The sequence below is a fragment of the Natator depressus genome, chromosome 1 (genome assembly GCF_965152275.1).
Source record: "Natator depressus isolate rNatDep1 chromosome 1, rNatDep2.hap1, whole genome shotgun sequence".
NCBI classification, from domain to species: domain Eukaryota; kingdom Metazoa; phylum Chordata; order Testudines; family Cheloniidae; genus Natator; species Natator depressus.
Genome location: NC_134234.1, coordinates 291,348,919 through 291,455,896, shown reverse-complemented (window position 1 = coordinate 291,455,896; position 106,978 = coordinate 291,348,919). Strand labels below are relative to the sequence as shown.

Genomic DNA, 106,978 nt, shown 5'->3' with positions numbered 1-106,978 from the left:
TACCTTCCATGCCGGCAGTTTTTCTTCAGCTATAGACCTACTGTCACTGTTGATACCAGCATCTCTGGTGATACAAGAGCCAACTGCACTGGTAGGAAGAAAAGAAGAGGCTACCAGTTTTACCCTGGTACTATGTAAAGGGAAACCAGCCATGATGACCCAGTCCCAGTCTTCCCCACTTCAGCACTGGTCCCTTGCACCGGCGGGTACCACTTCTCCCTGATCTCCAAACAGACACCTCAGAGTTGGAGGCAGAGGCGGAGTTATATATCTCCTGCAGGAGCCGGCACCGGTGTATAGCTTGGCACTACCCTGCGATGGGGCCAGGCCATTGCATTGGCTGCATGGCCTCTTGGGCAGTGGCAGATGCCGGTACAGTGGCCCTTCTGGAACCTGTGGGCTTTCCCCCTGTGCAAGGCCCTCAGTCAAGATGCTTATTTCCACATTTTGATATTTCAAGAACACAGAAGGTTCCTCAGGTTCATCGTGAGCTACATGCACTACCAATTCGTGGTTTTCCTTTTCGGCCTGTTGGCAGCCCCATGAGTGTTTACAAAGTGCATGGTGGCAGGGGGTTCAGGTTTACCCTTACCTCGATGACTGGCTGGTCAAAGGCCAGACCAGGGCTGAAGTGATGTCCAGCATATTTTTAATTCAGTTGACTTAACGGGACCTAGGCCTATTAATAAATGTGCAGAAATCTACTCTCTTCCCAATACAGAAGATAGAGTTCACTGGAGTGGTGCTTGACTCTGTCCAAGCCAGAACCTTCCTCCCAGAAGGATGGTTCCAGGCAATCATGATGATTACAGAGCACCTCAGAGATCAGTACAACAGTGCGGTGCATCACCCAAACCTAGGGTGACCAGATAGCAACTATGAAAAAATGGGACAGGGGATGGGGGGTAATAGGCACTTACATAAGAAAAAGTCCCAAAAAACGGGACTGTTCCTATAAAAATGGGACATCTGGTCACCCTACCCAAATCTCATGTCCTTCCACCTGACAGCCTGGAAGCTCCATGGCTAGACCCCACAGAACTAGCCTGCTCGGAGCAGGTCCGCAAAGTTCTACTAGGAAGCAGGAAGCCATCCACCAGGACTAATTACCTCACAAAGTGGAAACAGTTCTCTATCTGGTCTTCCCAGAAGGGTGTCTCACCTATGCGATCATCACTGTCATTCGTTCTGTAATACTTACTGCACTTAAAACAGCAAGGTCTAACTGTGGCATCTATTAGAGTCCACCTGGCAGCGAACTCAGCCTTTCATCTTGGGTGAATGGCCAATCCGTTTTTTTGAATGACATCTTTAATCGTTTCCTTAAGGGCCATGAGAGGTTGTACCCTCATGTGAGGCAACCAGTCCCCCCTGGGACCTCAACCTGGTTTTATCAAACCTCCCCCATTTGACCCATTGGCAACTTGTTCCCTGCTCTACCCATCACGGAAGATGACCTTCTTAGTGGCCAAAACTTAGGCCTGAAAAATTTCAGAGATCCATGCTCTCACGTCAGAGCTGCCTTACATGGTGTTCTTTAAGGACAAAGTTCAATTGTATCCTCACCTGGCTTTTCTTCCAAAGGTGGTTTTCCAGTTCCATAGAAATCAATCTGTCTTCCTACCAGACTTCTGTCCAAAGCTGTATGCGAACAGGGAAGAACGGAGTCTCCACTCGCTAGTTGTTAGGCATGGTCTGGCTTTCTACATAGAAAGGACAAAACTGTTTCAAAAATCTACCCAACTGTTTGTAGCCATTGCACACAGGATGAAAGGTCTGCCTCTCAGCCCAGAGAATTTCATCATGGATCACATCATGAATCCGCACATTTTACGACCTGGCAGGGGTTCCTATCCTGCCTGTCCTAATGACTCATTCTGCAAGAGCACAAGCATCTCCAGCACTGTTTCTAGCACAGGTACCTATCCAGGACTTTTGTAGAGCAGCAACCTGGTCATTGTGCACACATTTGCTTCTCATTATGCCATCACTCAGCAGGCTGGAGACGATGCTGAGTTTGGCCAAACTGTTGAAGTCAGCATGTCACTAAACTTTTGAATCTTCCACCTCTACCTATACAACTGCTTGGGAGTCACCTATAATGGAATGGACATGTGCAATCACTCAAAGAAAAAAGTTACTAACCTTTCCGTAACTGTTGCTCTTCAAAATGTTTTGCACATTCCAAGACCTGCTCTCTTACCCCAATTCGGAGTTGACTGGAAAGAAGGAACTGAGGGGCACAGGGTTGGCCAGGCCCTTTATACTGGTGCTAAGAGCATGCAGCATCAGAGGGCGCCAAAGCTGATGCAACAGGTACCACTGAGGAGAAAATTGCTGGTAGCTGTGCTCAGGGTACGCATACACCTACATTGGAATGGACTTGTGCAACACATCTGGAAGAACAGTTACAGAAAGGCTAGTGTCTGTTTTTTATTAATTGGTGGATTTGTGAATTGTTTAACAAAAATAATTAAGGAGCTGGTGGGATATACTTTTTCTTCACAAATCAAACTTAAATATATATAGCTTTACCAAATGATTATGGAACATGTGGTATAGTCCACAAGCAACTGAGAGAGACTAATTGTTTGGGTGGTGCAAGGACATATAGCAAGGAACAATGCGATGAAAGTAAGTAATGTTAAAAACAGACTAGTGGAATGCCCTTTAAAGGGAGGTGCTTGACCCATTTTAAAAATAGACTGGACAAAGCTGTTGTTTATACTACAGAAAACAATGCTGCATTATGACTGCTATAGACACAATAAACTAAATGGAGCTTTTCTATCTGTCATTCCTTAGCTTCTATTAAATGTCTTTCCCAATGACTGGAATGATTTACATTGCAATTGATTACTTGACAGTCTCCCATTTTCAAGGAGATTTGACCTTTGGCCATTATGTTTGGCAATACACTTAGTGAGTATTAAGTGAAATATATGTTGTACGGTTGTGTATTATTCTGAACTGTGATGCTAAGGTTTTTGTATTATGTTTGCGTTATCATGAAATATGTGGTGACCACTTGTTCAAGAGAATAATCAGCATCAAATGTATATACCGAAAAATAAAAAAAATTATAGTTCCCTTAGTAGTGTAAATTATACATGCTGCTGTATAGTGTGATCAAATCCTTAACTATTATTTATTTTAGTACTTATTATGGAGGTTGCCAGAGGTTTGGGGAATATAAAAATAGGAGTTTGGGGCAGATCTGGTGGCATGGAGTTGTCATTTAGCCACATCAGCTCCAAGATCGCAGGAGTAAGCCTACTTTCACAAAGTGCAACTTGGTGGATAATCTGTTTGTTTCTGTATTTCATGTTATACTTTCAAACAGAAAATAACATGAATCAAATGTTTATCTTTTGAAAAATCATATATGTATTTTCTTTGTTGGAAGTTACTTCAGATTTGATCTAATGTTCATCAAAGTCAGTGGAAAGACTCCTATTGACTTCAGTGAGCTTTGGATCAGGCCCTTAGTCTTTAAGAATTTCTCTTTCCTGCAATGTTTTCATTCATGGCTTTGGTTCCACTTCAACTTACTTTTAGAGCAGCTCTGACTTGTCTTAGGTCTTTGACAGCTAATAAAAAACACTTTGATAAGAGTAGAATAAAAACTGATAGAATAATTTTAATTTTATTTTAATAAAAATGCTTTTATTTTAATTGAAGCATAAGTACTTCTGTAATATTGTTTAATTGTCAGCTGCCTACTTTCTGAACAAAAACATTCTAATTTTTAAAAATAAAAAAAGTCCTTGATATTTACCAGAGTTAGTTCAGATTTCTCTCATTGTTTGCCATAAGTGTTTCTAATTATATTAAGTAGGTTAATAGAATCTCTTTCAGTTATGTAAGTATTTTTCCTTTTAAATTACCCTTTTATTTTTTTCTAGGGCTTGTAAGTGATCAGCTGTGTGGTAAAGACCTGCCTGCTTTTACTGATCTATGTTCGACTAAGGCCAGCTCAACAGTAATGCAGCATCTTCTCCTGGGAGGAGGAAGAAAGTCACAACTGATAAGCTTAGAGTCAGCATTTGCTTCTTTCATTTGTACTAAGATCTTCTTTCTGATGCATTGTCCATTGCTTCCTTCTGAAATGTATAATGCCAGAACTGTGAACGCACAGCAGTGAACAACTTGCTCTCAATTTCGGACAAAATCAGTATTTGGACCCAACCTATTTTATGTTGTCAACATGACTTTGTTTTCCTCTTGTTTTTTTCAATTGCTTTTTTAATTATTATGAACTTGTTTTTGTCAGTGCATGATTCTGCCTTTTAGCATGGGAGGAAGAAGAATGGCCTTGGAATTAAGGAACTGGACCAGGGCTCAGAACTTGGCTTACTTCCTGGTGCTGCCAAAGACTTTCTGTGTGACTTTGGAGAAGTTGCTTAATGTCAGTGTGCCTCACTGTAAAATGGTGACGATAGAATTGTACTGTCTCACAGGGGGTGTCATGAGGATAAATCAATAAATGGTGTTCAGAGGCTATAGCAATGTGGGGTCAAAATGGTACCTACATACCATCAAAGTGTCTTGGTTCATTCCATCTATGTTTGGTCCTGTGCACAGGGAGGGCCTTGAGCAGAGGCGCCACATTGGGGAGAGGGGGCACGGAGGGTCATGTGCCCCCCATCTCCCCGCAAGAGTTGCTACTTGGCTTGTACTGAGCATGCTCAGTAACATCGGCTGAAGCAGCTGCCCTCATTCCATCCCCCCCACCTTCCACTATCAGCAGGTACAGGTGGTGTCTGGCCTTAAGTATTATCCAGTCACACTGGGGGAACACAGTTCTTTTCACTCCTGGGCCCTTTTCCACCTACATTGTCATGGTGGCAAACAGTTTTATCTGTGTGGATGGTTCTGAACAGCCTTTTCCAGTCTCAATGCTGGTGTAATTTCATTTGGTGGGTAGTCACAAATGCATGTGCAGTGGCCATCTGTCTTCCTGTGCTGCCTACAGCAAGGCCAATGATCAGCTCAACATGGCTAGTGATCACCAGTCCAGGGAACTGAAAGCTTAAGGTTGTTCCCTATGGCCCAGCATAGCAACTTGCCCGCCTTTAATCACTCAAGTTTTAAAATTTGGTTTATAGAAATAACGAAACATGTAAGGTTAAGAAGAAGAAGGGGTTTTAGGTGGGATATTTTGAACTAATCAATTCTTTTTAAGTGGGTATGTGGTGAGAACTCGAAGCTGATCTTGATGGATTATCATTACTATCAAACATTTCAAGAATGCAAGAAACATAAATGATTATCATTACTTTATTGTCATAGCTTTTCTCCCAAAATAACTAATGTGTCTTTAAAAATGGACTATGACATCAAAGATACATGTTGAGTCTGATAATCTGCTGTCTTTTTCATTGTCATGTTACAGTTTATTTCTTTAAAGATATTATCTTGCAAGTTTATCACTTTATGTATGTAGGGCTCCAAGCCACCCTGTATACTGGAATAAGGGGACCAGACACTGAGAATTCCATAAAGTGATATCTTCAAAGAAGCAAAATTACAGGTAACTCATTTTCCCGTCTCTAAAGATACAAGTTACACAGTTCCTCATTCTTGGCTTTTGGTGATGACTGTAAAGAGATGCAGAAGCTGAATAATGAAAGTAAAGATTTCAGCACTCTAGAGATAGTGGCAGTCATGTAGAATGCAGGGGGAAAGAATGCCTCTGTCCTGGTGTGGCCTGCTGTTATTGCTGCGTATAGAGAAAGGAGCTGGCTGTGCAGCTCTGACATTAGCCCAGAAGTAACTTGTAATCATGTTTTAATTGTGTACTATAAACTGTTTTCTTCATCAGGTTTCTCCCTCCTTTGCTCAGAAGGTAACTGTTGGAGTCTGGGGTCCTGGACACCCTGTTCTCCTCATATGCCTTGGCCAGTGCCCTAACTAACAAGGCATTTGTGGGCTCAAAACTTTTAGGGGACCAGTAGGGAGCTGGCAGTGCTGTGGGGAGGCCAGAGGAAAGCTCCAAGGGTTGCCCATCCTCCAGCCTTGGAGGGTATGTCTACACTGCAAGTAGATCCCCATGGCTGGCACAGTCCACCTGACCTGGCCTCATGGGGCTTGGGCTGACAACCTTGCAGGGTCCTAGAGTGGCGGGGCTCCAGCTGTCAGCCCCACCTGACCAGCCCAGGATGGTGGGGCTTGGGCTGACCAGCCCGGGATGGGTAGGCTTGGGCTATTAGCCCCACAGTGGTGGAGCTTGGACTGTCAAAGACAGCAACAGGCGATGTAAGCAATGCAGCTTATACATGGAGACTCCATCTACCTAACTACCTCGAGCAAAGTGTTATGCCTTTCACGGAGGGTGGAGGTACTAGGTCGGTGTAGTGGGCGACTTACATCGGCGGGAGCAACATTATAATGAAGACGCTTACAAAGTTAGGTCAACATAAACTGCATTACGTCGACCAAACTCTGTAGTGTAGACCAGGCCTCAGGTCGGCTCCCTATGGGAGTTGGCATATTTCCCTAAACTGAGAGCTCTATGCCACCATCCAGATATCATATCTGGACGCTGGTATATCATTGGCGCTGACATGCCTGTCTTATCTTGTCTTATGGTAGTGAGAAAAGGGAAGTTCAGGCAGCAATATCTGAGGGTGCTGGTTCTTGAAAGGAGGTATGTGGTGTTTGTCAGCTGTTTTGTGTTCCTCAGTCCAATAGTCTTGTGCCTGTGCCATTAGTGCAGTGATGTGGCTGGAATTAGGGGCCTTGATTCATCAGTCTTGGCTGTTTAGGACAGGACAGCAGATTTTAAGAAGCCATATATACCACATGTGTATGCCAAGAAGCAAGTTGCAGATAGTGCTAGGAATAAATACAGAGGTGAATTGTGACACGAGAAAGCACCTCAAACTTCAGAGCATTTTTCCATTCTCCCCACTGCCCAGTATATGAGGGTCTAAGCATAAGGAGACACTGGTAGCCACTATCGTCCTAGTACAGGGAGAGTTTGGGACTCTCTTGCATATAGCACTTCTGCAAAGGGCATCAATATCTCCTCAGTGCATTGGAGCACACTTCAGACAAAGGGAGGAGAGAAAGGATGGTCAGTGGTTGGGACATAGGCCTGGGAATACTGTTCCCAGCTCTGCCATAAATTTCCTGTGACCGTGGTCATATCACTTAGTCTCTATGTCACAATTCCCCAACTGTAAAATGCAGATAATAGCACATCCCTTTCTCACAGGGGTGTTGTGAGGATGAATACATTGGAAACTCTGAGGTGCTCAGATACAATAGCGATGGCAGGATAAGGAGCTAAGATAGCTAGATGGGGCGTGGTGCATGGAAGTGCTCCCATGGCAACATTGAAGTGATGGTCTATTGTATTCCACTGAGGGTTTACACATGTGTGCCATGTGTCCAGAGCCAAAGAATTTGAAAGTAGGAGCGTCCATTGGTCCATGCATGCTCTCTTACTTCGCCTCACAGTTTTGTCTGAGGCTATAAAGGGCTGGGTGCACCAACAGCATCTCCAGTCCCTTCTCATCACTGCATGCTCTCAGTCAGAGCTGCTAGTATTCTCTCCTCTTTAATGAACTTTAAAAAAAAGTTTTAGAATTGTATATAGTTTTTCTTCTCCTGTTTTATTATTTCTTACATAAATAAGTAGTAGTTTTAGAAAGACTGGGACTTCAGGGGAATCTGTTTACTGGTTTCCTCCCCACCTCCCACTGCACCCGAACACACATACGCGGGTATTGGATTATTCCAAAGATGTCAGGATTCAAGATCTGCACCTCTTGCCTGTGTTTGTTCTCAGTCAGCGACAAGCACCAATGCTGTCTTTACTGCTTGGGAGAAGCAGGGCTGGATTACCCAATAGGCAGACTAAGCATGTGCTTAGGGCACCAGCAAAGCAGGGGGCATCAAAAAAAATGAGATTTTTTTAGCAGGCCATATCTCAAAATATGGGAATGCTGGCAAAGATAACCCATCATACTTATCCAAGACCATATGTGATGAACTCATTGGTCTAATGAGTGACAAAGTTCATTCAGCTATTGTGGATGAAATAAGTATTGTTGGGTACTTCCGTTTATCTGTCAACTCTACATCTGATCTTTCACATATTGATCAGTTGAGTATTGTACGAAGATATGTGTCTCCTACAGATGGAAAACCCGTTGAACGATTTATAACATTCCTCAATTTGAAAAGCCACACTGGTGAAGAAATGGCAAATCAAGTACTGCATTATCTGTGCCAAGTTTGCAAAATAAATTTTTCAAAGTGCAGAGGTCAATCTTATGACAACGCTACCAAGATGTCAGGGCGTTATCAAGGAATGCAGAAGAAGCTCTTAGAACAGAACAAATATGCCATATTCATACCATGTGCTGCACACTCGCTCAATCTTGTTGGCCGTGGTGCTGTTGATTGTTGTCCAGTGGCAGTAAATTTTTTCTCAACAGTCCAGTTACTTTATACATTTTTCTCTGCCTCAACACACTGATGGGCAGTTCTTAAAACATATTTGGGCAATGATCGTGTGTTGAAATCTCTTTCTAATACTCGCTGGGAGGCACATGCAGTGGCAACAAGTGCATTCATAAAAGGGAGAAACTATACAAGAGGCAGAAAACGTTGCAAACAAGATGCAAGAACTAGAGTTTGTATTCATGTTGACCATGTGGAATGAAATTTTACAACACTTTTACCACACAAGTCAAGCTCTCCAAGAAAAAGAATTGGATCTGAAAACATGTACAGACCTCTGTCAATCATTAGCAGACCACTTCCACACATTGAGGAATGATTTCGAAATATTTGAAGACATATCAAAAGATATCTTGCTTGATACTAACTACAAAGAAGCCCAGTCCCTCAAGCAAATCAGGAAAAAACAAGCAAATGATAGCAGTGCAACAGAAACAGCATTGAATCCTAGAGACAAATTTCACGTATCTACTTACTACGCTGTAATTGATACACTTGAAGCTCACATGAAGAGGAGAGGTGAACTTATCCAGAATTTTGCAATCAGAAAATCTAGAAAGAATTTTAATTTCAGCATACACGTAAGTTTTGTGTCATTTTGGAAAATAAAATTTTATTTTACAGTATAGTATTATTTTTATTTTGAATTACATATGGGGGCGGGTGGGCACCATAATCTTTTCAGTGCTTAGGGCCTCTAAAGGTCTTAATCTGGCCCTGAAGAGAAGCCCACATTTCATCCAGCTACAGTATCTGCCAGTCCTTCCCAAGCCGTACCCGAGAACGCTGGGCTCTTCACTTCAAGAAGTGCCTCGTGGAAGTCACCATCAGGCCTCAGTCAGAAACAGACTGGGGAACCACCACAGCACATTGGCCTGAGAATGTCAAGTGTCCCTCCTGCTACAGAAATTGAGTCTGGCTCCGGCAGTACCACCGCTACAAACCCTGTGCCACGGCCTACTCGGTAGGCAAGGAAGCATGTGCATAAGCATGACAGTTAGTCTTTCTCCAAACTGAAGAAGAATGATGCACCTTCCACAAGTTTTGGGCCACAGAGATGCAGTGTGTTCCAAGGTGCACAAGGATGACAAGAAGTCACATGGACTGCTGGATCTGCTGGTACTGAGCCCTGAGTCCCACATGCCCTTAATGTCAGCCTCCCTTATGACAAAGGATCTGCTGGTTCCAGGACAGTCCTCTGCTCCAGTGCTGGCTCTGGCTATGGAATGGGTGCCATTAATGCCAGTACAATTGGAGAAAGCACCAGAGCCACATGAGCAGTTAACCCTAAGGGAACTAAGATATCCACGCCTTCCTCTGCCATCCACACCTAGGGAGGTCCGATCTCCTATCAAGGACTTGCCACAGTCAGGCTGCACTTCAACTCCTCCTCCTGTGGTTTACATGCTTCTGCCGGTTCCAACAGTACCACCATTGGACCCAGGATCTGAGCTTTCATCATCAGAGGATCCCAGTGCAGCACAAGGGCTGCCCATTCCCTACCACTGGTACGAGTATTCAAAAGGACCACCATCGGCATGGCATTATCCTCCTCTCCAGCAGCAGGGAAGTCACTAGTTGCTCTCTGCATGGGGCCAGCCACAATATCTGCCGGATCAGTCTTGCTGGTCCTATTGGGGATCCTGGCCCCAGTACCACTCTTGGAATCCACCCGCTCAGCGAGGGAGTCTTCACCCTGTCCCTGCTAAGGGCACCCTCGAGCAGGCACTCTGAACTGGTTATCGAGGACAAACCGCTCAGTCTGGTTCCCTCGGTATTGCCAGAGCAAAAGCATTTCCCATCATCCTCTCCACATGCTGCAGTAACATCAGCCTCCCCTTTGCCTCCAGATGACTTTCGGCAATTCCAAGAACTCCTAAAAAAGGTGGCAGGTGAGCTTCATGTTCCACTGCAGGAGGTGCAAGACAAGCAGCATAAGATCCTGAACATGCTTCATTCCTCAGTACTGAGCAGGGTTGCTCTAACAATCAACGATGCCATACTCCAACCAGCTCTACCAGTTTGGCATACCTGCCCACTTGCATGCCTACCCCCAAGGGGAGAGATACTACATACCAGCTAAGGGGTCGGAGTTTATTTTCTTACACCCTCCACCCAATTCCCTGGTAGTATAAGCAGCAACGGAACAGTCCAGGCAGCAACACCCACACTCCACCCCGACAGATAAGGAGGACAAATGCTTAGACCTTCTGGGACACAAGGTCTTCACTTCAGCAAGCCTCCAATTTTGTATTTCAAACTACCAGGCCTTGTTGGCCAAATATGACTTCCTTAACTACGGAAGATTGGAGGACTTCATTGAAAACCTGCGTTGGCAAGATCGAGGACGTTTCCAGTCTATCCTGGAGGAGGGCAAGCTGGTGGCTAGAACAGTGCTACAGTCAGTTGTGGATCCTATGGATACCTTGTCGTGCTCGATGGCCATTGATGTTGTCATGCTGAGGAAATCATAGCTGTACTCATCTGGTTTTCCTAGAGAGGTTCAGAATACCATTGAGGACCTCTCTTTCAATGAGTTGCACCTGTTTAATCAGAAAACTGACAATTCCCTCCATCCTCTCAAGAATTCCAGAGCCACACTTTGATCGCTGGGTATCTACACATCTGCACCCAAGTGGAAATTCTGCTGCCCACCACATAGACAGCTATTCAGGACTCCCCAGTTCTTCTACCAGAGGCCATATGAACCTCCTCGTAAGCAGTAGAAGACCCAGTGATCCCGCCCTCCAGGCCAGCCTTCACAATCTTCATCATCTCATGTTAAAACCTTAGAAATGATATTTCTGAGTGCCACTAGAGACCAGTCAATCACTGTGCCTACTGCCATGCAACCAATCCACCCCCTTTGGGAGTAGTCTAGCACTCTTCTTACCAGCCTGTAGTGTAAGTCAATGAACAGTTGTGTCCTGGATGTAATCCACTATAGCTATACAATCAAGTTGCCTAGGAAGGAGTACTGCAGAAAGGGATCTGGGGGTCATATTGGACTACAAGCTAAGTATGAGTCAACAGTGTAACGCTGTTGGGGAAAAAAAAGTGAATATCATTCTGTGATGTATTAGCAGGAGTGTTGTAAGCAAGACATGAGAAATAATTCTTCCGCTCTACTCTGCATTGATTAAGCCTCAACTAGAGTATTGTGTCCAGCTCTGGGCACCACATTTCAGGAAGGATGTGGACAAATTGGAGAGAAGAGAAGAACGACAAAAATGATTAAAGGTCTAGAAAACGTGACCTATGAGGGAAGATTGAAAAAATTGACTTTGTTTAGTCTGGAGAAGAGAAGACTGAGGGGGGACATAACAGTTTTCAAGTACATAAAAGGTTGTTACAAGGAGGAGGGAGAAAAATTGTTTTTCTTAACCTCTGAGGATAGGACAAGAAGCAATAGGCTTAAACTGCAGCAAGAAAGGTTTAGGCTGGACATTAGGGAAAAAATCCTAACTGTCAGGGTAGTTAAGCACTGGAATAAATTGCCTAGGGAGGTTGTGGAATCTCCATCATTGGAGATTTTTAAGAGCAGGTTAGACAAACACCTGTCAGGGACGATCTAGATAATACTTAGTCGTGCCATGAGTGCAGGGGACTGGACTAGATGACCTCTCAAGGTCCCTTCCAGTCCTATGATTCTGTGATTCTAAATTCAACAAGCTACCTCATCCATATCCCCCGCCCCAATCCCTTTTCAGGGACCTCTCTCACAACAGCACCCTTGCCCTAGAAGTAGACTCCTTATTGCAAAAGGGAGCGATAGAGCACATTCCTCCAGACTATCAGGGCACAGGGTTCTGTGATGGGTTGGACCCCCCTGTCCAGGATGCTACCTGATGTGCTGGGGTCCCACTGCATCTGCCCATTCCACCAGCCTGGGCTTCCGCACCCTGTCCTTGGTGTGCCAGGCCCTCAAGCCATCTCTAACACACACACAAGTAAGGCCACACCCAGCTGCAGACACGGACTGAAATTAGCTCTATGTGGGAAGATTCAGCTCAGGGAGTTACCCAGCACTCACATACACACCTCCTTTGGGGTGTAAACCCAAAATAATAATGTCTTGCACTGTATAGAGAGATCTGCACAACACAAGCTCATAAACATCACCCCCTCCTTCAAGGCGGAGAGAGATATGCACAGCTTTTTGCCCGCTCTCCGCCCCCCATATGAATTGCACAAACTGAGTTTTGAAATGAACAAGAAATAAGTTTATTAACGACAAAAGGTAAATTTTAAGTGATTATAAGGGATAGAAAACAGAACAAAGCAGATTACTGAGCAAATAAAACAAAACATGCAAACTAAGTTTAATACCTAAAGAAACAGGTTACACATAGTGATTTCTCACCCTAAATGTTGTTTAGGCAGGTTGTAGAGTTTCTGCGGCTCAGAGTTCCAGTTATATTTCTTTACAGACTAGACACCGTTCTCAGCCTGGACTCATCGCTTGCCTTTCTGTAGCTTAGTTCCTTGGTTTCTTCAGGAGTTTTCAGCAGTCTTCCTTCTCAGGTGGGGAGGCAAATGGAGAGTCCTGAATGCCTTGCTTCCCAGCCTTAAATAGAATTTACATAAGGCAGGAAGCCTTTGTTTCCTGTGGAAAAGTACCAGCCGTGTCCAAGGTGGTATTTTGTACCAGGTGACATTATCACATGACCTTGCAGTGTCAGGCCAACCATGAGACAAGGTTTATTTGCAAGGTCCACAGGAAGGAACTCCTGGGAAGATGGAGGATTCACAACTTTGAAAACTCATTGTCTTTTCCTAACGGCCCATTAAGGCTGATCGCTTAATGATGGTGAGCGTTTCCCAAGCACAAATCCACACAGTTGTAATTGTTACATAGACAATATTCCTTACTTTAGGAATACAGAAATGATGCATGCATACAAATTGGATAAACACATTCAGTAAATCATAACCTTTTCAATGATACCGCATATGACCCATCTTGCATAAAACATATCTTAGTCATGCCATATTCATATCATAACAATATTTCTATGAAGAATATGGGGTGTAACGTCACAGGTTCTATTCAGCTTACTTCCTGGCACCCAAGAAGAAGGGCAAGTGGAAATGAATCCTGGATTTCTGTCACCTCAAGCGCTTCATCTGCAAGCCCAAGTTTTGGATGGTCACCCTAGCAGCCATTATATTGTTACTAGAAAAAGGCATGTGGTTTATGGCTCTCGATATGCAGGTTGCCTGTTTTCACACAGACATCCATCCAGCCCACAGAAGATTCCTGAGGTTCCTGGTAGGCCCTTAGCATTTTCAGTACAGGGTTCTACAATTTGGACTCACCATTACTCCCTGAGTCTTTACCAAAATCTTCTATATTATAGTAACCCACCGGAGGCGCTCTGGAGGGTCCTTATTTTTCCCTATCTCAATAACTAGCTTCTAGCAGAACAATCCAGAGATGAAGCTTGAATCTCAACTTCCATTTTGCTCAGACTCCTGTCATACTTGGGAGTCAGCATCAATGTGAAAAATTAACTCTGATTCCCACATAGTTGCTAGACTTCATAGGGGTCCCCATCAATTCAATCGCAGCCTGAGCTTACATACCAAGAAACAGGTTCCAGACTCTGCGGGAACTCATCATCCAGGTAGTCAACAGTCCATCTGTCCTGGTCAGGACTTCTTTATCCATCCTGGGCCACATGGCAGACTACATGTACGTCACTGCTTTCACTTGCCTCCACCTTTGCTGATTACAGATATGGCCATTGGTGCTGGAACTAAGGGTGTTGGGGATGCTGCTGCACCCGTGTCTTGAAGTGGTTTCCATCATATACAGGGTTTACAGTTTGGCTCAATGGCTCTGAGCATCCCCACTATAAAAATTGTTCCATCACCACTGGATGTGGCTCCAGAGAGCGTACTCACCCATGCTACATGCATGGACTTTGTTGAAAGTTCCCCCCATAATGCTCTCTTCCCTTTAGTGGTGGATGGACCCGTGGTAGGTATGTACAGGTATCTCTTTTCTCCCATTCTCTCCAGGGAGGACGATTATCACAGACACATTGCTCACAGGATGGGGAGTGCATATGGGAGACCTCATGGTGCAAGGGACATGGACCTCAGAATCCAGGATGCACATCAATATTCTGGAACTCTGGGTGGTACAATGAGAATGTCAAGCATTTCTACCTTCTATTTGCTCCCATCATGTTCTTATCATGTTGAACAATACTCCCACCGTTTATTACATCAACAAACAAGGGGGCATAATGCTCTCAGTGAGCGTATACAGTGAAGCTTGTCAGCTTTTTCAAAGCAAGGTAACAATTTATTAGTCACCTGGCATACAGAATCTGAAAATCTTTGGGTTAGCACAGAGGGGAAAGGTTAAGACATAGTCCATCTTGACCAAGCCTGTGCAAATGTCAGCCAACCCGTTGTATCCTATCTCTGTTCCTGTGTCTCTCCCTTTTTTGGTCTCAGATGACAGCAGTCAGCCTCTTCCAGAGGCCAAGCCTTTGTCCCCTGCTGGTCCTCTCAGTCCTTTGTTCTCCAGGGGCCATGATGAGTTCACAACCCTGCTGCTGAAGCTTCCGGCTGTTGAGTGTGGCTGGGTCAGTGAGGGCTTCTTTTGTTGAGCTGGGTCAGTTTCAACCAGTTCTTTAATGACTCATTCATTCCACCAGGCAGTGAGGTGACACACACACCTCATATCTCCTGCATTGTTCCAGGAGAAGACTTGACCCTCTTACTCCCACTAGTGGCAAAGCAAAGTACAGAGGGGAACTTTGATTCCTATGTGTACCTCAAATATTACAAAAAATTTCCACTTTGTCACAGCTTCTAAACACTGAATGGTGCTGCTTCTCAGTTTGTGTCTTGCAACAGTGTGTAAGAAATCTCTGTGTTAGCAGCCTCTGGTTTGCCTTGCCAGCGATGTTTAGCTCTTTGGGGGCAGGGATTCTCTTGTTGTTCTGTGTTTGTACAGCTCCTAGCACAACAGGGGGTCCATGCCTGGGGTTATAGGCCCTATGGCAATACAAATAAAATAATACTAATGTTTAAGGGAGTAAACTGAGTTTCAGTTGCACTTTTATTCCCAGGTTCATGTCTCTCTAACCTTGGTATAGGGTGACCATATTTCACAATGGAAAATGCTAGCCCCCTTCCCCCCCCACACACACTGGGCTGGGGCTGGGGCTGACAGTTGCTGCTCACCTGAGCCCTGCCTCTCGCCCCTGCCCACCTACCCACCCTGGCAAGGCTGGGGCTGGTGTCATCACTCACCCAAGCCCTGCCTCCCCCTCCCCCTGCATGTGAGGCTGGGGCTGGTGTTGCTGCTCACCTGAGCCCCGCCTGCCCCCCAGGCCCTGCCTCCCCCAATGCTCAGGATTGGCATCGCTGCCCCCCACACACACACACACATTCCTCTGCACTCCAGTTTTTGACAAAAGTGGGCATTTGTCCCATTTGCTCTTGGAAACCTGATCAGTTAGCAAGGAGAAATGTCCACTTTTGCCCAAAAAAAAAAAAAAAAAAGTCGGGATGGCCAGGACAGGGCTTATAAAAGGCACTGTTCTGGCCAAAACAGGATGTATGGTCACCCTACCTAGGTAACACATGGTTTTTCTATTGGCATGAATTTGTTCTATGGTAAATAGGCCCAATGGCCTGTGATGGGATGTTAGATGGGGTGGGATCTGAGTTACTACAGAGAATTCTTTCCTGGGTATCTGGCTGGTGAATCTTGCCCACATGGTCAGGGTTCAGCTGATCGCCATATTTGGGGTCGGGAAGGAATTTCCTCCAGGGCAGATTGGCAGAGGCCCTGGGGGTTTTTTTGCCTTCCTCTGTAGCATGGGGCATGGGTCACTTGCTGGCAGATTCTCTGCACCTTGAAGTCTTTAAACCATGATTTGACATAGGTGAGAGGTTTATGGCAGTAGTGGGTGGGTGAGATTCTGTGGCCTGCATTGTGCAGGAGGTCGGACTAGATGCTCATAATGGTCTCTTCTGACCTTAATATCTATGAGTCTATGAGCAGCTGTCGGATTTCATTTTCTAATGCTAGGGAAGGCGTTTATACTGGTATGAGGATCATAAAGTCACTTTCTAGAACAAGGACAGTTGAAATATTTTTCTTCCTGGTTTTCAGAAATAAATTGGGTTTCTTGGCATGGCTCAATGTGAATCCATTTTCAGCAGCTGGCCTAATTGCTTAGCCATTGTCCGGTTTGGGAAGCAGGGGCTTAGTCACACCAGGTGTGTGTGAGGAGTTAGTAAAAAGTGCTTTCCTGATGTCTCCCCAGTCTTTCTTTAGGAGCCACCATCATGAAAAGGCATTAGAGAGGAAGCTGGGGAATGAGCATGTGGCTGTGTGTCAAGACTCCTGCATTCCAATCCTCGCTCTGTCACAACTTGCTCTCTGGTCTTGGGAAATTAACCTGTGTCTGTTCTCCCAGCTGTAAATAGGCATAAAACTTAGATAACTCACACGGTTAAGGTTGCATTTGCTGATGTTGGCAGCACAGCATTTTGAAAGGGTAAATCTTCATGAATGTTTAGTACATTTCTCCCTATATTGCCAGAGTACACTGTGGGGCATTCCCCAACTCCCTGCAGCAAGGAGGTAACACTAGTTTCCGTGTGGGCTGACAGAATTGGTTTATATTCATTTCTAACAATGAAAACTTCAGTTTGAATCCCTTCCTGAGCAGGGCATCATAGTCTGACCTTTATTTCTCCATTGTCACCTGCATTCAGTTTCCTAGGATCATGTTAAATTTCTATTTACCACTCAAGTAGTTTGGCTCCTGCGTGTCCATCTTTTATATCATATTCTGTTGGGAGGGGGTGTTGCCTTTTCCGCCATTATTTTATGCTGGTTGTCATATTCTGGGCTTCCTGGCTCAACATCACTTTAGACAATGCAGGTGCAATGATGGAGACATCCTTCCAGATTGTAATGACCCAGAATGAGATCTATCATGACTAGTTCCTCTGAAGAAATAAAATTACTTGCTTGTAAATCTTGGTCTCCAGAGGCATTATAGCTAGATTCTTAGTTATCACAGATCATACCTCTTACCCAGGACAGCTGATTATGTTAATAACTTTTAGATTTCATTAAGGCCAACATCTTAGTAGGATTCAGGACAGGATTAGACTTTTATAGGGAGAATGAGCACATCCAGGGTCTCAGGTTAGAAATATTATCACGAAAGTAAGGACTATAAATCCTCATGATTGAGAGCGGATGCCAACCACTAGGAACTAATTTTCTTTATGGTCAGTTTTTTCATTGCATGGTTTCTTGTACTTTCCGCTGAAGCATCTGGTACTCAGTATTGTTGGATGCAGAATAGTGGACTAGATGGACCACTGGTCTGGGGTGAGCTGGTTGAACTATTACTGCATACTGAGGCTTGGAGACTTGTTACAGGATCCCTGATGATATTAAAAACTATTTAACTGTGAACATACATTGTATCTAAGCTATAAACTGGATGCACTAGATGTATTATGCTAATTATAGATAAAGCTTAATTCTTGTTATAAGGCTCTAGCATTTAGACACCTCTCTGTTTTGTTGTGCCCCTAAAGTATGTTATTTGTGCATTGTCACCTGAGAATCACTAGCTGTTTTGATTGCTATTTCCCACAGTAAGTCAGTTCCTTCATTTCTGTAACACTTCAGGACTGCTTTGTTATATGACACTCTGCTGCCAAAACTTTAGTCCATGTTCTCAGCTACAGCAGGAAACTTTCCCTTTGCTGGCTCTTGGTCCTGTACTGACTGCTTACAATCCACTGAGACTGACTGTATGTTGTTTATTCATAGTCCTATTTACTCTTGTACAATCCCATTCTTTGCATAATTGCATTGATAACCCATTAAAGTGAAGATTGGGTTGAAATGTTATTGTTGTCATTTAAGGCTGTGGGAGCTGTGGCTCAGTACAATTTGCAAAATCTGAATCAAGTTTACGTTCCACTGTAGCCTATGGTTACTCTGCAATTGAGCTGTTTTTTGTTTTTTTATCATTAGTTCTAGTTTAAATGTTTAACCCCAGGATAGTAACATAGTAAATTCCATTTCTGATGTTAAAACATTTTTCCTCCAGTAAATATGTTTTATTTATTGAAATCAGCTGTCCGGTTTACTGCATCTTATTCATATGCATGTTGTTAAGGTCTCTGATTTATGTCAGCATTGCAATGTATATTAACAACTCATCCCACCTACCATCAGCTATAGCATAACTATGTTGGTTTGTGTCAATGGGTGAGCATCTAAAGATTTACATAGCTCTGCAGTCAACATTTGTTTGCTTTACAGTTATGTGATGTGTCATTAAGCCCAAGATTTAGCTTTTGAAATAAATCAGCAACATTTTTAGAAGTAGGCTTTGCTCACATTGGTCTCATCCTTTAAGAATTTATGGAGTAGGGGCCTGAATTTAATGGAGGTTGTTCATACTTACCACTTGTAAGTCGCTGAGGCCCTGATCCTGCATAAATTTACACATATGCTTAATATTCTGAGTAGTCCCAGTGAAGAGAATGGGATCTCTCAGCATGTGTAAAATTAGACACATGAGTAAGTCTTTGCATCATCATGGGTGTATGTTTTGGGGCCAAACAATTCCCCCATGCAGCCCACAGTACAGGTCTTCCTGTTCGTGGGGTATTTTCCTCCTGTAATTTCTAATGTGTTTCTGTACTTTCAGGAGGCTCCTTTGCTCCTTGATTACATCTCCTAAAAGAAAAAAAACACAAAGTCATGAAGGGAGCAACTATAGAAAAGTTCGTATCAACTGTCCTTACTGTAACACCAAAGGGGATGAGTGATGTAACAGGTAAGATCCACTTTTGGGTCCTTACTGGCCATTATTGGTTTTGAAGCAGTTAAACTAACCACAGACCTAACTACTCAATACATTTCCAGTAGTGGCCATGTCAAAAGTTTCATTAGAAACAACTCCAGCAACTGTTCAAAAGCCAGCAACTAAATTCTACCAGGTTTTATCACTCTAACTACCTAATAAATACATTTCATTGGTTTGATTCCAGTTCTGTCTGATGTCATCAAAGATGTTAGATCTGTAGCAAAGAATTTCAGCTGCTGAAACAATGTGCAGTAACTATGAGACAAGCTTAATGAAGCATAGGAGTACTAGCAAGGTGTCTAATGATGCTTTTCTACTAAATAAAGGCTGCTAGGGGTAAGATGCAGGGCTGCATCTCTGCGCCCTAGCATAGATTTCACAGCCCAGGCTGAGGGGTGTGCTAAATTGGTTTAAAATCAGATCTGCACCTTCCTGATCCTGGGCTGGAGAGAATTTGGGTAAAATCTGGCAAATAGTTTCAGCCCCAAAAAACCGATAAAACAACCAACCTGAAAAGTTTTGGAAATGTTTTGTTTTGACAAGTAAGCCACAGTCTTAAATGCACAATTTATGGAGCCTGGAATAGTGATGATAAAGTATAGAGCATTTCACCTTTAGGCAACCATTCAAATGTAGCCCAGACAGGTAGTGAATGAAAGATGTTTACAGTTCTATGGCTGCTCAGTGACCTCAGTGAGCGAATAAGATAAGTCTCAGTCCAATTCAGTGCATTGCCCTATTGAAGCTCTGGTGGGGGAGCCATACCCTCTTTGCCCCAGGTTTGGGGGATGTTATGCAGCAGGAATGTAAACTGATCCTGTGATTGACTGGTGCAACAGTCCCTTGAAGTCTGTAATCCATTGGCGTCTCGTAGTTGCTCTAACTTTAAGCGCTCGGCCTGGTTTGGCCTCTAGGCTCAGGAGAGCACTGAAGTGTCAAAGCTTTGGTCTAGTTCATCCGAGGATCTAGTTTCAGGTGTCTACTTCACAAAATTGCCACTGCAGCTAATGCTAATTAGCGGTCATGGCAGAGAGATAAAGGAGCAAATGGGGAGCAAACATAAGCTTTCACTTAGGTCTTGCTCTACACTGTACTTGCAGAGCCCCTCCTGTGTAGATGCAGCATATGCCAAGAAAACGAATTATTTTAAGGCCTGTGTTATACAGGAAGTCAGATTAGATGGGATGGTCCCTTCTGGCCTTAGAATCTATGAAGGAGCTCTTCTGCTGGCATAGTAACACCACCTCCACGAATGGCACTAGGGCTGGCAGTCTGTATTGCAGGAACTACGCCAGCATCTCCTTGTAGTGTAGACACAGCCTATGATGACTGACAGTACTTTTCTGTGGGTGTAGATACCACCCGCCTAAACAAAGATGGCTACCTTGCCAGAAGTCCTCCTCTGTCACCATGCTAGCAGCTGGGGGTTGAGTTGGTATTGCTAGGACGCTCAAGGGTGTGGTTTTTTCACACCCCTGGCTGACATAGTTATGTTGAATCAGTTCTAACTGTAGATCAAGCCTGGTTATACCAACAGAATCACTTGTTTGTTGGCATAATTGTATTTATAATTGGGGGTCTGCTGGCACCGCTATGTCAGCTAGCAGGGGTGATTTTTTTCCCCACACTCCTAACCAGCATAGCTATGCTGCCAAAACTTCGTAGTATAGATCAGGAGTAAGGGCTGCCCTGCACACAGAAGTTGCACCAGTTTACCTATAGGTGTGATGTTAAATCAGTGTTGCTCTGTACTCAGACACTTACAGCATTTTAGCTTGCACCTGCAAAACCAGATGGACTGCTATCAGCCAGGTTTAATTTGCTGTTAGTGTCCACACATAAAATTAGACCTGTTTAACATCACACCAATGTAACTTATGTCCATAAGCCAGGCCTAAAGCTAGTTCTTTCACTGTCAGGGTGGAGGAACAATGACAAAGTGGTGGTATTATCACAGCCCTGGCTGGACCTGCTTTAGAAACAAATGGAACATTTCCTTCTCACCCATCATACAAAAATAGATCAAACTGAATAAAAACATTGTGTGTGCACACGGGCAACAGGCTTTTGAGGACCCTTTTGTGTAGCATTACAACTAAGGAGTTTTGTTAATTTTCCTCGTTAAAACTAAATCTCCTTTGAGTGATGGCCCCTATTTGTATTCCATACTGGGGTACACATGCGCGCCATGCGTCGGAGTCCGGAAGTGTTTCTTAGCCGTGGCCATTGACCCACACATGGGTAATGCATCCCTCATGCTTGTAGCCGAGGGTATAATAGGTCGTGTGGGTCGTCGCTTCTCCTGTTCCCGCCTCTTCACACTCTTAGTTTTCACTAAGAGAGTGACTACTGTCCGTTTGTTGTAGATAGTTTAGGTAGTGAAGTTCTTTCCCCAATTAAGGACCATTTCCTATTCCTTCCCCCCCCCCCCCCCCCCCCCCCGGCACACACACCACCTGACTATGTCCTGGATTCCAGGTTTTAAAAACTGTCTCCTGTCTGCGCTCATTCTCTGTGAGCGATGAGCACCAGAGTGCCTGGACTGCCTCGGCGAGGCACATATTGCGGCTCACTGCTCCCTTTGTAAGTCCTTCCTGCCCCAAACCTGGGAAGCTCAGGAGCTCCACCTCCAGACGTAAGTGATGGAACTAGGAATGCTGGGGGTGCTGCCGCACACCGCTCTTGAAGTGGTTTCCATCACATGCAGGGTTTACAATTTGGTTCAATGGCCCTCAGCACCCCCACGATACAAATTATTCCAGGGCCCCTGCCTCCAGAAGTTCCCACGAGAGGAAGCTATGCGACCACATGCACACTCGGTTCCGGGACCATTGGACCTCCAGCACAGTGGCCGTCCCCAGTGGTGAGCGCCCCTCCAAGCACCGCGTGTGCCCCAGCTCCGGCTGTACAGAAGATGAAGGAACACGCTCATGGCACAAGAGCAGAGCCCCTCAGTGGACTGCTCCCAAGGGCAGCATTTTGGATCAGGCTGGGTGACATGTCATGCGTGAATCTGGCCAGACCAGTGCCCAAGCTTCCCTGGCTGGAGGGTAAAGCTTGGAGCAAACAGGATCTGCAAATGGTATCCATGTGTCTGGAGCACTCACTAGCATACATACCGCCCATGCCACTGCTCCCGCCTCCTACCCGCCACCCATGCCTCCTGGACAAGCTAGCCCTGCTCATGCTGCTGGGGCCCTCTGGCATCTCCATGGGTACACCAAAGACTGCTGACTGCTCAGAGCCTCTCATCAGCAGTGGAGCTGATACTCCTGTACTGCCATCTCCTCTCCTCTCAGAATCCTTGCTCAGCCGAGATGTCCCCACTTCAGAAGACAAACTTCTGCTGTTGCCAGCTAGGCCCCTTCCAGCGCTGACCCACAGCCCTCCCACACTGACAGTTCCCTCAGTGGCAGAACTGTCTTCGGAATTGGAGGAAGTTTTGGAGCCAGAACCATGGGTCTCCCTGATGTCACACCACAGTTTGGACTTGTGTCCCCACTGGCCTATGATCCAGCAGTGAGGGTCTGATACCATTACTTATGGGGCCCACCGCATCCATGGATCCCTTCCCCTTGTCTGAACTGGGCAGCCTGGGACCTTTACAATCAATGCCATGCATCTGATCGTGCATCCCCTGCTTCTCCAGCGGCACCTTCGAGAAAGTGGTACCAGTTCACTATCCGGCTCTAGCTCCACTGGTCCCTAGGGCCTCTTTCTCTCTGCCAGATGAGGCACTTATTCCCCTCTCACTTTCTCTACTGGACAATCATGGGCAACATCAGGACTTGCTTCAGAGGGTAGCAGCAGATCTGGGGATTCCCTTGGAGGAGGTTCAGAACCAGCACCATCAGCTTTTGGACATTCTCCAATCTCAGGGGCCCTCTAGGGTGGCTGTACCTGTTAATGAAGCCATCCTCCAACCAGTTCGGGTGGTGTGGCATACCCCTGCCTCCTGTGCCCCCACACCTAAATTCTCTTGTCATCCACACAGCAGAAGAGCAGGCATGCCAGCACCTGCAGAAGTCAACCCCTCCAGATCGGGCAGCATAGCATGTGGATGAAGCCATCCTCCACTGCTCGGGAGGAAAGTATATTCCTCAGTGGCATTACAGTTCCAGATTGTGAACTATCAGGCTCTGCTAGGCAAGTATGATTTTAATAACTACGGTAGGCTAGCAGAGTTCTAGGACAAGCTGCCACCAACAGCAGCAATTTCAGGCGCTAGTAGACAAGGGGTGCTTGGTTGCCAAGATGGGCATCCAGGCAGCTGTGGATATGGCTGACACGTGCTCTTGCTCTCTCATGAGCAGGGTTGTCGTGCACTAGGACTCGTGGCTCCAGTCCAGCTTCCCTAGAGAGATCCAAGATACACTCTCCTTTGATGAGAACAAGCTGTTCCATGACAACACCAACTAATCCCTTCACTCATTGAAGGACTGCACATTGTGGGCTCTTGGTATATACAACCCACCACCGTGTGATGCAGACAAGAGAGGCAGCAGTTCCATCCGCACCCGTACGCGCCTTACCCAGCATACTACCATCAGGAGGCAGTCCCACATAAATGGCACTGCTCTCAGTGCCCACACTTCTCTGCTTCTGCCACAACCACCTTCTCAATCCCCTACCACCAGCAGCCAAAACCTGTTTTGACATGCCAGTCGGGACCTGCAAACTTCCCCCAATGCCACCTTCAATGTCATCTTTGGGGGCTGTCTTGCCTATTTGCACGCAATTGGGGCAAGATCATCCACCATGGATACTCCATAGAATTTCTCTCATTCTCCCTGCATCAGCATCCCCCTAGCAGAAACCCTCCGTGAGTCTTCATTAAGATCTTTGCCGTGGTAGCAGCACAAATGAGCCATCACAGCTACTTAGTATACCCCTCTCTAGATGACTCAACTCTGCCATCCTCACCCTTTGCGCTCTCCTGGCATCTGTAGGTATTTGTCAATAAGGAAAAATCTATGTTGATACCGATAGAGACTATCCACTTTATTGGAGCACGGCTCAACTCCATTGTGGCATAGGCTGTTCTTCAGGTGGACCAATTCACAACATTGACAACCATTATCATGGACTTGTGTCACAGGCTATGTACCACAGTCCACCATTCTCTCATGCAGTACCACAGAGGCGCAGGTTGCTATATGTCCAAGGAGAGAATGTCTACGCATGTGTTGCCTCCACCTTTGACTCTTTTCCATCTACAGCCCCAACACACACCATGTGGAGGCCACGGTCATTGGCTGGACAGTGCTGGCCTCCCTTAGAGGGAGGACAGATCCTTCCACTGTTGTGGTCAACACCCCCTTCTTCCCTTCCACCCCACAGGCCACCATTACAATGAAAGCCTCCCTCATGAGCCCATCTAGATCATCACATGGCCAGGGTGTCTGGACACCCCAGGAAGCCAGGCTGCATATAAACATGCTAGAACTGTGGGTGGTCTGTTTCATGTGCCAGGCAATTTTTCCTCTGATCCAGTCCCACCGTGTTCCATTGCTCTCCAACAACACTGCAGCAGTTGTGTACCTCAACAAGCATGGTAGTGCTAAGTCACCTTCCCTCTGCTCCAAGTCTGTCTGCCTTTGGAAAAAACGGTTACTGACCTTCCATAACTGTTGTTCAAGATGTGTTGCTCATGTCCATTCAATGCTAGGGGTGTGTGTGTGTGCTGGTAACACACTCCCAAGAATCAAAAGCTGCCACTTTATTGTTCCAGGGGAGCCATAGCGGAGAACTCACAGGGCGACATTTTCCTCTTCCCCTGGATGAGTGACATCTGCTATGCCTTTCCCCACAAGATCCACTGGGATCAAGTCACCGTGGTACTCATAGCCCCATTCTGGCCCTGTCAATTCTGGCTTATGGATCTGCTCAGGCTCTGCACCTGCACACTGCTCCTCCTCTGAACACTGCCAGATCTCACACAAGATCAGGGCAAGATCCAGCATCCCAATCTGGGCCCTTTTCACCCCTAGCCTGGTATTTGGATGGGGCTAAAGGGTAGATGGCTTGCTCCACCCAGTGTGACATATCCTTAACCAGAGCAGGAGGGCATCGACCAGGGCCTGCTACCATGATAAATGAAGGTGCTTCATGCCACGGGCTCACTGCCATCACCACCCATTGAGTACAATATCTGTACCTATCTCCTCTACTCCCTTCTCAAAATCTCAAAATGTCAGGCCTTGCCCTCAGCTCTTCATGGGTCTACTTGGCAGTGTTCAGTGCCTTTCTCCCACCTCTGGATGGCACGCACTACCATCATCCATTTCATGAAGGGTTTACTCAATGCCTTCCTGCCAATACTGAGACCCACATGCCTCTTGGACCTTAATCTTCTTTCACCCTCTGAGCCACTGGCAACATGCTCCCTCTCCATGAAGGTGACAGTCTTAGTAGCCAAGAATTATCTATTACCTCAGCTAGATGGGTCAGTGAACTGGCAGCCATGACAGATACGCCCTTCTGCCCCCCCTTCCCCCAAAACGTTGTATTCCACAAGGACAAATTGTCATTGCTACTACACCCTAAAAGTAGTTTCTCCTAACTCAGTGCATCCACCTACCTGTTTTCTGCCCCAAACCACGTCTCCCATGCAGGCGGGGTCCTGCACTTCCTCACTGATGGCCGTGCACTGGCATTCTACCTCCACAGGACTTGCTCCTTTTGCGCATCACAGAAACTAATTTGTCCATTGCCGACCAATCTGAGGGCTGAGCCCTTTTCCTGCAGTGAATCTCCAAATGGGTCACCGGGTGCATCCCCGAATGCCACACACAATTCAAAATACCCCTGCCTGATGGAATGCCAGTGCACTCTGCCTGCCTCACGGATGTCTCGTGGCAAGACATCTGTCATGCAGCAACCTGGTGTTCCGTCCGCATGTTCACGACCCCCTACACCATCGCACAAGTAGCAGCTATGGACACTGCTGTAAGCTAAACTGTACCACAGACCTCACTTCCTATTGCATCCTCTCACTAACCCTTGCTTGCTAATCACCCACATATAGAATACATATACAGACCATCACTCGACAATGAAGAGGGGGTTACTTACCAGTAACTGGCGGTTCTTCAAAATGCCTGGTCCCTATTTGTATTCCAATACCTGCCCTCCATCCCCTTTTCTGTGCAGTCCTGGATGCAGCAGTAAAAACAGGACACTAGAGAGGCATTGCCCTGCCTGACCTATTACACCCTCTTCTGTGAGTGCAAAGGGCTACACTAGGCACATTGGGGTCAACAGACACTGCTAAGAAACACTTCTGGACTCAGGTGCAGGGCAGACATGCACACCCCCACATGGAATACAAATAGGGACCACAGGTGTCCAAGTACTTCCAGTTACAGATAAGTAGCCTCTTCAGCCTGTGTATTTGTTCCTGCTTTGTTCTCCCTGAACCTTGACATAGTTCACCCCAATGAGGTGGGTTCTCTACCCCTTATTGCCAGGTGTCATAATGCTAGGGTGAAACAAACTTTCTATGTTTCTCCTATTCATGCACATATTTGCTTATACAAAAAAGCTTTTGTACAGCCAAATGTAGTAACAAGGCACCTTATTACTGCACTTATGTATACATAACTAAAATATGCATGCATAAAATGAGCAAGTATAAAACTAGAGCTGAGGGTGGCTGAAAAATTTTGCCTTACACTCTTAGGGGCAGGAAATATGAAGAGGTCAATCTTTAAAAAAATATTCATGTTCTTATAGAGGAACTAGACAACATTGCCTTCAGTGCATGTAAGCCTTTCTCTGCAAGCAGAAATCCTTTGCATAAGTCTCCAGAGTGTTGTGACATGAACCCTGAATCAAAGAGGCAAGAAAACGCTTCAGGAGTTGCTGAGTTGTAATAAAGGCTATTGTGCCAGACCAGAATCCCTTGGACTATGGGTAAAGCAGCTTCTAGGGCAGGCTTAAGGAATGTTTTCATCCCTTAAATCTGTAAAGATGCCACTTGAAGTTCAGGTCACATGTTGCTCCACTCTGCCCTTGATTGGGGAGCCAAGTTGGGATACCCCGTTTCAGGAGAGCAGTTGACCAGGCTTCAAGCACTTGGCTTTCCTCTGTGGGGTTGTTCTTGTTGGTCCATCTCCACATGAGCTCCATAAAGATGGCTCTGGATGAGGGAAAAGTGTTTACTCACCTGTAATTGGAGTTTGCCCAGGTATGTTGCCTGTGCAGAGTCACACTCATCCAGGCTTCTTTCCTCCCTTTTTAAAGGCCTCAGCTGGTATTTCAGCAGCAGAAAGGAACTAAAGGTGGCTGTGGAAAGGGTCTATCACTGCACTGAACAGTTGGATTCCCAAGAGAGGATGCATGACCCTGCTGCTTATTGCGTTACACAAGAAAGTTAAACTGGTTTAACTAAGGGCTTTAAATGCTACAGCAGCATACTTGTTCCACTGTAGCACTTCATTGTAGACACTACCAACGACAACAGGTGGGGTTTTCCTAACAATGTAGGTAATCTACCTCCTCGAGAGGCGATAGCTAGAGTGATGGAAGAATTCTTGTTGACCTAGCACTGTCTACACTGGGGGTTGGATTGTCTTAACTACAGATTTCGGGTGGTGTGGATTTTTCACTCCTGAGCCACACAGTTATGCCAACTTAATTTTATAGTTTAGACCAGGCTCTCAGATGCAATTTGAAACAAAGCTTATTACTGAATTAAGAGCCATTTGCCTGATTTAACTAGATTTTAAAGATGTGATTTAAAACCAATGAAATCTTCTAAGTAGGCATTTATTTTAGTTTCAATGCTGTCGTTAAAACCTGTTTCTACTCAACGTTTTCACAGGGTTTGCCCTGGGTAAAACAGACTCACATTAAACCAACTTTGTGTAGACAAGGCCCTTGTCTTAATTTTCTTGGAACTACAGTTGGAGAATCTAAGCTAGATATTAAAGATTGACTGGCATTGGGGAGGCATAATGGTTATAATTAAGGCACAAAACTAGGAATCAGAAAGTCAGGCTGTTTCCAGCTTTGCTACAGGCTTTCTTGTGTGCTCTTGGGCTAGTTAACTGTATATTTAATCTGTACAACAGCTTCCTGTAAAAACATAAAATACTGAGGTTAAATTCATTAGTTTAAATAGAAGACTAAGGTTTTTTTTTCTTTTACAGGAGTGCATATTTCTCCTAGTTACTTCAGAGCGTTTTTCCATCCTGGATCCTCTACTTTCCAGCTAGATAGATCATCTTGAATGGCCACCCCTTTTCCTAACGTTACAGCTCCAGTGTGACTCACTGCATTTACAACAGTCGCCTGTCAAAGTCTAATGGACTGTAACTTCATATCCTGCAGCAGTAGCTTACACAGCTCTTCTAGCAGTTTCTCAGCTAGAATTAGTGGCTCTTAACCTGTGGTCCATGGAGTCCTTCAGGAGAGGCCACAGAATAAAGCCTGAATAGGAAACAGAGGGCTTAAGGTTTCTTCAACAGTAAAGCCTTGGTCACATAGTCAAGGCAACTGCATGCCCTCCTACAGTGCCCTCATTTGAAAGTACCTCTGCTAAACTGCCCCCTACCAAGGCCACTTTTACACTAGAAAAAGTATCAAAAAGTAGTAGAGTGAAACCTGGCCTTGCTAAAGTAAATGTAAAAACTCCTGAGTCAAGATTTCACCTCTTATACAGACACGGCAGGTTTGTAGTTTTAATGGGTCAGGTGCCCCTTGCTGGCCACCTACCAGACCGCTGTGAGGGGAAATCAAGCCTCTGGTTCCCTAAGGGAGTCCACCCACTACCTCAATCTTGGGGGTCGTAGGCACACAACTCAGCATGCAGACCTGCAGTCTAACACACCCTTCTAAGAGCTGGAACCTACTGTCCAGCTGCGGGGCCCCTCTGGGCACAAAGATGACCCTTTAGACTCCTCTGTACTTAAACACACCCTTTCCCAGAACGTAACCTGAAAGGTGTGAAACCTTCTTTTTATAGTTAGACTCTGGGCAAAAACACTTCACCACTTGTGCATGTCTCCCAAAAGTTAAACACAACGGCTCATTTACCTAATCATTATAAAGCACAATTAAGTACAGCTTTACAGAAAAAAAACCATCCTAACTGGAGAGAGTTAGGGATTACAGAGAAGGCAAACACAGCAGCATAATTTCTATTTAGTTTTATATGCCTACAAAACAGCAATTCATTTCAGAACTCTCCTGTGACAGACTGTGGTGGGAGATTTAGCCATTTAAATGAAACCTTCTGAGCCAGTACAGTTTAAGACCAAAGACACATTACTTGAAGTTTAGTCAAAAGAATTTATTAGAAAAGATTATGCACTACATAAAACTATTTTTAGAATATTATTTCAGTAGACAGCACTCCAGCCTTAAACACCACAGCATAGACTTTACCCAGCCACTGTGCTCCTGAAGATACATCTTTAGGATGAGACATTCAAGCAGCATGCACAGTGAAACCATTTGAAGGAGTGTGGGGAAACTCCTTGTGATTTGCCTAAATTCACAAAATGTGTAACAATTTAATAAATTTTCTCAAGGCAATTTAGAAAAGATGAATTTGTCTTCTCAACCTTCTCAGCATCAACTGGGCCCAGAGCTCCTGCTGCCACTTTGTATTTTGCATTAGTGCATGTTGGGAAATCCCAACAACTAGGGGTTAACACAGAGTTTCAATAAATATCAACAGGAACACAGCTTTAATACTAGTCGTTTAACAAAAAGGTGTTCACAAAGTTAAAGCACATGCCTTCTCATGCAGTCATATTAAAGTAGACCTTGCTGATTTTTCTGGAAAAATATAGGATAGTCTATGTATTAAGGCAATGCATTTTTAATTTAAACACATCCATTTTAATGGACTGCATATTTTCTGATAAATTCTTAAATATCTCAGTTGTAAAAAATAAGGTTTACTGATCACATTCTAATCTACCAGATACTCTTCATTAGGATTTGAAATACAGTGGAGCATCACTATAATAATCACTGCCCCAATAAGAATGTGGTAGTAAGTGGCATCTTGTCTTCCAGACAGGAGCTGTGGAAACAAAAATTAACAAATCCTCCCTTCCCGCCCACAACATGTTGAAAGCAACCATCCCTCCAGCTCTTCACCTCCTACTTCCCTTCAAAAGGACAATTACCTATTTCCTAAAAGGAGCATTATAGTGAGGCTCAACTGTATAGAGTAAAAAGATATAAAAATCATTAAACTCCAAAAATTCACCAGAGGAGGAAAATGCAATAAAAGTAAGTACGCATGGCGTGATTAACCAGGATAGACATAGCAATTTGCTACAAGATTTGTCAAAAAGTGCTAACCAATTTTAGCTTAAAATAGATTGAGAGTTCATACAAATTGCTACAACTGTCTAAAACTGAATCATTTTTGAAAGATCTAAAACATGGCTTGATTGTAGAAAATGTATTATACCATCAGTCTCCAATTTACATAAGATTTTGATTTAGGCACACAAAAATAAATATAGCAAGTCAAATGCTTCAGTAAGTCTGCAGAAAGTTAAAAACAAGTGATCAACTGTTTTGTGACAGCATTTAGTTACACACGTCTATATCCCTTATTTTATCTTTCATCTCATGGAAGGGAATGGACAAGCATTTGAAAGTCCCCTATCAAAGACGGCTATGTGGATGGTAACATGCCAGAAGGTAAATTACACCACATTGCAGGGACTAAGTGTCAGCATGGCACATTCACACTGTTGAGACCTTTAGTTGGAGCACAAAGGTCCTGGGCTCACAAACAACAGTATCACCAGAGTGCAGTACTGAGGGACTCACACTGCATTTGTTAATGCTGCCCTTCAAAAGGAAAAGGAAAGCAAGGTCCTGTCTACCGCACCCCTAGTCACTGTCCCGATGAAAGTCAGAAGGAGCTGAATAGGTGCTCTTTCCATAGAGCCGGTAAAAATCTCAAGGTCCTGGCAAACATACCCTCTCAGTTTAAAGCAGGTTCTAATCAACATTGCAAGCATTCCGGTAACACACTTAATGGCTCCCACATTTACCTTTAGAATGACCGGACTATCTGTACCTAACTCTTTATTGCAAAGTGTTTTGGGAAATATGAAAGCTACCATATGTGACTACATTTTGTATGCCACCTAGGATACCTGTGTGCAGTTTTAGTGACAAGTTCAGTGGTCTATGCTGTATTCCCTTGAAAACGATAGTTCATGTTAATAAAATACCTCACAACTAAAACTGGCACAACTGGCAACCTCTGGTCATTAGAGACCCTAGTATGACTTAATACAGAAGTCCGTCTTGTTCACTATAGTTGAAGAGTTATAGAAACCCAGTGCTTATATTCCTGAATATCCAACCCTACAGAGTGATAATTTCCTAGGTCCTTTTACCAGATGAGGGAAGAATTAGATACGTACTGTGGTTGCTTGAACCATACCTCTTGGAACTGAATGAAGCCTTCAGTTAATTTCCATAAGAATTAAGCAGATTCGTCCCAACATCTTAAAACAAAAGTCACAAAACAAAAACAAGCAGCATAACCTTTATTTGGTGTTACAATAGAATTACAGCGCCCATGCTATTGGACACTGAATCTTACTGTTTATGTTTAATTTTTCTTTTGTGTGTATCTGAACAGTTCTTCTGTTCAGACATAGCCATGTGTTTTTTTTTTTTTTTTTAATATATATACACACACTGACCCCTGCAATCAATCTGTCCAGTTAACACTAGAAATATTTGTCAGGGGAATACATTATCTTTATTATAATTAGGGGAAATCAAAGAGAAAAATCTTACTTTAATATCTTTAACCTGACTGATTACATGTACTGTACATACCTGTTCCAAAAGCAATGTACTCAGAAGTTTCTAATTTTACGCACTTCATTATTCAAGTCAAAATGCTGTACATCTGCTAGTACCCACCCTCCTTTACACCTTTTATTTTCTTTTAAGCATCATTTTTTGAAAAGGGATAAAGAAGTTGCAGTTAGATCTATATTTATTTAGAACAAAACATATACTACATTGAAAAATAATTTTATCAAAACCAGATTCCAATCAATTGTATAATCTTCAGTTAATGGTTCATGTTGAAATTGCACTTTGCAGATTAATCTTGATCATGTTTTCAGTTCTTTTTCATTTTACTCTCTCTTTCTTTCAGCAGAGACTGCTTCCTCTGGATTTTTCTTCCGTGAATGTTTGTATTTGTCTACATATGCTTTCACTAGATTCGCCACTTTTGCAGAATTGACTTCTCCACTCTTGCTATGACAAACCTACAACAGGAAACATATGTATCACACACACCATTGTCAATGCTTCACAGCTGTCAGTAAAGAGTCACTCACAGATAAATAATGCTTACTTTCACCAAGATGGGCAAAACTTAAATCAGGAAGGCTGTTTTATTAATTTAATAAGGCAAGATCTACCTACTCGCCACTGTTATAATTTTTTGTCTATGGAATGAACAAATGTACCTGATGTTGCAAGGTGCTGAGCACCCTCAACTCATCACCCTTTTTCCAATATTGCTGGGGGGTGGGAGGAGGGCAGAATCAATTAAAATATTAATGTATGTATAATTTTTAGACTATTAAAAAGTCATTCCTGTATACAACTTACTTTATCTACTGCTTTCCGCACAATCTCTTTATACTCCTCCTTGGTAATATCTTTATTCTGGTAGAAAGGTTTAATAGCCAGTTTTACCTCTTGTGCTGCTTTTTCTTGAATTAATAATTTCTGTCAAAAGAAAAAGACCTGATTTTTAGGTAAGTATGTGTGAAATTTTTTTTTTTTAAAACATGAAAAGATTATTTCAAGTTAATTCTAACAATCAAAGTAAGAAAGGCTTTGCAGACTGAAAGTTTCTCTTAAACTAATGCTGTCGGAACCAGGGCCAAAGTTCTGCTCTAATATTTGAACACACAACCAGCTTCAACAGGTGTCAATGAGAACCACACATACCTATCTGGAGCAGAATGTGGCCCTACTAATTAATTACACTTTAAAATATTTTAAAGTACTTACAGAAGTGCAGCTCTAAAAGTATTAATATTTTATTAGATAAAAAATTAAGTTAATTTGCTAGTTTCTTGTAGTTATACAGTTTCCATGGAAGTTTAAGGATGACAGCAATAAGTATCCCATACATTAAAAAGGAGGTCGACACATCTGTTCTCTAATTTTTAACACTGTAGAATTATATATATTGCTCTCAACTCTGAACTTGCCTGGTCTTTCTTCGAGCTATCTGCGCTGGCCTCCACCGTAACACTTACTTTGCCTTCTGCAAATTTTACAGCAGCATTAGAGGTTTTGATGTGACTTGATGATGTTGCATTACCAGAACTTGGTCCCTGAACTGTTCCCACATTTCCCAGGACTGCTGTTGGAGCAGGCAAGAGTGGTGCACTCATGTTATTACTTACATGAGGAGCACTAGGAATACCCTGTTTTAAAAAGTTACCAGCAGTTAATACATTATTCTTCAGATATTCAATAACTGTTACTTTCTAGAACTCTCAGCAAGCGTAATAAATGCACGAATACCACAGGTACTTGGGTTTAGCAGCTAATTTCTACATCAGCTGTTGCTATAGCAGTCAGCCACTTTTATATAAACATTAACACACATAAGAACAAAAACAGTTAATGAAAGCCTGAACAAAATAAATGCACCTTACATCATATCATTAAAGTTGCTAGACCCTGGCTCTGGTGGACTTCTACCTACTGGGAAAGAATTCCCAAGAATGGTGCTACAAATGGAAATGGACATGTTCAAATTTAAGTTCTGAAGGCAGGTACTTCCCAGACACTTTTGGCTCTCATAGCCAGGTACAGGAATGTGTCTGTTAGGTAAATCAGTTCCTAGACCCCAACACATTGAAATGCATACACAAAAAGGAGAGCTTAAGCAAGTGCTTGAGCTTAGGTGACAGAATGTTTGTCCATATGTCTTAGAAGGTTTGCTTCTGTGTTTCGCAAGAGATGGAGCTTCTTGTGAACCTCAAGGGTAGCCATAGCTAGCGCTCAGTCAAGACGAGAAGAGATCAAATGACCACTGAAGTCTACACCCGGGGAAAAGCCATTCTGAGATATCAGCAAAAGGCACAATGGACCATTGCTGCTTCCTTGGAATCAGGGAATAACAATGGTGCCAACAGCTCCTATTGGTGCAAATGCTGCCTCTTGCCTGCTGCTCCAAACACTTCTCCCTACAAGCATCACTTATGTATTAGGCAGGTTGAGTCACAGCCCGTTTATATTTATCCAGATTAGGCAGTAGTGAAACTAGAATTTGAGTTCAAATGAAAAGGAGATACAGAGCTGGATATCAACATTACAATGACAAGAAGTCAGTTAAAACAATCCTTAACCTTCCTTAGCGGTTTCCAGTTTTTCCTTCCTATTCAGTGTTTATAAGAATGTTGCAGGACTCACACAAGGACAAGTAACTGTGTGACACTACCCTCAAAGACCTCTTTAAAGAAGGAGCAAATCTATTAGAGAGGTATTCCCAAAAGACCCTTCAGGCAACTCAGGCAACAGCGTAGACACTTCCTACATTGACAGAAGGGGTTTTTCTATCAACATATTTAATCCATTTCTCCAAAAGGCAATAGCTAGGCTGATGGAAGAATTCAGTCAACATTGTTGCACCTACACTGGGGGTTAAATCAACCTAACTGTGGTGATTGGGTGCAACATTTTCACAACCCTGAGCCACATAGCTAGGCTGGTCTAATTTAAATGTAGACCAGGCCTCAGTCTCTCATAGTCAATGGCATTACAAGCTGCTAACAGATTCAGGACTCAGCACAGACACCATTCCATAGTGAGAGAGAGGGGCAGCACGCAGACATCAGTAGAGTCTCAGTTCCTCAGCATACTTTGGAGCAACACATTTTACTAAATATGTTGGCTTTACAGTCATATTTATTGAGTCACTGGACAATTCCATTAGTGAAGGGTTCACAGAAACACTTCAGCTCTCTCATGCTTCTGGAATTAGAATATTTAATTTCCCAATGTAAAAATCTAGTTTTAAATTGTTTCAGACAGCAGACCTAAACCAAATTAAAATGCAGGCTGATTGCCTGTTATACTAGTATTTTACCATTGTGTCTGCAAAACATTTGAAATATGTCATGTTCATTCATATAAGTCAGTATTTCCTATGGTTGTTCCCATTTGTTTATGTGATGTTGAGGTTGTGAATATTAATGACTGACAGCAATGGAAAAGGAACATCTCCTAGAACAGTTTCCCAACCTAGGATGCAGAGGAAAGGATGCCAGATTAGTTTGGGGTCACAGGCCAAGGCTGAGGATCAGCACAGATGAGAAAATCTGCAGGACCCCAGATCCACTTCCACACACTGCAAATGTGCTGCTGTGTGTTCTAGTAATGTGTTAGGTAACCTCTTGAAAGGCACCCATTGTTCCTCAGCATTCCTGTGTGGCTCCTAATGTCATGACTGGCTGTGGGAGAAGCTCACATGTACAGAGCTGAAGGCTAAGGCAACAGCCCACCAGCCCAAACGTCACTTCTCTGGAGCACCACAGGAACTACCAACTTTGTGAGGCACAAAGAGATACCCCACTATCTCCAGCAGAACTGAGACTTCTGATGACTGGAGAAATGGGGTAGGGACTACAGCATCAAAGGGGAGGGACAGAGACTATACAAAATAGGTAAAAAAGCCAAAATAAAAAAAGTAAAAATGATTAGAAGGAAACAAGGATGAAGACATGGAAAAAAAAGGCGAGTGGAAAAGAAAAACAGACACAAGCAACGGCATAAGGAAATGGTGCAAGGGGACATTATAGGGGTGACCCTGTGCTGATCCACCCCAAGAGAGGGCTCCAACAGAAAGGCTGGGAACCACTGATTTAGAGGACTGTTAAATGAGACAACAAAAGCTTCCTCATACTACAAAATATATAAGCTTTCCCAGAGGATAAAGCCATCACTCTGCTGAAATGGGAAGAATATTCAAAATAATTTAGTATCCAATTTCTAAAAACTAATAGAATTGAAATCTCTTGTGCGTACACACAATTTGATAGTGGACAAACTATGAGAAAACTATGCAACATTCCATTCTTGGTTGACATCTCTGGGTGCTACAGAACTATAAATAAAGAGTAAAAATTGTGTATTCTGACAAACGTTTTTAAGTGGTTTCAGAGCCAATCCATTTCGCCATAAATACTTCACTATCACCTTTTTTCAGGGGGAGGAAGAACTGTTACTATATATTTGACAAGTTTTATAGTATTTTAATACAAGATACTCTTGATAGATGTAACACTGCTTAACTATGTTTTATGGCTATATTGCTTAGACCTTGATTTCTGAAAAACATACCTGCAATTGTTTTCCATCTGTTTGTGAAGCAATGTAGCTGACTTGCTGAGATGGTGGGGGAGGAGGTGGAGGTGGAGGTAATCCCTGAGACACATTGGTAGGAGCAGCTACCTGTATGAGAGGTACTCCTGTATGGAGATGCAAGGGCAGCGGGGGATGAATGTTAAATGGATTGTGTTGGATGTTCATAATAGGAGCATGAACACCCACTGGATATGGGAAGATATTCATAGGCTGGTGTTGTGCGTTCACTTGTGGCATTACATTCATTTGTTGCTGCATCATATTTATTGGTAGCTGAGAGCCATCACCTGGTTGGTTTGTTTGGTCTTTGAGGTTTGGATCTATTAAAAGAACAGAATATTTAAAGTACAAAATACATATTTCTATAGAGAACAGAGACGCCCCAAGAAACACCAATTTAGAGGTTTAAGGAGTCACAAAGTTCAGGTTGCTCCAAGAGCCTTTGCTTTGAATTCCCCCACTACTCATTTATACCACAGCTTAAAATTTGTTACAGTCAAAGTGCAGGAATGCAACACACATCACCCAAACTGTCATTACTGAAACATAAGCATACATTTGCCCATGTATGCAATTCTGGGCGTCTGATTTGCACAACCATGCTATAGTTATTTCTAATAACTGTTCTGTAGTATAAGGATATTTATACTCTGATTGGCTAAGAGTGCTTATTTTCCAGACTTCAGGAATATTAACTGTATAGGATAGCGATATGCTCCCTTACTCACAATGGTCACACTTCGTGCCAGAAATGAATAAATGTTAACCTCAACTTTACTTCCCCCCTTCAACAGAAGGCAATAAATAAATACGTTAAAAAAAAATGAAATTGACATGTAAGTAGTAAACCCCCAAAAGCTAAGAAGCTGGGACTGTGAAACTGCAGCACTGTTTAAAAATCCATTGGCTCACTTTCCTTCTTTGTACGTATTTGAAATCAGTGGGAACTGTGTCACTGAATTCAAGGAGATCAAGATTTGACCTTTCCTCTTATGCCTCACCCTCCCTACACATGCCTCCTTTTCTATAGGCCAACATGGCTCTGTCTTGCTGAGTTTATAATGGAAGAATTTAATCCTCTACCTCCAAATTCAGTTAACAACAAAAATACATTGGGCTATTTTGAAGAGGATTTTATGGACATGTAGGAAATAGGGATTAGGAATAGAGATGGAGAAAGAAAAAAATGGGTGAAGAAACAGGGACGAGAGCAAAGGTAGGAATTTTTTTGTAAGTTTTATGTAACATCCCATTTGTGTTCTGTAGCTTACATTTTTTAATTCACATATTTCATAACACTTTCAGAGTATTAGTAACTTGAGGGAGCTTTCCACTAATTCAGAATTAACCTCATCCTGAGCTAATAACTCCTCAGCCTTCTACTTCATAGTTTATTCAGCCCAGAATATTTTTATGAACTTAACAAGAAACAGTGAAAATGATATTACAGTCCCACTGGGTGGATGTTCACTGTAACAAATATGGAAAAGAGTAATACTTATATAAAATGTTTTCTTTACTCCTAGTTCTCTGAATGCCCTTTGATATTATTGTAGTTGTGTATATCTGAAAAAATTATCTTCTGTACAAATGAGGACTTCTTTTTCTGTTTGCTCTTGTAATTAAATAATAATCCTACGTTTATTGCAACAGTCTGTGCACAGTGATAATTGTGATGTCAAAAACTAAAGGATCAAGATAGGGGTAAACAAGGACTCCCTTTAGGTCAGTCAAGAGCCATCTGCTAATTAGTAAGAGCATGAGACATTTTTGGATTTATAAATACTTTATAACATGAAAGCCAGTTTCACTCTAAAAATGCTGACTGCTACATTATAGTTAACACATGATCAAATCTATAATTTGTATATGTTTTCATTGGTAACTATTAAGTCTTCCTTGAAGAAATCACCCTTTAAAAAAAAGGCAGTAAGCAGTTCATTATATTTCTCTCCTGTTCATTCTGTACCAACAATACCACAGTGTGTGTAAACTCAAATGAGCAAAACATATACATGGATGTTTTTTCTTTTTCTTGAGGAACATATTTGGTTGGTTGCACCCTAGTCCCGAAGACTCAAAGTCCAGTTCTTAATTTACTGAACATCCAGCCCAAGAGTGTTTGTAGCATACAAACAGGGGTGGAGAAAAAAAGGCCTCCCTTCTTAGTAAGCTTTGCCAATTTTGTTTGTTGTGTGACTACTAGTTAGCCTTTGCTGCACAGAACAGTAAAGTGACAGCGTCAAATTCACATAGGATTTGTAGTATTCTTAAAAAAAAAAGGGGGGGGGGATTTTCTCCATTTAAATACTATGAAAATCAGATAAAAATGAATACCTTGTTCAGATGTCTCATCTTCTTGCCTCATCCATCCAGACTGTGGACTTGAGGAATTTCTCCCTCTTCTTGAATAATAGTTCTGTACATCTGCAGGTAAAGTCTTTCTTACAGCCCAACTAGATGCAGATGTCCACCCAGACCTATCAGCAGGCGTATCAAAAGAAAAATCTTGTTCACTCTTACGCCTGTATGGTTGATGTTCTGGGAATCTTGCAGTCTCATTCCCGGAACTATTTGAGTTTCCTGAGAGGGGTTTTCTATTTTGCCATTGGTTTTCATTCTGGTCTCCATACATAAAACCGCCTCTGCCACGGCCACCTCTGTTACGGCTGCCTCTGCCACGATTTGAAATCCAACCTGAACCAAAGTTTTTATTCCAAGAATGTCCTGAATTATCATGTCTATTTTCTTCCCATTGTGGATCTTTAAATTTGTCTCTCTCTCTGCTCCTAGTTTCGGGAACAGAATTTATCCTTTCCATTACCCAGTCTGGACAATCATTCTTATGCTTTTCAGAAGAACATTGCTCATCAGTACTTTTGTCTGTATGGTCTTTTTCTTTTTGCAGATTTTCATTCTGTTTCTCCTGTTCACTTCTTTTGTATCTATCATTTCCTCTGGGACTTCTCCAGCTGTCATTTGTCCATCTCTCTTTCCACCGAGGAGAGTGACCATCTCTCTCATTCCTAATGAATGAAGGACCCTTACTTCTTGTTCTTGATCTGGATCTTGATCTAGATCGTGACCGGGATCTTGACCATCTCCTATTTCTTCTCTCTCTGTCATGATCTCTCCTTTGTCCATCTCTATCACTATCCCTGTCTTTGCTTTGAGACCTAGATTTTTGCCTTGGAGAGGAATCTTTAACTCTTGACCGAGAAGGAGATCTTCTGCCTTCCCTATCAGTCTCCCTTTTAGGAGACCGAGATGGTGTTTTCCTGCCCCCTCTGACAGTCTCTCTTTTTGGAGACCGAGAAGGAGATCGCCTGCCCTCCCTGGCACTTTCCCTTTCGGGTGACTGAGACCTCCTGCCCTCCCTGACAGTCTCCCTTTTGGGAGATGGTGACTGAGATTTCCCACCCTCTCTCCTGGAAGGAGACCAAGTTGTTGATGGAGAGTGAAATCTAGACCTTCTAGTTCGAGGTTTTTTATCTTTTTTAAATTCTGTTGAGCATTCTGTTTCTTGAGAAGAAGCTTCATCTTTTTTGTCAGAAAGACCTGAGTGTGATACACAGTTTTCGGAATCTTGCTGCAATGAGCTTGTCTCCTCTTGTTTTATACTATCAACCAGTGGTGGCTGTTCAATTTGAGATTCAGTCTGGTCACTGCAAAATGAGTCACATTCCATTGGTATCATTTCACTGTTATCCTCACTAAAATGTTTATTAGATTGTTCAACATTCACCTTGAGTAACTCTGTAGTTCTGGCCTCTTCACATACAGGTATGGGCTCCTCTTCTAAAGACTGGTCCAATTTGTTAATGTCTAGAGAAACATTATTTATTAATACAGCTGTTTCAGTATCTTGAACAGTTTTTATGTTCTCAATATCTTCAGTGTTACAATTTGCTGACTGTTCTTTGTCCTCAGAATCATCAATTTCTATGGATTCTGGATGCTCACTCAATTCATTTCTGGGGCTATCTAAAGATGGATCTACTTTTGCCACAGATTCTGGATACTCAGACGATTCACCTTGGTGACTATCTAATGTCTGATTTACTTTTGTAGAAGTTACTGAATCCTCAAGTAATTGATCTCTGTGACTATCCACTGGTTGTTCTATTTGTTCAGGAATATTTTCACAGACATCTTTACTTTCAAAATCTGTAACATTTTTATTAACATCTTTTATTTCACATTTCTGAGTCTCTAAGGTTAACACAGGAGGTTCTTGGATATAAGAACCTGAATCTGAATTTTCTAGGGTATCCTGTTCTTTGTCACAGTCTCTTGTAAGATCCTCACTCTCTACATGTTCACTGCAGCTTTCCAAGCCATTAGCAGACTCTGTTTCTGCATTATTTTTGTGCATAAGGCAAGAGTTACTACTTTCAATATCCGACAGGCGGTCTTTATCTAATATTGGATGTGTATCAGACTCCGCAGCTTCGTCATCTTCCACTGAATCACTGGATGATTTTTCAGAACGCAGAGAACTTCTAAGTTTCTTTTTAACCAAAGGTACCTGCTGTTTAACTCCTCTTTTAGACTTTCGTTTTGAGAGTGGTTTTTCTGATTCTGCAGAAGGAACATTTATAGTTGAGTTATCATCATTGGGGGCATCACATCCAGAATTACTTGATCTTGGTGAGCTGCGAGATTGACTCATAGTCTCAGGTTTTCTGTTCCGTGCAGATCTTCTAGGAGTAGTATTTGCAGTCTTCTTTCTTGTTCCTCTAGTACCAGATGTGCCAGAGGCTTGTTTTTTCTCCTCTCCTTCCTGTGTACATGCAACAGCATATCTCTTTCCTGAAGGATCTAATATAAAAAAGTAAATTTAGTAAATATATTAATTAAATGTAATGTGAACACAAACATGGTATTTTAAGTTTAATGAAGAACAGATGTTGATGTGTAGCACAATATAAATTTTGGGCTAAGACACCACCAGGGCTAAAATCTAGCATTTTGTCCAATTTATACCATTTCTTCAAAAGGAGAAATAGACTAAAAATATAACATTTTGGAGATGTACTGGCAAGGCTCCCTGGTAGCAATTGCATTCAAAAACAAAACAAGCAACCATGTTTCACCACAGTGAGTCTTACTATTACCATTTGAAGAGTTAGAATGAATGCCATTTAAAAAAAAGGTACTGTTCACCACCTACAGTGGCTAATTTACAGCAGAATTTGCCAGTTCAAGCATAAGATTTATTGCAGCTCCAGAGTGCTAACTTTCAATGCTGCTGCAAGATGCATTTTTTTGCAAACGGGCATCAATGCAACCGTGAATTACCACATGAAAAGTGGTTAATTAACAAATGTAAATAATAGCATAACTCCTAATAAAATCTTAAATTCACAGTTTGTAAATAGGACTCTAATTTCACTTTGCCATGGAGCACCCAAACTCTGTTGCAAGGCTCCCTGACTTCTGCAGCACTACAGTGACTAACAGAGGACAACAAATTCTGCAGCAGCTTCTGGCAAATTTAAAAATGAAGTAATATGAAAAATAGTATAAGCAGCACAGTACCCTTTTTGTTGGTATGATACTATATTCCCTTTACTCTGCATTGCCCATAATTTTGAATTTTCAATGTGCCACATATTTTTGTACTGGCATTGCCTAAAAGTTGTCATAGCAAAGTGGGAGGTTTTGGTAGCTGGAAAAGGGACAGCGGGGACTTCTAACACCCAGGAAAGCATGCGGGGTGGTAGGCACATTTGCTTTTTTTGCTACATTTGCTTTTTTTGCTACAATGATCAGCAGTGAAACCGTTAACAATATAGGTGGGTGTCCTAACCACCTGACTATTGGATCTTCTCTCTCCCTTGAAATTCCATCCTGGACGCGAAAGCCCTTTCCACAGGAAAAGTTTTGGTTTCCACAAATTGGCAATTTCTAACCAACAAACTATTTAAAAAAATTTCTGACAGCTCCACAATAAGAATATCCTGAATTATTTTCAGTTTGAACTAGAGCACCTCTTTTAGAAAAAAAATCTGATTTAAAATATTTCCAGTGACAGAGAATCTGCCACAACAGGTGACAAGTAGTACTACTATAAGGAATATGTGTTTAAGATGAAGAGGAAACCAAATGGATATTAAATGGAGACCCCAAACTCTTAGAAGAAATGCCAAGTGACTAACGCTATTTGAAATGATATCACCAAGCAAGCAGTCTCTATATAAAAATGTTGTAAAAACCTCAAATCTGTAAATTATTATAATACCCAAAGTTTATAGCGTAGACCCAGGCCTAAGAAAGTCTTCAAGCAGAACTCACATCCTGAATGGTGAAAACCTGGATTAGGTCCGACAATGTTTTCTTTAAAGTCTTGTCTTGATGAGGTTGCTCTGTAAATTTCAATTCTCCCAATTCAGCATGCATTAAACCCTACACTGCCTTGTTCACATTAGACTATTAAAATGTGTTAGCTAAGAACATCTTTAAATTCTAGTTCAGACAAGGCATAGGTATATATAAATGAACATCTCGTGGGTGTCCGTCCAAGCTCCCTTTTCAAGTCAGTGAAATACTTGTAAATACAAAATTGAATTCTAATAAAGAGAACAAATGAATAGGCATGTTAAGAAACCAGATTTTTTAATTTTAAAATGGTGTGAAAATCATTTCCTCTTATTTCCCTGGCAAGACCTGAACTCAGTGTTTTGTGCTTCTTCCAGCGGGCAATGTGAAGATTTTAGTTCCCTGTCTTGCATTAGGTATATGCAGTGTCAACAACACTTGAAGAGTTGCTAGAGTTATTAACCCTAATTAGGCCCAATATGAACAACAATTTGGGACCTGTTTAAATAAAACAATGTTCAATATTCTATTTCATTAACTTTTCAAATAAAAAAATGTATACACTTCTACTTTTGGTGCAGTCTAATAGAGAAGCCCGTCACTTCAGGGGAGAAGTCTAGCATTCCCACATTCCATTGCAGCGGATTCCCATCAACCTAGCTCCATGTTTAAAAAAAGAGCAGCTGGAATCATGCGCTTTCCTATCCCACATCTCAATCACTGAAGGGCAGTCCCTAAGCATCCTGAGAAGAGCTCTTTTCTTAATTGCTGACCCCACCTTCAATTAAGAGGATCAAGTTCCTAAGTCAAATATCTGCAACCACAAAATAGGACCAGCCCCAAAGAGAGGAAGTGTATGAAAGTTAACCAATTTTTCAAGTTATATTTAAATGTACTCCCCTCCCCCAATTTTAAAAGTAGAATCAATAATAAAGCTTTTACGTTTCTCCCGAATTTCTCTCTACTGGCTCCAATTTCTGTGTGAGTTTAATTTAAAGCACATTCAGGGCTTGGCTGTATGGCGAAATTGACCAACACAGCTATAGCAGAATAACTATAAAACTGTAGCTATCCTGGTATAACTCCCAGGTGTGGACAAACCTTAAGTTTCTACCCCCTTTAAGGTGAAGAAAGCCTTTAAAATATGAACTACTGAAATGCGCTCCTGAATCTGCAGATGGAGTGAAACAATAGCTTTGAGGGACATTATATAGCTTTAATAATTGCAAAGTTGAAACCCAGTTGAAAATGGTTATAATTTAAATGTCAATATTAACTATTTAGTCACTGAGAATTTTAGCGGCGGCATCCAGCTAACATGTTCTCCTATCACTACTGGATGCAGAGGATAGGAACATGGACAGGGGTGAGGGGAAGAGAGCCAGTTAACTTGCACTGCTAAACAGTGGAGCCCTGGAGTCAATTTTTCCCTCCCCCCACCCAAGAGAGGGGTAAAGTTTTTGCTTGCTACAATTTTGTACTTTTACTGCTGGAGCGGTTCTCACCCCCTCCTCTTGTCCCTTGGTAGCTGTTTCCCTGCTTTTGCCGCTAGCAATGAAGCCCCAAAGTCTCTCTCTGCTTGCCCAGCACTTCGCTCTGAAGCAATACTGCTTCAAAGAGGTTTTGATGATAGTTCCGCTGACTCTGAAAGCTCTGCTCCCCACATCTCAAAGCTGTGCAGGTTATGGGGAGGAGGAAGATCTCCGTTCTAACTGGGTTTGAGGGCAGAAGGGACTAGAGCAGGGACTAAATGGCAGTTACCGCAGCAGGAGGGAGAGTATGCTCCTTCGCTGCTGCCCCAGCCCCAAATACCTACTGGATCTTAAAGATCAAAACAATTCTGCCAGTTTTTCCCCCTCACCTTTTGGTGATGGGCTGTGCCCCACCAATTAAATACTAATCTAAACCACTCCTCTTGCTCCTGTACAAGATTGCTTCCTTCACAACACTTAATAGAGCACTGACAGTCTAGATTGTTAAATAATATATAAACATATCAGCAAAGCTGCTATCCATCCTTTCGACAAGTTTGATAAGATTACAAGAGTACATATAAGATTCATATAATTTTGATATACAGAATTATATAAGAAAATTTTATATAGAAAACATTTTGCTCTTCACTAAATGAAGAAAACAAGTGTTTTATGTAACTGACCAATTATTTGGAAACTGGCACAACAGTTTACCTCCTAAATTTTAACCTTGAAAATTGATTATGAAAATATCTGGGTTTGAAGCTTACTAACTGCACTGCATCCGATTACAATTTTTCTTTATAACTGAACACTTCATCTAATTTAGAGAATCATAGTGGGACAACAGTTTATATGAACTATAAATAAAACTTACAAAAAAAAAAGTTTACCAAAATTTTCCAAAGGCGTGGTATGTGTTGGAAAAACAGTCCCTGGCATTACACTGGAAGCAAGAAGAAAGGTTTCTGCTTCAGCTTCACAAAACACGAAGGGACTTCTGTAATATTAAAAAACAATGAAGCAATGAAAAAGGTACAATGGTTTATGAAGAACTTTAGAAAAATAAGATATAACAATGTCATTTAATGTACTAAGCACATAATATCATGTTTCACCATGCTGACAAATGAAACATTATACCTAGGACTGCCTCATAGCTAGTGATACAGAGAGTCAAAGCTGATGAGTAGGCTTTCTTTCCCAGAAAGACGTATTCTTCAGGAGTCCTTATTCATTGACAAGCCAAACTAACTAACTCCCTACAATCCTTTAGATGAAATCAGACATAACTAACAACCTGGAGCAAGGTTTCAGCAGAAAAATCCAGAGTCCTGCTGTAGGCCCTCACAGTCAGTCCAATAATAATCTCCCCTCCATTGGCTAAGCAGAAGAAATACTACTAAGAGAATCTTTCTCCGGTTGGAGCACAGTGAAGGGATGAGAGATTCCTTCTCCCTCAGACACAGAAGTTCTGGAAAAAGAGTAGGGGGAGTGAAGAGTTATCATTTTCTCCAGAAATGTTTCTTTTATGGATGTAGGGAAGAACCAGGAGTTTCCACCACAGAGGTAAGGAATCCAGTGTGCCATATCATGTTTTATGGAGAGTAAGTTGGTTTGCTGCGGTCAGGGGAAGTTAACAAATAGTGGTATATTCACTAATATGGAGAACATATGGACAGAACAAGATGGGTTTTGCTTGGGGAGGGCAGAGTTGTTGGAGGGTGGGGTATCAAAACCCAAAACACACCATCCACTGATCTATCTTTTTAAATTTCTGTATCACTCTGAAATTAGAACCTAAACACCTCATATCAGCGAAGGAAAACTATTCTAAAAATAGAAAGGGAAGTGGTGACATCATCAAGGATCTTGTTATTAGGAAACTATAAGAAAGTTACAGAACTGCCTAGAAATCTAGAGGGGAAGAAAAGTGGGTAAAGTGGTGTGGCTAGCCTACAGAGTCAACTGTCATCGGGTGCTGAAGACAAGGTGGATTTATGAATTTTAAACAGAACTAAGATGACTAGAAACCAGAAACTTCTGTAAAGTAAACAGGATATCTGACAACATGGTTCAACATAAAAGCTGGCTAGTTCATCTTTTTTTTTTTTTCCTTCACACTGTTGATTTCACTAGATCATTTCTAGTTTTACCTGTGTAAATGTGAAATCTGCTGATTAACACTGCAAGTGAAGATTAGTGAAATGATTACTAAACACCTATGTATAAATTTCTCATTCAATATGCCTAGAGCTGAAGTAAGTAGTAGGAAATAATTCACTGAATGAACTGAAGTAATTAAAACCGTTTTTCCACACTAAAGCAAACACTGTCAGAACGAGATAAGTAGTAAAACAAAGAATTCATGCTCATTTCATAAGGGTTTTTTTGGATTCTTCAACATCAAGCATGACTTTGAATTAAACTTTCTAATGAAATCGAAAAGCAGAACAAAGGTGAGTTTGAGGATTCTGTAAATGACATTTTTGATACTATCATGATTCTCAGCACATGAAATAAACATCTAAATTATAATGGTTAAGTTAAATGTTGTTCCAAGACTTCCAGCAGGTTTACAACGTAAGATTTATCAGGAGCTGTCTTTTCTCGTTAAAAACAAAAAGAATCGCAAATATCAATCAATAAGACTTTTCAACAAACGACAGGCTTAAATTCAACTTGACAAAAAAGTTGCAATCTTGTGATATGCAAACAAAATAGCCCTCTACACAGCAGATAAGTAATTTAAAGAAATGATTGAAGTATTTTTCCCTGAGTTTACTCTACCAGACAGAATAACTCTTAAGTATAGCACTAGAAGTTGCAAGAGAAAAAATACAGGAAAAAAAGAAAAACTATAATAATCAACACTGATATTAATGCAAGGTATTGAGTTAGTCCTTGTGTCTGATTAACAGTTACACTCATCTGTTGAGGGATTTCATTTTATTCTTAATTATGTTGATTCTGTTTTCAATTTAAACAGCAGAAAAGTGTGTCCAAACGGCCGATTACGTATGTCATCTAAGCACACAGAAGGAAGTTTAAGAAATCTCTCTCATTTGCTCAGAAAACAAAAAATTGAAAGACAGGAAAAAAAAAGATGAGAGAACTCCTCATGCAATTATTTTGAAAATTTATGATGAATGTGTGTTCAGCACTGTCTTTTTGATAAAGTAGTAACACTTACCACATTCGTAAAACACATCTGAAGTCCAAAAATAAGACTTCTGCAACAACTATCACCCTATTTGGCTGTTAGAAAATGAAAGACTGATGCTCCATCTTCCCATTTGCAATCACATTCAGTTGAGCTCTCAGGAAAATTATATCTCTACCTTTGCAGTGAACTACCAAGGGCGTGTGAAAATTCGATCGAAGTCCTCTATTGCTCAATTTAAAAAACCAAGCATACTCAAAAGAATCTACAGAAAGACACTAAACTTACAAATGCAATTGAAGGAAATTTTGGAGGGATTTGACAGATGAGCTGATGGCATTATTGGCACAGTCTCAGTGAAATCTGGCTTGATCTAATTAAGAAATGGAATCACACAAGAACAAAACTGAGGAACTATTCAAAGCAGCTATAGAACATTTCCATTACACAGCCAGTATAACTGATCTCAAATTTAAAAGGTCATAGGCCAGGGATGGGCAAACTTTTTGGCCCCAGGGCCACATCAGGGTTGCGAAACTGTATGGAGGGCCGGGTAGGGAAGGCTGTGCCTCCCCAAACAGCCTGCCTCCCCCCCGCTCCCCTCAGAACCTCCAACCCACCCAACCCCCCTGCTCCTTGTCCCCTGACCGCCGCCCCCCCCCGGGACCTCACCCCCTATCTAACACCCCCTGCTCCCCATCCCCTGACCCCTATCCACACCCCTGCCCCCTGACAGACCCCCCAGGACTCCCACGCCTATCCAACCCCCCCTGCTTCCCGTCCCAAGGGCACCCCCCAGAACCTCCACCCCATCCAACCACCCACTGCTCCCTCTCCCCTGACTGCCCTCCGGGACCCCCTGCCTCTTACCATGCTGCTCAGAGCAACAGGAGCTCACAGCCCCACTGGAGCCAGCCACGCCACCTGCGCTGCCCAGCAGGAGTGGCAGGCCAAAGTGCTAGCGGCGCGGCGGCATCACTGCGGGGGAGGGGATGGGACGGGGGCTAGCCTCCCCAGCCAGGAGCTCAGGGGCCAAGCAGGACGGTCCCGCGGGCCAGATGTGGCCCGCGGGCCGTAGTCTGCCCACCTCTGTCATAGGCTGAGACTATGAAAAAGAAGAAGAAACTGAAATAGAATGTGCTATGCGTTTCATTTGCTAAAACCGTCAAGGTCCATCCATCTCCCCCATTTTTTAATCCACCATGGGGTGAAAAATGTGGATTTTTTTTCCTCCCCAGGTTGAAGAAAGTCACAACCAATCATGGGAGAGGGTAAGCCTAACTGGTTTAAAGTTGAGGTTTAAGTCTTGAGATTTAGTAGTCTGCGTTTAAATCACAAGAATATTCTAAAAATAAACAACAACAAACACAGACAATCCCTGAATCATGCAAAATAAAATTAAACCCACACGTATGAAAAATGGCACATGTAGGCTCACAGATCAGTGCACAGCGAGGTTATTGCACTGATGCACATGAAAAGCAAGTACCAGGATGTACAATAAAAAGTCTCAATTTACATAAAAAGTAGCAAGTAACAAGCTGTGAAAATGAAGAAAATTATGATCTGAAAACAGATTTTAGTTTTCTCTAACAATTGAATAATGTGATTTCAAATCTGAGTATCCATTTAAACTTTTATCCACTTAAAACCATTGAACACTTTGGATAGGAAACATTTCTTTACCTTTGAACTCTAGCTAACACAGAGGATGACGACAATTCCAGTTCTCGTCTCTTCTGTCTGATCACTGTATGGATTTCTGTAAGTTCTGTACTGCAAGATAAATTTCAGAACTTTTTTTAAACAGTTTGCATTATACCAGTCTTGGATATTATGCATGTCAGTAACTGACACAAGCAAATTTATTAGAAGGCAATTATTCCTAAATTAGTTTTAAAATATCTCTAAATGTTTAAAGTTTCAAGATTTTTTCATGCCCACCCACCTGAACATACAACTGAGTAAAAATGTCCCAGAGCTACATGTTAAGCTATGATACTAAGGAAAGGCAGGAATTACTAAGATGACAGCAGAATGCAATATCTGACATCTTTTGACTGGGTCATAAACAGACACACAGATTAGGTTTGGGAAGTGATGTGCTGGATTACATCTCATAAGGTCATAAAGGAATTGAGTATGGGACTTTAAATTCATGAACTCCTCAACAGAAGAGTGGAGTTTCAGCATTCATCAATCCTCTAGAAGACTCCCAAATATACAGCCTGAAGAAAAGGTCTGTGATGAGGTTAAGGAGTGAAGAAACTTGGTTACCCTGACATTTAGTATTGGTAAGCTATATGGGACAAGTGAGGAGGAACTGCATTTCTTAAGTTATACAGTACTAAATAATGACATAATTTCTCCCTGTTTTGTTATCCAAATAGTGTTCAAGGTTTTCATTATTTTTCTCTTTCTTTAGACATTTTGTATGCATCATGAGTTCCCAAACTTTCCCTTATCATGACCACCCACCTGAACAACCCCAAAATATTTGCGATCTCCTTATTTATTGACTTAAAAGTACTGGGCCATTTAGCAAACGATGGTTCAAGGAGATGGAAAAGTACTCCTCTCTGTGCCAAGATAGATCAACAACAGAAGATTTTCTCTGCTGCATGAGCAACCTAATTTTTTTTTTTTTTAAACTCTGCCCTTGCTCTGAATAGTGTTCTCTCATTATTCTGAGAGTCAACTAATATCGGTCTTATCTAACTCAGTAAAGCAATCAAGCATGTGGTTAAAGTTAAGCATGTAGTTAAATCCCATTCAAGCCAGTAAGACTTAAGCATGTACTCACATGCTTTGGTGAACAGGGATGGATTGCTGAACTGAGGTCTCCATTTCCAATATCAGATTTTAAAGGAAAAATGCAGGCTTTTGTTTAGCAATGAGCGTAAGAAAATTACATGTATTTGGGGGTAATAAAATATAAATGAAAGCATCCCTTAACTACAATTACAGCATCTACAATGCTAAAACTTACATGGTAATTTGGGTAAAGCGTTAGCAAATACTCACCAATCATTTCTATAGCTGGAGAAGGATTCTCCAGTGGAAGGAGATCTATTGCAAAAATGATTTCTGAAGCACTCATTGGAGCAGGTCTGTCTTCTGGGCTACAAAATAAAATTGTAAATGAAAGAGAGCCAATACTAAATCTTCCGCATCTTTAGCGCTTAATACGTAACTGTCCATAGACTTTAAATTACATTGGTAAGATTTCCTTCAGATGTATATTACAGAGGCTTTATAGTTAAAACTGTATTGAGATGTGCAGTTAATGCAGGACTAAAACTTTTACACTCAAATGTTTGAATTCAGTCTCCAAGTTTTATACATATGCTCTTCATTGGCCAATTTAATTGTTCATAGTCAGATTTTCTCTAGCTTTGGTACAGGAAACATTTAAAAATTAGACCCTTTTGAATTTTTTCCAGTCTCATGGTTTTTCCTAACTCCTCTAGCTAATGAGCTACAGTACCAACGAACATCCAAACCCACTCAGAGACATCGTCAAAAGAGTTCAGAAAGATGACAGGTTTTAAACTTTGTGGGTTTAAGAAAGCTTAAGTTAGGTATCATCACATTCATCATTTTTGCTAGAAAAAGTCAATGCACAAATCAAATTCAGCTACTTCCTTCCTCCAATGTTGTCAGCCTGCCTGGAGTCACCAGTTCTACCTAGCACAGAGACCCTAAAGAGGCAGTTGGACAGCAAGGAGGACTGTAGGTAGGTAGGGACAGATGGGGTCTGTGGGGCATACAGAATTGTGCACATCTGCAGTGGGGCAGGGGAGAAGAGGCTTTATAAAGGGGCAGGAGAAGCAGCAGCTTTCAGAGCTGTCTGGGACCCGCAGCAAACCAGGCAACAGCACCATGGACAGGAGCATACAAGGAAGGAAGCAGAGAGAGGAGCTGATTTTGCAAGGGATGGGGGGAGAATAGGTGTCTATGCTCCTGAGAAGAAGTGTTTTTATGTTTGGGGAGAACAGGACACGGGGGGTGAGTTGAGGATGAGACTTTTCGGAGAAGCCTAGAATTGGGGAGAGCCCCAAGTCTGTACACTCTCAGTGATTGTGCCTCAGCTCACTGCATTTCCAACAAAAAGACACTAAATTCTTCTGAATCGCTTCTGAATGCAAAACTAACCCCAACCTCATGTTTCCCCATGGACAACCACCACTTACGCATATTAATTGCTCATATCACCCCAGAAAATGTTACAATGTTGTTGAGGATCAGGTTTTGTATTAGAGTACAATCTAGAGGAATGTTGTGCATCCATTGTGTAGCTGAATAAGTTAGAAGTGTCAAGAACCATCTTGTGGAGGTGCAGAGTCTGTCAGTGATTGCATAATGTCATGTGTGGTGTTACAGCATGTTCAATAAGGCTGCCCAAATTGAAGATGTCTTTGCTCTTCAGTGACTGTGATGATGAGTTCTGTATATAAGCAGCCTGAACTTAAATTCTATGAAGTTTCTGGATGGTGGGATAACTAAATCCACTAAGGTCCTTGGGTACATACTTCGTTTTCCTATTGTCCATCGCATTTTTGATGCTAGATAATAAATATCACCAGTAGGTAAAAAAATTAAATTTATCATTACTGTGGTAGTTTGCTTTTGCAATTGTGAAGTTGTGTTTTGTTTTTTAATTCAGGGAGACATGATACAAATCAGCAATTGATTGCAGAGTTCATAGGTAAGTTCACGCTACAGTACATGAACATAAAAATGTGTATTACGCTAGCAAATATTTCTCCCAACTTTAGTAAAAATGAACCATAAAAGTTTAATCACAGTTGCTTACAAGAAAGAGTCTCAGTAATAACAGCAACAGGAGGCAGATTTCAGAGTTCTTATTCCTATGAATAACCCAACAATGCAGGAGACTCAACAGCCCAGTATTGCGGTTTATAAATGCACACCAGATTAAAAATTGGATAATCAATAGGGCTGTCAAGTGATTTAAAAAAATTAATCGCGCTGTTAAATATTAATAGAATATCATTTATTTAAATACTTTTGATGTTTTCTGTATTTTCAAATATATTGATTTCAATTACAACACATAATACAAAGTGTACAGAGCTCACTTTATATTTACTTTTGGACTACAAATATTTGCACTGTAGAAGAGAAACAAAAGAAACAGTATTTCAATTCACCTTATACAAGTACTGTAGTGCAAGGTCTTTATCATTAAAATTGAACTTAGAAAAGTAGAATTATATAAAAAGATTAACTACACTCAAAAATAAAATAATGTAAAACTTTAGAGCCTACCAGTCCACTCAGTCCTACTTCTTGTTCAGCCAATCACTCAGACAAACAAGTCTGTTTACATTTGCAGGAAATAATGCTGCCCACTTCTTGTTTACAATGTCATCTGAAAGTGAGAACAGGCATTCTCATGGCACCGGTGTCACAAGATATTTACGTGCCAGATGCGCTAAACATTCATATGTCCCTTCATGCTTCGACCACCATTCCATTACAGTGCAAATATTTGCAATAAAAAATAATATAAAGTGAGCACTGTACACTTTGTATTATGTGTTGTAACTGAAATCAATATATTTAAAAATGTAGAAAAACATCCATAAATATTTATAATAAATTTCAATTGGTATTCTATTATTGTTTAACAGTATGATTAAAAGTGCGATTAATTTTTTTGAGTTAATTGCATGAGTTAACTGCAATTAATTGACAGCCCTAATAATCAATATTCCCCTCTTCCCTGGACCAAAGAGTAAAGATTTCATGGTTCAAACATTCTGAAAACTACAAAGTGACGCTGTTGTTCACTTGAGAACAATACAAAAAAAAATTCCTGAAGTTTAATGTGTAACCACTGAAGATATTTTTTCCATGTCTATTTGGGTGTTCATTATTAGATCTGTGTGAACAACAGAGTATGTGTTTGACGCAAAACTAAACGTTTTGTTTCAATTTCAAGTATTTAATTTTTTTTTAAATAAGAGGAAAATTCAAAAGCAGGTCACTTCCTTGTGTAGTAACTGCAGTTCTTTGAGACATGTGGTCCATACCTGCATTTCACTGGGGCTACACACGCGGTAAGACTGAAAAATTTTTGCTAGCAGTATCTGTTGGTCTGTGACTACGCTCCTCATCTCCTTGTGCTCTGAACTGAGAGTAGAAGGGGCGGTGTGGATTGGCTGCCTCTCCTCTACTGCAAATCATGAGTCAAGAATCTGAAGCAGAGGGGAAGGAGGGAAGGTAGTGGAATACAGACATGGACCACACATCTCAAAGAACTCCAGTTACCATACAAGGCAAGAACCTCTTTCTTCAACTCCCTATGTATCTTCCACTATGGGTAACTGAGACAGTACTCACTGAGGAGGAAGGTGTGAGGACCTATGCAGTACTGATGACTGAAGGACTGTCAAACCAAAGGATGCATTTGCTATGGAAACCTGCACTAGGACAATGTCTTGTGAAGGTATAGATAGAACCCCTAGTCTCAACTGCTTACCATCTTTTCACTCTTTCCATAGTTAAATATCCTTGAAAACTAGCTATATTTAAAGTAAACAGGTGCTGTAAGTAAACAACAAATAATTTTGTTGTGGATAATTCTGAGCTCTGGATCTCTTCCAGTGATATTAATAGGAGTCTTTTTTCCATTGATTTCTGCTGCAGAAAGACTGGGTACCTTATGTATGTGGCATATTGCCTTCTATTAACAGGTTTCAGCTTCAATGATTAAGATTATTCCAAAGATGGCATAATAAACAGCACTAGGACTGGACACCCAGAGTATTCATCCATCCCAGAGCCAGATTAAGGGGCTGATCCGACATCAAAGGCCTTTTCCCTGGACTTCAGATGCTTTTAAGTGGATGAATGTAATTTTGATATCTGCTTGGGAATGAGACCCCAACAAACAGATCAAAAGACCTGGCTTGTGGGGGCTATCACAGGAAGAGAAAGCCTGGAACTACTTTTGGGCTCCAAAAGGTAAAGGCCCAACACAAGAAACAATCATCCAGAAAACAAATATCCTCAAGGCCCACCAGACACCAGGTACGTGGATCTTACATCAGGAAAACTGGGGCCATGAAACCTAAACTATGCATGATACAGAAACCTACAACTATTTAAAAATGTAACTGTCTAAAAACAACTAACAGCAGACAAAGAATTCTTAGGCAAAATCCAAGAAAAACTCTGGGCACAGAGTGAAGGTCTCTAGGACCACAGCTAGCGATGAAAAGGAAGAAACTGGCTGGAGACTTCATGGCTTCTCGTAACCTTGGCTCTGAACCTCTGGTGTAACATTAAATTATACAAAGAAAGCAAAAGAACTGGAAGATGCTAATTCGTTATCTTCAGATAAACCCACAAAAATGGAGTTTTTCTAAATCTGAATGTTTATTCGCATACTAAATTACTTGCTTAAGTACATCTGCTGATTCAGGCATTCCTCTCTCTGTGGCCTTCATATTTTAATTTCTCTGCCTAAGAGCTTGTGGCTGATGCTGCAAGTTGGTGAGAAGATAAAGTTCCACGCTATTTTTCTTTAGAGAAGAACTTTCTTTGAGCTCTCCAGATGCCACAAGCTAAGACTTGGAACTATACTGCAACTTACTTTTCGGTATTTGCAGGGTACCCTTGTGACATTTTAGTGTAAGTGAACAAAATGGACCAGTACAAAACTGTATTGCAGGTAGACTGTCAAAGTTCACATAACCAGTATTACTTAAATCACTTGCTAATTTTTTTTAAACAACTACAGATATGCAGTATTTTAGATAAAACAGACAAGTTAACTTTCAAAATAATTTACAGTGTAAAAAAAACTTGACACTTTCACTTCCTAGTTAGTTTCAACCACGATATTTCCTCCAGTTATTTGAACAAACCTTGTTTATCTTCACAGATGCAGTTTCCTTATTTCTTTCATCATCTGAAATACCACCTGTGCAAAAAATCAAGATGACACGCTTTGGTCTCAATTTTAACACATTTTGCTCTTTTTTAATTGTATGTTTAAGAGCATTAATGCAACAGCATTATAATATGCAGTGTCAAGTGAGACTCTCCAAATACCTTTTTTTTTTTTTTTTTTTTAAACACACTGTTACAGGCAAGAGCCAAGAAGTAATTTATATAGAATAACCAGTAAAAACTGTAGGGAACTGCTTTGAGAGGAAATTGCTACTAGCGCATATAAGACTGGAAAATGAAATACTGAGTAGTCCATTAATTTATATAAATCAGAACATAAACACACAATCTCATTGACAGAGAGAGAGAGGGGCACTGATCAAACTAGGTTTATGTTGTGATATATACTTTTCCACAAAGAATTTCTCAGCAGTCAATTGGAGAGATGCTTACAGAACTAAATTTATGCATTCCAGATTACCAAAGTTATTCAGTTTTTATTTAGAAACTAAATAGATTATAAAAGCAATTCTTAAACTTGTCCATGGACCAACTGCTTGTAAACCACAGAGATCGAGCTAGTCAAAGTAATAGCTCTCCTTATTTCCAACCACTAAACTACCTTAACAGACAGTGAAAAATACAACACCACTTTCCTAATATGATGGTAATAGAAAGAATAAAATACAATAAATACACAGCAATTGCTATACCTGACACCAGTATTATATGCAATAATGAGTGGGAGGAGAGGGGATACAAAATTGGGAAAGAGAGAAAGGGATCAATGACACAATATTTCTTCTATTTAGTTACGGCCAACACTATGAAAGGGTTTGTGAACTCATGGATTATTGAAAAAAACTGACAATATTGTCAAGATACAAGGCTGATTTAACGAACTGTCCATGCATACCATTTCCATTAATTGTACTGGGAGTTCTGAGGTTTTGAAGAGCCACAAAAATGATTCAAGGGCTGGAGAAAATTCCTTACAATGAGAGGCTTACAGAGCTCAATGTGTTTAGTTTATAAAAAAGAAAACTGAGAGGTGACTTAATCAGTGTATAAATACTTCCCTCGGGAGAAAATACCAGATACTAAAGGGCTCTTTAATCTAGTGGAGAAAGGCATAACAAGCACCAATGCTGGAAGTAGAAGCTAGACGAATTCTAACAGGAAATAAGGCACCCATTTTTAACAGTGAGCATGATTAAACAGTGGAACAAACTGCCAAGGGAAGCAGTGGATTTTACAACTCTTGATGTCTTCTAATCAAGACTGGATGCCTCTCTGGAAGGTATGTTTTTAATTAAACAAGTTACTGGGCTCAGTACAAGATAACTGGGTGAAATTTAATGGCCTGTGATATACAGGAGGTCACAGCAGATGATTTAAGGGCCCCTTCTGCTTGAAGCTCTGTGAAGGTCCATAAAGCCTGCATTTCACCACCAGATAAAAAGAATGTTTTCCAATCACTTCAAGAGAAAATCTAAGGGTATGTCTACACTGCAATAAGACCCATGGCACAGCTGCAGCTGGCCAGGGTCAGCTGACTTGGGCTTGTGGGACTACAAACTGCAGGTTAGATGCCTGGGCTTGAGCTGGTTCCTGGGCTCTGAGACCTTCCCCCTAAAGGGACTCGGAGCCCGAACTCCAGCCTAAGCCTGAACATCTGACCTGCAGTTTGTAGCCCCACAGCTCGAGGCCCATGAGTCTGAGTCAATTAACCTGGGCTCTGAGACTCAGTGCTAAGGTTTTGTTTGTTTGTTTTTGCAATGTAGCTGTACTGTAACAGATCAACTTCAATATCACAAGCCAACTTTAAGTGTTATTATTTATAGCTATTAATAAAATATAACAAAGAAAATGTCATCTTGCAATTTTGTCTCAAGATTATATCAGATTAAATGGCTACTGTCAAACAAAGGAAACTTTTTAAAATAACTGTTGTAGCACCTTAGATTAATAATTTTTTAAAATCACTTTAATACTGTTTACTTTCTAAGCTACCTGATAATGGCCTTTTTCCAAGTAGGCTACAGTTTCCAAAATTTGGCTGAATTTTGTGAACTATAAAGCTCTAAAAAAAAAAAAAAAGCGATGCTGGTACTATTAACTAGAGAAAGGCTCTCTGAAAATGTCCCCCCCAAATACTGCTAAAGCAACTCAGTTCTGAACTGCTATAACCTAGCTGTGGGCTTCCTGTTAGCAGAGACTACCAATGTGTTGAATTCTGATAAACTGTGCAGTGGCTCCATGGTGCAGAACACCACCTGGTAGGTTGAAACCAAATCCATTTCACTTGTGATATACGCCAGTTTCATTATGATTAAAAAGAAAGCTTTCATATTAACTTACACAGTATAGCGTATATATAGTTCTACCAAAACCAAAAGTTTTCCCTTTACATCCAAATTCTGAATAATAGAAAGATGGGTTCCATTTGTACATGTAAATGATACAAGACTGACAGAATCTTAAAAGAACTATGAAAACGACAGTAAGAAAATAATCCTAGAATATGGGGGTGGCTCTACAAGTAACAACAAGAGAAAGAAATGTATCAACTTACTATAGTTCTTCAAACCTTTACACAGTTTTTCTATTAATGGTCCTTTGTCAGCACGTGCATCCCTTCTGTAATATTAATGAAGAGTTATTTGCAAGAGCACCTATGGGTACTACTGCACTAGACACACACAGTCACTGCCCTAAAGAGCTTTAAAACCTTGGTAGGTTTAAAGCACTTGGATTGCTAAGGATCAGACTGCAGGACCAGAGCCAAGATTTGCAACTTCACATCATCTGCAATTAAAAATTTTGCATTAACTGGCCCTGTTTCAAGCAATTAGTCTTATAATTGCAAAAAATCAAAAAACTTTCACTATATTATCAATTATTAGATCAATTTGAGAACCACTGAGAAACAATGTACTGGGTATACAGACTATTTTATGTGTTACTATTTTTCAAAGAGCACCAAGTGAAGATCTCGCATGTTTTTAATTTTCAACAAAACTTTGCAGTTAATCTTTTAATAGTTTTAGAAATTTAAAAAGGGAATTTAAAACTTTATTCAGGAAAATACATCGATGCTGGTTTACAAATAAGCTAGTTTATTTTAAGAATCCAGTATACAGCTCTTGGTGAATTTGCTTACTATATTTTGGCACATCAAACTTTAATATTTAAATATGCATGCTTGCATATCAGAGAAACAGCTGCTAATTGCTTTCTGAGCTACTGTAAGTTCTGAAATCACAACTTAGATGAAATCAGAAGCAACAAAGTCAGCAAAGTATTATTGTGGCTCCTTCACTATTCTATTCATAGATTAATTTATAGTCAATTTATTTTGCTGTTGAATAAGCTCATTTAGACATGGAAGTAAGAACCATAAACAGAGTTAAGTAAAGCGCCACACCACCAAACTAGTGCTTATATCAATGGTGTAGAGACTCTACAATATACCAAAGATTTAATAGGACACTAGCATCCCTTCCTCCATATGGATCAGTTAAAGCTAATGACATTTTTTTTAAAGCAATGCCATATGCACCAGTTTTAACCATGATCAGGTTTCTTTCAATGTATAAAGAGATGACTTATGTTCATCTGACTGTATTGCCAGAGATCCCATTAGCAAAGTAATGGAGGGGAAGTGCTTTCACTTTGTTGGCAAGTGCTTTTCCCCATAAGGGGCCACATCCATTATACGTCTAAAGTTAATATTTTCAAAGCAGTGTAGGTGATTTAGCCATACATCCCCTCCATTAAAATTAATAGAAGATGTGTTAAATCCCCAACCTGGTTTGAAAATATCAGCCTATATAAATTCATAAGTTTTTTTACACGTCATTTCATAGGTTGTATTAAAAGGAGAATCATGAAAATATTAGAAATTTAATTTCACCGCAATCTACCCACATTTCTTTAGTATCTTGATAAAATTACTCAGCAAAGGCATAGATGCATGCAATTAGTTGCCTTCTGAAGAAGCTCCCAGCCCAGGTATCAATGGTTAACAGCAAATGGTGACTCTTAACCCGTTATCCAATATTTACTACAATCAAGCAGACACGGCATCAGTATCAAATTTATGTACCACTTACGGGAGAACGGGACATTTTGCACTCCATATCTAAAACTTATTAAAATTGAAAAAGGTGCTCAAAACGGTCTCCAATCTGTAAATTTGATAGCCATATTTATATTTGGGATTCATATATTACCACATATTACATTCAGAGCACAACCAACCTCATAAAGATTTTTGTATTCATGTGGTAATATTTTTCCTTATTGCAGCAGCAGTTTTCTTTTTCTCCTTTCTCCCTTAGTTGAATCTTCTCCTGAACCTGCAATAAAAAAAATGAAGTCAGTCTTGGAACTAGAGCGCACAGTATAATGTGTAAAAAAATATTATTTGAAAACTAATGAATGAGGACTTATTTATTCCTGAATCTTACAAGCTCCACTAGGAAAGTACGAAAAACTTCCTCAAGAGATAGCTATTTGGATCCAAAATGTACAGGTCTTGTCAGGTATTTTTACAAATCTTAATTTGATATATAAGGACTTACTGCCTTGTCAATCATGCATTTAAATTCTGCAATATCAAAGTGGTTACATAATCTGTCAAGATTCAGATTTTCATAGCAAGTAATTCCATTATTATCCATCCGAGTTTGTTAAAAAACAGCATTATGCACTACTTCCCAATCAGAAATAGTTACTTACGGTTACAATGGTTCTTTGAGATGTGATGCAGATATGTAATACACTTAGGTGTGTGCACACCCAGCACACCAGAGCCAGAGATTTTGCCTAGCGGTACCCGTAGAGGGGTGGTGCACAAAATTCATGGCTGTGGAACCTCCCCGGGGTTATATAAGGCAGTGCTGCCCCGAGTGGCCTCAGTTCCTTTGCACCAAACCCCCATATAAGGGGACTCCGATGCAGAGGCAATGGAGGGTGGGTAGTGGAATACATGTCTACATCGCATCTCGCAGAACCAGTTACAGTAATCAATCATTATTTCTTCTTTGAGTAGATGCAGATGTTTATTCCACCTAGGTGACTTGTAAGCAGTATCCCTTCCAGAAGGTGCGACTGTGAGTCTACTGAAGTAGGGATCGTAGTACTGCCCTTCCTAAGTTTGTGTCCACTCTGGAAGATGCGGCAATAGCATAATGTCTGTAAATGTACGTATGGACAACCACATTACTGCCCTGCAAATGTCCACTATGGAACTGTCATTGAGGAATTCTATTGACATTGCTTATGCTCTCGTCAAATGAGCCTGTACCTGCTGAGGAGGCACAGCCAAAGCTATCTCACATACCGCCTTCATATATGCAATGAGATTATGAGGATAAGCTTCGCGTGATCCGCCTTGAGCTTGACGGTGACCTGGGGAATGACTTGGATTGGGGGAAAGGCATACAAGAGAGTCGATTTCCAACTTTAGTGGAAAGCATCTGAGAGGGAGCCCGGACGGAGGCCCCGCCCCCCCTCCGAGAGCAGAACGTCTGACATTTCCTCTTTTCCCTTGTGACAAACAGGTTGACCATGGGAATGCCCCACACTGCAAAGACAACCTGGAGAACACTAGTCTTCAGGGACCACACGTGACTCAGGGAAAAATACCTGCTAAGGTGGTCATGAGATGATTTTGAACCCAGGGTAAGTGGACAGCTATCAGAATAATGTCCTCCTCAATGCAAAATTGCTACAGATTGATTGCCTCTAGGCCAGGGGTCTCAAAGTCCCGGGCTGAGGGCCATCTGCAGCCTGAGAACCTCCCCATTGCTGCCGGCAGAGGAGAGACGCAGCCACACCGCCCCCTGCAGCACCCATTGGCTTGGGGACAGCAATACCATCACTAGTTGCCGGGCAGAGTCAGCCATGGAGGCGTCACTTTTTTCCCCCACAATGAATATAAACAAGTCAAAATTCCGAACACAACATCTGATGCACACCTTGCTGCAATCCTGAAGGTTTCAACTGCTCAGCCATTGAGGTCTATCATCAACAAACTCAGATAACTGAAGCGTTGCCAGGCGTCTGGCAAACACTAAAAACACTGGCAGGCGAAGAACGGTATAAAGTTGTATGACAGTTTTATTATTTCTAAGAAAATCAAAATAAAAAATACAATATAAACGTTTTCTTTTCTGAACACCATGTTCAGTAACATTATTGGCCCACTGGGAGGATTTGAGAACTGGCACTGGCCCTAAGGTAAACTGAGTTTGAGACCCCTGCTCTAGGCAGAGCAACCTGGAACGTGCTTCCCCAGCTTGTTCACACAGTACATCACAGTGGTATTGTAGGTGAGCAAGTGAACCACTGAGAGTCTTATACGGTACTGGAAGGCACAGTATGAATTGTGGATGGCCTGAAGCTCCAGCATGTTGATATGGAGCGAGGCCTCCTGCTTCAACCACAATGCCTGTACCTTCAGCAAGGCCAGGTGTGCCCCCCAACCTAGCTGGGAAGCGCTGGTAATCACTTACTAGATGGGCGAGGGCTGGGTGAAAGGAACTCCCAGGGAAACATTCTGTGGGCACATCCACCACCGTAAGGAGTCTAGTTCTAGTGGAGAGAGATGAACTAGTCTTTCCAGCAAACGAAGGTTGGGGTGGTAGACCATCTTGACACGCATCTGAAGGAGGCGGAGGTTCAGCCTCGCTAACTGAACCACCTGCATGCAAACGGATACGTGCCTCCATAGGCTCAGACACACCCGGACTGTCATGGAAGACTGAGACTGCAGACTGAGGCAGACCCATCAAATTGTCTGAAAGCAGTCAACCAGTAGGAATGATCTTGTGGAATCTAAGGACCCCAATGAACTTGACTTTTTGAGTGGGAGCCAAAGCTGACTTTCCAGCACTTAGAATGAGGTCCAGACGGTTAAGCAAGTGCAATGTGGTACTGATGTGAGTGAGAACTTCCTCTCTGGATCTGCCCCTCAGTAACCAGTCATTGAGGTACAGGAAGATATGGATTCCCTGATATATAGTAACCACACCACGCAGTTGGTGAAGACTCAGGGAGTGGAAGAGAGGCTGAACAGCAGCACTGTGTATTGAAAATGGTGCTCTACAATGAAGCAAAGGATTTGCCTGTGGCTGAGCAGAATTGCTACACAGAAGTTGTTTGCTAGAAGCTGAGAATGGGCGACAGGCAATGGATCACTTGCTACCTGTTCTGTTCATTCCCTCTGGGGCACCTTCCATTGGCCACTGTCAGAAGACAGGATACTGGGCTAGATGGACCTTTGGTCTGATCCAGTATGGCTGTTCTTATGAAATAGGGGTCCTGGAGGTCAAAGCAGTGAACCAATCGTTCTGAGAGAAAACAGGGAGGACAGTCGAAAGAGTGACCATTTGGAACCTCATATCTCTGATATGTTTGCTGAGGCTGCAAAAGGTCAAGGATAGGTCTCAGCCTCCTTTGGATTTGGGTATCAAGTAGTACTGGGAGTAGAAGCCAGGACCTCAGTGTTCCAGTGGAATTTCCTCCACCACTCCCAACACCAATGCTTGGTGAGCAGTATCTCATGAGAGGGGTCCCTGAAGAGGGACAGGAAGGGAGGGTGGGGAGGAGGTTTGGAGACAAATTGGATGGCATAACCCAATCTAACAGAGACCAGGACCCAGATGTTGGAAGTAATCAAGCCCCAACCGCTATAAAAAGGGTCAGTCTGTCCCCAAAGGGATGGGAAGATGAGGAGGCAAGAGTAACGATTGGAACAGTACTCTGGACCAAGTAGTCAAAAGGGCATTTAGATGCCACCGAGGGATGGTGTGTAGGCTGGTTGAACCGCTTTCTCTTTTGGGATCTATCCCTCTTCTTAGGTCAGTTCTGCTGCTTCAGGGGAAAGGGCTCCACAAAGTTACACGGTGGGCAATACTGCTGATGCTGAGCACCGTAGTGGTGCCTGTGCACGGTGTACACGCCCATGATCTCAGGGTAGTCCTAGAGTCCTTGAAGGAGTCAAGCATTTCATTGGTCTTGTCTGCAAACAGGGTTCAACTGTTGAAAAGCAAGTCCTCAATCATCAGGTGCAACGCTGGAATTTAGCAGCCACGAAGCCCTCCTCATAGTGACCGCAGAGGCCATCACCCTGGCCAAAGTGTCTAACGTCAAGGGTGGACTGCGGAGATGTTCTGGCCACCAAGCAGCCTTTCTTGACAAAAGCTGGTCCACATACATGAATATAAGGGACGAACTAAGGAAGTCATATTTGGACAGCAACACTGTTGGTTAGCGATTCACATCCATAGGGATGAGGATGTGTAGACTTTCCTGCCCAAAAAGTCCAATCACTTAGAGTCTCTGTCCTTGGGGGTGGACTTCATTGGTTTGAGAAGCATGTCGTTGATTGGGAGGGCAACTCTCCCACGGGCAGATGGCTGCAAAAAGTCCACCAATTTGTGGGTGTTCTTATGCAGGAACTCTGCCTGGATGCCCACAGATGAGGCCACAAGGCATAAAGGTCTTGATATCTCTTGAGGTCTCTGTTATTGAAGGGAAGGATGAACTCAGTACTATAGCGTCATCCAGAGACGAGGACAAGGCTCTTAATTGAGCCAAGGCTGGATCTTGTCTTAGGGATGATGCACCCGGACAAGAGGGCTCTGGAGGCTCCATGGGGAGGAAAACGGCTGATTTCTGCATCCACAGCTGATCTACAGCCACCACTGCAGAGCTGGCAGATGATTTCGTCTTTGAACAAGATGAATAGAAGGTATTGCAGGAACGAGGGGCATCCCACTCATTCCAAGGGGGCCACAGATATGGATAGGGCATTGGTGGCCAGGAGGCGCCTGGCCAGGGAGCGCTTGCCAATGTTAGGGACCATAACAGTCCATCAGTGGTCCTCAGTGTTCATTGGACAATGCAGAGCAGGACAACCTTGACTTGGCTGTGGAAGAGTTCTGGGATTCCGGCAAGGCAGGGCAGAGCTAGACCAGAGGGAGCAAGGAAGTGATCCGTTTCAGCTATTGTCCAGAATGAAGCAGGAAGCAGTGCATCAGATGGAAGTGATACTGTTGGTACTGAATCTACTAGTGCCGAACGCAGAGTTGTAAACAGTGGCACCGACGCACCCGACTGTACCGACACTGAGGGTGGTGAAAGCTGCCAGGGAAACACATGTGGCAGTGCTGAGGAGGTTCCTCATACCAATTCTGATACTAACTCTACCCCCACTACTGGAAGAAGAGCACTGGGATGAACTGCTGACAGCGGCTTGCTCCACTGGAGGGGCTATAGGTGGTGCAGCTCTGGGAAAATCCTGATCCTGGACCAGTGGTGAAGCTGGGACCAAAAGGCACATGATGTCTGCGGCTGCCTGATATGCTGACGACATGGACACAGTCAGTACCAGCATCTCCCTCGTTGGTACCAGACTCAACAGAGACTGGAACCAGAGTCAACGGTACAGGGTTTCTGACCTTCCCTCTTGATACTGTAGCAGGGTTAAAGCTACCTGTGCCATCCTGACCGCCAGCACCAGCTCCGTGCCAGTCCACGCTCTTCCTGGGGGAGGCAAAAAAAGAGTCACCCTGAGACCTGGAGCGGTCTTGATTGATCTTATGTGACCTTTTCCTTGGCACAATTGACAGGGAACAGCTCCTCCACTTCTTTGGAGAGGCGCTACTCCCGAACATGAAGCAGACACTCTCAGAGCCCGAGAGTGACTATCAGCTGGATGAGAGCATTGGTACTGGATCAGGCCACATGACCTGTTCAAGCAGGTGCTGCTTGAGGTGAAGGTTCCTGCAGATCAAACAGTGCTCTTTGGAGATGGGCCTTATCAAGACAAAGTAGGCACTGTGTGTGGGGATCGTTATTAGGGATCGCTCTCCCATACGAAGGACAGTGTTTAAACCCCGGTGAGGGTATCACCAGGGGAAAAACACTAGAACCAACCAACACTAAACTACTAACACTAATTATATACAATAAAAGTCTAGACGGATTGCAAGGTTGTGAGGTTACAACCACATAGAGCTCCAACTCCAGACACAGGCAGTAAGAAGGAACGGGGGGAGGGGCAAGAGGGAGGAGAGGAGGAAGGGGGCGCATGGGTAGCACCTCCTAATATAACCAGGGAAGGGACCACAGCCTCTGCGGGTACTGCTAGGCAAAATCTCTGGCTTTGGTGCGCTGGGCATGTACACAACAAAGTGGAATACACGTCTGCATCTACTTGAAGAAAGACTAATTAGCAAATATGAAGTCTCTAGTTTAAGCTGTTTTTGCAGTGCAAAAATTGAATACTTTCCAAATTAGAACAGTCACCCACCCCCACCACAGTTCCATCTCTTAAAAGGACCGTGCCTGATTATCTCAGTCATTCCAACAAAGATTCTCCTGTTGGTTACAGACAACATGAGAGATTTCCGATAAAGAGGAGCTTTGAGAAAGTATGTGACAATGGGAAGGAGCACTGTTTCCATTACAAGACCAACTTTCAACTAAGTTAGAGTCTTAATCAGGGCGTTTCTATCATGGCCCCACAACAAGTTTCTGAATTTTGTTACACTTGATCATAATCCTTCATCTTTATACTTTTGTGTATTCCTTGTTCTAGACTCAACTTTTAAAATACTTCTGACACGTGAAAAATCATCAAGTACCATATATCACTCATATAGTTAGGCCACTGGTGTGCTGATATCACAGCCTATCATGCTAATGAATATTTTCTCATTGTTTCCTTGTATTCCCTCCCATCTGTCAGTATCCATCTGTTGTCTCTTGTCTTGTACTTAGCTTGTAAGATCTTTAGGACAGAGACCCTCTTTTTGTTGGGTTTGCACAGACCTCAGTGCAATGGGGTCCCAGTCCATGACTGAGGTTCCTGGGCACTATGGTTATACAATAAATAATTATCCTATTGTAATACTCAAACTACCCACATATCAGGAACACTAAACAATAGACCATTATGCTTCACACAAAATTTGCCTCATGCAAATCTTACTCATAACTGTCCTGCTAGATGAACATCCAGAATTTTTGCTGTTTTAACAGCCTTATTTTGCTGCCCCGTTTGCCAGCTGATAATGCAACTATTTTGAACATTCACAGATAAGACCAGAAGGAGCCATTGTGATTTAGTCTGACCTCCTGTCTAACACAGGTCACAGAACTTGTTTAAACTATAGCATCTCTTTTAGAAAAACATCACCTCTTGATTTAAAGATCACCAGTGATGGAGAATCCACTACAATCCTTGGTAAGTTGTTCCAATGTTTAATTACTCTTGTTCTTTAAAAAAAACCCAATTTCCAGCTATTGGCTGCTAGACTGAATATCTGTTTCCCATATAGACTGTGATCTAGTCACTCCTTAACAGTCTCTTTGTGACATTAGAAGCTAGGTTTATCTTCTCCCACAACCAATACAAAACCCTCATCCTCAAAAACTTAGTTTATCTTGCATCAGCCACTTCCTTGGTTCTTCAGGAGAGAATTCAGGAATAAAATGGGATTGAAAAGTAGTTTTCTATTGATGGGAGGCAGGCTAGTGGCTATAGGTCAATGATAACAGAATCAAAGACAAACTGCATTGCCAGGAGACACTAGAAACAGCTGACAGGAATTGGTCACCTGATAATTAGTGTCTCAACCTGATATTCCACTGAACTGCAAAAAAACTACCTCACTGCTTCTGAAGAATGCTGAAGCCAGCTTGCTTTGCTGTGTTAGCCACAAGAAGTACATTACATAAGAATTGCACTAGGCATATTTACTTGCTTCCCGGTGCAATTCAAGATGTTGATATTGATCCATGAAAACTTTATATTTTTTTCTAGCTATCTGAAAAAACTACCGCTCTCTGAAAAACTGCCCCTTTCTGTGTGTGCTCCACCTCAACCACTGTATACAGCTGAGCCTTTCACAGTCACTCAAACTTAAACATCTGGCTGGGGCAAAGCTTCTTGATACTTGAAATTTCAATTTTTACTGGTGACTGTATAGAACAGCAAAACCTGTATATACAAGCAGCACTTTTTCTGAGAAATGATAATTTACATGCAAATTTATACAAGGTTAACTTATAAAGACACTTAAGTATTTTCTTTTTTAAGTGAAGATAAGATGCAAGGAAAATGCCTATTTTGGGGGATACTGTAAAAGTTTGCGAACAAAAAAATTTTTTTGTTCAAAAACAACTTAAATGTTATCAAATATTCGGTAAAAATGCAGTGTATTTAACCAGTGAGTCTTAGCTAATAATAGTAATTTATGAACAACAGGCTTCAGCATGGCCCACAAGTTCCTACAATTGAAATGTATTTGAAAAAGAAAAGAACTCTGGACTTACCTTTATATGGTATTTTAATGCACCAAGCTGATATACTGCTTGAAAAGGTCTGCGATCAATCGGACATGAAGCCATAACCTGAAAGAAGATTTTTCATCTATTAGGATTTACACCAAATTAGAAAAAAAAACCCAATTGTCTAGACTTTTAATTCATTTAATTCTCCTGGACTTCTTAGCAGAAATCTCTCACTCTCTACTACCTGCTCAGCTATTGATAGCCTCTCAATGGAAAAAGAAAAATAGTCCAACTGTAGAGGAACGGATCCAATAAATATGGGAAGTTGTTATGGAAAAATTAAACACACTAATTACGTACCCAGAAAAACAGACAGAGGGCAAATGGATACTTTGATATTTGGTTATCTTTTATTCAGTACTCAGACAAAGTACGTTCACCTATAAAATAACCCAGCACTCTTGTTCAATTTTTTAAAAAATAAAATATTGGATAAACATGCCTATTCTGTTCAATGAGCAGAGATTTCCCTCAATTTAATGACAGGTTTCAGAGTAGCAGCCGTGTTAGTCTGTATTCACAAAAAGAAAAGGAGTACTTGTGGCACCTTAGAGACTAACAAATTTGTTAGTCTCTAAGGTGCCACAAGTACTCCTTTTCTTTTTACTCAATTTAATAAGATCACTAGAACCATGTCTTAGATGTAAGGAGGCTCACTTTGTAATATGGTACCACTTTGTTAAAGAAAGATTTGATGACTATATTTTTGTATGATGTGTCTAAACAAAAGCTCATTGACACACTAATTATTGTATGCAGTGTAGTTGTAGCCATGTTGATCCCAGAATATTGGAGAGACAAGGTGAGTAAGGTAATATCTTTTATTGGACTAACTTCTGTTGGTGAGAGAATCAAACTTCCGAGCCACACCTGAAGAAGAGCTCTGTGTGGCTCGAAAGTTTGTCTCTCTCACCAACAGAAGTTGGATAAATAAAAGATACTACCTCACCTACCTTGTTCCTCTAATACTGATTTATTATTTTGTTTCTGATATTTACATGGCAATGATATGTAAACCTATTAAGACTCCCTAAACAAACAAAGTACAAAAAAACCACAAAAATGAAAGTAAGTTGCTCGAAACATGAAATGTTACAACTTGCTCATATTAACTGATTTGCATTTATTACCCTAGTAAAATTTAATCAACCATCATAAAAGCTGTCATGTACAGACTCATAATTTCACCCAACCACTGAACTTTTAATTAAGGACAAAAGTGCTACATGTGAAACAGAATGTACCAAAATATCTAGTTCAGCAGGTACTCTCCAGAAATAACGTTACATGAAGTTAGCTGCAGCTATTTTTTTTCCCTTCACAGATGTGGGGTATCAAAGACGCTGAATAAAAAATACAGTTTCTGAATCTTTTTGAAAAAAGTTTATCAACTTCAACTCACCTTACTTAATATCACAACACTTAGATATATTTATAGTGAAAACAACAATAAGTTTATTACCAATGATTCAAGAGATAGTGAGCAAGGATAATGGAAAGAAAAAGTTATGTTTTTTTTGTTATAAATATAACATTTTCTAGACACTAAACTTAACTATTAGGTTAACCTAACTAATGAAGTTAACCTCACTCACAGCCTTTTGAAGAGTCTTCAAACCAAACTGGCCGCGATCCCATTTTCACGAGTGTATATGTACTGCACTTTTACTCCCTAGGTGCAGGATGACAGGATGTCTTCTTTGTTCCCAAAATATCAGCCAGTGAACCTTTAAAGGGTATCAACATAAGGTTCTCTTCCCCTGTTGTATTTCTATACCTGTTATTCCTTTCCGAAATTCTTACAATCCTTCATCTGCATTTAGCTTTGATGGGTAATGTAAGACCAATTGTGAAGCAGATAAAACTTAATTTACATTTTAACAGAGAGAGGTAAATAAACATCTTTTGTCTGACAGGAAACCTGCTTCTGCTCCTCTGCTGTGATACAGAACATATTTTCAGCAGACATACATAACTCCTTACATAGCATCTGTACATACATTTCATAACAATGACAATGACTGGTGTGACCCTGGCTTTCATTTAAGCCCACACAGGATTTTCTCTGGTGAACCTGAATGTAGCTACCAGAATCAGAATATTCTTGTAACCCCCTTGCCAGCTGGCATTCAGGGTTCCTTGGGTCATAGCATAATATACAAAAAGTTCACAGAACTCAATTTTTCCATAATGTGCGACCATGGATAACACAGTTTATGTTCATAAGGTGCCTTTCATACCAAAGGGATCCCACAGCTCTTTATAAACACTGTACATGAGTCACTTTGCCCACTATTAAAGGACAGCCACGTCTGCAGTGGAACTCAGCTTTTTTATGGCGCATAGCATCATTATGACAATTTAGGATAGGAAATAAGTTCATAACTGAAATGTAAATGTAATTAACTAACTGTAATGCTGTTCTCTTGCTGCAGAGAGGAAATGGCTCCTATCACTCCTAGGCATTAGTCTCCCTTTGCCCCCGTTTAATTGGATCTGGCTTCTCACAGACCCCTGCTACTCTCCTCCTTCTGTCTTATTCTTTTACCTTACAGGCTTCCTTGGATCACCCCCCACCCTCCACATGATAAAACTATCCTCTCTGTGCCTTTCCTTGGATTAAACCCTGGTGGGAGATTGTGTTACTTGCCAAAGTGCTGAAGCAACAATGCCAAAGTGCTCAGTGCCAAAAGGAAGAACTTACGCAACACAACAGAGGATTCTTTAAGATCTTCAGAGACTAGCTTTCTATTTATGCTCCTGATCTAGTGGTGGCTGAAGAGTCCTGCCCTGGTGTCACCAAAATAAAACTTAAATAATGGAGGACAAGACCTGATTAGAAGGCACAGGGGCATGCAGAAGATATACTAAAGCAGAGTAGGTGCTGAACAGGAACAATAACTGAAGAGGTGTATCTTCTGTGGGGAACCTTTGCTGACCTGTCAGGAGGAAATGAATAAAATGTTCCAGGGTGGTAGTTGAGTTCCATAGTGAGATAAGACTGTCAGATATGGGGATGAATTTTGGTGGGTACCACCTGACTCTTGCTAGACAGCTAAGATCCAGGAGGAAGAATCCTACAAAACAGCTTCACAAAAATAGGATTTCAAGGTGAGCAACATTCTCTTATTGCTGTGTACTAGTCTTTTCTCTCCTAGGACACTACTCTACCCCCACACAATCAAAGCACAGACCGCAAAGAAATCAGGAAACCTTTCTTTTTAAATTTTCAGTTTCTTTAAAATAATAGCAGATTAACTGTAATTAACTGTAAAATGTCATTTGTCACGGTGTATATACTAGTGTTTTTAAGTTGGTTCCTCTGTAGAAAATAAAAATCTGACAGTAGTTCAAGTCATATTGAGCAACTCTTTTTATCCTCAGTTTTTATAGAACATATTGAAAATAGGCTCCATTTTGGAAGGTGGGGGAAAGAGGAGAGTCTTTCAGATTAGAATTTTCAGGTAACTGCTTAGTTTTTTTCCACCCCAATGTATGTAGCTTTGCCTTTAAAATAAACCACAAACCTTCAAGGACTTGTATATGGTGGTATAAACCTAGTTATTGTACATTTCAAAGAAGATACATTATTGTCGTATCTTCTGTATTCCGAATTGGGTGATTTCTCATAACTCATAAGTTAAAGTAATTATAGTTATTTATAAATGAATGATCATACAGAAGGATCAAGGTAGTTAAGCAAATATTAAACTACTCCTTCACCCAAATACAAAAAAAAAAATCCCTTAAAACTAACAGTAAATATCTAATACTAATTAATTGGGAAAAGTAATGACCAAACTACATGACATAAACATACTTCTAGTGGCCACACATTTAAAATATACTTCTATAAAACCACTTATAAATTTCCCCAACAATGGCATTTTGGTATCTCCCCACCAGACTTTACGAAGAAATTTAAAATTATATTTATATAATTACATGGGCTGAAGGGATCCTAGAGCCCCAGAGGAGAAAGGAATCTTCGTAGAGTTATTTATTTGAGGTTTTCCCTCCACACACATTTATCTTTAGCCAGGGTGGAAAAAGCAGACAGGTCCCCATGGCAACTAACAAAACTTAAATACAAGCAAACTGAAAAGGTACATCTTTATCTATCTTAAATAATTAGACAGTAAGCTGTCTGCAGCAGAAATCACCTTTTATTCTGCTTTTGTATAGCGCCTAATACAATGGTGGTCTCAATCCTAATCAGGCCTTGTAGATGATACCTATATACTGTAGAGGAAGGCAATGACAATAAGAAAAGCTATTACAGAGGGAAACAAAAGGGCAGAGATCTTATTTTCTAAACATAGGATTAGGGATCTGGTAAAGCATGTATTTAAACCAAAAATCTCATTTACTCTAGCAAGGAGGATTGTAGAGAAGAAAACTCTCATAGGTCTGTATTGTACCGAATGAGATAAACTTAATACTAACTCAAAAGGACAATTTTTTTTTTGAAGAAAACAATGTCATTTTTACACTAGGAACCCAAACAGCGATACATAAAACAAACGATCCATTGATTTTACCTACTTTCAGCTGAAGCTAGGTTTGACAACCTTAGAAAAATAATAGTTTTGCTGCAGTGGGTTCAGTTCTTGAATACGTGTACACTAGATACAGAACAGAATTAAAAACCATTGAAAAGAAAGTTAAGGACAGAAAAAAGTTTTCCACTTACTTTAGACAAGCAAACAGAACCTACAAAATAATTACTGGTTACAGAACAGAGAAATTGTGGTTATGATTTTAATATTACCACAATGAAGCATCTGGAGGAAGCAACATTTCTTAATAAATTCCTGGAGAGCAGCAGCAAACTAGAGAGTTAGAAAATGGAAGCCCCATTGTGCTAGGTAACTGTACACTCACCTATGAAGACAATGTCCCTACCCAGAAAGTATTACAACATAAGATAAGGGAAGTATAAATAATTAATGGAATGGGATTCAATCAAAATTTTTTATATAATTAGCAATCACAAATATAAAGTGGAGATTATCCCCATCTACCCCTCAAAATAGCCATAATTAATGGGCTAATTTCTTGTAGGCATCACAAGAGGTGGGAGGTCTTGAGAAAGAAAATGTAACGTATCAGACTATTTGAACAGTGGAGAAAGCTACTTAGCACTATTTATAAACAGATTATTTTAAAAATTTTGAAAATTTGAATCCAATTAGAACACATACTCATAGATTTAAAATAAATGGTTGAAGTGACTAGTGACAACTTTACTTGATCAGTTAATCAGTTATTTTTCCCATTAAAGATTTCAGACACACAGAACACATTACATCTTTGTTCTGAAACTTACTTCAGCCCATTTAAGAATACAGGTCATGCAGAAGAAGTGCCTGCAGTTTTCAGGAAAACCAACCTCCTGTTCTAAAAGGCAGTTTAGACAGATCGGGCACCGGTCAGCTTCATCATATAACACAGCAGTAGGACAGGAACAGCTTTCTTCATTCTCTTCACCTGTTATTAACATTGACACTTTCAATTATTGTTCATTTCTGGAACTACATTAGATTTGAATACAACAGTTTGTGTTAAAAATAAGTGTGTACATTCTTAACTGTATATATTAGTATCTTCCTGATTCCTCAAGTTTAATATCTTGTATTTTTTGTACAAGATAACAACTTATCTAGTTGTAATAAAGAGCAAAGTGGCAAGTCAATTATCAATGTTTCAATTGTTTAATCAAGCTGTTGACTAAAACAGTGATGTTAATAAAGGAATTTTAACTTGACTGGAAAAAACCACATAACCCTCACCAGTATTCTCCATTCAAAGGAATGGAAGTTAGCTCGACATTTGTTTAAAAAAATATAAACACAGGGATGATAGGCTAAATTATTGAACAATCTAGCCCTATTTTATTTGGAATCAATGCACAATGTAAAATGAGTTCCCTTTCGTTTAAGCCCCCCCTCATATGCGTGTGGTGTCTGGGAATAATGGGATGAGTTAAGCATGTCTCAGTTCTAATACCTTGTAAATCAACAAAAACATTTATCCTTAATTTTAGCTTTTTTGTACTTCCATTCAAATTAAAATTATTTTTTCACATGACTTCCTCCTGACCTAATAAAATATCTACGGTGCATGCTAAATGCAGCAACGTTCTTAATTTTGTTAAATCAAAACTTATTTTCAAATCAGACCAAACTGAATTCAACAGTTAGTAAGGACTAGTTTCATGACACGTCAACTTTGAAGTTTTCACACAATATATTAATTCCTTCACTCAAAAGTGTGTTTTCATGTTTTCCCACTCACCCATAATTCAAACACAAATGAAGAGACATTACTCAAAATTTACAAAAACTACATTGCTATTAAATTGCAAACACTACTAACCCAGGGCTGGGCCAATCCCTGCCTGCACCTGACTAAGAGGTCTGTTTCTGTTTCTAGAACTGATCAGGTTGAACATGTTGCTGTAAAGGATTTAGGGACCTTTCCAGGCAGAAGAAAAAACAAACAAACAAAAACAACTTACACTGGTTAGCAAAATTTGGTTAACAGATTAAATTCTACAACCTACAATCTACTAATTCAGAGAAAGATCAAATACAAAATCTAAGCACATTGCTTGAACCTGACTACTGACAATAAAACATTTTCATGTTTTCCCTAAAATTTTTATTTCACGTAATTCCAGACATTGTCGCTTTATTACAGGACACCATGCACAAGTTACATACATACATATACATATACATGTATATGTATCACACACACACACACACATTACCTTCCATGTCTTCATGTTTTTGATCCTCAATATCTGGAATACATTTTTTTTTGTTCTTCATCTCTACTTGGGAAATACAACCTGAAAAATATTGAAGTAACAATTTAGTTTCGCTTAATATAAGTTTACATTCCAATTAAAGAAATTAACCACTATCAACTTTACAAAAGAATTTCCAGCGCTCGCCATTCTTTTATTATATAAATTGGAGAGCAGACGTATTTGCCAGGGAAAGCAGCAGAATATGGATTATTTAATATGCACATTTTTTGTAGCCTGTTTTGATCCCAACGTCTCACTGGACCAGCTCAAATAGATGGCTATAGAAATAGTTTAGCCACTGTAAAACCTAATAAAGAATATCCTTTAATATCAAAACTATATTAATACAACTTTATATCTGATATTTTATAGGTGAACTACAAAACAATTTTTAATAAAATATCCCCCAAACTTTTGTAAGATTCTAAAAGGAAAAGTATTACTTTTTATTAATAAAAATATGTTCTTCCTTGAAAGTTTCCTTGATAAGTTGGCCCCCTTAGTACCTGTAACTGGGATTCTCCATCTCTAGCAAAACTGTAGCAACTATGCTCTGCCATTCCCACCTCAGCAGTTGGGGGCGGGGCAGGAGAGGGAGGGAACAGCAGGATTTGGAAATCACTTAGATGTACATGGAGGAGTGAGAAGAGATGAAGATGATGCTCCAAGCCTGAAGAATAGAAATAGTAGCATGACTACAGTGAGAATAAAGAGGATTTAGCAGGAAAATGTTTTAGCCATGCTGAGTTGAAAGTGTTGTCTTGACATCCAGAAAGATATGTGAATGAGGCAGGCTGAAATAGGAGATTCGAGACAGGTCACAAGCGCAGGTATAGACTTAAGAGTCACCAGCATAGAGGACACAGTTAACACAATCACCCAGAGGGAAAGGTGTTAACTGAAAAAAAGGAAGGATTAGAGAGGTCCCTGGGACCTATATCCCGTTCCCTCAGACTGCACTGATGTGCTACCATGTAAGAAACAAACAGGTTTGAAGGACAGCCTGTCCACTGGTCTGGTGTTGATCTGTTTGGATGTATGTATCTTTGGGGACAGCCTGTCCACTATACCTATCCCAGGTCTTCTTAGCTGAGGATGGAAAATAGATATCTCTTCCTCTCTCTCTTTGTGAAGGGTATCTTTGTTTAGGTCACAAGGTGATGCCTTGGAAAAGTAACACCTGCTGCAACTCACTAAGAACTGTGTCGCTGAATTGCCCTTTCCTCTTGTTGCATCTTAGACTCCTAAGTCTTAGGGGAAGAGGAGGTAAAACCCCAGTAAACATCCAAGTTTCCATAAGAAAGGCAGAAGTTGGAGACATTTTATAGTTTAAAACATGTTTACAATACCCAGGAATGGATTCAATTCACGTCCCATGTGTTTGTTGCCAGGGCCAGTTAAGAGACAGATTTACTGATGTATCTAGGTATGAAGCCTGCTTGCCTGGAAAGGATGTATATACAACTAATTCTGGTACCACTCCTGCAGCTGAGGTAGATAGAGACTATAAGAGGGAATGAGTGTGGGAGAGGAGGTGACTTACCCTGTCCACAGACTGAGGGTATGTCTACATTTCAATTAAAAACCCACGGCTGGCATGTGCCAGCTGACTTGTATTCATGAAGCCCAGAAACAGCCCTGAAATCTGAAAGTTTACACTGCAGTTACTTAGAGCTCAGGATGCAGCCTAGGACCCTCCAACCTTGCAGGGTCCTAGAGCTCAGGCTGCAGCCCAAGCTCAGAAGTGTACGCTGCAATTCAACAGCCCTGCCACGGGTGTCTAACTGCAGCATAGACATAGCCCTTCCAAGCCATAGCTCACTTTCCTGCAGCTGCTCTAAGGCCACTGGCTGTAACCTGGTAACCTTCCCTTCTCTGAACTCTTCACTATCCTTGCTGCTTACTACTAAGATTTGATGTTTATGTGCACTTGGATTCCCATTTGCAGCAGTCCCCTTCAGCACAGCTAGTAGCTCTTAGTTGAGACTCCCCCTGCTTCCCAGCTACTCCCACGCGCTGTTTTACCAATCTTGTGGTAAGAACAGCAAGGTGAGCAGCACTGCTGCTGGTGGCTTCGTGTAGTGCCATTTAATTGGCTACTTCAGGCCGCTAAGGGCGTGCCTATACAGGGAAATTGACTGGAATAGCTACTGTGGAATAAACTATTCCAGAACAGCTAGTCTGGATAGCTCTCTATGTGGACACAGTTATTCCAGTGTAAGAGTTTCCATACAGTGAACTATTCTGGAATAGCTACTGTGCTTTAAATTCACACCCTATCTTATTCCAGAGCAACTTCCCCCATGTAGACAAGCCCTAAGTCACTGAATGTCCAGAGTGTGCTTAGAGGAGAGCCTCAGTAGAAGAATTCAAGATAGTAAAGCTATTATGGGAGTAACGTCTGGTTCTCTGGCTCTCAGAAGAGCACACAGAGTGAGTGTTGAGAGGGGCTTTCTGGATCTAGCACCAGCAGTGAACAACACCTTTGCTGCTTTCCATTTGCTGTGAGGACAGAAAGACCATTGTGAGAACAGGTGTCTTTAACTACAAAGAAGACATGTCATTAATGTTGTGTTTTTAATCAAGATTTGTGATAGGTACCATTTCCTTTAGCTCCAGATAAATCTGGACTGTTTACTCCAACAGAATGCATAATGTTTCAAACCAAAGTTCTGAAACAGCCTTTCTATTCTAAACCCCTAATTCAATCCCCTTTGTTAAATTATCTGATGTTGCTCAGTCTGGAAGTGAAACCAGACATCTGCAATTTTGACTTTTCAGGACTTCAAATAGCTTTGTTAAAATAGAGCACTCGTTATATTTTAAAACATTGTCCTTTTCCCTTTTTGAAATGTACAAGTCTAATCAACACCTCTGAAGCTCTCCTTTAAATGCACAATAACCATGAAATTCAAAGTTATATGGTTCTCACAGCAACTGTACCTAGCTAGCTGTTCACACCGCTGTCATATGGTGCTAAATTTCATCCCCTTGTATGTAAATGACTGCCTACGAAGGAGTACTGCAGAAAGAGATCTGGGGGTCATAGTGGATCACAAGCTAAATATGCAGTGTGACGCTATTGCAAAAAAAAAGCAAACATCATTCTGGGATGTATTTGCAGGAGTGCTGTAAGCAAGACACGAGAAGTAATTTCTTCTGGTCTACTCTACGCTGATTAGGCCTCAACTAGAGTATTGTGTCCAGTTCTGGGTGCCACATTTCAGGAAAGATGTTTGTTTAATCTGGAGAAGACTGTGAGAGGATATCTTCTTAGCATATGTGCAACGTGCCTCAGGTGGCACATGACTAGGATTCACCAGTGAATTTGGTCTGCTGTTTGGATCATTAGCTTTCCCAGCTCAGGCTGGGTACTGACAGGTTGTTACAAGGAGAAGGAGGAGGAAAAATCGTTCTCCTTAACCTCTGAGGATAGGACAAGAAGCAAGGGGCTTAAATTGTAGCAAGGGAGGTTTAGGTTGGACATTAGGAAAAACTTCCTAGCTGTCAGGGTAGTCAAGCACTGGAATAAATTGCTGAGGGAGGTTGTGGAATCTCCATCATTGGAGATTTTTAAGAGCAGGTTAGACAAACACTTGTCAGGGATGGTCTAGATAATACTTAGTCCTGCCACGAGTAGAGGGGACTGGACTAGATGACCTCTCGAGGTCCCTTCCAGTCCTATGATTTCTATGATCACTGCACAGCAGATGGATACATGTAGGACAAGAAGTGCAAAATACTGTAATAATCTGCAAGGGGAGTTTGACATATGCATAAGGTAGTTACCAGAATGGCAATTCAAGCAACATCACCAGGGTTAATGCGCCATCTCTCAAAAAGCGTCTTGAGATCTTTAATGACAAAAGTGGTACTTAAAAGCAGGATGGGTAGAAATCAATGATTTTTTTAAAATATTTTTTAAAAAAATCAATTTTTTTTATTTAAATTGGATTTTTTTGATAAATTGCTTTTTGAGGAATAAACTGATCTAAAGATAGTTTTAATTAAGATACACTTTAGCTCAAAGGTATCTCATCATGGAATAGGGATTATAAATTCTAATTCTATAGTATGAGACAATATATTCATTTAATGTTTAAGAAAAGTTTTGTAAATGAGTTCCAACAGTTCATGGATTAGGGACCCAATTTTATGGGGTTTCAGGACTTCTGTATAGATTATTTAGGTTAATCTTTCTATCTACCTGATGGAACTCAGTGCTCAGTCTAGAAGATACCATCAAAGATGCTTAATTTTGCAGTTCTCAAACTGTGCATTTGTCTCTCCAGAGATAACATGCTTGTTAACAGCAAAAATGTTTTAAAATAAACAAACACACACACACAGAAAGGTGAGAAATAACAGACCTCAAGCCTATTGTCCCTCTGCAAATTTGTGTACACAGAGTCAATCCCTTATCTCCCTCTAGAAGTGCAAAGTTTCAGAAAGTTCAATGAATAGAAGATTGTTGGGGGCGGAATAAATCCGGATAAGGAGAAGAAGTCTTGAGATAAATGTGAGAAGGGAGGGACAAGCGGTAGAAACAAAAGTGAAACTGTTTGAGCACCATATTCCAGAAGTCTTGAGGTCTTTTTGAGTGTAGCCTTCATTGATTTGAGATCTACCATACCATTCTCTCTCACTAGAAGGGAAAACCTATAATGGCAGCAGGCCGCAAGAGAGACCCAGTTTAGGAATAAGAACCATCAAGAAATATATGTTTGCTGATGATGTTTTAAAGAAAGTCACCAGTGAACTGTTGGAAGTCACTTAAGCACTTGGATTCAGAGATTGCTGAAGTGATAATCTCACTTTTAACAGCAGTAGCTTCTTCTGCTGGTGTAGAAAAAATATTCTCTTTCTTTGGACTAATTCATTCCAAATTGAGAAATCGTTTGGGACCTGAAAAAGCAGGAAAGCTTGTTTTTCTTTTCCAGATTATGAACAATCAGGAAAATGAAGGTGAAGACGATTGAGTTAGTTGCTGAAACCAATATTTTAAGTTTCTTATGTTGACCTGGCTGACATAGTTGATTTAATTTTTATTTTTGTTTTTTAAGATATTTCATTTAACTATTTTAGTTAAAAACAAACAAAAACAAACCTCATTTTAAAAAACTTGAATGTTTAACTAAATTCAAAAATTTATTTGCTTGTTTTGTTAAAATATTCTATGTCTGCTACTGAAGAAAAAATAAAATTTTATGTAGAAAACCATGATTAAATCGAGTCTTCTTGACTAGTGATTTAAATCATGATTTAAATCACTAATTTGATTTAAATCAAATCCACCCTGCTTAAAAGTGGTAATAGCATAAACCCCAGGGAAGCAGCCAAGTTTAGGTTGACAGGCAAACTCACCAGTCAACTTTCAAGCCTCCAAACATGAGCTGCAGTAGTGTTAATCTCCAAGGTCCTCAATTTCGGCAGCCGACCCATAAATTTATGGTTTACTGTGATTGAAAGCATGCATTTTTACTAGTGCTTCCTCTGTTTGATCTATTCTTATGAACAAGTATTCTGAAGTGTTTTGAGCAGAAACCTTGGCAATGTCAATACACTGCCTAATATAAAGAAGAAAGCATGGACATCATGGAACTGGAGAGATGGACATAACTTAAACCCAACAAATTGACTACACAGGTTACCTTTTGGGAACGGAGACTAACTTTTTTCTTTTATTATTATTATTATTATTAAAAACAGCACTTGTTTTGAAGATTTCCTAGCAGGAAAAAAAAAAGCACTGAGTGTTATTCTAAAAAAAATGAACATTTTGATGGAGAGAAGCCACAGGATTACAGCTGATTCCAACAAGGTTGATAAATTTCTAATCTTATTCCCCCTCACAAACTGACCAACATTTTCAACAACAAAACCAATACAAGAGCTGTTTGCTTTTATTTCACTGAAAATATGAATAAAAAGTTATTTCGTAAAGGAACTTTGAAAGGCTATTTTTCCTGCCTAGTTTTAAAAGGGTATTACAAGGAACAGAGTAGTAACAAGGTTAAAGATTTTTAAGGACACTTACGTTATGTTAGCATCCAAGGAGTCTGGAATGTGTTCAACAGCTGAGTTTTGATAAACTGTGGAAAACAAAGAATTTTAAAAACAAATTAAGATTTTTGGAGGAAGGGGGTGGGGGGAGAGAAAGGACTGTTAGAAGATGAAATACTTCTCTTCCCCAAAACAAAATATCTTCCAAGAAAATAAACCTTGAGAATTTAAATCTTAAGAATATTTCAGTAGCACTTATCAGAGCTCACTTTATTGCACTTGTATACCACATCAGTTTTTTAAGAAATTAGAGAAAATCTGCATTCAAAATGGAGAACAATATTCATCTGTCCAGTTTCCTCAGTTTCTTAAAAAAAAGAACAATTGATTTTGCATGCAAATTGTGAATGTCCAGTAAGGTTTGAGAAATTTTCTATTTGAGTTTTAATTATATCAAATTTTGTTGATTGCCTTGTGCATGACACTGCACAATGTTTAAGCAGCTACAGTCATCCAGGTGTTGACATGGAATATTCAAAAAGGAAATGAGTGTTTGCAAAGAGTAGCAGCAAAGATGACACCATGTAAGTGTTCCAAAACCAAGAGAAATCCATTCTAGTTTATATTTCCTTTACAAGATAAACATACAAAATAACTAGTTTAAGAATAGTAGCAACATTATAATTGAAAAGATGCTTTTTCAGGTGCTTATAAAAACTTTTTATAGAAGTTAACTTTTGGCATGTAATTTCTTGTTTAATCTCAGTCTAGCGATGAATTGTGGCCATAGTTTGATGAAGTTAGCAATTTTTCAGATAACTGAGCATAAACGTTTTCCACCAATTAAATATGACCTACTTTAGTTTTAAAACAGCTGTTTATACATTTCAAATTTAGGGATTTAGGCTAGATTTCAAAAAGAGAATTGTAGTCTCTGTCAATGCAAGACAAATTTCTTTGACATGTGTCAATAAATTCTATTTGAAAATAAGGACCCAGGTACAGTTCCAGATGTTTCACTTTTATCATGAGGCATAAAGCCCCAAAGATACATACATCTAAACAGATCCACACCAAGCCACATATATTCCCTAAGAAATAAAATGCAATTGTGGTTATTTCTAAGCTTGATCTTATGCATCTGAAAATATTCACTAGCGTGACCATTTATTTTTATTTTTGAAATAGCTAAACGGTAAAACTATGTAAATGTGTTATGGTTTAGATAAGTGAGTAAGGACAAATTAGAATATCCCTAAGTTAGTTACATTACAAATCTATTAAGGCATTAAACACTACACAGCACAATACACATTACTGAATAGGCAGAAGGGATCAGAGTTTGAGTTGTTGAAAGAGTTACACATTTGAATACCCTAAACTATTAAAATTAAAATCTTTACCATAAAGTTGCAGTGGTGTAGAAATAAATCAGATAAAATAAACAGAACAAAACAAAACAAAACTGGAGGTGCCTTGCATGCAATCAAGACTCATGCATCTAAACCCAAAAGACTGTACCTGTTTTTGATGAGTATAACCAGGTGTGACCAACAATAAACTAATGAAATCTTTAACCATGTAGTTCATTGATATGAAGTGGGAGATCATGACTGAAGAGAACTTCTCCCCCAGATGCTTCAGCTTGCTCTAAGGACTTTCCAACATACAGAATTGCATCAGTTTAACTTAAGGTGTGGTTTTAAACCGATTTACTTAAACAGGTGCAAAAGGGTTTGTGAACAATCCAGTATCAGTTTAAAACAGGATAAATTTGGTTTAGCGTAAATTGATTAGGAAGAGTTTTAAGTGAAATTGAAATAAGCCACTCTTAAACCAAAGTATGAAGGGGTTTTGCACTGGTTTAAGTAAAACATCTTTATAGAGTGTTGACACCATATTTTTCCACTAGTTCAGTTTTGTTTTTATAAATCTTTTGTGCCTCTGCTACAAAAAAGGACTATAAAAATAGAACCATCTTCCTTGACAGTTCTGCTCCTAATGTGTGCTTACAGTCATATCTGGTTGCGTAACTAAAATTACACACCACACTTTTTTACTCCTATTAAACCGGACAGAGTAAAACACACTAAAAGCAATCTAGGTTTTTCTGGTTCCTGATTCAAATAGAACCCACCACATTCAAAATGTAGGGCTGAGTTCTGCTTTTGCACCTGTGCTACCAAGTGGAACACACTGAATTACTCATATGTAACTAATGGTGAATTTGGCCTGAGTTATTATTACTGATATCAGCAAAAGCTAAAAGATTTTCAGATTCCATGCTTAGGTTTCAAAGTTGTCAAATGGGAAAGCTATCTTTTTACTGGTAGGCTGACAAAATGTGATATGGAAATCATTGACACAAACATGGAACCCATTTAGCCACTCAATCACTTTTCAAGATAAAATTATATAGTTTCGCTAGAGTCTCTAGAATAGGCAAATTTGTAACTATTCACCTACAAATAAGCATACTTCTGTAAAGATGTGTTCAGACTAGGACAACCACCAGCAAGCTACAGCGATAAAAGCAATATTCCATGAGATTTCCTTCCAAACAGCAGAGGTAGGGCAGACTAGTGAGAATCTTGCAAGAGATTATTTTCAGATAAATTAAGAGGTAAAAGACCCCTTTCCTAAAGAGATAATCTGTGTAGGATTCCCATTCTTAAGTAGTTTGCGGCCTGTCTCAAACAACACAAACAAAACAAAACACAAACCATCCCTCCCCCCCCCACTAACTATAGCATGTGCAAAACAAACCATAGACAAGGACGATGCCAACACCTGAAGAATTTAGGAATAAAGGAATTGCCAGACTGGATCATACCCAAAAGTCCATCCAAGCCAGTATCCTGTATCCAACAGTGGCCAGAACCACATGCTTCAGAAGAACATGTAAGAACTCTGCAGTAGGCAGATATGGGATAATATAGCTCACATAGTTAGAGAAAAAAGAACAGGAGTACTTGTGGCACCTTAGAGACTAACCAGTTTATTTGAGCATGAGCTTTCGTGAGCTACAGCTCACTTCATCGGAGACTGGCTTAAACCCTGAGACTGTTCTTATGTTCTTGATATTTATCAATTACATTTTTACTGCTAGACTTCAGAAATTTTTATATTTTTTGCTCAATATAATCAAGCATCCTAGAAGAAAGTTTCCTGTTTAAAAGCAAAGTTTTAGGCATTTATGGAATTTTAACATTTAACTTTTTTTTCAAGCTGTTTGATTGTTATGTTGTTAGCCATAAGGATTTAAATAGATGTAGATAATCCTTATGATTTATTAAACTGTTTTCCCTATAAAACTGGATTTAAAATAAATTACATCATTTAAAAAGTGGTACAAACTTGCAGGAGGAGGAATCTTTCATATACAATCTCATTTTCTTTAAAGCAATAAATTCAGTAATACCCAGCGAACAAGAGCGACTTTTTTTTTTCCTAAACACCATTATGTTTTGGGTCCATCTTAGACATACGGGGTTATGAACATCCATCATCTGCAATGTTTACAACTTCAGAATCATCTGCCAGTACCACCAGCAGTGCAGCAACTAAACATACAGGCAGGCAGTTTGTTTTTAAAATAAAGGTAAAGACAACCTTTATCATCCAGTAAAACCATGGAGGAGTTCAAAAATCAACAAACTCCAGCAAGACTCCACAGATGAGAAGATTGCTCAGTTCATTTATGCAACCAATTCTCCCTTTTATCTTGTTCAGAGCAAACATTTAATTTACACAGTGTAATCATTAGGACCAAGCTATACTTCACTGGGCAGAGCAGAGATTGCTGGATACAGTGTATGAGAAGGAAATTGAAAAATGTGCAAAAATATTGATGGGAAATTCATTAAGCTGAATCTTGATGGTTGGAGCAATGTATACAGTGATCCAGTAATACATGCGTATGTGACAACAGAAGCTAGGGTTGTCTAGCTCACATAAACACAATACATCAGATGCCCATACAGCAGAATACTTAAAAGTAGCAGTAAATGTTATAACAAACTGTGAACAAAAATTCAGCTGTCAAGTGTGCAACTTCCTCACAGACAATACTGCAAATGTAGCAGACAGGAGGGAAAAAAAAAAATCTTGAATAAAATAACGAAGGGAACCTGAAACTCCTAACATATGGGTGTAGTGCTCATTTGATGCATATTTTAGCCAAAAACTTACGTACAACTCCAGGAATAAAAGAAAATAAATGGAACCTTGCCAACCACCTGGAAGGACGGTACTGTGATCTCACTTTATAAGGGCAAGGGACAGAGCAGTGAATGTAAGAGCTACACGCTGATCACCTTGCTGTCCGTTCCAGGGAAGGTGTTTGCGCATGTTTTGCTGGTACGCAAAATGCTTCTGTTAACAGCTACTGTGTTTCAGCTTCACTGAGGAGAGCAGGAGGATCCAAACTAATTCTTCCCCAAGATGTATGAAGGAATTCAATGGTTGATTGTTTTGACCTATTTATTAAATAACTGGGCTATTCTGATGACTATTTGTGAAGAAAAATGTGACAAAATACCTGGAACTATCACAGCCAAAGTAGTCAACAACAAACTAAAGAGAAATGTAGAAGACATGCTGAATATACCGAAATCTCTTTCCATAGCCTTGAACAAATTGCAGAAAGATTGCTGCTGTACTGCTGATGCTGTTGAAATTTGGAAAGAACTTCTAGAGACACTGACGAAAGAAATATCCAACAACAAAGTTAAACTGCAGGCAGTACTCCACCTCATTTTCTTGAAAATATTCTCAACTCAAAGTTCCAAGGTAGTTGCCTAACTGCTGAAGATGATGCTGCTATGACAGGAGCATCTAATATTCATACACCAATCATGCCAACCACAATAGACTTCAGAGCTGGAGGTGAACCATTCGAGCAAGACATGTTTGCTTACTATATTTGGAAAGTCACACCACTGAACTGGTGGAAGTAACTAGCTAAGCATCTGGAACCAGAAATTTTGAAACTTTAAATCAGTATTTCACAATAGTAGCCTCTTCTGCAGGCACAGAATGAACTAGTCCAAATGAAGAAAATATTCTATCAAAGTTAAGAAATCTATTGGGAGTTGAAAAAGCAGGAAAACTTGCCTCTCTTCCAGTGTATGAATAAAAACAAGAGGGGGGAGGGAGGGAGGAGAGACAAGATACTCTAGTTTTAAAAGTGTAAAGGGCTTAGAAGACTGTTTCATTTTCAAGAAACTTAGGCACATAGGAACTCAAGTTCCAGTCACTTTCACATAGGCATATTTGAAAATTTTCCCAGGCTGACCTGCAATAATCAATTTATTTAAACTGATTACAGTTAAACCCTCTATTTAATAAATCATTAAGTTGTAAATGTGAAGCCTGTTTTGATAAGAGAAGATTATGTATCCAAAACATCTACGGTTATTTTGTTTAATAAAAATAAATGTTATATGCTGGTTTGTGTGTTTAATTAAATTCCAGCTACCATCCTAATGTAGTTTGCCATAGATCATGAGCAAAAAGTTAATTATCTAGTAAATGAGCAATATCATTCACCAATTTTCCAATGTACTAATAATGTACAATAAAAATCTGAAAATATTAAGCCATATAATTGCTTAAATAAATGAATACTTATAGTGTGCCCTTCTACACAGCAAAAAGATGTACCAAATCTAGAGTAAAAGCTCTATTTATCTGTAAATCAGCATTTTAATGGTTATATGAGAACGCATCTTTCTGTAGAAAATAAATGAAGTACAAATGGAAACACTGATTTAAAATCGAGGCTTTCCACTTGGTGATTTAAATCAATCCACCCTGCCCTGAAAGAGAATATCAGTCCTCCAACAGACCATTCTTATGGTTGGTTTTATAGGGACTTTACAGGATCTTTTCCTAGATGTTTCTTTCACTATGTATCTGTATGGGTCACCACCGGTTGTGGATTACAAGTGACAAATGAAGCACGCAAAAGAAACAGACCAGTGGCAGAAGTTCTGTGCCAAAGCTGATAAATTGCTTTGAAAAGTTTTCAAATTTTTATGCAGTGGCTGGGAAAAAGGCAGATAGTGGATTTGTCCCGCGTGCAGGCCGGACTGATTAACACGGGCTGTCTCTTTTCAGCAGCTGACTCAAGACTGTCCCACAGGAAATAAATGCATTTTGTAGATTAAAACTGCTCCATTTCATGTAAAGCTCTCTGCTTCTGTGGTGGCAGAGCAATGTGTAGAGAGACAAATACCAAGACTTCAAGGCTTCAGTTTTTGTCTGCATTGCTATCTAAGTCTCTGGAGAGACTAGGAGAACTCTATTCCACAACATGTACTTTGGATCCATGTCCTTCCAGGCTGAAGGTGGCTCTGGGGAGTACTTGGTCCATCATAAATAAAAAATACAGTGGAGACTAATGACTATCAGACCAATGTCAATATATTTGAAGTCTTCCTTTCTAGGATAACATTGATGAGACAACTCAATACTGATGCCTCTTATTTCCTGAGCCAGTAGGTTCAATCCTAGATATTATGTTTGAGGGAGGATCACATTTAAAAGGCGTGTTTATAGTTAAAAAAAAAAATAGTAGTAGCATTGGAGAAATAACTCCACAGAGACTGAAATATAAGCGTTCATGTTCTCCAGGTAACAAATGAATATTAGTTGCCCGTGTCAATATTCCATCTATCAGTGTTTATTAATACAGTTGATAAGGTAACACTTAATTGCCTGTACACCCTAGTGTAAGGAGGAATGCAGCCACTTGAGGGCAATTCTACTTCTTAGATATTCCAGTGGATAGTACTGAGAAAATGTTCTTCTGCCCTGCGTCCTATGATCCCTGAGTATGAGGGATCATAGGAGATTTTTAAAATAGGAGACATGGGTTGCAGTGTTACAAAAACAAAATACACTGCCTTCACCTCCTTGCTGAGGGGGCTAAATAAGCATGAATTGGGATACCACGTAGACATATGCACTGGTGGGTACATGTTCCAAGCTGTGGGCCAAATTTTCACTTTCAACTCTTTTAAAGTATGCATGCGTGCAACCAGACTAGGGGAAAAGTCCTATGTGGAAGACCAAAACAACCAAAACCCTCAAACTGTACAAATGAAAAGATTCCAACAACTGGCCAGGTAAAAAGCAAGTCTTCTGACCTTCTGGAAAAAGTAGTAATGCTATTTGTTTATCAAAGTATTTTTTGAGGGGTTATTCACTGAGAGGTTTAGAATCATAGAACTGGAAGGGACCTCGAGAGGTCATCTAGTCCAGTCCCCTGCACTCATGGCAGGACTAAGTATTATCCAGACCATCCCTGACAGGTGTTTGTCTAACCTGCTCTTAAAAATCTCCAATGATGGAGATTCCACAACCTCCCTCAGCAATTTATTCCAGTGCTTGATACCCTGACAGCTAGGAAGTTTTTCCTAATGTCCAACCTAAACCTCCCTTGCTGAATTTAAGCTCACTGCTTCTCGTCCTATCCTCAGAGGTTAAGAAGAACAATTTTTTCTCTGTCTTCCTTGTAACAACTTTTTATGTACTTGAAAACTGTTATGTCCTCTCTGTCTTCTCTTTTCCAGACTAACCAAACCCAATTTTTTTCAATCTTCCCTCACAGGTAATGTTTTCTAGACCTTTAATAATTTTTGTTGCTCTTCTCTGGACTTTCTCCAATTTGTCCATGTCTTTCCTGAAATGTGGCACCCAGAACTGGACACAATACTCCAATTGAGGCTTAATCAGCATGGAGTAGAGCAGAAGAATTACTTGCGTCTTGCTTACAACACTCCTGTTAACACATCCCAGAATGATGTTCGCTTTTTTTATAACAGTGTTACACTGTTGACTCATATTTAGCTTGTAGTCCACTATGACCCCCCCCAGTCATTCCCCATTTTGTATGTGTGCAATTGACTGTTCCTTCCTAAGTGGAGTACTTTGCATTTGTCCGTATTGAATTTCATCCTATTTACCTCAGACCATTTCTCCAGTTTGTCCACATCATTTTGAATTATAATCCTAGTCTCCAAGCACTTGCAACCCCTCCCAGCTTGGTATCGTCCATAAACTTTGTAAGTGTATTCTCTATGCCAGGGCTTTTCAACCTTTTTCCTTCTGACCCCCCACCCCAACATGCTATTAAAATTCCACAGCCCACCCAGGCTACAACTATTTTTCTGCATATAAAAGCCAGGGCCAACATTAGTAGGTAGCATTAGGTAGCAAGCAGGGAAATTGCCTGGGGCCCCATGCCACAGGGGGCCTAGTGAAGCTAAGCTGCTCAGGCTTCAGCTCCAGATGGCGGGGTTTGGGGTGGCGGGGCTTCCGCTTTCTGCCCTGGACCCCAGTGAGTCTAATGCTGGCCCTGCTTGGCGGACCCCCTGAAACCTGCTTGTGGTGCCCCAGGGGGCCTTGGACCACTGGTTAAGAACTGGTTTCAGAGTAACAGCCGTGTTAGCCTGTATTCGCAAAAAGAAAAGGAGTACTTGTGGCACCTTAGAGACTAACCAGTTTATTTGAGCATAAGCTTTCATGAGCTACAGCTACATGCATCCGATGAAGTGAGCTGTAGCTCACGAAAGCTTATGCTCAAATAAACTAGTTAGTCTCTAAGGTGCCACAAGTCCTCTTTTTCTTTTTGGTTAAGAACTGCTGCTCTATGCCATTATTTAAATAATGGATGAAGACATAGAACAGAACCGGACCCAGAACTGATCCTTGGGAATCCCACTCGTTATGCCCTTCCAGAATTACTGTGAACCACTGATAACTACTCTCTGGGAACAGTTTTCCAACCAGTTATGTACCCACCTTATAGTAGCTCCATCTAGGGGGATTTTAAGGGAGATTACTTCTGACTGCTAACCTTAAGCAATGTTTTTATTATAAGCTCACTTAGTGACTGTAAGTATGTGTATTTTATCATGTAAAATATACCAGTTCCCACCATGAAAATCAGTCTGCACTTAAATAACGGGTGCATCAACTAACCAGTGCTTCCAATATGCCTAATACTGAAAATGAACCAATTTCCCAAGTAACATGAACGAAATTTATCCTATACACTTCCCAAACCACAGCCCAACTAAATGAACAGTACTAGTGAAGAAATTCCAAAAACAACGTTCCACAAACAAAAGAAATCAGGCAAAACTGCCATAAATAATCAGAAGAAACATCAATAAGCCTTGATAAACAGTACAACAGTTTCCATAGCTCCATTTGCTGGTAATGAAAAGTAATCAATCACTGAATTTACTATAGGCCACTGAAAATACAGATAGTGGAAATTCTTTTAAGGTCTCTCCCATGATCTCTTCTATGTTTAATGGTGTCTGCAGGGTTCTGTAAAAAACTATATGCATTGTTAATTACAAACTTTTTTGTTTTGTCTTTATGGTTGTGAAATAAGTCTCCACATGTGAACTAATTCAGTGCTGTCTTCCCAAGTCTGAAAAAAAAGCCTTGTGTACACTTAAAGGTTATGTCAACATGCCTACATGGACCAGGGGTGTGAAAAAAACAGCCCTGTAGCTATGCTGATCTAACACCCAGTGTGGACGCATCTAAGTTGATGGAAGAATGCACTCACTGACCTAGCTACTGTTGCTTGGGTACGTGGTATTCCTACACCAATAAAAAAAACCCTTCCATCAACATGGTCTGAGTCTACATTATGGGGTTATGCCAGCATAGCTACAGGAGCCTAGCTAGGCCAGTACAGTCCGCATAGCGTAGACACACCCCAAATCAGAAACATTAGTACAGTACTCAGAGTTTTAAACTGACTCTTCCATCTTAATGAGTTATCCACTTAATGACTATTTCAGAGTTCATTTACGCCACTGGTTCTCAACCTGCGGCCTACTTATGGCCCAATCAACACACAGATGTGGCCTATGTGACATCCTCAGGACCATACAGGTAGTATATATATTGTGTGGCTGTGACCCACTTAACTAAGGCTACGATTTAGTCATGAGTATTTTTAGTAAAAGTCATGGACAGGTCACGGGCAATAAACAAAAATTCATGGCCAGTGACCTGTCCATGACTTTTACTAAAAATACCCTTGACTAAATCTTGGGGGGGGCGCAAGGGAGGGAGAGAGTGTGCTGCTGGGGTCAACCGGGGAAGGAGAGAGGGCCCGCAGCCACCACCCGAGGCTGCTCCAGCTGCAGCCTGACCACTGACCAGGGCCGCCCTGAATCCGTGATAGGCATGGAGCCCTACACATAACACATAGAGAGCTCCATATGCGGCCACAATGGTAAATAGGTTGAGAACCACACTAATAAGAAAACTAGTGGACACGGCCCAAGTACATATAACACTTTCTGCAAAGGTACTGCATTCCCCCCTGCCCTCAGAGGGAACCCCTATTAAGAGAGGATTTAAAAAAACAAACAAACCCCAAGACTGAGTGAAATAGAGCTTATTTTATTTAAAATTACACATCAAATTAATTGTTGGGATTAATTATCTTTAAAAACGTTCATACATTTAGAATGATTTCTTTAAAAAAATTTCAGACTTCTCAAAATTTCCCACAGAATATTGAAGGTGAATTCTTCATAATGTATAATTTTTCACATACATCCAGGCATCTGTGTAACAACTAAATATGGTGGACTGTAACCAGACATATCCTGAGCAGAAATTACTTACAGCCTTCTTAAAACAAACAAATAGAGGTCTATGCTCAAAATTTATTGATCTAAAAATCACAACAAATATGAAGTCATGCTTCTGGTACACATGGTACCATGATAACCACTGCCCTATAAACACAGATTGTGAAGACACCATATAAATATTAGGTTAACATTCATCTAACAAGTTTCAATGTTTATAGTTTTAGACTAATGGGATACAATCCTAACATATTGTGCCTGAAAGTGTTCAAGTAGTAAATAAAATGACAGTCCTGAGAACGCCTGAAAAGTTTCTGAAGACGTTTAGAATGAACTGGCTCTCAGCCTTAAAGATACCTCATATAAGAAGAAAAATGGATGACTATGTTTACTTCTTTATAATGTCTAAAGGGTTTTCTTTCTTACTTTTAAGACCACTTGGGAGTAGGGATTTTGGGGGATTTTCTGTTTTAACACATATACACGCAGGAAATTCAGATCTTGTCATCCTATTTTTTTCCTGGAAGACTACGTAAAACTGGATAACTTTTAAGATACCATTACAAGTACCATATGAGTGAAACCTGATCTGCTGAAAAGGGAAGAACTTTTATTCAGGCTCTTTAAAAAAAATTTGTGATGTGTATTAACAAAAACAAACAATTGAGAAGAAAGATATCTTTGTTAAAGTAAAAGACTGTGGAAGCTCCCAATCCACTTCCAGGGTCTCTTCCAAGGAGACCATTAGTTTAAAAAAAAAAAAAAAAAAAAAAGAAAGAAGGACAAAATTTGCGTTTCATGGTATTGCTAAGGTAAAAGATAAGTGGAAAAAGAATTTGAAAAATATTTTTCAAGGCTTCTTAATACTTCATAAAGTAACCAAAGAGAGCACAAAATAAGTGTTCTATTTTTAGGCTTTCAAATATAACTTCAGAATAATTAGTACAAGATGAGTTAGAATACTTCATATCCCTACAAAATAAAATTCCAGTACATTTTAGTTAGTGATATTAATTTGTCATTTCATCTCAAGATCCTGATATTTTAATTACTGTTGCCAAGGTTATGCTTTGATACGAAGGTCAGGGCAGGGGAGGTAAGGATTTACTCCACTCTTTGTCCTTACAGTAAGCTTGAACTCTTTTAGGGCATATCTGCAATATAGCAGCATAGCCACAACCCTGCAGCAATAGCACTGCTAGTAGAACATCAATGGGAGGATTTTCCCGTTGATGTAGGTAATCCACCTCTTCAGTCAACCTAGCTACCTCTACAAAGGCACTGGGGGGGTGGGGGGGGAGAATAGGTTAACCTAACTACGTCTGACAGGGTGTAAAATTTTTCGCAACTAGGAGCTATGCAGTTAAGATGATCTAAGTTTTAGATGTAGACTAGGCATCAGACAGTACCACTTGGATAAGGATCTGTCTACACTACCTTTAAATCGATGCAAGTTACATCGCTCAGAGTGTGAAAAAGCCACCCCCAAGTGACGTAAAGCAGTATCTACACCATGCTATGTTGGTGGGAGATGCTCTCCCGCTTACATAGCTTCCCCTCTTGTTTCTCCCATCAGCATAGCACGTCTTCACCAGACATGCTAGAATGGTGCAGTTGCATCGGTGCAGCTGCGCTGATGTAGCGCGGTAGTATATGCTAGCCCTAAATTAGGTGTCTTTCCCTTAAAAGCTAAATCCCCTTAAGAAAAAGTTGTGTTAAAAGCCCAACATGTTGTTAATCATATGAATGACGCTGTGGTTGTGCAAAAAATAATTGAGTTAGTCAGTCCTCTGGGCTCTTTTTAGACTTACTGAATATCAACTCATCTGTATAAAAGTCCTAAAAAGATATAAAACTGCTGAAATAACTGGTAAATAAAGTTCTGTTGACTTTATATGATTTTTAGTCTATCTTTAAAGTGAAACTGTGTAGAATATCACGGACACAATTCTGTAGTCCAATCAGATAATTAGAACGTAAAAAAAATACAATAATGCAATGTTATATTTAAGAGTTTACACAAAAAAGTTAGGAAATATAAAAAGTTCTAGTCCCTTACAGGAACCATTTAACTCACTTATACACAATATAGTTTCATTTCATGTTGCATATGCATTACCTGAACAATAACTGATTATGTACATAATTGCATATGCAAATAAATCTATGTAACTGGTTATTTCAGCGTGCAGAAAACCAAGTATATGTATAAGCTAGCAAAACAAAGCTCCCAAGCGCTGCAGCTGAATCTGTGAGGATGTATATACAGGATCAGGGCTCACATTAGTAGTAAGAAAAGAGCCATACCATGTATGAGAGTTACACTACTTCTCTTCTCTCGCAAAAACAAGGAGTCGTCCTTGTGGCACCCCTCACTGTTTTTGCTGATACAGACTAACAGGGCTACCACTCTGACAACTCTCTTCTCTCGAGAATTCATTCCTCACTGAGTATACACATACAAGGCTGAACTTCTAAAATGAAAAAAGAAAAAAAAAGTTTCTGAAATTTGTTTTTTTAAATGGTAAAATCCCAAAATGATAAAAGCCCAAAGGCTAATCTTTTCAGAAAGTTCTAAGAACCTAAAAAATAGCATAATATAAGTGTTTTTCAACCTTAACTGTAATGCAACTATTGGACTGCTCTACCTGATATCAAATTTTGCACTGTGCTACATTCCACTTTAAAGATTCAGATGAATCTTTACATTTTAACTTTATATTTAAGTTTTATTGCTGCAATTAAGAATCTTATATTTGGCATGAAGCTTTATTTTAAAAAATGTCAAATTGCACTGCACCCTCCATCCCAGATAGTTCTTAGACAGTAAACTCTTTGGGGGCAGGAGCTGTCATTTATTATATCTGTACAACAGTACCCAGCCTTTGGGCACTATTGTAATATAAATATTAATAAAAATCTATATAAAGCACAAAAACTGTATTCCAATAAGCAGTACAGAAAATAAATTCACAAATGAACTTTCTGATAATAGCTCATCTTAATTAATTAGCCTCTTACTCCACTTTATGTTGTGTGTATACATATATCCACATATAAAGAAAATAAAATCTTACTATATGTTCCATTCTATGCATCCGATGAAGTGGGCTGTAGCCCATAAAAGCTTATGCTCAAATACATTTGATAGTCTCTAAGGTGCCACAAGTACTCCTGTTCTTTTTTCTGGGTAATGTCTATTTATATTTTAAAAAAAGCTTCCTTACCAATTATACTAATACCACATAAGATTACTTACACAAAAGAGTTACCTTACTTTTGCCTATTTACTTTCTGTATTTTGCTCTTCTTGGATATTTAGTTTCATAGCATTTGTAGTACAAACACTGCAGATTTTAAAATCTATGAAAATTACTCAATTTTAAATAAGCATAAAGTACTACTGTTACTTTTATTAATATTAGGGAATGTGAAATATATATGTACATTTAAACCTGGGGCCTCATCTGTCCAACAACATCCTTTTAATGGATATCAAGCAAAACAAAACAAAACAAACAAAATTGGAACCTGGTTGACCACCACTACATTCCCTCCAAAAATCAAGAAGTCTCACTGATTAAAGGGTCAAATTTTCTTCTCACTACCAGTTTCACCCCAGTCTAACTCCAACAACAAATTACTCCTGATTTACTCTGGCATAAAGACAATCATACCTGGGCTAAATCCCAAATCCCTCCCTTTAACTTTACAACAACTTTCAGGTGTTAATCTAATTCTTGGTGCCTGAATGCAACGTGCGGATACGGTGATGCCAATACAGAAAGCTTGTATCCAAACATTTTATTACAAAAGCGGTCTAGATAAGATTTTGACCGACCGGAACGAGAGCAACATTTAGCTCAGTGCACGGGACTGCTGTACACATGCGATTTTAACAAAGCTTGGTCCGTGCCTACCGATTACATACAGTCGGGATTTGTTTTGGTGGTTTGTTTTTGTGTAACAAAAGCTTTCCCCGGATGCTGGCGGAGCGGGGACGAGGAGGAGCAGTGCTCGGGCGGAGGCTCAGAGGCCGGGGCTGGCCCGGGGACTGGGGAGCTCAGTTACTCCAGCCACTGGTCCCCTTTGTTTTTCCTCTTGCCCCGGGGAAATGCGCAGATGCGCAGCCAGCCGGGTAAGGGCCCAAGCAGCGGAGCGCGCCCGAGCCCAGCGCCTGCAGGGCAACGGCCTGTCACGTTTGGTCTTAAACCCTAGATCCGACCGGCTCGTGTCAGTCTTTTCGCGCGGGCTGGGGCGCAGCGGGCTGGGCACCAAACCCCGCCCGCTGCCCCGGGGAGGGGGAAGTAGAGAGACCGCAACTCTCCGGGGGGCTCCGAGTTGAGGTGAAGGCCCCGCGGAGCCGCGCTGCCGCGGCCGCCTCCGACACGGGACAGGGGAGTCACCCCGCAGCCCCACCGGGAGGACCCGGCTCAAACTACTTTCACTTGTGACACGGGAGCTGCCGAGAGTCCTCCCGCCCGCGCCCCCGCTCCGGGAACCAGCGTCCCAGGACACGCGACACCGCCTCCCCAAGCGCTCCCCCAGGAGGGACCCTAAGACTCCCCCAGCCCCTCCTCGGGCTGCCGCCCCCAGGGCGTACCTGGCGCCAAGGATCGGAGGCTCCGGCCGTTGAGGCCCCGTGTCCCCACAGGGCTCGGTTACTGCTGCGCTGCCAGCTTCCCCAACATGGAGGCTCCGGCTCCTTGCGCCGCCGTCTCGGGACTTCCGGGAGGCGCCGCGGTCGCTTCTCCGCGGCTGAGGCCCGGAACGTGTCCCCGGCCTAAAGGCTCCGCGAGGGGAGGGGCGGGCTCCGAGCGCGCTGCGCCACTGCCGCCTGCTCCGCTCGATCCTCAGCGGCTCCCCGGCCACATGTCAGTGCGCGGCGGCGACTGCGCAGCACCCACGAAAGCCGCGCGGCGGCGCTGCCCAACCGCCTTTTGCGACAGAGGAACAGCGTGGCGGCGGGCGGCGCAACCTGACAACGAGACACCTCCGACCCGGCCCGCGCGCGTCGCCTGCAAGGGCACTCTGGGAAAGGTCCTCCGGCTCCGAGCTTGGGGGGTGGGGGTCAGTCGCTGCGGCGATAGGAAAGCGCAGGCCGAGGAGCGAGGGGCTGGGCTGGAACTTTCTTTGGGGGGCGCGGGCCGCTGCGCCCGGCGCCGAGCTGCGGGGGCTCGTAGGGGCCGCACTGGCGCGGCTGGTAGCAGTGGCGGGAGGCTCGTGCTCGCCTCGTGCGGGGCGTGAGCTGCTTCCTGCTGCCCCCGGCGCTACGAGGTTGGTGGCAACAGGCGCCCCTTTGGGAGCGGGGCGTTTCCCCCTTTGCCGGGGCGCTGGCGCCGGGGGTCCCGCAGCTGTTTCCATAGGGCGCCCAAAGCGGCTGTGCGGCATGTGCAGGGCGGGCGGCCTCGCCGACGGCGGTCAGGTGACCAGACAGCGGGTGTTCGTGCTAGTGTGTAGTTGTGGTGTTTGGCTGGCTCTCCTGCGTGAGCAGCGGGGCTTTTGAGAGATTTGACAGACCACGTCGGGCAGGGCACAGGTTTACCCAGGTTCCTAGTTTCCAAGGTCAGAGGGGAGATTTGCGATGATCTGCTCCAGGGGTTCTCAAACTTCATTGTGCTGCGACCCCCTTCTGACAACAAAAAATACTCTGTGACCCCCTCCCCAGGAAGAGGGACAGAAACCTGTGCCCAGCTGAGCTTCACTGGCCCCTGTGGGGGGGGGGGGAAGCCTAAGGGGGCCTGTACCCTGAGCCCCACTACCCAGGGTGGTGCGGAGCAGGCTTTGGCCCCGGTTCCGAGCCCCAGCAAGTCTAATGCCAACCATGGCAAACCACTTTGGGGTCTCGACCCACAGTTTTAGAACCGTTAGTCTACTTTGATCTCCTGTAATTAAAACACGGGCTTTAGAACTTCCCCCAAATAATTCCTAGAGCAGAGCTTTTAGAAAAATATCACTTGATTTAAAAATTGTGAGTAATGGAAGGTCCACCACAAGCCTTGCTAAGTTGTTCCAATGGTTAATTACGCTCACTGTTAAAAACATATGCTTTATTTCCAGTCTGAATTTGTCTAGTTTTAACTTCCAGCTGTTGGATTGTGTTGTACTTGTGTCTGCTAGAGTGAAGAGTCCATTACTAAATATTTCCTCCCCGTGCAGTTACTTATAGACTGTAATCACATCATCCATAACTTTCTATTTGTGAAACTAAAGAGATTGACCTCTTTGAATCTATCACTGTAAGGCATATTTTCTAATCCTTTAAACCCTCTCTAATTTATCAACGTTCTTCTTAAATTGTGGGCACCAGAACTGGATGCAGTATTCCAGCAATGGTTGCTCCAGTGCCAAGTAGATTTAAAATAACCACTCTACTCCGACTTGAGATTCCCCTTTTTATGCATCTCCAGATCACATTAGCTCTTTTGGCCACAGCATCACACTGAGAGCTCCTGTTCAGCTGATTATCCGCTGTAAAACCCCTAATCTTCTTCAGAGTCACTGCTTTCCAGAACAGAGTCCCCCATCCTGTAAGTATGGCCCACATTCTTTGTTCCTATATGCATCTGTCCAGTTTACCAAGTGATCCAGATCGCTCTGAATCAGAGACCTGTCCTTTTCATTATTTACCACTCCTCCAGTTTTTGTGTCATCTGCAAACTATATCAAAGAACATTTTATGTTTTCTTCCAGGTCATTGATAAAAATGTTAAATAGCATAGGGCCAAGAATGAATCCCTGCAAGACTCTACTGGAAACACACTGGCTTGATGGCAATTCCCTTTTTACAATTACATTTTGAGACCTATCGGCCAGTTTTTAATCCATTTAATGTGTGTCATGTTTAATTTATGTCATTCTAGTTTTTTAATCAAAATGTCACGTAGTACCAAGTCAAATGGCTTACAGGAGTCTATTATGTCCACACTTTTACTTTATTAGCCAAACTTATAATCTCATCAAAATAAGATAAACTTAGTTTGACAGGATCTATTTTCTCTAAACCCATATTGATTTGCATTTATTACCTTACCCTCCTTTACTTTATTAAATTTTATTCAGTCCCTGTGTGATTCTGATCCTCACAGTTTGCATAGCATAAGAATTTGCTGCGGATGTAGGGACAAAGTCACATCCAGCATTTTGGGCCTTGCAGAATTGGGCCCTAATACTCTAAGAAAGTCACAAGATTCTTAGTTATATGTGCCCAACAGATTACCTCATTTTAACATTATTATATTATTTGTTGAGCGCCAATAGTTAAGTGCAAGGTGCTTTACAAGATGTAAAAAAGACAGAGTTCCTGCCACAAGGGGCTTACGGACTAAAAATACACCTACAGTAATTGCACACACAAGGCACCGAGAATTGTGCTAATTTGGGGAATTTTTTGATTTGTTCAAAATGGAGTGGTGATAGCAATTACTGGTTTGGGTTAGTATTTGTCAGCCTTGTAGAAGAAGCAAGGTTTAGTCCATATCTGCGCTACAAGAACCCGGCTAGTCATACTGTTATCTGAACTGTTAACAGCAAACATAAAGTTGTGCTATTCAGCAGCTTTTTTTCACAACACAACCATCTCATGCATTTTTGTCCATGTTTCCTGTGTTTGAATCAGTTAATTTTGGGTAGCTTTTTCCATACTGCCTCAGGAGGAGTGAAAGAGCTCAGAGGACATGCATGCCGAGTGGTAGAAACAGCACACATAGGGCAATGCACTCTGATGTAGCACAGAGAGCTGGGAGTTAGGCCTGGCTATCCTAATTATAGAGACATGGTTAGGGTTCTGCCCAACCCAAAATGACTGTTACAACCATGGGCAATGGGTATAATAGGCCAGGGGAGGCTAAGCCTCCCCAAACAGCTTTGACGCGCTGCCTTTGAGAGTGCAGACGCCTGGGCCAGGGCCTCTCCTGCACTCCGTCCCAAAGCCCCGCTCCTGCTCTTCCTTTGTGGCCCCACCCATGTTGTGTCTCTTCCTGCCCACGCTACTTCTCTTTCTCCCCTATGTGGAACATGGGCGGGCCCTGGGATGGAGCAGAGGTGGAGCATGGGGCAGAGCGGGGGTGGAGCGGGGCCACGGGCCAGGCACCAGGGGAGCTTCCAGTGCTCATGCCAGCCTCCCCAAATGCCAGAGCCACACGCTGCCCATGGTTACAACCTGGTTAGACTAAGACAACTATGTGCCAGCCTTGGCTGCTGGCAAGGGCAATGATACATGATATGTAGCCATGATTACTAATAGAGTATTAACTTGTGGTGTGTGGATACAAGCAGTTGTAACTGACCCCACTGTAGGGTGTTGCTGTGAGTTGGACTGGGACTTTTCAGCTTGGAAAAGAGATTACTAAGGAAAGATATGATAGAGGTCTATATATTGACTGGTGTGGAGAAAGTAAATAAATAAGGAAGTATTATTTACTCTATAACACAAGAAGTAGGTGTCAAGGTTCCTTCCCCACTCTGAACTCTAGGGTATAGGTGTGGGGACCTGCATGAAAGATCCCCTAAGCTTATTCTTACCAGCTTAGGTTAAAAACTTCCTCAAGGTACAAACTTTGCCTTGTCCTTGAACCCTAGGCTGTCACCACCAAGCATGTTAAACAAAGAACAGGGAAAGAGCCCACTTGGAGATGTCTTCCCCCCAACCCCAATACCCCCTTTCCTGGGGAAGGCTTGATAAAAATCCTCACCAATTTGCATAGGTGAACACAGACCCAAACCCTTGGATCTTAAGAACAATGAAAAAGCAATCAGGTTCTTAAAAGAAGAATTTTAATTAAAGAAAAAGTAAAAGAATCACCTCTGTAAAATCAGGATGGTAAATATCTTACAGGGTAATCAGATTCAAAACATAGAGAATCCCTCTAGGCAAAACCTTAAGTTACAAAAAGACACAAAAACAGGAATATACATTCCATTCAGCACAGCTATTTTACCAGCCATTAAACAAAAGAAAATCTAACGCCTTTCTAGCTAGATTACTTACTAACTTAAGGAGTTCTGAAGAGCATTCCTGATCTGATCATGGCAAAAGCGACAGACAGACCCTTTGTTTCCCCCCCACACTCCAGCTTTGAACGTATCTTGTCTCCTCATTGGTCATTTTGGTCAGGTGCCAGCAAGGTTATCTTAGCTTCTTAAGCCTTTACAGGTGAAAGGGTTTTGCCTCTGGCCAGGGGGGATTTTATAGTTCTGTATACAGAAAGGTGGTTACCCTTCCCTTTATATTTTTGACAGTAGGGGACACCAAATGAAATTAATAGGCAGCAGGTTTAAAACAAAAGGAAATATTTCTTAACACAATGCACAGTCAACCTGTGGAACTCTTGCCAGAGTATGTTGTGAAGGCCGAGACTAAATTCATGGAGGATAGATCCATTATTGGCTGTTGGCCCTGATGGGCATGATGGTATTCCTAGCTTCTGTTTGCCAGAAGCTGGGAATGGGCGACTTGATGATGACCTGTTCTGTTCATTCCCTCTGGGGCACTTGGCACTGGCCATTGTCAGAAGACAGGATACTGGGCTAGATGGACCTTTGATCTAACCCAGTATGGCAGTTCCTATGTTCTTATGAGTGTTGTGGTACCCACACATTTGGTAGTGTGTTTTGTGTACTGCATGCTCGGTGGTAAGGTGACCCAAATATTTTCCAGGCTTTAGCCTTCCCTGAATTCCCATAAAGACTCACACGCTTTGAATAACATAGGATTCCTTGGCTAGCTGCCAAAACTAAAAGGTACAACTGCCCTATGCACAATGACTGTAAGGTACAATAAAAGATAAACCAGCAGTTCCTAATCCAGCCCCTAAGAGCAGTCCAGTACAGGAGTATACAGGTAACTGTCTTGTAACTTCTCCACACTGCCCTTCTGCCCAAAGATCACTGCCCTGTATTCTCTTGCTGTGGTTACTGCTGGTCCACTGCTAGTAAAGGGGCATAACTGCCTGGATCTCACCCCCAGTTCCCAGGCTTCCTGCTGCCCTGCCTTCCCTCTGCAGCCAACTCCCAGGCTGATGCGTCCAGCCTGCTACTCCTGTTTTCCTGTATGCTATGGCTGTTTTCTGATCTCAGCATGTATATACTACTTCCTTTTCCTGTATGTTTGGGGGTTATGGAGCCTTTCTACATGTTGAACTGGCTCAGAGTGATCTCCACTGGCTAGAAGGTACTAGGTAATGGGCCAGGAAGTGGATTATGTTAGTGGCCCAAGAGGGACTTAAATAAAGTGAGTATGGGTGCATGTTGCACTGGGTTAGGAAGATATTCCTGTTATAGGAGACAGCATGGAAGAAGGCTCAATGATGATGATGGGATAGGTGAAATTAGTTTCACTAGCAGGGTGAAGGAGAAATAGTGAGAAACAAGAGTAAAGCCATAAGCAGGGGTGTAGTTGTGCATAGTCTTAAAAGTGAAGACAATAATCTTAATTTAGAGACTGACCCAAAGGTCATATAGATGAATGGACTGTTGTGTCCTCAGTGGGCTTTGGCTCAGCCCTTATTACAGATGATAAGAGGAAACTATTGTGTGTAGGAGCTGGCGGGAAATTAAAAGAGGTCCATGCAGTAGGTGAGGAAGATGATTTTCAGTGCTACATTCTAAATAGGCTGCACTTTCGGAAAGAGGGAGGCCAGAAATAAGGAAGCTGCGGCCGTCACGATGGGAGATAATGTGAGGAGAAAGCTGCTGCATGTTTGGCTGCCCAGCCTCCTAGGTGAAGCTTTAGCACCTGCAGGGCATATTATAGTTATTTACTCTTCCTATATTATTGTGAGTCTTGCCATTTTAGATCATTATAAAGCTGCTTATGATGCAAGGCTGGGATTAATTCGTGGCAGTGTTTCCAACTCCCACGAATTTATGATAAGTAGTGCTTTTGTGACCTCTGCTGAAACTAAGCTCCCAATAACTGAGAAACTCTACCCCTCACAGATTTTCACTCCAGCCCAGGGGAGAACCCCTCCTCTGATTGGCTGCCTTCCCCACTTCATAAGAGTATAAGAATGGCCACACTGGGTCAGACCAAAGGTCCATCCAGCCCAGTATCCTGTCTGCCCACAGTGACCAATGCCAGGTGCCCCAGAGGGAGTGAACCTAACAGGTAATGATTAAGTGATCTCTCTCTGCCATCCAGCTCCACCCTCTGACAAACAGAGGCTAGGGACACCATTCCTTACCCATCCTGGCTAATAGCCATTAATGGACTTAACCTTCTTGAATTTATCTAGTTCTCTTTTAAACCTTGTTATAGTCCTAGCCTTCACAACCTCCTCAGGCGAGGCATTCCACAGGTAGACTGTGTGGAGAAGAACTTCCTTTTATTTGTTTTAAACCTGCTGCCTATTAATTTCATTTGGTGGTGCCTAGTTCTTATATTATGGGGACAAGTAAATAACTTTTCCTTATTCACTTTCTCCACACCACTCATGATTTTATATACCTCTATCATATCCTCCCTTAGTCTCCTCTTTTCCAAGTTGAAAAGTCCTAGCCTCTTTAATCTCTCCTCATAAGTCCCCATCTCCTGGGGAAGAGCAGCCAGTCAGAACTGCAGCCTTATTAGGATCCAGGAAGTGGGCGGGTGAAGCTCTCTCCCACGCCACTCAGGATCCCAGGTGAGTTTTTGTGTAGAGGAGGATCAGGGAAAGGAGCAGACAGAACCATTTTCACATGATGGGAGTGAGGAGGCGACGGTGTGACAAGAGATTTTGCCTCAGTTGTCTGAATTGCCTTAAATTGAAGGTTTGCAGAAAAACCTTGTGAAGGAGGTTTAAAAACTGCAAAAATTATAACTTGCTTAATTGGACATAAAAGGAGCGGTGGTGGTGTCAGGACCCTTTGGGATGCTTAGACTAGTAATTAGTTTTAAGAATAATTCTTTAATTAAAGAGAAATAAAAAGTACTAGTTTAAATTAGAAAATCCAGTAATAGCAGCTTTAAGGTGATGTAGTGGAAGATTCCATTTCTAAGACATATATTACATTACCTATGATGTAATAATTTCACTTCCTGTGATGAAATGGCAAACACCACTTCCTATGAGGTGTGACTCAGCAAAATCCCATAGGGATACATTGTAGCCCAAAGAAATACATAGGGCTTCCAAACAGGAAGTAGCTGGGGTCATCCACAGGTCAGCTGAAAACCCCCCCATAGGAATACATTATGGCCCATAGGAATACAAAGGGACTTCTGGTGAGGAGGAGGAGCTATTAGTCATGTGTAGGGATATGTGACTGGGCAGAGCTAGGAGCAGAGCCAGCAGAAAGCTCGAAGCTGATTGGCTGAGCCTGGGTGACCAGCTGGTATATTAGGGCAACAGCTGACAGGCTAAATCCTGTAGTGGGTTTGGGACCTTGAAGAGAGAAGGAACTGTAAGGAACCTGTTTAGGAAGAAGGGTTCTTAGGCAGTTTTGGGTGGAGTCTTGTTAGGCTTTGGGAGGGAATTGCCTGGGGATTCTGAACAGCTGCTTCCCACAAGCGGCATCAAGATGCAGCAAGCAAGACTAGCTAGGTTTTGGGTAGAGTCCTGTTAGGCTTTGGGAGGGGCTTGCTTTGCGGTTCCAGAAAATCTCTACCTTTAAGAAGCAGAGCAGCAGCTACCGAAAGATTTTTAAGGTTGCCTAGACAACGGCTGCTTTTGCTACCCAGCCAGCAGAGGGCTACTATAGCCCCTGCCCTAGCAGCCTATCACCTTTCCTACCAGAGGAGTTGTTTTACCTCCGGAGCAGGTGTCCACCCAACGCAGCTACTTAAAGCAGCCCATTGTTTATCATCCACACACAATACTCCCTATGTTTGTGACAGAGCAGAAGGACCTTTTTAGACAGTCTCAGAGGGATTTTAAGGAAGCCTTTGTAAGTTGAATATTCTTTTTTATCCTTTTGTTCCTAGAACATATGGGTTTAATTTGTAAATAAAGCTGGGGGGGCTGTGGTCTAAGTGAGATCTTTCCCTTACCCGTCTAGTAACTGCCTAGCTAGCGCTTACTGGATGTTTAGTGCTAAGTATTGCTTGTTTAATTATTGTCTAGTGATTATTATTATATTGATACATGTTATACAGTTTTGAGTTTGTGTTGAGTCTCTATCTTTCGTTTACCATGCCACTTCATTCTTTTATTACTGTATTGCTTTCATTATTTGTTGCCATGCCGCTTACCCTTGCCATATTTCTGTATTCTTCTATTGCAACCATTCACTTCTAAATAAATATTGCTTCTGTTTTTGAAGCATTGCTGTTTCTGTGTCCTTTCAAGGGAAGAGCGAGCAAGCTAGCTGCGGCTTTCCCTGGCAATTCCTTTAGGGCAGGCCACAACCTTAGTTACCAGGTTAGATAGTTTATAAAAGAAAGGGTTTTTAAATTAAAAGAAGTGGTTTTAGAAGAAGAATCATCTTACTCTCAAATCTCAAGATTTGGGGCTAATCTTGTGACTTTAGTTTCTGAAATTTGGGGTTGGTAATAGTGGGACTTGACAGAAGCCACAGACTGTCTTGAACCAAGATGGCCATTATTCCCATAAAATCCTTTGTAGTGGAGGTGAGACTGCCACTAGTAAAGATGGCTACCGTTTCCCATTATTTCCAAAGGGACTGAAGTCAGACCACCCTCAGATAACATGGTGACTAGATTGACCACCAAGCTCTTATTTTAAGGGACTGTCCCTTATTTCATGGATTGTCCCTCCAGGTGACCATTCATCCCTTATTTTAAAATTTATTGAAATATAGTAAAATTGATAAGTGTCATTTTAAACATTAAATTGAAGCTTATAGTAATTGTATTTTATACTTGAGAGGAAAAATACATGATGTACTAAGGGAAATTGTTTCCCTAAAATGTCCTTTATAATAAAGCATTGTCCCTTATTTTTCATGTGGTTTTCCCTTATTTCTATCAAACAAAGGTGGTGACCCCTCTGATCTCTGCGTGGGAACAGTAAGGAGACAAGATGGGATATGTGGAGCTGTAGAGAATAGGACTGCAGTCAGGTGAAACAGAGAAGCTTGGGGTAGGAGCAAGTAAGAAGACTGGGACAAAGGAAATGTGGAGGGAAACCAAATGGGAGAATGTGGCAGGGAGAGTTAGACAAAAATTCTAGTTTGGAAATTGTTCAGTGAAAAACAGGGTCAAATTTTTTCAACAAACTCTAATGGACAGTGCAGAAGTAGATAGTCTGGGGGCAAGGGAATGTCAGAATTGCCTACAACGGATACTCGGATATCTTCAGCCAGGCCGCCAAAAATCATGAGGTTGGCTTAAAACATCACAAGGTTTCTTTAAATAAAATGTGGATTCTTTTCATTTGCCTTCTAGTTTTTGAGCCTTTTAGATGCAGTCAGATCACATTTTCAATCTTTTCTGTGCAACCATGAGGGCTAGAAATTTAATGGAAGCTGAGATTCACACCTAATAATTTGTCTCCAGAAGCATGGTTTCCCGTAAAACTTTAGATATCATCAGACTTGAGATAAAATTGCACAAGTTGGCTACACTGGAATGTGGAAGTGAGGCAGGGAAATGGAAAGACAGATAATACTGGGTAGTGCTTCTTAGAATGACGGTTGTAGAGTTGAGTGATGTTGACCACCAGTGTATCCATCAGCCAGTGAACAAAGGTACTGTTCATAAATTATTTTCTCTCTCCAATTTTTGCTACTTATTTAAGCGATGAACAATTTATTTTTGCTGTTGACATTTCTAATAGTCCTGAACGTCTTCAACTTCAAAATAATTTAAATGTATTGGCAATTAACACTTTCAGGTTCAGCTTTGGCTTGTGTCTACATTTTAGGCAAAAACTGAAATTTATTCTGTATATTTTGTTTATAGCTATAGATATAAAGATCTGAGACCTGATTTTTGCAGGAATTTGTGTCAGCATAGCTTTTTAGACTGTTTTGAAGACCTAAAAGTTGTTTGCAAACACTCATGAGTAACCAAATAAATAGTCCTAGATTGTGTAATTTATATTCCATCACATCTTGCATCACACCAGTCAAATTATTTTAGAGTTACAGCATTTTATGTAAGCTTCTCCATTCATAAGTCCTTTGGTTGATTAAGAGATCATGGTGTTTTATTTTTGTGCAGCATATCTTTGCTTGCATAATTAAAATAATGAATCACTCAAAATTACTAATATATGTGTTTGAATAAAAGGAAGTAGAGTTGCTAAGTCTGAGTCAACAGGTACTCAAGTGATGAGGAACGCAAGCATTGTGCTATTTAGGGGCAGGCTAAGACCTGCATACAAGAATTTTGGTTAAAACCTGTGCAAAATATATTACAAGACTAGAACTCCCTCAGTGAACTGGTTTCTTCAAAATATTCACAAGAACTGATATGTGCTAATGGCTATGTTTTTAAAATGTTTAGTTGTAAGTTGACCGTTTTCCTCTGCTTTGTCTCAGTGCTTTGTAAAAGCCCTCTCCAATCTCACCTAACTTTTTTTTTTTTGTCTTACGTACAAGAAGACTTTTTTCCAGCAGAAACACTTCATTTTTATTTTTTTCCTTGTGACTTA

At 41.2% G+C, this 106,978-nt stretch overlaps 1 protein-coding gene across 3 annotated transcripts; it reads right to left on the bottom strand.

Annotated features, from left to right (window-relative positions):
* Window positions 1-29,708: 29,708 nt before the first annotated feature.
* On the bottom strand, window positions 29,709-96,340 carry SCAF11 (SR-related CTD associated factor 11). 3 transcript variants are annotated; one of them, XM_074942166.1, is made up of 16 exons: window positions 96,049-96,340; window positions 80,849-80,903; window positions 74,770-74,850; window positions 73,324-73,484; window positions 67,977-68,054; window positions 59,889-59,986; window positions 58,201-58,265; window positions 55,601-55,656; window positions 50,727-50,824; window positions 49,389-49,478; window positions 45,433-45,539; window positions 39,081-41,564; window positions 36,720-37,063; window positions 33,578-33,796; window positions 32,967-33,086; window positions 29,709-32,617 (listed from the first exon to the last, which is right to left on the bottom strand). In XM_074942166.1, exons 3-16 carry the CDS (start codon window positions 74,828-74,830, stop codon window positions 32,483-32,485), a joined length of 4,116 nt encoding a protein of 1,371 aa, XP_074798267.1. In that variant the 5' UTR covers window positions 74,831-74,850; window positions 80,849-80,903; window positions 96,049-96,340; the 3' UTR covers window positions 29,709-32,482. The 3 variants fall into 3 exon arrangements, with proteins under 3 accessions (XP_074798267.1, XP_074798268.1, XP_074798269.1); XM_074942167.1 differs by having other exon boundaries at window positions 73,387-73,484; XM_074942168.1 differs by lacking the exon at window positions 33,578-33,796.
* Window positions 96,341-106,978: the final 10,638 nt, after the last annotated feature.

Bases quoted from the DNA above. Each gene is read 5' to 3' on its own strand.
- SCAF11 (XM_074942166.1), bottom strand. From the start codon at position 74,830: ATGAAGAACAAAAAAAAATGTATTCCAGATATTGAGGATCAAAAACAT. The intron at 58,266-59,888 runs GTTGGTTGTGCT...TTAATATTACAG, and splicing joins AATACAAAAATCTTTATGAG to AAGGGATGCACGTGCTGACA. The intron at 41,565-45,432 runs GTAAACTTTTTT...TTTTTATATTAG, and splicing joins CACGCCTTTGGAAAATTTTG to ATCCTTCAGGAAAGAGATAT.